This window comes from Nannobrachium achirus (genome assembly GCF_963921795.1).
Source record: "Nannobrachium achirus genome assembly, chromosome: 2".
NCBI classification, from domain to species: domain Eukaryota; kingdom Metazoa; phylum Chordata; class Actinopteri; order Myctophiformes; family Myctophidae; genus Nannobrachium; species Nannobrachium achirus.
The window spans coordinates 16,594,773-16,738,951 of NC_137811.1; the positions used below are offsets into that span (position 1 = coordinate 16,594,773).

The following is a 144,179-nucleotide window of genomic DNA, read 5'->3' on the forward strand; positions in this document are numbered from 1 at the left end:
GAGTTACAGACCTGTGAGGGTCCATTTGGAACCCCCTCAAGGAACCCTGGCTTAATTGGACCCCACTTGGAGAACCGCTGATCTGAGAAAATCTATGATCCTATGTGTATAGTTTCAATGTACGGATTAATAGACTTTTTGGTCATTCTACTGTTAGACCGATGGTTCTTGGATTACCTATGATCCTAGATGACTATTTCTATGGATTTGATGTGTTACCTTGTGCTGTCCTTGATTTTTGCAAGTCACTCTGGATTAAGAGCGTCTGCTAAATGCCTAAATTGCTAATTTACGAATCCAAATTTGGCCAAGGTTCCAGCCCGTTCAGAGCCCTGTTGACTTCCATTATGAAATTAATTTAAGATATTTTAAACTTCTCCTCTCCATCCCTCGCTGTCTGTCTGTCTGTCTGTCTGTCTGTCTGTCTGTCTGTCTGTCTGTCTGTCTGTCTGTCTGTCTGTCTGTCTGTCTGTCTGTCTGTCTGTCTGTCTCTCTCTCTCTCTCTCTCTCTCTCTCTCTCTCTCTCTCTCTCTCTCTCTCCAGTCCAATAAAAGTGCACACTGCTACTGTATATTCCATGTTTTTTTCCTCTCTACCTCTCCACCCTCCATCCCTCCATTCCTTCTCACTCCGCACTCATTCTTTTATCCTCCTCCCGTTCTTTCCTCTCTGCTCTCATACAACAATTGTTGTTAGCTTTAGCCGTTTTCCTCATGCAGCCGTGCCTGGTGTGTGTGTGTGTGTGTGTGTGTGTGTGTGTGTGTGTGTGTGTTTTGTGCATGCATGAGTAAGAGTGTGCTTGTGAACGTGTGTTCGTACGCATGCACGGTGTGTATTTGTAGGTGTGCGAGTGTGTGTGGGTGTATGTGCATATGAGCGAGAAAGTGTGAGAGAGAGAGAGAGAGAGAGAGAGAGAGAGAGAGAGAGAGAGAGAGAGAGAGAGTATGCATACTTCCAGTAAATCAGCAGGTTGTGGGTTCACGTCACGGCTTTGCCCAAAGGCACATTGAAAGGACATGACACGTATTGTCTGTTGTCATGCAGGGATTGAACCTGTGACCTTGTTGTGGAGTGTGTGTGTGTGTGTGTGTGTGTGCTTGTGTGCATGTGTGTGTGTGTGTGTGTGTGTGTGTGTGTGTGTGTGTGTGTGTGTGTGCGTGCGTGCGTGCGTGCGTGCGTGCGTGCGTGCGTGCGTGCGTGCGTGCGTGCGTGCGTGCGTGCACGGGTGTTTGTGTGTGCGTGTTGATTTTGATGTGACTGCTGTAGACAGGGCAGCAAACAGAGGTGCGTTTTACACAGATCCTGTAGATTTCTACATGACTGTGTGAGTTGGCCCGAGAAACCACTATTGAAACACAGGAAATATTCACAGAGGACAGAGAGCGAGAGAGAGAGAGAGAGAGAGAGAGAGAGAGAGAGAGAGAGAGACAGAGACAGAGACAGAGAGAGAGAGAGAGAGAGACAGAGACAGAGAGAGAGAGAGAGAGAGAGAGAGAGAGAGAGCGAGAGAGAGAGAGAGAGAGAGAGAGAGAGAGACTTTAAGGTGGGGTTCCGAATGGGAAAGTAGTGTTTTATGGTAGAATGCATTCCTCTGAGGACTGAGTACAATTAGAGTCAAATAGAGGACAGATCGGTAGAGACGTGTGTGCTCTACAGTCCACACCAGTGTTTCTCAGACTTTTACATGCATTTAATGGTCTCCCCTCAACTCTGACAGTGTGCAAATGGAACCAAATGGACCCATTTGGTTCCATTTGTACACTGTCAAAGTTACAGACTTGTAAATATCCACAACCATTTAGCATTTGGGATGCACACAAGTCGGAAACTATCAAATGGAAACCAAAAGTTGCGCGGCGCTACCTTTGTCTCTACTAGTCAGGAGGACAATAGCATATACCTGTTGGGGCGAAAGCACCATTTGTATAGGCCTACTACTGAGGTAGGCCGCTTTGCCCTTGTACTTTCTAGACAGTTCTCCCCTATTGGTACTTGATTCATTAAGTGACAAAAAAATGTAAAAATCACATCTAGTTTGTTCAAGTGAGCGTTGCTTCTGTATTTATGAGTAAAAAACAATTACTACCCTGGGCGTATACAACAAACTTTGAGCGTTTTGTGCCAATGTCAATTTAGACCCCCTAAAGCAGTGTGTCTCAAATGGGGGGACGTGTACCCTAGGGGTACGCAAGGGTACTGCAGGGGGTACGTGAGAAAAATTGTACAACAGTTATTGAATAGAAAGCAATGTTCATTTGCCATTATGCTGTTTTAAATTGAACATATTGCATGGGAACTGTGCTATTGAGGTACATTTTTCTAAATGCTGTATTCAGGGGAAAGTGGTACTTGGCTTCAGAAATCAGTATAAGGGGGTACTACTGCAGCCAAACAAGTTTGAGAACCACTGCCCTAAAGGAACCTACAGTATAGACTCCCTGGAATCCTCTTTGAGAACCACTGGTCTACACTGTATAATGTCCTACTCCTTGTTGAACACTGAGGACTTTGAATACTGTGAATTGCAATTTCTTTCTCCTCTGGGAGTTGTAATGTACACAGCATTCGTGGACTGTGCAGGGTAAATGACCTTATTCCTATTGTGTTAAGTAATTGCTCAAGTAACCAGTGTCAGAACATCTTTTGACTTACATTTGGGGCCCCGACCCACAGGTTGAGAATCCTACAGCAGGGGTCAGCAACCTGTTTGAAATGAAGTGCCATGTTTTATTTTCTAGACAGTCAGTGTGCCATGTCAACATACATTTTAATGACACCCCATCAACATTCTGACATATTTTGATTGGCATGGACATCGTTATAACGATCATTAGACTCCCTCCCCAGTCACAAAGTTCAGAATTTTAATGAATGAATATAGGATTATGTACAGGATGTAATTTGCTGCAAATTAGGTGACTTACTTTGATTGACCATGCATGTTTGATTTAAAAACATAAATCCTCTCTCTCACACTTCTGCCAGTGTGCCATGCAGTGATCACCCTCCCCTGTGCCAATGTTGGCACCCATGCTGAAGGTTGCCTACCCCTGGCCTACAGTAAAAGCTAGATCACAGCTCTTTACTGTGCCAAACATTAACCGCTTGAAGTTATGCACATGTTATAAATAGTGGAAAAACAGGCTAGATGTTATAATTTTACATTCGCATGACACATTAGTTATATACACTTTTGAATTTTCCAATGTTTGAATAAATCCACACTGCTGGTTCAGACAACTCAATAAATAAAGTTTTGTGACATCAAGATTGGAAGATTCCCAGTCTCTATAGCAGTCAAGGATACGTCAATAGGTTATAATTTATTGTAAGTTAAACCCGTTAAAAGGCTATTTGATTGGCCAGGGGACGCTGTTAATATTCTCTCACAATTCCCTGGATTGATCTAAACCTGAGAACCAATCACAAATACTACATCTCTGCTCTTCTTCAAGTAATGTAATCGACCTTTGCTGCCATCTACTGGTGGCAGTGTTGCAATGCACATGCATTGACGATTATTATTATGGTTTATTTTGATAACACTTTATGTAGATAAGTGCTTTGTGAAGACTTGAATGACCAAACAAAATAAACAACCGTAAGGGAAATTCAAACCAAATTTATATTCAAAAAGAGACTCGGGCACGTGGTTCCAGAGAGGAGATAATCTGAGTTTCCAGAAGTTATTTTTTAAGACACGGTCACTCATTGTATAGACAGGGGTTCTCAAACCTTTTAGCTCGAGACCCAAAAGAAAGATTTTCTTTCTCACCGCGACCCAAACTAGTGAAAACGGCAGATTTGCCATGTTAGTGTGCTTCGGCTATTTTCACTATAAAGTTTGTTTTTTAGGTGTATAGAATGTATTTTATTTTTTTATGTATTCATGAAATTCATTTGGAATTTCTTTGCCTTCTTTTCTGAAAATTGATTAGAGTTCTTTTGAAATCATTTGCATGTAGTAAACAAACAAAAAAGAGGGATATTTCCTTTGTCCTGACCCACAAAAAATGGGTCTGCGACCCAAAGATGGGTCCCGAACCACTGTTTGGGAATCACTGGTCTGGACTGAGGAACAAGCAGCCCTGACCTCATGCACACTGGATCATAAGGGGTTAATAAATACTAACCTTTATTAGAGGCCATGGTCATGGCTGTGAAGTAATGGAGATGAATCATCATTTCAGAATCATCCAAATCAGTGGAATCACTCCTGGTTCCCTAAACTCTTTCATTTCAAGGACCCCCAGTTTGGGATGCATTAACACGGACCCCCAGAACTCTCACACGTTGATTAACGCCCTACTTCATATCATACAGTCAAAAGTCACAGATCCATAAGCGACACGTTCTGAGCTTGTAGATCTACTAATTTTGCCGCTTTTGAATTTGAATCACGAAAAGTAACAGTTTTGGGCATAATGAGGCTTCCACCCGACAGAGACAATTATTAACCTGACTTTCGCCAGATGGTGGCAGCATTGCGTATATAACGCTCTGCTTTTACCATCTGGGCTTGCTCGGCCACAGTTGATAACACTCGTAAAGTCCCGGGCCGGACCAATCACCGGCAGCTATGGGCGGGCTCTGAGCGGCTCTGAGCCAATAGAGTCTGATTGCAGACCACGTGGAAACCCAGGAGGCGGATTCTGGGTGCAACGTCATGCAGACAGGCCAATATGAGTGGTTGGAGTTGGCACTCCCAGACTGTGATAGAAACGGCCACATCCAATCACCAATTCAAAAAATGGCCCGCCCCTTACATCGAGTCTGCCCGAGAGAGCCCAGATGTAAGGCAGAGCGTTACGCACTGCTGCAACTATCTGGCGAAAGTCAGGTTAGACAATTATGTGAACATTTTGAAACTATTTCCAAAAATGTGTCAAATCTAAGCAGTATCCAGCAGCAGCAACTTGTACAGTTTGAAGCCTATTACATATTTATTGTTGCTCAAGACCTTTTTAAAACATCATTGCAATTGGGTGCAAGGTGCAAAGAAACAACATAATGTAACTTTCCTCTTCTTCCCCCGGATTTGAACCTGGGTGCTGATTCCTTTTTAACCATTGAGCTAATAGAGCCATGCTTGCTTGCTCAGGAGATAAATTAAATCTTGACCTTCAGGTCAAAACCAGAAACAGGATTGTGTCAAAGGTCATGCCTCACCTAGACACTGCATGTCTCAATAGAAGAATACAACCACCACAATTGTATGTAAGTACTAGAACAAAAAAACATCACATGGATGCACCTGGGACGTATCATCATTGATGTAGCCTGAAGTCATTGGGGTTTCGGGTCTCGCAACATCATACCCCTCGATCAGGTGACCCAGCCGGGGTTGATCAAGTCCCGACTTACGTCCCAGTAGCTACCCACGATCAGTCCCATTAGGGAAAGACAGGGCCACACAATCCATCGCTCCGGAACTACTCTGCCGAGACTGCATGGGAGGTAAACCAATCTGGCATGTGGAAGGACTAGGCTCTGTGGGTTGACTCCTGTCTGGGCCCCATACGTCACACCAGGTCCACTCCTGCTCTAACCAGGTCCAGGACCGGTGCGATGCTCAAGACTCCCAGTACCAGACATTTCATTCAGGAGTGGTGGATATACATGTATATTACATACTCTACCATGCAGATTGGATGAAAAACAGTTACATAGAGCGGCTTTAATCAAGATTTTGGTGTCTTCAGTCTGATGGCTGGCTGGATCATATCGTCGGTGTCGGGTGGAAACCTTGTCCAAAACCGTTTGTTTTGTATTTATCTTTTTTTAAGTGATATAAACTAGTGAAAACAGCCGATCTACAAGCACACAACGCCTCACACCGTGAGGCGTTGTGTGCTTGTAGATTGGCTGTTTTCACTACTTTTGTGCGATGGCCTTGTATGATGAAGTAGTGCTTTACTTTGCGAAAAGATTTACAAATTTGAAACTTGGAGATACAAGATTTCTGCCCGACAGTGACGATATACTCCTGAGATATAACAATAACAATAAACGTGTCTTAACTAGCTTGCTAACGTGTCAATGTTTAGGTTGAATGCAAATAGGCAACGGGCAAAGATGACAAGAGGTGACAGCATTTGAGAATGGAAGTGATCCGGGCTGATTATGAGAGTTTCACTTTTAAATGGCAGGTGAATGGCACTTCATCTGTACTGCTGGGCTCAAAGACAAAACCACACACACACACACACACACACACACACACACACACACACACACACACACACACACACACACACACACACACACACACACACACACACAGAGAGAGAGAGAGAAACATACAACCACAAAACCACGCCAGCCCCTGTAGGGACAGGTGCTGTCATAATACAGGTTTGATTAGAAAAATCGTTGGGAAATTGGAGCAGTTCCCTCAATCTAATTTTGATCAGTTTGTATTTGTGCTTTGCTGTGTGTGTGTGTGTGTGTGTGTGTGTGTGTGTGTGTGTGTGTGTGTGTGTGTGTGTGTGTGTGTGTGTGTGTGTTTGTGTGTGCACGCCCATGTGCTTGTGCGTGTTTGTTAGTGAGTGTGCACTTTTCCGTGAGTGTGTGTGTGTGTGTGTGTGTGTGTGTGTGTGTGTGTGTCTGAGCTTGCAATGCGTCTGTGCGCATGTGATTATGCATGTGTGTGTGTGTGTGTGTTTGTGCATATCATGTTGAAGCCTGTACTGTGTGTGTGTGTGTGGTGGTGGTGGTGGTGGTGGTGGTGGTGGTGGTGGTGGTGGTGGTGTGTGTGTGTGTGTGTGTGTGTGTGTGTGTGTGTGTGTGTGTGTGTGTGTGTGTGTGTGTGTGTGTGTGTGTGTGTGTGTGTGTGTGTGTGTGTGTGTGTGTGTGGTGGTGTGTGTGTGTGTGTGTGTGTGTGATCCAAAGCTGTACAGTGGAATCAGATCAAAGGATGGGTGTTCCACTGGGAACAGAGGTGAACCTCAGTGGGCCCAGTAAGGAGCCCTGTGGGACCCCTGCAGGTGTCTACAGGGTGTTTACTGTGCTGGCACACATGTGCCTCAACCCAACAGGGCCTTTCTATTCACACTGAAACATGTCCGATGACGTAATCAGACACGATTATGGTTAAACCATTTAAAGGGGAGTTCCCGCAGTTGTATATGCATTAGGCAACAGAAACCCCATTTGATACCAAATTGTAAAATTGTAACTCTGAGAGCATACAAACAGAACCGAATGGACCTTTGCGGGTCCATTTGGTTAACATTGTATGCTCTCAAGAGTTATAGATCTGTCCATTTGGTTCCCTTTGTACAGTTACTGACCGGTAAGAGTCCATTTGGTTCCATCTGTACACTCTCAGAGTTACAGACCTGTAAGGGTCCATTTGGTTCCATCTGTACACTCTCAGAGTTACAGACCTGTAAGGGTCCTTTTGGGCCCATGGTGGTCGCCACACCCGACACTGAGAACCAGTGCTTTAAACACTTTTTTAACCCTAACCCTAACACTCAGTTTTTAAGTTGCTCGATTCAATATTTAGATATTTGATATAAATTTGATAAGACACGTCCGTTCCTATGTAACCCCATTGAACTACTTATTAACCATGTCAAGACTCTGGAAAACACAAGTCCCCGCTTCTGGTGACTGATATTATACTTGAATGGAGAGAATGGGATTTTCACACGTACACATTCACATGCACCAGTGGAAAACAAACAGAAGAGTATTGATCGGTGAGTGATGGTTTTCTATTTATTGGTGATTGCAACATTTTTATATCAGATAATTAAAACGGACCAATCCTGCAAACTTTGGAAGCCAATCTTAGCCAATCAGGATGGAATATGGAAAAGTGGACAAGTGGACAGATCCATATTGATCACCTCACATGACTATACATCACTGGGTCCCATCCTCTTTTACAGTACACTTTAAGACATAATAAGACATAAGACAGAATAAAGCCATAATAAGAAATAATGTGTTGGTAATTAGAGCTAATATATTGTATTAGACAGAAACAAAGACAGAATAGTAGAAAGAGCGAATACATTCTCTGGCACCGTCACCTGCCGCGGAACTGCAGCGGCAGACACTGCCGCACGACTGCTAGTTCGACCAGCAGTCGCACTGCATCGCCAGCGATAGGACCCGCCGTCCCGCCAGTAGGACCGGCGGCCGCCGCACTGACCGGCAGGTCCCGTAGCGGTAAACTGCCCGTCCGTGCGGTGGTGGCTGAGACAGAATAGCAGAAAGCGAATACATTATCTGGCAATGGCATCGCTGGTAACTGCCGCGGCAGCCACCACCGCATGGACGGGCAGTTTACCGCTACGGGACCTGCCGGTCCTACTGGCGGGACTGCTGGTCCTATCGCCGGCGATGCAGTGCGACTGCTGGTCGAACTAGCGGTCGTGCGGCAGTGTCTGCCGCTGCAGTTCCGCGGCAGGTGACGGTGCCAGAGAATGTATTCGCTCTTTCTACTATTCTGTCTTTGTTTCTGTCTAATAAAATATATTAACTCTAATTACCAACACATTATTTCTTATTATGGCTTTAAGTGTACTGTAAAAGACGATGGGACCCATCACGGATCACTGTAGGAATGATCTGTAGGAATACTAAAAGTATGTTTAGTGAAGATCGGCCTCATGGTGGTCCATGTGAAAAATTTCATTTTCTGAACATACCTGATAGCTATTATATTATAATACTATTTTATTTATTTATATTGTATATTTCGCACAACTTAATGTGTTTTTACCCACCTGGCTTATATAGGCCTTACTGATGATTATCAAATATTGTCTAAATATTCTGTGAATGAAATCACCAGTGAAGTTAAACGTAATGAATATAATGAACACAAGTGTAAAACAAATTCCACAAAACCATGACTCACAATACATAATATACATACACAATGACATTGTATACGACCGCTATTGTAGAAAACTATAAAATGTCGCATTACATTACAGAGTAATCCCAAATTGCACTACATGCTATACAGCACTGGTTCCCAAACACTGGGTCGGGACCCATTTGTAGGTCGCAGACACATTTTTATGGGTCCATTTATTTTTTGCTTCCTACATTTTTTCAATTATTATGATTTCAAAACATTTTCCAAAAACATTCCCAAAAAGCATTAAAATGAATTAAAAATAATTCAAAGATTTTCAGTCAGTAATTTCATGAAAGAAATGACAAAAACCACAACATGGTACATGGGGTAAAATACCTCTCCACCACGTGGAGTCTAGGGGTTGAAATCGCCACACGCCACACTGCCAAACCAACAACAACATGGCACACTAGTGCGTTGAGTGCGCATTTCCGAACGCATCCATTGTATCCGTAGGAGATGCAAGGCAAAGGAGCGCTTGTTTTCGGTGATGACGACGGAGGCGTGCCGTCTCAGACGACCTTGATCTACATGAGACACCGCCGAGCGAGCGGTAGCGAGTCGCTGTGTCGAGCGTTGCAAAGGTCGCATGAACCAACTCAGTGCCGTTACAAGTTGTAAACCAGGGGGCCAGAATAGTACATCTTCGTCCCGCCTGACTTTCGGCACCTCCGCGCGGTCCAAGTGAACACAGCGGAGCGCCCCCTAGTTCCTACCTCCGGTACAGCCAATCACAAGCTGTGGCACACCACAGATCTCCTACGGACACCCAGTTTGGGCCCTATGCACAGCAGCCATATTGGAAAGTAATTGGGCCCCTTACTTCCTTCACAGGTGTTACCAATGATACTAATTAAGGCTCTGTTCCATTTAGTGTAGCACAGTGGTTCTCAAATGTTTTTACTTCCAAGGACCCCATACCTCGGCTCTGAGAGTGTACAAACGGCATTAGGTTCCATTTGTACACTCTGTGTGTTTCCAGTGAGCCAACATGCACAATATCAGCACCCTGACCCTGTTTGACCAGAATGGAACAGAGCCTTCATTAGTACCATTGGTAACACCTGCGAAGGAAGCAAGAAGAGGCCCAATTTCGTTCCAATATGGCTGCTGAGTCATGGACAGAAGCAGGGCAGGGAGGGTGATCGTTGTCGCTGCTTTAGCGTCGCCTACGTGCTGGGGCAGTGCTTGTAAGGGTTGAATGAGGGGAGTAGGATGGAGTCGCAACATCCTCCCGGTGGTGGCTCCTCCAAAAAATAACAATGGCAACACAGAAATGTGTGGGGAGGGTTCATTTGGCATAACAAAATGCTGAGAAAAACAGACCAAAAGAAATACACAGGAAAGACAACCTCAAACATTTTAACCATGTCGCGTGGTATAAAACAACCATTCCCAACCTGTGTGGTCGAAGTGGCAATTGCAAGTGGGCCTCACGAAATAATTGATAATAAAAAGAATAAAAACATTAAAATAAAAACAACATTGTATATTTTCTTTAAAACCTTGAAATATATACAGTATGTTTTTGTGATTTTTTAAAAAGAGAAGAATGTCAAACACCTTCCTACTGCTACTGATGAGAACGTTATAGGATTCATTTTCTATAATCTTCATAAGCAAAATATTGTATTAACTATTCAAGCTTTAACCATGGCGACTGGCGTCCCAATTTTTGTGCGTGTACCTGTAATTATAGCTGAACATTTATAAAACTTTTCAAACATCTTCAAGCATGTTGTAATTTAAAAAAGCCACGTCAATCTACAAGCTCACAACATGTCACATGCAACATGTTGTGAGCTTGTACGACACATATAGATCAAGTGGTTAAGTAATTATTCAAAGTAATTTACCACTAAAATCTAAACTAGCACTTATATTGATAGTAAAACAACCACTTTATACTGTGAATGTACATTACCCGGTATATCATAAATTGCAACCAGCTTTGGAGAAATAAGTCCAGTCCAAGTCGAGACCAAGACAAGACCACGACCATTGAAATGTGGTCTTGAACCTAAACTCAAAAAGCAGCTCTAGAGTATGTTCATACTGTCTGGCCTTTACAAAGAAATGGAAACCTTTTTTTTTTTTTTCTGAAACAGAGATATATATAACTGAATGGAAAGTACAGAATATTGATAACATTTTTAAACTAGTAGATGTGGAAGTTATCAAAACATTATTGATTGATTATAGATAAGGTTGCGGAGACTGACACATAGTGTTTCTTCTCCCCCAGCCTGTCAGCTCTGCTGCTTTGAGTTACCTGGAGCTCACACTGCAGCACCACAACTCACTTATTAATGCCGATATACTGTATAAATAGGTCTACGTTTAAGAAAATACAACTCCAAGATGAATAGAGCCAATACAATGTAATATACTGTTTGTGTTGAACTGAAAAGAGTGAAATAGGAAACATTTCCCGGCAGCCCCGACCGAGCCCCAAGCAAAGCCTCTCTCAAAAGTGCATTTTTTGACCAACTTTTAGACATGGTCACCTTTTGTGCCACGCGGGCACCTTATTCTGGTAATTTGACACTTGACAAGGCCGGTGTGGCCGAAATGTTGTCTTTTTACAGCTTGGTAAATACAATTATTTGGGGAGCATTAAGGGTGCGGATCTATTCTTCTCTTCAGTTTTCCATTTTTGATCCAGCACCCTTCGCAATATTGTGGATCAACCGCTATACCTTCATGTAATTTCTCATGGGTTTTAAGTTAAACCCCATGAGAAATGACTAGGTGGTTTATACTTTTAACCATTTATAATCCTCTATGTTTTGTGAAACAGACCTGAGTTATTGCACTTATGTATCGCTTGTTTCCATCTTTTCCTTGATGAATTGAATAAATAGAACTACAATGCAAACAAAGCCCTTAGGGCTTTATCTGTTATCTTTTTTAGCATCATTGTATAATCGTACCAATGTATATTGCAAACTGTTAATAAAGTATTCAATGGATCAACCAATGAACACCAAATCCTTTTGCCAAAAATAGGCGATTTAAAAGCTCACAAGGCATCACGTTGTGAGCTTGTCGTCTTGATCGTCTATTTCTGGTGAATATAGACTGTGGTTCAAAGTAGTTGATGTAAAAAAAGTCAGTGTGACTGTGAACACATACATACCCCTAGTGGCCGGCGGGGGCAGAGCATGCTAGTGAGCGTTAACAATGAGAACCGCGACAGCGGCGACCAACCAGAGGCTGGCGGTCGTGCCAGCGGCGCCAGCGACGGCCTTGTCGGGGTCCTGGCAGGCGCGGGCGTTGTTGTCGGGTCTGTCGTCGTTGGGGTTCCCCTCGAAGTGGACGGGAACGCACTGGTTGTCCACGTTCTCACAGGCCAGGATCAGGTACTTGTTTTCCTCCCTGACGCTCTTGATCCCGCAGGTGTTATCGTAACTCCTCACCGTGACGAATTTGAACGGCTTCCGGCTGCAAATGACAACAACAATGCTCGCTGTGAACACTAGGAAAGCTTAGGGCTGGCATCACAACGACAACATTTAAGTTGACGATTAATTCCCATACAGATAATTGACATTTTGTTTTTGGCATTGAACTTTGGAACATGAATACATTTCTTTCTTTTTTTCTTACATTTTTTAGCCGGCGATTTTGTAACCCATTTTTCACTCTGTGCCAATTATCTAATGTAACCCTGAGCGCTACACTCCCTCTGCCAACCTGGGGAGAGCAACGGACTGACCTCATGCTTCCTTCTTTCTATGCATGAGGAGTCCAAGCCGCTTCTTTTCACCTGACAGGGGAGATATTTCCCGGCTGGACGTAGCGCGTGGAAGGAACATGTTATTCCAGCCAGTTCCTTTCCCCTCCATCAGGCGTCCCGGCTGGCCAGGGGGAGGCAATATAGAGACCAGAATTACTGCATGTTTTTTGTGAGGACCCTAGGAGATACGGGGAGAACATGCAAACTCCACACAGAAAGCTCCTTTTGCCAACCCCACCTAGGATATGGGCACAGATGACGCGGAGGAGAGAACACACCCACAGCCTTCCCAGTGGGAATCGAACTCAGGAGGACCTACTAGCTGTGAGGCGACAGCGCTACCGACTGCGCCACCGTGCCCCGTAACATGAATACATTTCTATTTGGCTTTTAGGCTTCACAATAAAATAGCACATGGCAGATATGTATGGAGTTATTATTGTAACTTATTCGTGAGAGGAGATTTCTGATGTTGAGCAGTTGTATATTAAGAGTTGTGCAGTCGTACCTCTGAATTTGCAGACTTGTATGATGGAATCTGAACGTGAAAAGGCAAAAAAAATACAAATCTCTGTCTACACGTTCACAAGTCGTCTTTTGCGACCTCGAATCCTTTTCTACACTTGCTCAGATTAGTTGAGACTGTTGTTCTCTATTTTGAAACATATTCCTTGATATGTTGATGCAATATTTGGCAAAAGCGAGCAGGCGACACTGAAAAAATGCGAGCATCTGCACATGATGATTCGAGAGGTTGCAAACTGACATCTGTATGTGTAGAGAGTGTTTTTTTCCCCCTGCTCACGCACACATTTACTTTTACAGCCTCAACTGCCTTTCTTTGCGCTCGCAAATCCTCATGTACACATGCTCAAATGTGGTAAACTGTCGCTCACGATATTGCAACATAATTATCGATATGTTCTTTCAAAATCTGGCAAAACCGTGCAGGGGACACTGAAAAAATTCGAGCGCTTCCAATCTTGATTTGAGAAAGTGTACACGGCGATTTGCGAGCGTGTAAAAACTAATCTGAGCGCGAGCAGAGGCAAATTCGTGAGGTGAATCTGCTTTGCAGAATAATTTTGTTACGGAAGTGCGAGTGTGTGTGTGACTGAGGAGAAGCGAGAGAGCACAGGATCAGCCATGGGATCAGCTCTGCGCCTTGTAGGAACTGCAATGATTTTTCTTCACCACCCGGGGGAGCTGTTTTCAATGTGTCGTCAACTCCCCATATCAAGATCGCCTATTAATCAATCGCCAGATAATCAAGAACATTTATTTATATTATTACAAAATTAAAATAACGCCATGGTGAAACGTTGTTGCTGGGGAACGTGCAACAGTGATTAGGCACCGGAACGTATGAAAGGAGTATTATTATTTAGACCACACAAACTAGAGATGGGATTTATGGTTCTTTGAAGTGAGCCGGAACTCTGGGATCTGTTCCTTTCAAAGAGCCGTTCAAAAGACTGGCTCATTCTACTAGTTACTTTATAGATTTTGATTATAATTACAAATAACTTCAACCTTATATAGGCCTACATTTATTTCGGACATATATAGGTGCAAACCTGCCATTTGAAAATAGCTGATCTACAAGCTCACAATGCATCGCAAAGCGACGCATTGTAAGTTTGTAGATCTGCTATTTTCAAAAGATTTTTCTGCTTTTTTCAAATGATTTTTCTACATTTTACTCATTGGGAAACCTGTGAAACAGGACATTCTGCATAGCCTAATGAGTAGGCCTACGTTTTAATATTGGTACTTTAAGTACATTTTGATACCAATACGTTTTTACTTTTACTCAAGTACATTAACATTCCAAACTTCTACTTGATTGCAGTATTGATATTTTTATTTAAGTAAAGAAATTGAGTAGAAATTGAGTGATTTACTGTATATTCCTTGTATATAGGCTACTTACTGTTTGTTTAGATTTACTGTTTTCTTTTTTTTTTTTTCCTTTTTCTTTACATATCTACTGCATAGTACTGTGTTCTATTTGTCTGTCATTCAATGTTATATGAGATACTTAAATGGTTTCCTGTTGAAATAAGCTTAGTCTTTTCATGGATCTCCTTTTAGTAGACCTTGTACCAGTGAACTGTACCGTCATGAATCTGTACATTTTCCTATGCAAACTTCTAATAAAGCCTTCAATCAATCAATCAATCAATCAATCAATCAATCAGTAGGCTACTTTTCCCACCACTGTTCATTAGAAAGGAACGGCTTCCTACTGCGAACCGGATCCCATCGTTCATTTCAAAGAGCCGTTCAAATGCTCGATTCGTTCGCGAACGTCCCATCCATCTCTAACACAAACAACTGAACGTCGGGAACTTACAGGCGACACCCAGGGTAAGTTAGTTATTGTTTATTAGACGATTGATTTCACCATTGTTTAGTAAACGTTGATGTTGCGTCGCTTTAGGTGAATGAGTGAAAAGGCTGCCTTGGTTCATATTAGCCATACTGTAGCTTTGGATCAAGAAGATCAAAACTACTGAGCCATAACATTCACTATATGGACGGACCAGCGCTAAACTTAGACCATATAGGTTCTCAAAATGTTTCATGTCAAGGACCCCCAGATTGACACTTTTTAGCCCGCGGACCCCTATGATCATTAATCTAATAACCATTAATCTAATAACCAGTGATCAAGGATGCCAAGTTATGTTGTCAATATCACTATCACAGAGATCTTGTGTTGTGATGTACAGTACCTTTACCTTACCTCTGTCAAGAAGACGTTTCTAGTAACATGCAAATTCATCTAACTGTGAAAGTAAAGTTGTCCATACCATACAGTATGATTAACTTGTATTGTGATGAACCCTCTGCTAACAAAAATGTGTTTTTATTAACATGCTAATTAATCTAATAACGATCGTGATCAATCACTAGACATTTGGTCTCATGATTTGTCTTTACAAGATGCCATCAATCATTAACAGCTGCCAAAGTAGTCAACCACCACAATATTGTAACAGTTGACTTTTAATTTGTAGGCTACTCTACCTGCAATGTCATAATCACTGTTAACCTATTATTGTAATGAACACTCAATCCCATTTCAGTTTACAGTATATGCCCCTCTATCTCTGTATAGGACAGAGAATAATGCATAATTCTCAGGAAGCAGTGATAACATATCCTTGTAATGGTTATAACTTCAGAAAACTATATGTGCTTGATCCAGGTTTTCCCCCCTTCTTTCTAGGCCCAGAAAACCGATGTGTTGTTATACCTGTTACCTGCTGAAATGTACCCGGTCTACCAGGTAAATGTTTTAAATGCACTTTAGGGATGAGGTAAAAAAAAAAAAAAAAAACGAAAACACACACTGTACATAGATAAATACATGTGGTTACATTTGCACACACATACACACACACACACACACACACACACACACACACACACACACACACACACACACACACACACACACACACACACACACACACACACAGCAAAGTTATTAACAACTTGGGAATGGCATTGCTCCTGGGCATGGCAACCTAGAAAAGATTTTAATGAAAACATCTGTAACTATTACAATGCAATGCCATATGTTACATGTATTTGTCATGTTGTGTGGTTATAATTATGTATTTTTTATTATTTCCCAGCTGCCACTCCTGGTGAAAGCACAGCCACCTCCCCTGCCCATTGCCAGTGATGTCTACCAGAACACACCACCATCAGCTTCAGTTTGGAAGATGCCAGCAAAATACAGAACACCACAAGAGACCAACCAAGATGAAATGATAATACATAAAAAATAATAAATACAAATAAATAAAACAGAGCGAGGCTTTTGTACAGGATATATATTATCCCAAGCCATTCAACTCGAATGCAACCAGTCTATTGACAATAAAAAACATCCATAATACATACAATACATGTTAATGAAAAGTATTGGAAATTATAATAAGGGGGGGGGGGGGCATACTGCACTTAGTAGTATATAGTTTTCTGATTGAAGTTACCTTATTAATTAATAATAAGGTTAATAGGTTACCAGTGATTATGACATTGCAGGTAGAGTACAAATTAAAAGTCAACTGTTACAATATTATGGTGGTTGATTACTTTGGCAGCTGTTAATGATTGATGGCATCATTCAAAGGTAGGCCTACAGATCATGAGACTAAATGATCGTTTAGTCTAGATCGTTATTAGATTAATTAGCATGTTAATAGAAACGCATTTGTGTTAGCAGAGGGTTCAATACAAGTTAATCTCTAGTGATACTGTATGGACAACTTTACTTTCACTGTTATTAGATGAATTTGCATGTTAATAGAAACGTCTTTTTGACAGAGGTAAGGTAGCCTACTGTACATCACAACACAAGATAATCTCTGTGATAGTGACAACGTAACTTTGGCTTCCTTGATCACTGGTTATTAGATTAATAGGGGTCCGCGGGCTAATAAGTGTCAATCTGGGGGTCCATTTTGAGAACCAATGGTCTAAATTGACTACACATTGAAAACAGCTCCCCCGGGTGGTGAAGAAAAATCATTGCAGTTCCTACAAGGCAGTAGAGCTGATCCCTGCGCTCCCGCATCACAGACACTCTCTGCTCGCGCTCAGATTAGCCGTACGCTCGCGCTCCCACACAGACACTCTCTGCTCGCGCTCAGATTAGCCTCAAATCCCTTCTACACTTGCTCAGATTAGTTTAAACTGTTGCTCTTTAAATTGAAACATATTCCTCGATATGTGGATGCAATATTTGGCAAAAGCGAGCAGGCGACACTGAAAAAATGCGAGCAAATGCACATGAAGATTCGAGAGGTTGCAAACTGACATCTGTAAGTGTAGAGAGTGTTTTTTTTTCTCCAGATTCCATTATACACGTGTGCGCTCTGCCCATTCACCCACACATTTACTTTTACGACCTCAACTGCCTTTCTACGCGCTCGCAAATCCTCATTTTTACATGCTCGTGATATTGCAACATAATCATCGATATGTCCCTTTCAAAATCTGGCAAAACCGTGAAGGTCACGATTTGCGAGCTTGAAGACCGGAATTTGCAGTTGCAGAAAGAAAAGCGTGCGAGTGTTTGAGTTTTTTTTACTTTTCACGTTCAGATTCCATCATACAAGTCTGCAAATTCAGAGGTACGACTGCACAACTCTTAATATACAACTGCTCAACATCAGAAAGGTGCTTACACAATAATGAATCGAAAATAACTCCATAGATATGACACAAATTAAGAAATGACTGACATGTTTAATAATTGTACAGGCCTACTTAAAAAATGCTGATCTACAAGCTTATGCATCACAAAGTGACACGTTGTACTCAAATTCACAATACCAGTAGATATAATAACAAACATGACAGTGAATACATAAGTAGTAGACAGTGCAACTTAATATTATTTTATTCTAATTCATAAAAAATTGAGTGAAGCAGCATTTATTTTGCTGCTACCGTATGATTTGAGTCAGTGAAGAGCAAAATGATTTAGCCTAAAATAAAATAACGAAATATCTTTCTCCATACTTGAACGTAATCAACTCCAACAAGCCTAGTATTGATCTGTGAACCGTCTCCTTTTAATGTGAATGTGCTGCAGTAACCCTCTTTACCACATGAGTGTGCTTTGGAGTAATTTTCTTTAGTTTCAACCTCTCAAGAGCATACACTGTTACTGAACCTGTTCAAATCCTTAAAACTGTTTGTTCTTTCAATTAAGCGGTGTTGCCTCCTTCACCCCTTCTTTAATTTGTATACTTTGATTGATTATTTTATTAGACAAAAATGGAGAACAGTACAAGTATAGTCAATACAACTGAAATGTAGTACAGTACAAGTACAATTAAACACCCTGCATAAAAGCAACATCCTAAATAAGACCTTTTACGGTCTTTTTTACGTTGGAAGCCCTCTGTATTTAATTCATGAACAGGTCTATATCAGAGGTTTTCAACTGGTGGCCTGGTTTTCTACATAAACAAGAAGATTTACAAGGGTGAATCTATAGTAAGTCTGATAATGATGTACCGTGCATGTTCGAATCATGTATACTTTACTTTTAAGTCCATCTTCCCAATTCCTCAATGACTTACATTACACAGCGAAACATGGCTCAAAGTCACTCTTTTAGCACATCAACGAACGCAAAACAACGTGGATTCTGACAATTTATACAAATAATAATAGAAAAGTGGGTCCCCAGAAAGATGAAAAGTGGGTGCCCCACTGCCCAGGAAGAGTTTCTTTCCAATATTATTGGAGAGAAATTGGGCCTCATCCTTTCGTCGTCAAAGGTGTAATATAAGTCATTGAGGAGAACATAAAGAATCTCAATTTGACAATTTCTAATCAGTGTAGCAACTATTGAAGATATCACGCCAATATTATAAGTTACATGGAAAGGAAATTACACAACCGAAACATCTACCAAAGTGCTAAACTTTTGTGTTGTTGAGACAGAGTTTTGAATAAAATCTAGTAAGCAGAGAACTGCTGTATTATCTTGTGCATTCATCGGACACAGAAAATAATGTTTTCCCACTCCAGTATAATGTCATATTGTTGCTATCGGGCAGAAATCTTTTATATCCACATTTCATTCTTCATTGTATGACCGTGTTATGTGAAAATAGCAGATACAAGCTCACAGCGCGTAGGGACAAGGGACGTGACGAGTCGACTGTGGGTTTTATAAATATTTAACCACTGAAAGCTTGTGACATTCAATCCATTGGAACTATTCTTCTTTTTTGTTCTTTCATTTCCTCAAATGTGACAGTATTGGACATGTGCAGTACATGGTTTCCACCTGACAGCGTACGTATAGAGTGCTGGGTGGAAACTGGAAAACTCATATAGCCCAAACTGTTACTTTTCAAGATTCAAAGCTCAAATCAAGCATTAGGATCGGCTTATTCTGAGTGCCGCTGTGGTGTGATCGAGTAGGGCCCCACAGTGGCCATATCATGAGTAGGGATTGGACGATATGAACATGTCATGTCACGATTATTATGTCGCATTTACGATGTTATCGATGTTATCAAAATACCCCCAACATCCACTATCCTGGGGAGGAACATTTGCCAAAAAACAACAGATCTACAAGCTCACAATATGTCGCATTGCGATGAAAAGACTATCAAGTACGTTATTTCCAGGTCCATTTCACCAATTATAGAGGTCTTAAAATGGTATCCGATATGCAGCTCGGCAAATAAAAGGTGAATTGATCCCAATGCATGGGCATCATTTCACGATAAATGTAAATCTCCACGATACGATTATTGTGAGTGTTTTTTAATAACGATAATCGTCCCATCCCTAATCATGAGGCCCATAAGATGGGTGCATACAGTACATATAAATACACACATACCTGATGCAGAGATTGTCCTTGTAGACCCTGCCACCCTGGCTGGAGCAGACGGCCTTCACCTGCTCCAGCTCGGCGGGGGGGATGAAGGACTGCGTGGGCCGGTTGCACTTGTTGTCCGTGCTGTTCCTGATGAACTTAAACCAGGCGTTCTGGTCCAGTGAGCTGGGCATCCCCGGGCGCAAGTGTCTCCGCAGGAAGGTGCTGAAGCCGTTGTTCCACCGGGAGCGCTGGCACGGGGCGTCCGTCTTGGCCAGGGACGGGCGGGGCGCCACCAGCAGGACGCAGCAGACGGAGAGGGACAGGAGGAGGAGGGGAGGGAGGGGAGAGAGAGACGTGCTGGCCATCGTTCCGCCGAAGAGGTCCTGGAGGAGATTCAACAGTTTCACTGCTAGTTTTAGGCAGCGTACACACATTTAAGGCACATGCTCTATGCTTTACCTGGTGGGAGGTGGGTGGTAAAGCAGCGTCCAATTGGATTCCCTATGGGAGTCACATGTTTTGAAGAGACAAGCTGGGGTGCCATGGTCTATTGCCGGTGGTCTATTAGAGTAATGCTAACTCCATAGACACATACAAAACAGAAAAAGTACAAAACTATGGCACCACCTCTTTAAGAAAAGCTTAGAGCAAACTTGCCTCTTTAACCCATGTGACTTCCATAGGGAATGAATTGGAGGCTGCTTTACCCCCCGCCTCCCCCCAGGTAAAGCATAAAGCATGTGCTTTAAATGTGTGGCCCCGGCCTTATGCCACAGAGGGAATACAAGAACGCTCGCTCCCCCAAAACACACTCGCCCTAGGTCAAATTCGGTGACCTATAACGGTCGCCACCAGGTATTCCTAAACGTAACCTCAGTAAAACTATGCCTAACCCTAAACTTGTTCCTAACATTAACCTCTGTAAAACTATGCCTAAACCTAAAGATATTCCTAACATTAACCTCAATAAAACCGATACAAGAACCGCTGGGGTCTCCCAGAGATAATAATCTCCATGATCATAGAGATACTGTATCTCCAGACAGTGCTGCAAACTTTAAGCCCAGGCTAATATGCTGCTTCGCAGGTTCAGTATGTGTTGGTGTGCTGTCAAGTGTGCACTTTTTAAAGCATTCTGCACTCCCATGACAGTATACAGCCTTCTTGTGGTGCACATACAAGAAAGGTAGCATGCAGAGGATTAAAGTGGCCAATAATTACGTAAACACTGGAGAGTCAGCCTCTAGTTTGTTTTGTTTTGTTTTTAATGTTGATGATATGTACAGTATGTACTCAATCGACCCCATGTGTGTCTGGAATAAAGTTTGAATTGAATATTGAAATAAACCCATTTTACACTCTCAGGGTTACAGATCCATAAATGGTCTATTTGGACCGCTGGGTGGTCCCTGGACCCAACGTTGAGAACCACTCTGATGTAAAGGACTTGTTGAAATGTGGCCTGAAGTCAGACTGGAGACTGAAAGCAGTCTATGGTGTGTGTGTGTGTGTGTGTGTGTGTGTGTGTGTGTGTGTGTGTGTGTGTGTGTGTGTGTGTGTGTGTGTGTGTGTGTGTGTGTGTGTGTGGACCCAGACAAGGTGAAATGTCTTGTACAAACAAACCTGGCGGCTGGCAGTGAGCACAAGAACTGTGCTACTGATCAGAACAGCGGTGTGTGAGATTAGTCCAGGATGCACGCGCACGCACGTGCACACACACACACACGCACAGGCGCACGCACGCACGCACGCACGCACGCACACACACACACACGCACACACACACACACACACACACACACACACGCACACACACACACACACACACGCACACACACACACACACACACACACACACTCAAGCGCAAGCCATACAGATATGGGCTGTCTTCCTCCATACAGTATATGGGCATTCCCATATGAAGTCCTGTTAGATATGGACTTAATAAGACATCAGGGATCTCCATATATAGGCATAAAAGGGATTATATTAGTGCAGTTCCCCTGACATCACAGTGATGTCAGAGCGGAAACCCAGTGGATTGTAAAAAAAAAAGTACACCGACAGATGTCTGGACGGAGACATGATGTGCCGTTTCTCATACTAAACTGCGACCTTCGGTCGCAATCAACTGGTGGTCCGTGGACCACTGGTGGTCCGTGAAGGTATTGCATGTCGTCCCTGACCATGCATTCGGTAATGTAGGAAGTTATTTGGTCACTTTTTAAGTTATTTAGTACACTAAATCAGCAACACAATTGTATTGTGAAAATAGCATATCTACATGCTCACAACGCCTCGCAGCACGAGGTGTTGTGAGCATGTAGATCTGCTATTTTCACTATTTCTGCCTTTAATATATATATTTTTTTGTGACCAACTTTTTATTTTTTTCTTTAAAATAGAGCAAGAGACATTACATTGTACTTCATCACATTGGACATATCATATACGTGTACCGGTGGTTGCCCACCTGTAAGGACAAAGAGTCTCCTCCTCCAGTGAGAGGCCCTACGGTTGTACAACAAACCAAGGCCACTTCTTAAACCCCCTCCCCACACCCCCCATATATGCACACACTATGGTGCCCTCCACACTAGGCGCGGTCACCGCCTCCTAGCAATTCATTTTCAATGAGAGGCGGGCGTCTTTTTCGGCCGCGCAGCGAAGTTTTGGGACGGCGAGGCGAGCGGGCGCGGTCCCGTGAAATCCACCACGAGCGTGCTCGTTTGTGCATGCGTACGCGGGCGGTGAGAGATGGATTGTGTTCATCTTTGTGAAATACCGCGCGGCGTTTACTCACTGAGCGAGTGTGTTTGTGTCTCACCGCGGTGCGGCCACCGCTGATCCTAGCGGCAGCCCCGACGGCAACCGCACCTAGTGTGGAGGGCACTTATTTCTGCCTTTAATATTTGAGAATTTGGCCAATATTTAATTTGACATTTTGGAGATATTAAAAGGTCCTTAAATTGTCACTTTAGAAATGTGCAGATACCCTCTGTACACTTAAACTTGATGTTGATTTGTTTAAAGTTGAGTGAGAAAACAATGTTGCACATTAAGTTATCATCATTTGGAGACCCCCCAAAATTATTTGGGGGTCCCGCCCGACCCACAGGTTGAGAACCACTGCACCAAATGACCTGGTGAACTATGATGACATGTCAATGTAGTCATTTACTTGGAACTTCTTGACTGGGAGGTCAAGAAGTTAGAGAAGGGGAAGTGTCTGGTTGGGTCATCATTAGTCACGATTATGACATTTTACATGACGATTATTTGTCACTCAAATAATTGCGATTAACGATTTAATTGTGTTTTTGTCGTTGACAATTACATTTCTGTTTAGCTTTTAAGCTTTGAAGTTGAACATGGCAATTATGACACATAACCTAAATATACAAAGAAATTACTGACATATTTGACAACTTTATACTTAAAAATCACACCCGTGTGAACCGAGCGGTGGTCGTGGAGGCTGTGCAACAGCACTACTGGGTGGGTGCAGCGGGGTTAGTGTGCTTTACAATGCTGTAGTTTCTTCACACACTCTAATTTATTTGACCCTAAAACATTCAGTTTGTTAATAATAATAATAAAATACTTGACCACACATGCTGACCCACCCTTCCCCAGTGTGTGTGTGTGTGTGTGTGTGTGTGTGTGTGTGTGTGTGTGTGTGTGTGTGTGTGTGTGTGAGAACAACAGCGCCCCTCCCTTAACATGTGTGGTCAGAAAAGGTACTGCAGGCTTGAGGCTACATACACGGACGGCCGGACGGACGGCCGGACGGATACCCACACACACGGCCACGTATAGGAGACGGTGTGACCACCGCTCAAAAATCACACCAGTGTGAACTGAGCGGTGGTCCCCCCCCCCCCCCCCCCCCCCCCCCTGTGTGTGTGTGTGTGTGTGGCCTGGCCTGAACAACAGCGCCCCTCCCTTAACATGTGTGGTCAGAAAAGGTACTACACCACAGGCTTGAGGCTACATACAGACCCACATACAAACCCACATACAAACAAACAAACATACCTACACACACGGCCACGCTATGGAGACGGTGTGACCACCGCTCAAAAATAACATTGATAGTGGAAATAGACGATCTACAAGCTCACATGTTGTGAGCTTAATTGCGATTACCTCAAATAATTGCGATTAGGCGATTATGTAATAATTGTGACAGCCCTAATCATTAGGAAACATTAGGAAATTCAGTCAAAAATGAGTTAACAATAGAAGGTTGTATAAAGTAAGAAAACAGAATTAGGGTAACTGTGAGATAGAAATAGATCAGTGGTTCTCAACCTTTTTTGAGCCCTGGACCACTAGTAGCCTATATTATTTCAGTTAAATATAATATTGAATATAATATATAATTTGTTGCAACCCACAACAATTAATTTAAATATTACAACTGGCTTAATATTGATGACATCAGGGATCTCTATATCAGCCTGATTGGTCAGGCTGCACTTGACCATTACTCAAGCTATTACTCAATGGGAGAAGTGGGGGGGGGGGGGGGGGGGCCCACCTCTCCCAGTGGGGGGGGGGGGGGGGGGGGGCCCCACCTCTCCCATTGACCTCAATGAGCATCCTCTATAATGGTGACGTCACCGAGAATGCTGCTTCCCGAATGGCTATGTTGACCGTAATTAATAACTAGACCAGGTCAACCTGGTTGTGCCAGACCCCCTGTCTGTCATCATCATTTATGACATCATGCCTTTTGTAGGCATGTCATCATCATGTCATCATCATATATACCCTTTATATAGAAAACCCGGACCGACATTTGCTTATGTAGGCCTACCCATTTCATGGGTCTGGCAAAAATAATGGCCGGACTAGAACAATAAACTGGTTGCCCTATTGCTCGCTAGCACCCCATTGAACTCAACTACAATCAGCATCACTGATGACATCACTGATGACATCAGATTGTGTATACGCCCATTGTGTTCATAGGAACTGCCCTACTGGCAACCATACTGCTAATAATACAGCCACGCCATAAGAATGCACGTGTTGTTTTAGTAAATTGTCAATGACCACGCGGCCCAGTTCCCCCAAGGGCCCCTGAGAGCCAAGGGCCCCTGGCAACGGCCCCACTGGCCCAATGGTTAATCCAGCCCTGCCTGCCATGTCTCTCTATGGTGAATATATGTGACCACACAGTCCACCCCTGAACATGGATAGACTCTCTCTATGGTGAATATACTGTAAGTGACCACAGTCCACCCCTGAACATGGATAGACGTCAACAGGTGTGAGTTTCATTTCATGTTTTGATTGTGACACTATAGGCATTTTTCTAAAGGTTTTATGACATGTCCAAACTAGGGGCGCCGTTTTGAAAGTGGATAAGTCTGCCTGCGGGTTATATTTATACCATTGTCTAGACCAGGGGTCTTCAACCTTTTCAGGCCAAGGACCCCTTAGTTGAGGGAGAGATGAAGCAGGGACCCCCACAACCTGTTCATAGATTCCATATAGTTTTCCATTTCGTTTGACAGCACAATCGTCAGTGTATTTTGGATTCATGTCAATTTGTGTTTTCAGATATTTAACCGCTTGAACCGTCAATACTTAATACACTTGACCTTTCACTCTGTACTTAGTCTGCTCTTTTTCCCCTCTACACCAAAGATCTTTGCTGAAAATAGCCGATCTACAAGCTCACAACGCCTCGCAGCTGTAGATCTCCTATTTTTGGCTAAAGTTCTCAGAATATGGTCGCTAGGAAAAAAAAAAACCTTTCGATCACACAACGATTTGGAGGACCCCCTGTAGTAACTGATCTGTCTAGACCCCTGTCTAGACAGATTTTTGCACACTTATTAGGCTTTTACCCTTTACTTAATATCTCATCGTTCTCATAATATTACGTATTGTATGACTGCCTTCCTTGTATTATAATAGCGTTATTACCTTACTTGTAGGTCTTGTATTATACTGTATGTGTTCGACATTACTTGTAGCAGCCCTTATAACTTTATAGTATAGCAGCCTGATGAAGTCTGCCACGAGACTGCACAAAATAAATGGTTCCACTTCCTGAAAAGTTACAGTTTTGGACGTAAATATGTTTTTTCCACTTGACACTGCAGTTACGTGCTACTTTGTAGAACAGTCTGAGGGAGTCTGCTACACCAAAACTACTCTCACACTATAGCGAGAACCTGGGTCTTTGAATGTTGAATTGTAACTCTGCCGCCCGCAGATGACTCACCTACTATAGTGTCTACAGAGCCAAAGCCTATAATAACATACTGTAGTGCTCTACAAACAGCCATGTGTTCTAACATGACTATAGGCTAAAGTTTGGTCTACAAATCAACAATGAATGCAACACAGAATGCTCGGCTGCTCCAACAGTACTCTTGTTGGAGAGGAGATGAAGTCTTTGTTTGTAACGGTTTCAGAGATAGAGCTTTATGGAAACACAGTGTCAGTCTCTCTCACACACACACACGCACGCACGCACGCACACACACACACACACACACACACACACACACACACACACACACACACACACACACACACACACACACACACACACACACACACACACACACACACACACACACACACACACACACACACACACACACACACACACACACACAGTGTTTGTGAGAGAGAGGTTCCTACCTTGTATCGGAGAGGTTTCAGTCTTTCAGTGTGCTTTCAGACAGCTGAGTTTCCAGAGGTTGGTCACACTTCCACGTTCTGACCGGGAGGGGGAGGTGCATGTCTGTTATAGCTGGGTGACGTCACCTCACACACGTGGCTGGGAGGATATCCAGTTACTGCCCTGTCTGGATACCAACGGCCAATGGCAGGCTGTTTGTGTGTGTCTGTGAGAGAGGGAGAGAGAGTTAATTTTAACTACAATTTTATTCAGCTGTTTAAAACCTCCTTTATTGTAGTAGAGTCTAGACTCTAGAGTCTAAACCTACAGTATAGCTTGAATTGTACATACATTGTTGTGTTTATAATTTCACACTTGTTTTGGCAATGTAAATGTAGGCTATGTCGTACCGTGTCGAAAGAAAGAAAGAATATTAACCACTTTACCTCAATGACTGACTCTGACTCACTGACTGTCATGTTACTCTCGGTTAAAACTGCAGGACCATCAACTGAACAGCAACATCCAACAATTTAACTTCAACATATTTTATTACCATGTATTTTATATACAGTATAGAGTTTACAGCGATGCTACAAGCAGGAGACCAGGGTAAACATGAACCCTAGTCATCAAACAACAAAGTATAATGTTTGTGTAAATAGAAATTAAAGAAAAACTATCTAAACATGCTTTCAACATGTCACATTACATTAAAGGGGAAGACCACCCATTTTCAATATTGAAATATGTCATTAACATACCTTAGAGGAGTTGTGTGGAAATAGGAAAAAAGTCCCCCCTCTTCTGTGTTGCCTAGAACTGGAGGATTGATTTTGGGGTTTGTATTGTAAAGTACAACTTGATGACATCAAACATTGTACTTTACAATACAAACCCCAAAATCAATCCTCCAGTTCTAGGCAACACAGAATGGGGGGAACTTTTTTTCTATTTCCACACAACTCCTCTAAGGTATATTAATGACATATTTCAATATTGAAAATGGGTGGTCTTCCCCTTTAAGCCCCTTACCCCAGTACAAGGCCCAGGTACCGAAGCAGACGACTCCTTGTTGTCCCCCCAGGCCTCACAGGTTTTGGTCAGTGTGGAGCAGGGGTGCACACTTCTTTTAAACTTGATAACTACTTTTAAAACGACCAGCTATAAATGACCAGCTAAGCAACCCTATTGGCTACCCTATACAGTTGGGCTTTGGAATAGCGGAACTGACTTTACTTATTAGACAATCGTACTTGGAATGGGAAAAAGTTCCTCTCATTCTGTAAGGATGTGGTATAGTTTTCGGGATCTTTGTCTTGCACATTTATATACAGTATAACTTTGTAAAGCTACTGAATTGTGCGCACAACACTCTTGAAAACTAAATATTGCAGTGGGGTTTTGCCTATAGAAGCCGTGAAGGGAGCTGACAGGCCCTTCTTGATGTCATCAAATCACTTTAATTCAAGTAGCAGATGCCAGAAAAAAGTAATAGCTTTGTGATGTGTTTATATACACACACACACACACACACACACACACACACACACACACACACACACACACACACACACACACACACACACACACACACACACACACACACACACACACACTATAATTAATATTTTTATAGGGGCATGTCATGTGGTCTACCTGCACAGCCTTTGTGATCTACTGCTACCTTTTGGGCACCCCTGGTGTGGAGGTTATGTCAGTAAAGACAACCCATCTAGACTCTGTTCTCAGCTCCCCGGACCTCGTGACATATAGCAAAAAACAGAAGTGCTTCATTTATAGCAAACATTTTGTATAAAACTTTATTTAAACAACAATTTCAACATTGTGAAAAACTCATTCCGTTTTTACAAAACCTGTCAAAGTACTAAAGTATACGTTTCCGAGATAAAAAAGAAAATACATTAAAAATAAAGTTCCCTTTAGAAAAAGTAACACACGTGGGATAGCTTAAGTCAGGGGTTCTTAAAGTGGGGTCCTGGGATCCCAGGGGACCTCCTTGTGGGGGTTCCAGGGAGATATGTGTCATTATATCATCAAAATCACATTCCAAAAATCTTGACAAATGGGGTGTTTGAATAATTATTTTGAAATGTTTTAACAACAAATCTTGTACAGGGGTCCCTGGCAGAACATATTTTTGTGGCAAAATACATAGCTTTAATTATTGAATGAGTCATTTTAATAATTATATATATATATATATATATATATATATATATATATATATATATATATATATATATATAATAATATACAGCAAATATTACAAGTACTTTTTTTATTTTCACTATTGCTGTGTGACACCATAGGATGACAAAGTATAATAGGGCTTAGGGCTTAAGTGGTCAATTAACTTAGCTGATTATGAAAATAATTAAACCCAATTTAAGTATATTAATTGATATCATTCCTTTTTAATACGAAAGAAAGATGCTTCTTGACACACGGCAGCTGCAGCCCTAAATTCAGTCAGAATCTCTGATGGACACTGTAGTGGTGAAGAACTAAGGCTTTGTTCACATTGGCAGCCCAAAACTGATGGAAACTGGAAACATGGAAATTGAGTTTTTGCTAATCCTCTTTGAATCACATTCCTGGGTGGTTTGAAATGTGATTCAATACACGTGCCTCCATCTGGACCCTGTTGACACTTACCGCCTGACTTGTCATACGATAGCGTCACTTGTCAAAAAAAAGACGATCTACAGATCTACAAGATCATAACGCATGGCGTTGCGAGCCTGTAGATCTGCTCTTATAGGCGATGTCTAAACACACAAATCCTGATCCCTTGCAAAATAAAACAGAGAAACAAATCGGATTCACCTGCGGTCTCAACAAAGCCTAAGAAAGCACCCCTTTCGAATGATATCAACGCACTGAATGGGAATTTGTCACGTCTTTTCAGACCATTGAATGGTGCAGTAGGGGAGATACGCGTCCGCAGTTTTCCCGGTGAACCTGAGCGCCTCGGTGGGGGCGCGGGAGTGTGGGGAACACACACCACTGTCTGACTATTGCCGACGATGGAGGGTATATAGCTTTAGGCCTATGTATTGAGAGGCACTCTTGCCGATTTCGGAAGAGACTCATCGCCAATTGCAAGATATGTAAAAGTTATTTGGGGCCATGATGATAACCTCTTCTTCCCACAACTAGAAATGTATATTGTCTGTGTTATTGTTTACAACCACAATTATTCACGTGTGTGTAGATCGCGGTTCCACTAGTTTTACTAGTAGGCTTAATTTAATGTTTTCCATTTAATGATTTTCTTTATCCTCATCTATCTTGCGCTAATGCACGCAACTGTTTTAGCCATAAAGCCTAGTAGGCTTTTCAGAAGTTCATTTAATGTTTTCCATTTAATGATTTCCTTTATCGTCATCTTGCTCTAATACACGCAACTGTTTTCGCCAGGTTTTAAGGTCTTATTTTAGTTGTTTCTCATAAGCTCGCAACCCTCCTTGCCCATCGGCCCCCACCGTTGCGCTCAGGTTCACCGGGAAAACTGAGGTCGTGGGAGATACTGATAAATACTGCCTACCTACTGCCATCAACCCATTGAAAGGTGACAACGACCTACTGGTACAGTAGCTCAGCATCTCGCCTACTGCACCATTCAATGGTCTGAAAAGACGCAGCAAATTTCCATTCAGTGCGTTGGTATCATTCGAAGCCGCTGAAGAAAGAACATACACAACCATCGGCTGGTCTGTGGTCAGATGGCACCATGTGAAGGACCCTATAGAATCTACACAAGCACATGTACCCTATGCTGGTCTGGGGTCAGATCACACCAGAGGCTCTTCCATGTCAGCTCAACATGGACAGATGTTGGCAGCTGTTCCCAGACGCATCCATTTAGAAAGCCTTCTTCTTCAGTCCACACACAGCGATGAACAGGACTAACTCCACGGAGGCAGGGAGCACACTGGAGACGGAGAGAGAGAGAGAGAGAGAGAGAGAGAGAGAGAGAGAGAGAGACAGACATGATTGGGAGATATGATATTACAGGGCGATACCGTTACGTTACTGCACTTGTTAATTATTTATCTGCATTTTATACCACTTCAACTTGTGAAAACGTGAGAGAGACAGAGAGAGAGAATATCCTAAAATGTAAGACAGTTGTCCAAATTAGAGAACAATGTTGTTCTGTTGACTTTCGTCGTAATTAATCAGCATGTCCTTTAATGTTTGAACTGAAAATGTTATTCAGAGAGAGAGACGGAGAGAGGATTAAAATACTAGTGTGCGTGTGTACCGGCACATATAACAATACAATGACTACATGATTATTACTCACTCTAGTCTCTCAAATGAATAATGGGTGTCAACGTACAGTGACAATACTGTTGCCTACTGTCTAATGATGACATGTTGGTACATGCACCCGTGGCTCATGGACACACCTACTCTAAATCTAACACACCAATGATTATATTATTTGATTAGCTGCAGCTGTACTGTACTTTAACGTTTTAACCCAAACTGAAACAAAGTCAGCAGAAGTGCATTCGCTTGAGAAGTGGCATTCTCTGTGAAGATGTGTACATCAATAGGATACAATTTAATCAAAGTAGAATTCACATATATATTACAAATAAAACATTAATAGAGATTTCATACAGATGAAAAAACAAAACAACAAATAACAAAGAAATGAAACAACAAGCATATCGCAACAATAAAGAGGGAAAAAAAAGAAGAAAAAAAGGAAAATAATGAATGGACCCAGGTTCTTTAAGCAGACCATATGGAAAGTATTTAGTGGTTAAGAGAAGTGATTTGAGAACCTTCTTAAATCCTTAAACTCCCATAGCTGTAATGGCAGAGAGTATAATCTTTTTGACCCACAGAAGCCTATATTAAATTGAGTTTGAGACGTACAGTACGGGTCTTTGACGTGTTGTTGGGTTATTATGGACCTGAGAACTATGCCCAAATAAATTATGAAAAAATGAGGGAAGGGTTTTCCCCAATTATGAACGAGTAGACCAATTTGAAGATCGTTACCTTGAAAAACACTGAGGACACCTAATCGAATAAACAAAGGCTGAGGTGAATGTCTTGGATGAACACAATTTATTGTTCTTAGAGCTTGTTTCTGAAGACGGTATAACGGCTCAAGTTTGGTCTGATGAGTACTAGCCCAGACTATATTACAATAATGAATATACGGATAAACCATAGAATAATATAACATGGTGGCGACCTGTTTTACGTAGGATACCAATACTCATAATATGTGATTTCCAGGATGATGATTCATCGAGCATAATGGAATCGTGTGGAACACACATATGAAGTTTGTTTTTTTAATGTTGATTAACCCATTTAGAATGGGTACACATTTTGTGTTTCATTATTTTATGCTTTAACTATTGAAAAATAGCAGATATACAAGCTCACAGCGCGGCACCGAGTGCCGCGCTGCGAGCTTGTAGATCTGCTATTTTTGAAAAAATCGTGAAAATTCGAATTTTGACCCGATTCTATAAGTGTCTTTTGAATCCTTCTAAGATTTTTGGAAAAAAAAACTATGTTTCTATGTCAGCAATCTGGCCAGCCATCGTCAAAGAAAGGGTCCTTTTCACTTAACTGGAGCTCAGTTAGTCTGTTCTTGAGAGACTTCTATGTCAGTGGTTCTCAAACCTTTTCATGTGAAGGACCCCCAAAATGATATGTATTTGGCCACGGACCCCCATCTCAAAATATCTAGTTCCAGGGACCCCCCCCCCCCCCCCAGAAGCAAAATTTGAGTTACAAACGTTCACTTTGAAAATACATATATTCAAAGATTTGCACACATTTTCACGACTTTAAAAAAGAATAGCAGATCTACAAGCTCGCAGCGCGGCACTCGGTGCCGCGCTGTGAGCTTGTATATCTGCTATTTTTCAACAGTTAAAGCATTCAATATGCCCAGGCCTAAATGGGTTAAAGTCACAGACACATTCTCTCTCTCTGTCTCTTCCGGTATCTGTCTCTCTCTGTCTCTCACCTGCAGCAGGCGAATATAGCCCAGTACCACCAGCACTCCCACCGTTGGAAGACAAAGTAAGACAGAGAGACGGACCCACCGCAGTGGACGGCCAGAGCTGAGACACAGCTGTCAGGAAAAACAACACGCACGCACGCACACACGCACACACTGACCTGCAGAAGCCTAGGATCCACCAGTACACGTCACAGTGCCACTGCTCAAACAGAAAGAAGAGCAGGGAGACGCACGCGCACACGTGCACTGCTGTGGCTACGGGGGACGGACAGGAGGGAAGACACGGAGGAGAGAGGAGGGGAGGGAGGGGAGGGAGGGACAGGGAAGGGGAGGGGAGGGGGGACAGAGGAGGGGGGAGAGAGAGACGGAGGACAGCAGCGGGACGGAGAGAGTCATGGAGTCATAACCGATGACTGGAACTTTGTTGAAGGCGCCAACGTTTTCCGTTGCCGTCGGATGGACACATTGTATGTCCAAAACCGCTATAAATTATTTAAAATTGTGAAAATAGACGATCTATAACTTGTAGATCTGCTATTTTCACTCCTTTCGTGTGACACTCTTGTACGACAAAGCAAAGCATTAGGCCTATTCTATGAAAAAAACAGGTTTCTGCCCGTCATCAATATTATGCTGTTGCTATTATACGTGGAATACCATCAACCATCCATTCAGCTAGTAAAACTAAAATAACAATAATGTATTTTTTTTAATGTATGTTAGTTAGATAGTTTTTTATATTTGAAATAAATCTACTGAACTAGAGACCACACTGTTTGTGTGTGAGTGCGTGCGCGTGCGTGTGGAGTGCACGTTAAGGATACAGAGCAGAGATTGGCTGCTGTTGAACATGGACACTCCCGAGAAGAAACCAGCGAACTCCACGGCAAACAGACCCAAGGTGACCGCCAGCCCTACCACCAACCTGACACACGCACGCACGCACACACACACACACACACACACACACACACACACACACACACACACACACACACACACACACACACACACACACACACACACACACACACACACACACACACACACACACACACACAATTAATTTGTTATTAGGATTCAAATCAAACACTCATGAAACAGAATGTTCTTGAAATTCCATGTTCGACTTTGCTGTTGTTATCAACAACATGACTACTTGGAAAAGGTAAAGGTTCTCTCCCCGCACCAACGTCGGCAGCGATAGGTGTTGGCAAGCGTCTGTTGCCAAGCTCACAGCAGAGCAGCCATTTATGGCAAAGAGATAGGTGTAGTATTGTGTGACAGTTAGCCAGACAGTCAAGGTTATGAATTCAAATTTCTAACATTCAAATTTCTTAAAAGTGTCTCGTAGAGGAGACAATACATCTGTAATGTTTGTAAACATTATTGTGTGGTCTATGCTTGGATGTATTCTTCTGGCCTGTGTTCTTCTGGCCTTGGATATTATTGTTTGTATGTACGTGTTTTCTCTTGTGACACTTTTTATAGATCCTCATATGTCCAAAACTAGCCGCAAATTGCAACACTAGATTTTAATCTGATGAATCTAGAGTTGCAATACCTCCCATAGGGATTCAGTGCATCAAAAGGTTTTTTTTGCTATCTGATTGTATTAAACGGCGTCAAACTCACTAATATTGCGGCTCTATGGAAAGCTTGAATAATCCTCTTTCTATCTGCAAAGTGTTTGTTTCAGAAAAATCCTCCATAGACATGTTATGGTGTTTGTTTCAGAAAAATCCTCCATAGACATGTTATGAGTTACTTTCTGTCAAGAAATCCAAGCAGACATGATTTATTTTTTTCTAAGTGTTGAACTTCGGAAGCGCTCGTCTTCTATAACGCCCTGTCCCACTGCCTCCTGCATTATGCGACATTTAGCACCAGCTTGTACACAAGACCACTGAGTGACTTCCCACGAGCGCTTCCAAACTCCAATACCTGAACTGAATTTCTTGACAGAAAGTAACTCATAGCATGTCTATGATGGATTTTTCTGAAACAAACACTTTGCAGATAGAAAGAGGATTATTCAAGCTTTCCATAGAGCCACAATATTAGTGAGTTTGACGTTGTTTAATACGATCAGATTAGCAAAACACCGTTTTGATGCATTGAATCCCTATGGGAGGTATTGCAACCCAAGATTAATCAGATTTAAAAAAAAAAATCTAGTGTTGCAATTTGCGGCTAGTCCAAAACTGTTACTTTACAGGATTCAAATTCAAAAGTAGCAGATCTACAAGCTCAAAACACGTGGCTTCGCGCCACGTTTCGAGCTTGTGGATCTGCTACTTTTGATGCTTTCGTGTTACGCTGCAGTAGACCTATGACTATGATGAAGTAGGACTTTAATGCAACAAAATGTTGTCTTACCGCGTGTCCTCTTTCTCGTATTGCTCTGGAGTGTAATCCAGAGGGAGGCAAGCCTTCACGTTGTTCTCCTGTAAACAATCACACCATACGGTATATTCATATTATCATTATGCAAACGATGATGATCTATTTGTCTGTCATTCAATGTTATATGAGATACTTCAATGGTTTCCAGTGGAAATAAGCTTAGTCTTTTCATGGATCTCCTTTTAGTAGACCTTGTACCAGTGAACTGTACCGTCATGAAACTGTACCTTTTCCTATGCAAACTTCTAATAAAGTCTTCAATCAATCAATCAATCAATCAAACAGAAAGATGAGAGCCTTTTTAGAGGTTAGATCAATCATCTAAGTAACTAACCTTAAACCCTCAAAGGAACTTCATAGCTAGTTTACATTTACAATAATTTTTAAGCCAAAATGTAATCAAAGCCTAAAACTAAAATCAACACACACACACACACACACACACACACACACACACACACACAGTCTTATGATGAAAAGTATAGAACTGACCCTGGACCAGAAGACAGTGATGACAATGACCAGGTGAGCGGTGATGGTCAGGAACCTGGCTGGGACCAGACTGCTGACCACACTCATGCTTCCAGCAGCGATCCGCTCACTTCACTGTACGTGGGATATTAAAAGTACAACTCTGATCACAAGCATCGACCTCTCTGCTGTGAACTATCTGATCATTAATCTATTCTACGCGTGGCCTTACAAGAGATCAATGAAACACTGCCGTGCTAACGGCGGCTAACGCTAACAAACTACAGTCGTGGTGGTTTACTGTCATGACATGAGCATGGATGGATCAATATGTATCGATCAATAAATAAGAACTAAACAAACGTCGCTCAGTGAGATCTGACTTCTAGACCACGAGCAAAATATAAATACACCCAGAAGCGTGGAGCGTCGTTGCTGTTGCTATAACAACAGTTTATAATCCCGGGTGCGTTCCTTTATTACTGCTCGGCTTGCACTACGGACTAAAGTCTTAATAGTTCCGGGTGGACTATGTTTCCCCCGCTTATGTTGCCTTTCCCAACACCATGCACCATCTAGCGGCACAGAGGCGAAACTACTTGGCCACAAACAACAATGCGCAGTGATGGAGAGTTGGTAACCAAATGGACCGTTATGGAGCTTTAACTCCACAGGAAAAACTAATGTTAAAGCCAAGGAGGAGTAGGTTAGTTCACCACCAAAATGACCCCCCCCCCCCTATTGATTAGGCTACTCCGTTACGCCATGGAGCCTTGAGTTCAATATTTAGTTTTTTTGTAGCCTATAGAGAATAATGTGATTACAATAAAAAAAAATGTACCCCTCAATGGAGGTACATTTAATATAGCCTAATCTATTTTTGTCTTGAATGTGACAAAAAACAAAAAAATATGATTGAACTGAAGTCTCCATGGCATAGGTGAATAGATGAATATTGCTATTGTACATCAATACAGCATGGATTTTTGGACAACATCTTATCCAACGACTGTGGGGCTAAATGTCATCAAATGGTGGTACAATGCTTATATTTAAATCAATGAATACAACGACAGAACGACGAATTCTAGCCTAATTTATATATGGTTTATATAATAGAACAAATAGGCATTTATCCATTTGTAAAGTGTACACATGGAACCAGAGAAATATGGACCCGCAAATGCTGAGAGAGAGAGAGAGAGAGAGAGAGAGAGAGAGAGAGAGAGAGAGAGAGAGAGAGAGAGAGAGAGAGAGAGGAGAGAGAGAGAGAGAGAGAGAGAGAGAGAGAGAGAGAGAGAGAGAGGAGAGAGAGAGAGAGAGAGAGAGAGAGAGAGAGAGAGAGAGAACGAACGAGCGTGCTCTGCGCCACGCACGCAGCAAGTCGCAGAAGAGCCAATCAGACAGAAACACCCCCTCCTGACCGATATATGGGCCTATAGAGACTATAGAGAGAGTGATCGGGACCCAGCAGGAGAAGCAGACCCACCAGGTTTCACCAGAACCGGCCTGTTGGACCCCAGAGAGACAGAACAAACGATCATCATCATCATGGCAACGGAGGCTGAGTTACAGACCTTCACCTCCATCATGGACGCGCTGGTTCGCATCAGCGTGAGTACAGAGACAGAGATGATGATGACTGTATAATCGAGTGTTTATTGTAAAAGGATGACTGGCCTACTGGCCTACATCAGGTATAGCCTGTATTAACGTCCGTTTTCAGCATCTTATTTTGTATCTCTCACGCTGTGATCTGCAAAGGAACGCAAGAGGCTGATGTCATGCTGGGACTCGGCATTATTAGTCATGTCAATGCTACAATTTGTGTAATTTGTCATTAAATCTGCCTGCGTGCGCGTGATCAGGTGCCGGTGTTTCGGGATCGACCGTGCGTATTGTTATTTAGCCTATTAGGGTCCGTGTGTGAATGCTTCCTATATCATTCATAATCATACCCCCAGCAGCCCCGCCTCCTAGCCCTACACACGCACGGCATGATTGTAGCTCTCTAATCTAATAGAGAATAAACTATTAGATTATTATGCCTTTTTGTGTTTTTGGCTGCGGTCCAGCAGGCCGCCCTCAGTCAGTCAGTCAGTCAGTCAGTCAGTCTGTCACACAGACAGACAGACACACAGTAAAGGCAGAACCGACGCACCACGTGTGTGTTGTGTGAACGGTTACGTATAGGAATCAGTACGCGTCCTACAGGCGGACACACAATGAGAAGGCAAGATGATGGCGAGGTGAGGAGGATGCTGGTTGTCATGGAAACGGGAAACAGCAGCGGAATGTGAGGGGGGGAACACAACGGGGCAACTGCATGGCTGCTGACTGAGCATGAAGGTTTCCTCTGACTGTGGCTGGTGGTCATAAATATATCCCTCTGGTTAATATCTGATCACGGAAGGATGTGATCATTAAGGTCTATCTCGCTTTGAATCAGGTAGTCGGGGGCCTTAGGGAGAAAGAATAGTAATTTTGCACTAATCAGTCTAAAAGCGCCAAATTTTGCACAGATGTAGCCCATGGCATGCTCTAATGATTTAGCTACGGTGCCCGAGTTTGCGACCTTCGGGGTCGCCACAGCGGCCAAATGAAGTTGGGCTCCCATCGACTTTCTATACAGGAGGAAAATACCCAGAATTTTTTTTTTTTTCTGGGTATTTAAGTAGGATGTGAGGGGTCTAACTAGGGGTTTGTTATGATGCTGAATCCATTGCAAGCATTTGTTTTGCACAAAACACATTCCTTGGGCTAAAAATGGCCCCAGAAAACAATGGTTTAGTGATGAAAAGTGATGAGTCATCACTTTTCACAGTTTTGTGGACGTTTTCTGGGGCCATTTCAAGTCCAAGGAATGTTTTTTGTTAGACCCCTCACATCCTATTTAAATACACAGAAAAAATAAAGTTTTTCTGGGTATTTTCTTCCTGCATAGAAAGTCGATGGGAGCCCAACTTGATTTGGCCGCTGTGCCGACCCCGAAGGTCGCCGACTCAGGCGCCCTAGCTAAATCATTAGAGCACGCCCTGGGCTACATCTGTGCAAAATTTGGCGCTTTTTAGACTGATTAGCGCGAAAAAATCCTAATGGTCGGGGATCCACATGCCCAAAAGCTCAAGGGATAGCGTTGAAACTGTGATGTTCTGCCGCACTTTTTATTTCTTTTTTTTCTCTTAGTTTGGTCATTAAGGTCCACAGAATCAGAGGCCTGCTCTGCTGGAAACATCGCAAAAAAAGTTATGGACATTTGTATATTTGACTGTCCCATTGACTCCACTAGAAACATTAAAAAAAGAAAAATATTCTGCTTTAAGTAGCATGTGAGGGGTCAAACTAGGGGTTCTTCATCATTCTGAATCCATTGCAAACATTTGTTTTGCATGAAAAACATTCCTTGGGCAAAATATTGGCCCCCAAAAACTGTGAAAAGTGATGAGTCATCACTTTTCACAGGAATTATAGCGGCCAGTATAGGTAAACTAAGCATAATCAAGTCAATACTGGAGATATGGCGTGAAGCCAAGGCATGGATTTCTACACAGAGAGGGCAATTCCCTCAACATAAGATGCTGCATTCAAGTTCAGGAGAGTTTGGACAAGGCAATTCTCTTGAATGCTGGGGCTGCCTTCAGGTATGGCATGGAAAGAGGGCATTTGCATTTCTTTCGCCATAGTGAAAACTGCATTCATGGTCTGGAGAGAGCACTTTTTACAGATGGATAAAAGGGCAGGGGCTCAAGCCCCCTTTGATGTCTATGTGTGCACGTGCCTGCTTTAAATTATTAGTGAAATCCCAAATCCTCAGCGTTCATCCAAGGGTCAGTTTGGTTACATATAGTAGGCTACTTTTGTCATTTGGATAACCTTATGTTACTATCTCTGGTGTTCAATAGCACTGATTTATATATCGTTTTTAAGAAAGTTGAAAGATGGAGATATATAGGCTATCCTCTGGGCCTCTCGGTCGTCCTCAGACAAGCTACTATCGGAGTCTCCAATCTTTCCGGTTCTCCATACACCCGGCCATCTCCGAAGAGCTTTCAGCTCCTGCATCCTTCTTCAGGACGTCCACATACGTTAACGCGGAACGTCCTCGCGATCGATGCCCGCGAGTTGGTTCCCACTCTGTCATGATTGGAGGAAGGCTCCCACTCTATCCTGATTGGAGACTACAGGGAAAACTGAAACTGCTTTTTTTCTCCCCACAGAGGATAGGGAAGTCCTTATGGACCAAATACTCTACAATCACTATCAGAACATATTAGACCCAAAACGTCATTACAGCAGTGGTCACCCCTTACAATGTCTCTGGCCGGTCGAATTAACTCAATCAAGATGAACATTCTTCCTAAATTTACGTATCTCTTCCAGTGTGTACCGGTGTTCATTCCAAAGTCATTTTTTACATCTCTGGACTCAATTATTTCATCGCACATTTGGCAGAACAAGAAACCGCGTGTAAGCAGAGCTTTACTAAAAAGGGCAAAAGCGGACGGGGGCATGGGGCTTCCTGACTTTCGTCACTACTATTGGGCTGCAAATATCCGCTGTTTAGCCTTTTGGAATCACTACTGTTTTTGTCATGACCGTCCGGAGTGGACCTCCTTAGAGCTAGAGTCCTGTGAGGGTCTATCGCTCCCAGCCCTTCTAGGTGCACCATTAGGCCGGCCTTTGCCCGAACAAATTGTCAATCCGGTTGTACGTCACACACTGAGAGTGTGGACCCAGTTCAGGAGAACCTATAACTATGGAGATTTGTCTCTGCTAACCCCGGTAGCCTCCAACCACTTTTTCGCTCCCTCATTAAGTGACATAACCTTTCGAAATTGGCGCGGGAAAGGCATCAAAAGTCTCAAGAATTTGTTCTTAGACGGGGTCTTCGCCTCTTTCGAACAACTAATGAGGAAATATGGCCTGCCTAGATCAGATCAATTTAGGTTCTTCCAAGTCAGGCATTACGTGAGATCTATAATACCCGATTTCCCTGACAAACCTAATACTAACCCCATAGATACCTTTTTATCTTTTGATCCGACAACAAAAGGCGCTATATCAATCCTATATGACACCATCTCTAATCTGAGATCTGCACCGTTGGATAGGATAAGAGCTGACTGGGAGCGGGATCTAGGGCTCACATTATCAGAGTGGGACTCAATTTTTTCTTCTATACACAAATCTTCCCTCTGTGCCCGTCACTGTTTAATACAGTTCAAGATAGTTCATAGGGCCCACATTTCTAAAGCCAGACTTGCAAGCATATATCCCGACGTAAGTTCTAGCTGTGATAAATGTAACAATGAGGCCACTCTAATACATCAATACTGGACGTGCCCACGGCTACAGCCGTTCTGGGAGGGTGTATTCAGCACGCTATCCAACATTTTACATCGTGACATAGACCCAGACCCCTTATTAGCTCTGTTTGGTACAGTTGGAAGCGAGGGCCTTCCTCTAACACGGACGGAAAGTCGTATGGTCGACTTTGCTTTATTGATCGCTAGGCGCGCCATTCTGCTTAAGTGGAAGGATGCTGCCCCGCCTGTGCTCGACCTGTGGCTTCGCGCTATAATGTCCTGTCTGGAATTGGAAATGTTGAGGTTCTCAATTGCCGGCTCTGAAAAGAAAGTTTATAAAACCTGAGTCCTTTTATGATGTTCTACCATAATACTCAAACGGTGTAGTGTGGCGCTTACCTGTTTGACCAACCCAGTGCGCAGCAAGCTTTGATTATTTATTCTGCTTTACTGTTTTGATTATTTATTTACTTTGTTTTGACAGTTCAACCGTCCTGGGGATTGAGGGTGGGGGGAGGGGGGATAGGGGATGGGTTTTATTCACTCTCATAATAATGTACTCTGTTTTTCTACATGTGATGTGTCCATCTTTTTGAGATTGTTTACCCGCCTCTGGGCTTTGCTCATTTGAAAATTGAATAAAAAGATTTGAAAAGAAAGAACATATTAGACCCATTTTGTTATTTGAATTAAATGAAATCACTAACCCTAGCTTTAAATTGTCAGTGATACAATTACGTTACATTGATATTTTACTTTTCTAGCCTGGATAGTGTTTGTTTTTTCTCACTGCTTGAGAAAAAAAAGAAAAAAAACACCCAGTAGTAGTGAGCGGGCGTGTGTGTAACTTATTCCTACCGGAGCTCAGGAGAGGAGGAGGACAAGCCAAGGACGTGCTATGATCGGCCAGTAACCAAACGCTCTCGCCCAAACATTATTTATTATTCTGTCCCTAATATCGGTACGCAACTCCAACGCCACTGAGTTGTCTCAAGCGACCTTGAGCCACGTGAGGCCTCCGTCGCAGTCAATAACTATTAATAATAATTTATCGGCCAAAACAGCGAGAGAAGCACTTCCGCGATGTTGGGTGTGGCATCTGCTCAGCTCTGGTGGGAAAAACCTCCACTTGAAGGAAGGTCAGCCAACGAGGGCGTACTCTTACAGACACATCTGTCAACTGCTGATTGAGCGCGTCCGTCTGCATTTCCAGGCTATTATTTCCGATGCAGAAATAAGGTTGAGAGTGTTGGTGAGATTCATGACCTCGAAGGTACACAACTGTGCTCACGTTGGAGGTCAACTGGAGTCAGCACTGCTATTTTATACTGACATCTGCTCTCTCTCTCTCTCTCTCTCTCTCTCTCTTTCTCTCTCTCTCTCTCTCTCTCTCTCTATCTCTCTCTCTCTGTCTCACATTCTTGGTCTGTTCTCTGTATTTTACGTTCAATGTCAAATTAAATACAATTTACACTCTAGACATTGAGCAGACGCTTATATCCAGAGCGACTTACAGTACAAACTGAACCCTAGACGACATGTGCAGTAACTGGAGTGCAAGGAAAACTACCTAGGAGAAACCTCAAACCTACGGTAGCATACCGTAGTCTGTTTACACTCTGGTTTAATATTAATAAATAGGTTAGTAGGTCCAATGTCATGCTGAACCCTGAATTCTATGTGGTTCCCTCTGCACATGTCATTGTCTCTACAACTCTCTCCGAGTTCTCAGTGTTAATTTATCGCAGTTGTATAATTGGAACCAGAATGAGATGTATTTATTGTCACATCACAGGTTCACAGGTGTTAAGAAGTGGGTGATTTTATTGTATATATATATTTTTTTTGCAGGCTCCTTTTTTAATAGTTTACAGGAAGGGTGGTACAGAGAGAGAGAGAGAGAGAAAGAGAGAGAGAGAGAGAGAGAGAGAGAGAGAGAGAGAGAGAGAGAGAGAGAAAGAGAGGAAGGAGAAAACATAGGAAAGAAACAGGTCAAAAAGATTGTTTTGTAGAGTTTTTTACACATAGCATAAAAAGTAACAGATATGAGGTTAAAAACAAAGCAGGGGCTCGCAACTTACTTTTGAACGGTCCAAACATTTATTTGTGACAAACAGCAGATAGGCCTCCCGGCTGTTTGTCACAAATAAAAAAAAACGGAGCGTTCAAAAGTGAGTTGTGAGCCACCAATTTGTTTTTCATGATTCTGTTTTTGCTGTTTGGCTCAGCATGACATAAGATATATACAAAAGAAAGGTAGCAGGTGTGTACATGAGGATAGACAAAAACAAAGTAGCAGGTCATGACGTTAGACATAAGGTACAAAAAGTTGCAGGACACGAGGTTAGACATGTGCAGGTTAAATAAATATAGTAGCAGCAGGTGACGTGTTGGACTAAATTAACCCAACACATTTGTAATACTGTCAGTTAAATAAACACAGAGGACTTTTTACTGTACTTGCTTAGTGCCCATAACCACCACCACCACTTTGGGCATAGGCCACCAGACATCCCAGTCCTGTGCCCATTTCTCCAGTGGTCCCCGTGTCTGGCCTGCACTCTGTTCATGTCTGCATTCAGGTCAGGGCACCAGGTGTGTTTTTTGGTCTTCCCCTTTTGCTTTTCCCTTGCGAGTTCCAGAAGAGGTCATGTCCCCTGACGCTAGATGCAGGACCCAAAGGCATTTGGGTCCCCATCGCATTTGGGCCTCCATCCGGAATAAATGGGGGTAAATTAAATTTTTGTCTTGCAACAAATACATTTTTTTTTATTGAACTCAAGTCTGTGTGGCGTGAGTAATCAATAGGAAAAAAAATACATTTTGGGGGTGAACTACTCCTTTAAGTAGAGTATGGCCAATCTGCTGTATCTCCAGCGCCTTTGGGAGGATAGCTTCCTCTTCAGGAAGTTGCTCTGTTTGTAATTCCGCTCTGTTTGTGTAACACAATTCCGTGTGTGTTGGTTGCGTTTGCAACCAATTTATTGAAACATAATGAGATGAATGTGGAACTGGGTGAGGAACCCATGCAGGGTAGAGCGAGATTCAGGTTGGGGGCGTGGACTCAGGAGCTGACAGCCATCATTGCTCTACTTGGGGAGCGGTCGGTCGTCTCTGCTCCGTCACTATCCCCCTGGATTCTTAGAGACATAGAGACAGAAGGAAGAGTAGGGAGAATGGAAGCGGAAGGTGGAGGTTTGGGTGGAGGAGGGCAGCAAACTTGAAGGCAATGAATAGCAGAAATAACCGGTCATGGGTCATGAGAGCAGTACTCACGACCCATGTTTGGTCTGTCGTGAAGCAGAACAAACTAGACTGCACTCTGTCGAGGTGCTAACTTGCGCTTTGTGCACTCATGGCCATATATGGCCTACTTGTGCACCAGCAGAGCGTGCAAGTACTGCGTTCTGCGCTTTTCAGTGCTGCCTGTGTGTAAGTGGAAGTTGGTGCCAACTTGCACCTTGTTATTTCACCAAGTATGCTGGTCCCTCATTGGCTAAGGGGCGCAAACACAAACAGAGGATGTGACAGAGGACGTGACAGAAACACCGAACGCAGTATTTGCACGCTCTGCTGGCACAAGTAACAAGTCGGCTGAGAGATCACAGGTGTGTTTAATTATACTGAGTGCAACAAGGATTGGCTGTGGTGAGTGGAGGCAGCTGCAGTGGATACGGGTGATTGTGAGTGGGGAGTGGCTAATGAGTGAAGACAGTGTGGTACTGTAGATGGAGAATGGGGCGTGACCGTGATCTCTACTTATACGTTGAACACAACAACATTTTACGGCCTATTGTTTAGACCAGGGGTCTTCAACAGGGGGTCCGGGACCCCTAGGGGGTCCTCAGAGTTACTACAGGGGGTCCTCTAAATCTTCCAATCCTTTTTATATTAACAACTTGAACCCTAGTGTCCATATTCTGAGGACTGTATAGCTGATCTAAAATAGCATATAAATAGCCAAAAATAGCAGATCTACAAGCGGTTTGGTGTAGAGGAGAAAAAGAGCAGACTAAGTACAGAGTAAAAGGTCAAGTTTATTAAGTATTGATGGTTCAAGTGGTTAAATATCTGAAAACACAAATTTACATGAATCCAAAATACACTGATGATTGAAGCTGTCAAACTGGAATCTATGGGGCTGTTAAGTATGACATCATTTTGTAGGCAGAGGAGAATTTCTGCCCCCAGTTTCCGTGAATCTTTTTACTGTTTTTACTATTTACACATTTGTCTTCTCTTTGTTGTTGAAAGGAAAGTGTTAGAATCATACTTTAGTCGTTATTTTTGTCTCGGATCTGTTGAAATAGCGAGGGACAGAAAATGCTCTGGGGGCAGAGTTCTCCTCTGCCTACAAAATGATGTCACGGCTTAAAAACTTTAAAGACCCCTGGTTTAGACGGAAAAAGTGGTCAAAGTGCAGTTGTAACCTCCTCTCTCCCCTCTCCCCTCCCCTCTCCCCCACCAGTCCAACATGAAGAGCATGGAGCAGGAGCTGCACTGCCCGGTGTGTGAGGAGATGGTGAGGCAGCCCATCCTGCTGCCCTGCCAGCACAGCGTGTGTCTGCTGTGCGCCGCCGACATGCTGGTGCAGCGGGGCTACCCTCCCCCGGACCTGCCCCCGGAGCCCATGTCCCCCACCATGTCCTCCACCCCGCAGGGCGCCCACCGCTCCCCCCGCACGCCCCGCAGGCCCACCCCGCGGACCCCCGACCGCCTGGAGAGGGTCCTCCGGACAGGTGTGTGTTGTGTGTGTGTTTGTTTGTATAAACTTGTATTACTATAGGCCTACCTGTGACTGCCCAAATGCCGCCACAAGTTCTGCATATAGTAGAATTTGAGAAATAGACTTTATGAGGACAATTGTCCCCGTCCTCACAACTATACAAATGGTTGGTTAATGGTAACATTTTAGAGGTTGGTTTTGGGGAAATATTTGGGTTTTATGCTTTTAACCGAGTGCCGCGCTGCGAGCTTGTAGACCTGCTATTTTTGAAGAATCATGTGTTAAGTCTTTGAATATTTTTGACCTGATTTTATAAATGTCTTCTTAATCCTTCTAAGATTTTAGAAAAACGCTTGTTTCTATGTCAGTGGTTCTCAAACCTTTTCATGTCAAGGACCCCAAGAATTATATGTATTTAATCTCGAAATATTATGTATCGGGACCCCCCCAGAAGCGGACCCCCCCCAGAAGCAAATATTTTAGTTACAAATGTTCTACTTTGTATCTTTCTTACATTGTCTCCCTCAGCTTTGCTACTGTCTTACACTGTCTCCCCCTACGTTTGATGAGGATGTAATGTGACATCACGGCGAGCTGGCACAATACATTCTGTACTTACAGTACATCAGACTATATTCTCCTCCTGACTTAGATAAAAGAGGGTGTGCGTGTGTGTGTGTGTGTGTGTGCGTGTGCGTGTGCGTGTGCGCGTGCGCGTGCGCGTGCGCGTGTGCGTGTGCGCGTGCGCGTGTGCGTGTGTATGTGTGTGTGTGTGTGCATGTGTTTGCGCGTGTACGTACGTGTGTGTGTGTCATCTCCCAGAAGTCTCGAATGGATATCTGTGTTTTGCATCTGGGTTACATACTGCCTCTCCTCTCCTCCCCTCCCCTGCAGCGTGTGGTACGTACCCGGGGAGGAGGCGTAAGGAGGTGCTCCCTCCCGTGCTGTTCCCCTGCCCCAGCTGTCAGGAGGAGGTGGAGCTGGGAGAGAGAGGGCTGACCGACTGCCTCCGCAACCTCACCCTGGAACGCATCGTAGAGAGGTACACCTGATTTTCGGCTCCATGTACACAGCATGTGTCCAGTTCATGGGGGATCTTTTCTTTCACGCGGAGAAGGAAAAATACAACCGCGATGATCCGTGTGTAAGTTATGGTCCATAGAAAACAGGCCGTTTTGACCATAGAGAGAGTGGATAACCCTTCCCCGAGCTAATCATTTCAATGCAAGTTGCTCAGTGGAGTTTTGAAGCATGTGGAAGTAGCTGAATCAAGGTGCATTGTGGGGGAATTTGGCACATCTGGTTGTGCCAAATCTTGTTACGTTGAGACGTAATTACGTCACGAATGACATGATTATCGAACGACGAACAACGTCCATTGAACCCCATTGCAGAGCCCAGCGGGCATGTATTTACTACAATATTTACAAGCCGTTCTAGGGGCTTAGTTTTTTCGTGATATGGGAAAAGAAGCGGAGATATGTGCATTTTTCTGCAGCCAGGATGAATAAAATTCAATGGACGGCTGGATGTCGCCGGATGTAGTATTTTGCAAGGCATCATGGGAAATTGAGTCCTTTCCCTCACTCCTGCCTGGCGCTGGCTATTGGTCACCATCGTAACCGGGGCCGCGGCACTTCACAGGGGGAATCGTTAAAACGTCTGGGAACGTGTTAGGCACTCCTTGCCTGGCTCCAGCCCATAGATCCGCCCACTCTCTGAACGGACTGCTTCTATTGGTCTAGTGTTGTAATATGAACCTAGAGTTTCTTCGGTAGCAGCAGGTACCAGGCCAATGAGAGTCGGAGCCTCGGAGGTGGGGGGTGGGTCTAACGAGACAAGCAAATGGGACCCGGTCAAGCCTTGAATCAGTTTGAGGAAGTGTCGCGGTTTACAGACTGAGCTGCTTACAGCCAGCCAGTGCACTGTGGGCTCGGAGGAGGAGGAGGAGATACCACATCCAGTCTGATTCCTATGCTAATTTGCGCTGTTAACACTCTGCTGTTATTTAAATCTTTGATATGTTAATAGTCCCCCGTCTGAAACGGCCGATGTGAATGGTGTGTGATCGATACGCGACGCGAGCACTCATTCTCGCATGTACGCACGTTATGTGCGGGTGTGCAGCTCAAACAAGCTTGCACAGGCAGGTCCGTGTACCGTGCAGGTCCGTGTACCGTGTGATAGTTTGTTTTTGAATTTAATCTTAAGAACAACAGTACAGTAGCCTATATGTACACAATCACTCTGAACTCTGCTGTGCGGACTCGCACGCAGCCGTCAGTCAAACAACAACCCCTCCCACCAATCCCCGTGGTGGGAGGGGTCATTGTAAGCGAAATCGCTTACAATGGAGACAATGTCAGACTCAAGCTCCAGGTGTTGAGTACAATTTTGAGGTATTCACACTTTACGTTTCATACATTTGAAAACTTGAAATAGGACATTCTGCCTAATGAGTACTACTCAAGTACATTTTGAATTCCAGATCTTTACTTGCAACAGAGTATTTCTATATTGCGGTATTGATACTTCTACTTAAGTAAAACATGTGAGTACTTTTTCCACCACTGCACCACACACACACACACACACACACACACACACACACACACACACACACACACACACCCACACACACACACACAGAGACGTGAGTCCAGGTCAGTGTAACTCAAGGCTAATGTAAAGGGTGTCTTTAAACCCTGGGAGCGTATCTAGATGAAGGGAGTCAGTGATGAAATGTCTTCTACCATCACTTCATCACAGCCGACAGCAAATCGTTGCCTGGACGCTGCAGCGGCCGTTCCGCTCTGCTGCTGACCACACACACACACACACACACACACACACACACACACACACACACCAGTCAGCACTGCAGTGGGACTGCTGGGAATGACGCTGTTTACCACACTGGTCCACAAGCCCTTCTTTGAGCGGTGCGTGCAAACCGCTCCTATAAGTGGCTGTGCGTGTGTCCGTAGCCTTTTTCCTCAGCGTTTTGCCATAGTAAAATGTGTGTGCGTAGCATCATGTTTGTCTAGTGATGTCATATGTCGTATGTCTGTAGCCTTTTTCCTCAGCGTTTTGCCATAGCAAAATCTGTGTGTGTAGCATAGCCTTTACATCCTAGACTTAAATCCTAGTCTGAAGATGTTATGCAAGCACGACCACCGCTCACTTCACATTGGGTGTGATTTTTTCATTTCAAGGACCACCTCGGTTTGATATGCATTCAGGTCAGGGTTTCTCAAAGTGGGTGGCGCGACGCTAGTCCAGGGGTGCCTCGGAATGCTTCGATAATATGTGGAATTCATCAATGTCACTTCAGTTCAGGGGCACAGTGGTGCAGTCGGTAGCCCTGTCGCCTCACAGCTAGAAGGTCCTGGGTTCTATTCCCGCCGGGGGACGCTGTGGGCGCTGGGAATTCCAGGTGCATTGAAAGCCACACGTTTCAACACCGTCAACGACCATAGAATGGCAATAAAGGGAGCCGCTGATTGACTCTCTCTCTCTCTCTCTCTCCTCCGCGTCATCAGTGCCTATACCCTAGGTGGGGTTGGCGAAAGGGCCTTTCTGTGTGGAGTTTGCATGTTCTCCCCATGTCTCCTAGGGTACTAATAAAAATAGTTTTTTTGGCAAGTCTAAGATGGTGTGCGGGTCCTATCTACATATCGTGCATGCTTGAAATTACATTGATCCATGCCTACGCACCCATCTCTAAGCTTTAATCATGTGTGCATATGTCTGTTGCCCAGAAGTTGTGAACTTGAATTTGAACTAGTTCATGTAGAAAGTGAACTTTCCCAACACTGGGCTTGCTGAAAGAAAACTACAAGTCAAAAGGGAAAGGGGAAAGGGGAAGCTACACCCATTTGTTCCCATCGGATGGCAGTAAAGAGAGAAGCTGATTGATTCTTTCTCTCTCTCTCTCTGTCTGTCTCTCTCCAGGTACAGGAACACAGTCAACCTGGGCAGTGGGTCCATACCGTGTGTGTTCTGTAAGCCCCCTCTGTCGTTGGAAGCCACCAAGGGCTGTGCAGACTGCAGGTCCAACTTCTGTAATGAATGTTTTAAAGTGTACCACCCGTGGGGCACGCCCCGGGCACAGCACGAACACATCCTACCCACCAACAACTTCAGGCCCAAGGTCAGTGTGTCACTCCAACACTCTCCTCTCTGCTCTTTCTCTAGGCCTGCCACAATTATTACATAATAATCGTCTGATCGCAATTATTTAACATAATCACATTTATTTTGTCGAAAAATGATCATATATTTGCAAACATTTTCAAAAATAGCGGAAATAGCAGATCTACAAGCTCACAACGTGCCGCGATGCGACATCTTATGAGCTTGTAGATGGGCTATTTCCACTAAAGTAAAGCTTTAAAGTATAAAGTCAAATATAAGTCAAATATGTCAGTACTTCCTTTGTATATTTAGGTTATGTGTCATATCTGCCACGTGCAACTTCAAATACTAAAAGCCAAACAGAAGTGTAATTGCCAACGACAAAAACACAATTTAATCGTTAATCGCAATTATTTGAGTGACAAATAATCGTCGTGTAATTTGTCATAATCGTGACAGCCCTCTTCTCTTCTCTTCTCTTCTCTTCTCTTCTGTTCTCTTCTCTTCTCTTCTCTTCTCTTCTCTTCTCTTCTCTTCTCTTCTCTTCTCTTCTCTTCTCTTCTCTGTCTGTCTGTCTGTCTGTCTGTCTGTCTGTCTGTCTGTCTGTCTGTCTGTCTGTCTGTCTGTCTGTCTGTAGGTGTTGACGTGTCCAGAGCATGATCAGGAGAGGCTCCAGTTTTACTGCAGGACGTGTCAGAGGCTGCTCTGTCCGCTCTGCAAGCTGCGCCGGGCTCACCACGGACACAAGGTTCTGCCCATCGCACAGGCCTACCAGGCTCTGAAGGTCAGTCGGTCAAATCAATCAATAAGTCAGTCACTTAGGCCAGTGTTTCTCAAACTTTCAGATGTCAAGGTCTCCCCTTAACTCTCACAGACTTGTATAGACCCCCCAAGGAACCCACAGAGTCCCTGGAATCCACTTTGAGAACCACTGAGTTAGGAAGTCAGCACTTTTCTGTTAACTATTCCCATTTGTCCTCTAGGACAAGATCACCAAGGAGATCAACTATATCCTGGCTAATCAGGAGACCGTGCAGAATCAGATCACACAACTCGAGAGTACCGTGACGCAGATGGAGGTGAGTTATTATTAACTAATCGCATTCATAAATACATATATACTGTACACACCCACAGGGAGCCACATACTTCTACTGTTGTACTGGGAGCTGACCAGTACAGCCACAGTCTTCTACTGTTGTACTGGGAGCTGACCAGTACAACCACAGTCTACTACTGTTGTACTGGGAGCTGACCAGTACAACCACAGTCTTCTATACTGTTCTACTGAGAGCTGACCAGTACAATCACAGTCTTCTTACTGATGGCCATCCTGCAGCTCCAGTGTAACGTGAATCGTTCCAGCATAGAATGACGTGCAGAGAATGTTAGAGAGGCAGGGGCTGACATTTCTAAAAGAGCCTTTTGGTGAAATTATCGAAAATAGCAGACCTCCAAGCTCACAACGCGCCACGCTGCGACACGTTGTGAACTTGGAGGTCGATTATTTTCTCAATACTGGAGATGTGGCATACGGCATGGATTTCTACACAGAGAGGGCAATTCTTTCAATATAAGACGCTGCATTCAAGTTAAGGACAGTTTGGACAAGGCAGTTCTCTTGAATGCTGCCTTTAGGTATGGCATGGAAAGGGTTGCCTGGCTCCAGCCAATAGACCCGCCCACTCTCTGAGTGGGCTGCTTTGGGGAGGGGGAGGGGAGAATGGTTTGTGTACACAAGTCAAACACAACCCCTCCCACCAGATGTCTTGTGATTGGGAATTTCAAATTTTAAATCCCCTCCCCTTTGAAATCTCTTACAATGGGGACAATGTCAGACTCAAGCTCAAGCGCAGAGTCTGAAATCAGGATATGGAAAGGGAGCCATTTCATGGTCTGGAGAGGGCACTTTTTACAGACGTATAAAAGAGCAGGGTTCTCAAGCCCCTTTCGATGTCGGTGTGCACGTGCCTGCCAGCATAGATATATTCGATTCCCTTCTCTCTGTGTCCAGTTGAACAGCGCCGTGGCCAAGGAGCAGCTGAACCACTGCATCCGGGAGCTGGGGGCGGCCCTGTGCGAGCGGCAGGGCACCCTGGTGGTGGCGCTGGAGGGCTCCACCACCCGCAGGGGAGAGGCCCTGTCCGCCCAGATGATGGAGAGGAACGGCCTGCTGGAGCACGCCGGCCTCATGGCCTACACTCAGGAGCTGCTGAAGGAGACGGACCCGCCCTGCTTCGTCCAGGCTGCCAGGATCACGCACTGCAGGTGTTGTTATATGAAAACGTATTTTCAGTGGACAGACGCTGTCAGGCAGAAACCTTAGCTTGTATGTCGTCGTTGTCGGGTGAAAACCTGGTATGTCCAAAACCGTTCGTTTTGGATTTTTCATTTTAAAAATGATTTAAACTAGTGAAAACAGCCGATCTACAAGCACACAACGCCTCGCGGTGCGAGGCGTTGTGTGCTTGTAGATCGGCTGTTTTCACTAGTTTTGTGCGACGGCCTTGTCTGATGAAGCAGAGCTTTATTTTGCGAAAGAACATACACATTTTTAACTTGGAGATACAAGGTTTCCACCCGACAACGACGATATCCATATTTAAACTTTTTAAGTTTTGTAAATGAATGCCCTGTAAGAGTGGTGAAAATAGATCTACATCATCGTGAGGCATTGCGGGCTTGTGGAGATTTTTTCTTCTTCACTATTTTGAGTCATTTCTAAAATAACTACAAAAAAGGAAGAATTTTGGGCATACAGGGTCCTGACAGCAACGATATCTAAGATATATTTGCTGTTTATTTGCAAATGTATTTTTGGACAAAATGTTTGTATATTTTGAAATCAACTTTTCTTCTTGTTAATGCATGCTGGATTAATTCAGTGGTTCTCAACCTGTCGGCCAGGACCCCCAGCGGGGTCCCCAAATGATTTTGGGGGGTCCCCAGATGATTAACTTAATGTTCAACATTGTTTTCTCACTCAACAGGGAACAAACCATGCAGCATAACGTTTAAGTGTGTAGAGGGGATCTGCACATTTCTAACGTGACAATTTGAGGACTTTTTAATACCTCTAAAAAGCTCTATCTCTAAAAAGTTAAATTGTGTTCAAATTGTCAAATATTAGGCAGCAGGCATTGCCGCCACCTAATTTTTGAGGCAGAAATTGTCGATCTTCATGCTCACAGTGCCTCACAACGCAAGGCATTGTGAGCATGTAAATCTGCTATTTTTACTAGAATATAAATAGAACCATGTTATACAAAATGTAATGCCTCAACTCTTAGTGCTTGTCAAGGTGGGGGTGTCCCCAGTTAAAATATGATCATTTTGGGTCACAGCCTGAAAAGGTTGAGAACCACTGATTGCGACCGTCAGGTCGCGTTTACTACCAAAACCTCCACCGGCTGTCCGTCCGTCCGTCCCTGAGTCAGTCAGTCACACGTCACACGTCACACTTTTGCCCTGCTCATATCTCCACAACCGTTGCCCCCATCCATGCCAAATTTTGCACACACACTCCTTACCTGCCAAACTACAACCTCCAAGGACCCCCGCAGCTCCAGGGACTGGGGGACCCCCAGGTGTAAAAAAATGTCCGTCCGTGACTCACACGTCACACGTCACACTTTTGCCCTGCTCATATCTCCACAACCGTTGCTCCCATCCATGCCACATTTTGCACACACACTCCTTACCTGCCAAACTACAACCTCCAAGGACCCCCGGAGCTCCAGGGTCCCTGGGGGACCCCCAGATGTAAAAAATGACCAAATGTGCAAAAATGACCAAATGACCACCCCAACGGGCCTGCTCACGGGGAATTCCCAGGGACCACCGACTCCTGGTGCTCCAGAACGGATGCAAAAGTGGTCGCGCCCCCAGTGGAGGACCCCCTGCCACTGCAGCGCACATAAAATGCCGTAACTCGGGCTAGGAGCCACCGGGAGAGCCGGGGCCGGTACCTATTCGTCCGCCTCGGCGGCGCGGAGACCCCATCCCTCATTTCTCACATGGCCCTCTTCTAGCGCCACCATGAGGCCGATTCTTGCAAAACACATTTTTGGACACTGCTCCTACAATTTCTGCCCTAAAATCACTGACATCGCTACACAGTATGTCTACACTCATGTCATCAACATGGATCTGTCCCATATAGCGCCACCTTCAGGCCGATTTTTTAAAACACATTTTTGGACACTGCTCCTACAATTTTTGCCCTAAAATCACACAAATCGGTACAAAGTATGTCTACACTCATCTCATCAATATGGATGTCCCATATAGCGCCACCATCAGGCCGATTTTTTTCAACCACATTTTTGGACACTGCTCCTACACATTTTGCCCTAAAATCACGCTGCGACCTGACGGTCGCTTATCTCCCGATTAGGGAGTCTTACTGGTTTTATTCATGTGTGGCTCACGACTGTTGCATGTACTGTAAGTCTACTCTCTCTCTCTCTCTCTCTCTCTCTCTCTCTCTCTCTCTCTCTCTCTCTCAGGCTAGTGAAGGCTATAGAGCACCTGCAGTGTTTCACTCTCTCCGCTGACACCTCCTTCAGACACTTCCACCTCGACGCCTCCAAAGAACTCCAGCTCCTCAGCAGCCTGGAGTTCATCAGAGGTAGGGTGTGTGTGTGTGTGTGTGTGTGTGTGTGTGTGTGTGTGTGTGTGTGTGTGTGTGTGTGTGTGTGTGTGTGTGTGTGTGTGTGCGCGCGCGCGCGCGCGTGCACGTGTGTGTGCATCCCTATTTTGTCATTATGTCATTATTGTGAGCTTGTAAATCTGCTATTATCGTTATTTGTTGTATAAAATGTGAGGGCCGACCTAGAGTAGTGGTTGGAGCACACGCCTTTCGTGTGGAAGGTTTTGGGTTCAAACCCTGCATGGGGTCAATATATATGCAAGGACATGCGGTCGCAACGGGTTCCTAAGGCCAAATGAAATGGGTTCAGATCTTAGCCAAGTCTCCTGAGGAGGCGTGTCTGAAGCCTGTCGTGGATGGGAGTCCCCAGACGTATATACAGATGATGTTGTATAACTAAATGTCTGTCGAATAATGCTAAGTGGCTAATGGCTATAACGGACAATAATAAAAATATCTGAAGAAAAAAACTGACAGGCTATTCCACCAGCTAGCACGACAGACAGATGCTGTGGAGGTTTTGGAAGAATTGATTCCATAGTTGCTGGAGATTGAACATTTATTATCATTTTTAAAAAATATTCATTTCTTTGTTTTGTTTAGTTTGTATTTAGTTTGGTCAGTCATTTTGGTGTTTGGTTTTAGTTGTGGGCTCGCCAGTACCTGGCGAGCACACTTTAGATATTGTCATTATTTATTTATTTATAAGTAGACGGGATTTTCGGTTCCTTTCTACTCCTACATACTTAGTGAGAAAATGAAAATAAAAATATCAATGTGTTCAGCTTACAGTGGGGAAGTGTGCTATTACTTTTTACAGCAATCGGCCAAATGGTGGCGCTGTAGGAAGCCTTCGAAAGTACGATCTTTGAACAGGTATAGCTCATGCTGTGTTATACATACAGCCATGAAACCTGTATACACGTATGCGTCTCCTCATGCCGAACAACTTTTACCCTCTGACTTTTGACCTCTGACCTTTAGGTCTCCCACAATTTTGAATTATATGAAATACAGTAAAAATCTATCTCCTCCTGGGATTTTTGAGTTAAGCGCACAAAACTTTTTTCACATGGACTTTGGACCAATACCTATACAGTCTATGTGGTGAGAAGTTTGTACGTTAAACCATTAATTTTTAATAATTCAATTCATATTGCGGTTTTATGCAAATTATTATTCTGCCTCTAAATCAAACATGCAAAGTGTTACTTTCATGGCATTTGGCAAACATGTAGAGGGTTAGTCCAAATATCCCTGAAACCAATCTTATTCCAATTGGCCAAAGGGGGGCGCTATACGAAGCGTTTGAAAATTCAAACTTCAAACGGACATAAGTCTTGACTCGTTTCGTTTGAAGACATGCAACTTGTTACACGCGTGCTTTGACTCAAGCGGAAGACATCTGTGTCGTTGTTAAGTAAGCTCCGCCCTTTAATTTTCCGCCATTTTGAGCAGTTTGTAAAACGCGTAAACCCGCTTTTATTCTGGAATTTTCGCGTCACGTGCACAAAACTTTTTTTACGTGAACTTTGGACCGATATCTAAAGATCTGTCAGATCGGATTTCTTTAACATTGAAACATGCTTTTTTAAATAATTCAAACAATATTGCATTTTTATGCAAATTATTCTTCTGCCTCTAAAACATACATGCAAAGTCACATTTTCATGACAAAATAGTGTAGAGGGTTAGTTCAAATATCACTGAAACCAATCTTACCCCAAATGGCCAAAGGGGGGCGCTATATAATTTTGAGCAGTTTGTAAAACGCTTAAACCCGTTTTTATTCTAGGATTTTTTTTGCAATTTGCATGAAACATTCTACACGCAATCTAAGGACCTTTATCTAACATGCCTATGAAGTGCACACAAAAAAATTATAAAATAATAATAATAAATATAGCTGCAAGCAGCGATAAAGTGTCCAAAGCCAAAAACACCTCAAATCATGAACACAGCCTGGGATGTGCGTGAAATCTTGCAAGCACATTCCCAATAGGTCAAGGAACAGATACCAACCTTCTCACATTGGCCTGTTATAGCGCCACCAGCGGGTCAACCTTTGCACAACACATTTTTGGAACAAAATGGACCAATCTTTGACGTCAGTAACGTCAAAGAGAGCAATGCCTGCGATCTTGACATTTTGTGCTTTTATAGCCATTGTTTTCTGGCTTGAAGCGAGCCCACAATTGTTTCGAAGGAACAATATTTTTCTAGTTATTTGTTGTTATTGTTTTATTGATGACTAGTATTGATTTTAGTTTGAGTTAACACAATTCTTTCTTTTAGTCAACTATTAAAAAAGAAGAAGAAGAAGAAAAAAAAAAAAAAACCCTGACAGAGTATCTCAGGCCAGGGGCCAGACCCACACCCATATTGGCACAGGTTTTTCTGCTGAGGGCGACGAGAAACAAATCTACTGTACGCTGAGCTGGTGAAATAACAACATGATGATCTTTCTGGACTAATCCAAGACCAAGCAATTGCAGCGGAATACATTCAAGGAGTGCAAAGAAGAGAGAGAGAGAGAGAGAGAGAGAAAAAGAAAAAGCTGCAGAGCTGAATAACAAATTAAAACTTTATACCAGTGGTTCAAATCAAGGACCCCTAAATTGTATTTGGCCGCGGACCCCCATCTGAAGAAAGTGCAGATCTACAAGCTCATGTGAGCTATAGCAGCTAGTTATTTTTTTTTATCTCTTGCTATTTTTGAATAGCCAACATGTATAAATGGATAAAATGGTTAACATTTTGATGCTGTAAATGGAAAATGGTGCATTTATATAGCACCTTTATCCAAGGTGCTTTACTGTATTGTGCACATTACATTCACCCATTCACGCACACATTCATACACCCATGGCGGAGGAAACCATGCGGCACCAACCTGCTCACCTGGAGCAACTAGGGGTTCAGACTTCAGAGTCTTGCTCAAGGACTCTTCCACACTAACTCTGAGGCAGCCTGGGATCGAACTGGGCAGCTCTACAATACCTCCTGATTCTCTGCCCCCCCTATTAACTGGCCTACTTTTGCTGTGAAACCCCCAAAGGACCCCTGGGGGTCCCCAGACCCCACTTTGAGAACCAATGCTTTAGACTGCATCTGTGAAGGCTGCGTCCTTCATATATATCGTCGTTGTCGGGTGGAAACCTCGTATCTCCAAGTTTCACATTTTTTACGTTCTTTCGCAAGGTAAAGCCCTGCTTCATCATACAAGGCCGTCGCACAAAGGTAGTGAAAACAGCCGATCTACAAGCACACAACGCCTCGCGATGTGAGGCGTTGTGTGCTTGTAGATCTGCTATTTTCACTAGTTTAGATCATTTATAAAATGATAAATGCAAAACGAAGAGTTTTGGACATACAAGGTTTCCACCCGACAGCGACGATATGATTATTTCAGTAGCTGTGGGGATGTACTGTAATCACACGACTGACGCGCATCGAAAATAGCAGACCAACACGCTCAGCGAGCTGGAGCGGATGGAGCGTTAATTAGGCTTTAGCCTTCATCTCAAGGTCCTTATGCTCCAGGAGCCTTTTTTGTTAGTTGTTTTTCTTCTTTCTTTTTTTACCATTGCAATGTATTCACCTGAGAATACAAAGTGCCGGGCACATTGTTCTAAAGGGATTTCAATTTGTTAATGGACCAGGTCCTTGACCCTAGTGGTGCTTCTGTGCGTACTTTTGGAGAATCCTGAAGACGTAAAGGTATACAGTACTGTGTAACTTCTCTAGTGTACTGTTTGTAAACAGGGATTCAAACTGTCTGAGCAGGGGTGTCATAAACCACATTCTGGGCCCTGGGGAGAAGGATTCACTGTGGGCCCCCGATGAATGTTCTTCATGCTGTAGGTGGAGGGGGCTTTTCAAGGTCCCCTCCCCCTTGGGCCCTAGTAACTCAGTCCCACTCCCCCCCCCCCCCCCCCCTTGTGACACCCCTGTGTCCGAGAGGGGGTTGCTTGCATTTCCATTAACAAACATTCACATGAAAATAGAATGCCTTTCAACACACCCTTGCTCTGTTATTGGCTGGTAACACAAATACCAAAACAACAGTGAAAACACCAAAATACATCGAGAGGACAGTGTGTTTCTGCAGGCGAACGCCACTATTCCAGAGGGAAATGTTAGGCAAACATTTGATGTTGTCTTGTTATTTAAACACAGGACAGAGTTACATACTGTACAGTACTTTGTCTTTAATTCATATCCAAATCAATTATTTATTCTGCTACGGGATAGTTAATTAAAAGACAAATAATAGGACCAATAGAACGCAGAAGCATTAAAAAGGCAAACATAAAACAGGAACCAGCTAATAAGTACCTACAGTAAGTGAAATAAATATAGAGTGTTTAAGGACCAAGATAAAAGATTCAAGAATAATTGGTTGTTTGAGTCATCAATAGGTGTGGAATAGGAAGCTCAAGGCCAAGGGATTATCCTATATAATTGCTTTCATAAAAGGATTAATGCACAGGAACTGCTATATTTGGAAAGTGAAATTGATTATGCGAAACAGAGCTGAAGCCATGAATGCCACATACAGTAACAGACTAAAAGAACTGACCTCATTGAAAACACCCGTCCTTGGTTATGAAAAATTCATTGGCTATTAAAAATAGAGGAAGAAAGTAATAAAAAAAAATGTATATATATATTACCAGAACCAAGGTATTGTGTTTTCAATGAATGGTTAAAATGGAGTTTGAAGTTATAATGGGTTTATATAGGAAGGCACGGGTCTGATAAAAAAAAATCTAAGTATTGAATCAAGCAACTAAGATGCAGGCCATATCTACGTCAGATGTAGGCCACGCTTCAGAAACCCGGACATTTTTTGGGGACACAACAAGTATTAAAGTATGCAGATTAGAGTTTTCTGCCCGACAGCAACAACATGCAAATGTCTTGCGGCCGCAAACTTGAACTTTAATATATTATTAGACAACAAGATAACAAAACCCCGCCTTCTCCCCTCTTCTCCCGCAGCCCCATTGGCTCCCGTCATCGACACTCAGAAGACGCTGGCCTATGACGAGCTGTTCCTGTGCTGGCGCCTCCCCCTGGACTCCGCCCCCGCCTGGCACTTCTCCGTGGAGTACCAGCGGCGCTCGGGGTTGACCGGAGCCACGTGGGGCGGGGTCCGGACGCCCGACTCGGCGGCGACGTGGCAGCGCATCAACGAAGTGGGCGGGACCAGCGCGGTGATTGACAGGCTGGAGATGGACAGCGTGTACGTGCTGAGGGTGAGAGGGTGCAACAAGGCGGGGTTCGGGGAGTACAGCGAAGACGTCTACCTGCACACCCCACCTGCACCAGGTAAGACTGACGATAACTTTCACCGCAGCCATTCCAAACCTGTGGGCTAATTTGTAAAGCTCTACGATTTGAAGTTAAAACATTTTCTTTATAATTTTCACTTTGATACCGATGGATGGGAATTTAAAGTAGTTCCATTGATCGAAGCTAGGACACAATCGATTGTTAAATCATTAAAATACACAATGGCGTAGAGCGCTGCCGCCTCACAGCTAAAAGGTCTTGGGTTTGATTTCTGCCGGGGGCGCTATGGACGCTGGGGGCATGTTCTCTCCTCCGTGGCATCAGTGCCCCTAAGGCATACATGGGCAACTGGCGGCCCGGGGGCCACATGCGGCCCCCACCTTCACTTAATGTGGCCCGCAGGTTGATACTGGAATACTGATATATTATTGATTTCAGCTGTTACAATTCCAAATTCCATGACCTGCTTTAATTCCGTCAGCTTAATGACTGAGAGTATTAAAATTTATTTTTTTATGTCCAATGTATTTGTATTTAAGTTCATAAAGTTAACATGAGTATATAACTAAATGCGTTTGAAATTAAATCATAATGTTACATTTCAGGATTCCAATTTAAAAATAACAAAAAAATAATTCAGGATTCCAATTCAAAAGAAGCAAAAATAGCCGATCTACAAGCTCAAAACGCATCGCGCTGCGATGCGTTTTGAGCTTGTAGATCTGCTATTTTTGCTTCTTTTGTATGAGATACTAGAATGACGTAGGACGCAGCAATATGCCATGTGGCCCTCATGAGTGAAGGTGGAAATATAGTGGCCCTCGCCATCATCAAAGTTGCCCACCCCTGCCCTAGGGTATGGGCACTGCCCAATGCCCATACCCTAGGTGGGGTTGGCAAAAGGGCCTTTCTGTGTGGAGATACTGCCTCCCCCTGGCCTTGTGGGCACCAGGTGTCTCTATGTTATAGCATTTTATTTGTACATATGCTACACTGTCAATGTGTGAATCAGGAGAACCAAGCGCGGGACAGGGCAGGCAGAGACAGGGCAACTCCAGGGTGTCTAAGGCCAAGAAAAGGGTCAAGAATTGAATAATAGTTACACTATTAGCACAAGGAATAAAAGTCATACTAAAAGCAATGCAACTGTAAAGTAACACTCCAGCTACAAACAGAGTAGAACCAGAAAACAATCAAATGTCACTGCAAAATAAAACGCTGCAGCGAGACAGTATTCATGCCTTTTCTCTCATCTCATGTCGACTTTGATGAACTAATACCACATTCTTTTTCTCTCCGTCTCTCTACCTCCACAGTTCCTTGGTTATTGTTGTTGTTTCATCCCTTCCGACTTCACCTCCTTCAAACCTCCTTGTTCTGTTGTTCCCCGCACATCCACATTAGCTCTAGACCTCCTTCCACTCCTCCTTCTATCAGTCTTTCCTCCTATCCATTTGAGATGCATCTTTATCATCCGTTTCCTTTCTTTCCTCTTTATCATCCATTATCCTGAATTAATTTATTTCACAAATTAACTGTTCTAATCCATCACAAATGAAGACAGTTTTCAACCTGGCTGGTTTTCTGATGTAGCAGCGGGTTAGTTCCATTCACCTGTTTGTTCCAGGACTTTACTAGTCCTTGGTTATTCTCCACCAGGCTGAAAGCAGGGAGGCGGAAGTTAAGGATTTTCCCCCATCTGTTCTCAACTATTCTTGCCAACCACTACCCTGCCCAGCTTCAGTAGCAAGGACGTAAATCCCTGAATAACCTTTCACTTTGTGCGACTCCATAATCTCAGATCCACTGAATATGGAGCGAGCCGTGTGAAACTCCACATTTGGAAGTCAATGTGATGTCATAATAATGATGACGCAAAATTAGGTGGAGATTTGGAAACCAGCATCAGACTGTAGGATCTGAGAGCTGTATCATCACTGTTTCATCAGGACCATTCTCTATTGGTCCATCCTCACCTCTCCTCTCCTCTCCTCTCCTCTCCTCTCTGGTTCCATAGTTTTATCTCCATCTCACGAGGAGATAATAACTCTGACTGTCCCTACTGATGGATCTAACTGTCATTGATTCCTCCCTTATTCCCCTGTTCTTTCAATCCTTCCTTTCCTCCCTTCCTCCCTCCCTCCCTCCCTCCCTCCCTCCCTTCCTTCCTTCCTTCCTTCCTTCCTTCCTTCCTTCCTTCCTTCCTTCCTTCCTTCCTTCCCTCCCTCCAACACCCCTCTATCTCTCTCTCTCCCCCCCCAGTGTTGAGTTTCTGTCTGGACTCTCGCTGGGGTCTCCATGGCGACCGTCTGGCGCTGGGTAAGGGCCAGACGTACGCGCGCAGCGTCCCGGGCCTCTCTCTCCTGCAGGCGGCCGACCGAGCGCTCACTTCCTGTCACCTGACCTCCGACCTCCTGGTGGCCGACCTGGCCATCACGCAGGGCCGACACTACTGGGCATGCTCAGTGGAGCCCAGCTCCTACCTGGTCAAGGTGTGTGTGCGTGTGTGTGTGTGCGTGCGTGTGTGTGTGTGTGTGTGTGTGTGTGTGTGTGTGTGTGTGTGTGTGTGTGCGTGCGTGTGTGTGTGTGTGTGTGTGTGTGTGTGTGTGTGTGTGTGTGTGTGTGTGTGTGTGTGTGTGTGTGTGCATGTGCTTTATCCACCTGTTTCAGCACGACTTTACTGTAGCATTATCTGGGGGACACTTCCGGTTAACAGCAGACATACAAGCTCATGTCGCGTCGTAGATGCAACCGTTGTGAGCTTGTAGATCACACTCGGCTGCAGTAGCGCGGGAAGGGGGGGGGGGGGGGGCTACGGGGGCTACAGCCCCCCCTGGTGGCTGGTCAGCCCCCCCTCCAGTCGCATGAGCAGACTCAGCGCCGTTACCGAGTTATAGAATAGTAAATCTTCCCCCCGACTTTCGGCACCTCCGCGCGGTCCAAGAGGATACAACCAAGCGCTCCCTACCTCCTTGCCCAACCCTGGCCCCCACCGTTGTGCTTAGGTTGCTAGGGAAACGGCAGGTCTACCCGGAAGCAGTCTCAGTTTCAATACTCAACGCGCGGTGCAGGCATATAACAGAAACATGATTACTTTATGGTGGACTGTGTGTTTTGCTTCATTAATTTGCAACACATCACTTACCAAGGGATTATTGCATGACATCATGGACAGTTCATTCGCTATCAAGGATAAAGTGAGGTTTTAACAAGGTAAGAAGATTGACTTTATAATTTGCTCTCTCTCTCTCTTTATCTCTCCCTTATTTGCAAAACTGTCTGCCGTGCAGACTAGTTCTTTTGTCAGTAATAGCCTATTGCTGTATACATTTTGAGCCTTGTTTCTAGTATATGTGTTTGTTTCAGTTGTATACACAAAAATAGACCAGTGGATTATGTGGATGTAGATCCAGTTTGTTTTCTGATGTGGGCTTTGCGCTGTAGTTTATTATTCTGCATGGCTGGGGGTTTTATATTTTTGAAACACACTGTTGGTGAAACAGAACAGGTTATTGTAGTGTGTGTGTGTGTTGCCTGTCTGTCTGTGGCTCCTTGCTATACCATTGCGTGGGGGGAAATCACCGACCGAAACCGTAATAAAAGTCCCCCAAAACCACAATAAAAATCACCCAAACCCGCAAAAAAAACCGCAAAATTTCGCGACACACGCATGTCTCCAAGCTCAGCCCAGCCCACCAAGATTTATTAGTTCCCGCGCGCCTGCTCGGCTGCGACGCCGGAAATGCTGCTCGCCTTCTGCGCAATGCACGATGGGATGTTGGAAAGTTGTGGATAGACTGTAAGAAAGAGATGGACAAAGCTACGCCCATATACTCCACAGATGGTAAATGAAGGCTATTTAGCAAGTGTGTGCATGCCGCCATCTTTCTAAATCCTGTCTTGAAAATGGAAATGGTACCAGGATTCTATTGTTTGAGGTAGAGCAGGGGGAGGGTCAATATATGCTATTGGTTGGGAGCTTCTCAATCAAGCTAGCCATGCCCCTCCTACGGCATACACTATTTTATCATACATTTTAAAATGCTTAGGACCATAATTTAACAAAACGCATATCATGGTGATTGAAAGAAGACTTTAAACTAGTGACTGGGAGCATCGAGTATTTATGACAATGTTTATTAAGGTAATAAAATCAAGTGTAAAGTTTGGCAAAAACCCATTGGAGCATAATACTTTTTGGTACCAGCGGGGGGGAAAACGGCTAAACTAGCGGCCGTTCATATGAACTTTCTCTTGAAGTCACTTCCTATATGGCCTCAACTTGCAAGCCAATACTATACCCTTGGTGTGCGAGGAAAATAATCAGAAGTCTGTTCGTCTGGACCAATATGACTCTTCTTTTGTCTGTCTGTCTGTCTGTCTGTCTGTCTGTCTGTCTGTCTGTCTGTCTGTCTGTCTGTCTGTTTCTCTCAGGTGGGCGTAGGACAGGAGTCTAAGCTACAGGAATGGTTCCATCTTCCTCAGGACATGGCCAGTCCAAGGTAACTGTCTCATTGTCCTCTCCACCTATGAATATACACAGCTATCATAACGACGATATGAATGTATGACAACCCTCCTTTTGAAGAATATAATATCACAAATAAGAAAAGGGGTGAAATAAATTAGTTGAAATCAGACTCCTGAGCAGATTTATTTTAGACTGTGGTCATTACAGTCCACACACAGTCTGTCAGTGTTTTATCAATCGACATTGACGTTAAAATGAATTCTTCCATTTTCCACCTTCTATCACGTAGCCTACGTACCTCCACATACCCCAAGGTGGCACATGTTCCCCCATTTGATTTAGACTGTACAACCTCTCCTCTCCTCTCCTCTCCTCTCCTCTCCTCTCCCAGATGCGATCCGGACAGCGGCCACGACAGCGAGGCCGACGAGGCCCAGGAGGCCCCGCCTCCGTTTTGCTTCCTCACCATCGGCATGGGTAAGATCCTGCTCCCCCCGGGTCACCACCACCACTCCCACTCCCACTCCCACTCCCACCAGCATCACGGTAACCACGGCAACACCACCTCCTCTGCCCCCCACACGGCCCCCCTGCCGCCCCGCCTGGGCGTGTGCCTGGACTTCGAGCGGGGGCGCGTGTCCTTCTACGACGCCCACTCGCTGCGCGTGCTGTGGGAGGGCCCCGTGGACTGCTCGGCGCCCGTGTGCCCGGCCTTCTGCTTCATCGGGGGCGGCGCGCTGCAGCTGCAGGACCTGGTGGCCAGCCGCAGCGTCGACGAGCAGCCGCCGCCGCGCCGCGTCACCATCCAGTCGCGCGCCACGAACCTGGGGAAATGAGGGAGAGAGAGAGAGAGAGAGGGAGGGAGGGAGGTGTGGTGAGAGTTCTGTCAATGATCAAAGTGTGTCTGTGTAGAGACGCTGATCCGAGGTCTGTGCTGGAGCCCCGACCGATATTTTTGGCGAATGGGTCCTGTTTTTTTTTTGCCACTTTTGCCACTGGCGTCCCTCATTGCAGGCGAAAATGTTCACGTTTTTAAAGATTTTCAAATAAGTGGATGAATAATATAAACTTTAGATAATTGCTTGTTCATTCAATTAAAGTTAGAGGAGCTATAGTCAACTTTTTCTTGAAAAACGGATGCTAAAATAAAAATAATGTTTCGAAAATATTTTATAAAAAAATAAGCTTCATATATGTTTCTATTCAAAAATGACCACAAAAAGCATAAAAGAATGATAAAATAATCATTTTGGCCTTTGTCAGACCGACACTTTGTTTACATTCTAGTCTATAGACTAGGATGTAAACAAAGTGTCGGCCATACAATGAAAAAGTTGACTATAGCTCATTTAAAGCTGCACTGCGTAAAGGGCCATTCACACTGAGAACTATACAAATATAGTAATATAGTAAAGCCAAGTGGATGGCAGAGTTCAAACCAACAATAAAATAATACAACAGTGAATGATTTAGATATAGTTATCTATATAGTTCTCAGTGTGAATGGGTGCTTAACCTTTCTCTTCTACCCTGGATTTGAACCCGGTTTCCTACATATGTGACATTTTTACCATTGAGCTAATAGAGCCTGCCTGCTTGCTCAGGGGACAAATTGAATCTTGACCATCAGGTCAAAATTTGTGTCAGATCCTGTGTCTATAGTTGATACATGACTTTTGACATGATCTAAATGTCTCAATAGAAGAGCAGGGAGACAAAATACAACGAAACCAATTGTATTAACCTACTCTACAATACATATTGAACAAAAATGTAATGTATTCGTTCAAAAAAGGTTACATAGTGACGCTTTAAATGTTTCTTTTCACGATATATTTATGCATATACAGTATCCTGTAGATTCACTCGGAACAATGAATCTATCAAAAAAGTTTTTTTTCCAACATTTTCAAATAGACATTTTTTTTTATTACAAAATGTGGGTCAAAACATGGGTAATCGGTGGTCTAGAACTGCAAAATTGGTCGGGCTCCAGTCTGTACCCTGCTATCTGCTTGGATCCAGACACAGGAAATCTACCTTACATTTTTAAAAAGCATCTGTATGACATGCCTGTATCATAGCCTGCATGTCATTTTGAAACACTTTAAAACTAACTTTAAACTTTTATAACTGCTTCAGCAATCACAAAAAAAGAAAAAGAAAACTACATTTTCTCACGCAAACCTTTAGTTCAGAGACAGGGAAGTAGAACTGTGTTCACATTTAACCACTTAAGCCCTCTCTTCTTGGATCGATTTCTTCCTCCACACCAGATTTGTTTACCAAAAATAGCTATTATGCTGATTGCCGATCGACTATTTTTGGCGAACGTCCCCTGCAGAATAAGGATACTGGGGTTCAAGACAAGTGGTGTTAAGTAGGACAGTGTCCAGACACTATCTTTGATTGTTTACCGAACTCTCACTCCAACCATGGTTACACTTTGAGGTCAGATCAAAGATTCACAACACATTTCTTTTTTATACTGTCGAGGATAATGTCCTCATCCGTGAATCAGAAGGTATCACTCACGTCAGCCGATGTTGTCTCTGGCTATACATTTTCATTTCTCACTCTCAGGTAGAAACATAGTGACGATTTTGGGGCAAAATCTGACCGTTCGTCCACTGCTTGGCATCCATTTTTTCCAACGTCCCGGTCACTTCACTGACCGTCGAATGCGGACGCATTCTCATTCCCAACTCATAATAGGTTGAAGTGGAATAAAGGACAGCACCACGCCCAAACGTGGTGCCGGCCGAGCGAGTGTCCGTGGCCGACAGTGGCTTTAGCCCCCCCTGATGAAGGCACCCCCTAAGCCCCCCCACCCCACAAACCCAATAATGATGAAAAATATTTAAGGAATAAATAAGTAAAATGTATATGAATATGTGAAAGACAATTGACTGACTTCTATGTAAACCATACTATAAAATCATACTTTTTTATGCTGGAAAGCATCTTCAGCCTCACAAAAACCTTATCTGATCACCTACAGTCCTAGATTTGAAGCTGGAAACTGCCAATGATCTGGTCTGTTCAGTTATCCATAACCTAGAGTGAATCACGTTTACTATTCGTTATTGTTTGTTGCCAAAATTAATTAGCCCCCGCTCTAAAAAAGGCAGCTCCCCCATAGCCCCCCCAGTCACAATTCTCTGGAGCCGCCGCTGGTGGCCGAGCAGTGCCGTTTCAGTTCCTGCTGACTCTGTGCCGTTCCAAGTCGCAGCCGTCAGACACATGGTGAGATGTTGCCCCAACTGCAGTCGTCACTAGTTTGACCTTGGTGTGAGAATGAGTTGTCTCAGGAGGTGAACCCTGTTGAATCACAGTCTCATGGAGTTAACTACGCCAGGAGCAGAGCCTCGTTGTTCTAACCAACCAAGAAAGAGGACTTGCCTGCATGAAAAATGTCCTCATGGGAACTGCTTTTGTGCTTGTGACTTTGACGTAGGCCTACAGTGTAATATCTTCTCCTCGTCACAGAACTTGCATCCGAATAGGGCAGTTTGAACACAGTTTTACACTTAGAACTTCTTTGGATTCTTTTGAAAGGGCTTGTCAGTGTCATCCTGCCTTGTAAAGAATCTTTGATCTGGGCCGGCCCAAGCCGGCAGCATATTCCAAACAAAGACTTTCCTTTTCGGCTGTGTCAGGTCAATAAGTACTAAATCACGTCATTGCGGATAAAAGAGCAGAACGCGTTGCCTTGCCAATGTTTGTTTCGGCAGTTCTTGCAGTTCAAATAATTTTCAACTAGCCGAAGATCCCCAAAGGGACGCCAATGCTTTATTTCAGCAGTCTGCTGATAACGCTATGAAGAAAGGTGGTCTGAGGAGGTTAGGAGGTACAACCCTCTATAATCCCTCTCTGAGAGTGGAGAGAGTAGAGATGGGATTCATGGCTTTTTGAAGTGAGCCGGATCTTTGGGATCTGTTCCTTTCAAAGAGCCGTTCAAAAGACTGGCTCATTCTAGTTACTAGTTACTTTGTAGATTTTGATTATAATTACAAATAACTTCATCCCTATATACATTTATTTCAGGTACATACCTGCCATTTGAAAACAGATGATCTACAAGCTCACAATGTGTCGCGTTGCAATGAATTGTGGGCCTGTAGATCAGATTTTTCGACATTTTATTAAGTAAAACCTGTGAAACAGGACATTCTGCATAATGAGTACTTTCTACTATTGGTACTTTAAGTACATTTTTATACCAATACTTTTGTACTTTTACTCAAGTGCATTTTAATTCCAAACTTCTACTCGTGGCAGAGTATTTCTACATTGCAGTATTGATACTTTTACATTAAGTAAAGAAGGTTTGTACTTTTTCCACAACTGTTCATTTAGAAAGGAACGGCTCCCTACTGCGAACCGGATCCCATCGTTCATATCAAAGAGCCGTTCAAAAGACTCGATTCGTTCGCGAGCGTCCCATCTCTAGGAGAGGTGAAAGCTTGCATGTTGTCCACTGTGTCTGTCACCAGAAAACAGATTATGAGAGACAAAATGATGTTAAAGCATGTCGTATAATAAACAAAAAGAAAATAGCTGTGGGCAAAGCACGACTCCATTACTGTAGGCATTATTTTGTCACTCCCCAGTCCCCATACTGGCAGAAGAAACTAAATGCAATTGTGTGCAGTCCGCATAGTGTACTGTTCTAAACGGCAATGATAATAGTATTACGATAAATACGAAAAACTACGATAATACACGAAGCCTTCAGCAGTGTCTACATCAGCAATCAGAACCTAGCATCATAGCATCCAGAACCCAGCATGAAGCCACAGTGTTTGTGAAAATGAAATGTGTTCATTTGGGGAAGACCTGAGGGGGCCAAAGAACAAATATAACTTTAAAGAGAGAGAGAGAAAACCAGGTGTTCACCAGAGATTAAAATGGTAAAAAGGAGTATAATGGTGCTCTTGGATCGACGGGATCAAGGCATAAAAAAGAAAAAAGGTGATCCAGGCACTCCAGGTTTAAAAGGGAGGAATAAGCCTTTATTACAATGAATTAAAAAGGGAACTGCGACATGTTTCGACCATGAAGCTGGTCATCACATGCCCTGATGATGACCAGCTTCATGGTCGAAACCATGAAGTGCCTGGATCAACTTTTTTCTTTTTTATAACAAATATAACTTTGTTGGACTTTGTTTGGAGTATGCTGCCAGCCTCAGAGGAACTGCAGCCCAGTTGTGAGCATTATTCTGGTCTGTCCCTATCCACCAGGGAGCCCCTCGGTGTGCTTCTGGTCTGTCCCTATCCACCAGGGAGCCCCTCCGGTGTGCTTTGTACAGTAGGTTCTGATCCAAAACATTGGCTGTGAAGATGGATCCTATTTTTTGTGCATCCACACCTGCTCTTGGTCTTGTTAACTGAAATCTTGGTTGATATGACTTTTGTATCCCCCCCTTGCTGTGTCAGTACCTTTCGACAATGTTTCTATGAAGACTGTGGATGGATTCAGACTATGCACAAGTGACTAGAGGAGCACTAAAGGAACTTTATTATGGCTAAAATGCCCCTTCTACACACCCTGCTCAGACTGGATGACTGCATTAACTTATTTATCTGTTCTGGGAGTCAGGTTGATTGGACTAACTCCACCTACTGTAAGAAACACACTGTTAATGTTTACTTTTCTATCTGATCAGGGTTGCATTTTCTACGTATGTAATCTCAGCATGTAACACAAAACAGGAGAATGTAATGAATTATTAATATTATTAATATTAACAAGTCCAATTGATTTTATTTATTTCTTCTTTTTTTAGAAGACATACAGGGAATGTCAACGTACCTCACAGTAAATACCTGCATAGTGCAGACATACAGAGATCGATAAAGATAGAAATTCGATAAATAGATAATTTATATCCAGTAAAAGGTTGCACACAACAAACTGAAGTTGGCTTGTGGGTTCTACAAACAGATACACCACCCCCTGCTGGTGTAGAACACACATCACACCACAGTCACTCTAGTAGTGAGCGTTTCACAAATAAAATGACTTTACTTGGAGTGTTTGTGGAATTATGGGATGTCTCACATACATACAGCACAGACACACATTTACAACAGAGACAAAGCCAAATAATAACACTACATCAAAAGATGTCAGAGTACTTGTTTCATGAATACGTTTCAATGTTTTTACATGATGAGAAGGAATGATGTCGAGTGTATTCGGTTGCACATGTACTGAGATGACGCTAACCCTTTAGATTACTGTTGTATCCCTGTACCACATGGATTCCCAACCTGTGGCCTGGGGCCCATTGGTGGGTCGTGAAGATATTGCTAGTGGGGCCCCCAAGTGTTTGGCAAAACACTAGGATTTTAATGATATGTCAAACAAACAAACTTTAATACTGATAAATAAATACATTCTTAAAGTAGGCCTTTACTATATTAGTTCCCATTGATTAATTGATCATTATATTAAAATGCTCTGAAAATGCTAATTTCTGAGATTGTCAAGTCTGCCCTGATGCCGATAGGGTTGGGAACCACTGCTCTACAGAAATGACCAAGTAATATAGGAGTATGATAGACGTAATGACCAGTTATTACACTATAACTGTCTGCCTGTGTTAACATCATAACTGTCATTGTCACCACTCACAAGGAAATAACAACCACAAACTCTTACTTTTTATTACTCAGTAATGACTGGTTATTACTTGATAATGTTATAATGTACATTATTTGGTGGTTTGCAGCAAGGATGTGTAATGCTGGACTTTAATTTAAAGGCTTAACAACGTTTGTTAATCATTATACTTGACATATGGTGATATAATGGTGTTTAGGTCCTGACTTCATGACCCAGTATCAGAACAGTTCAAAGTGAAATCCTCTGTATTCAGGGACGTGCTGGGCCCCTGATTCAGCCCGGGAAAAAGAGTTGGAGGGGCCCTCGTTGCGCGCTATAGAGAGAGATCTCTCTCTATAGCGCTGCTGCTGCTACTCAAAGATTTGCCATTTCAGATCATGACAAGTGACAAGCCAGTGGGCCAATTATATGAGTTATATTTTGTCGTTGTCGGGTGGACACCTTGTATGTCCAAAACCGTTTGTTTTGTATTTATCATTTTAAAAATGATTTAAACAAGTGAAAACAGACGATCTACAAGCACACAACGCCTCGGACCGCAAGGCGTTTTGTGCTTGTAGATCAGCTGTTTTCACTACTTTTGTGCGACGGCCTTGTATAATGAATCAGGGCTTTACTTTGCGAAAAAAATTACAAATTTGAAACTTGGACATACAAATGACGACAGTGATGATTTACTTTGTTGGCCGCCCAGCCCCCAAAATGGAACGAAGGCCGACATTTTATTTTAATTTATTTCCTAATGGCCGGCCTGGACCGGCCAGGAATGAACTGGCCGTTCGGGAGTTGTCCCGCTTTTCCCAATGGCCAGCACGTCCCTGTCTGTATTTAAATGGAACCTACGGATCCATTTGTTAAATGAACACTGATGATTTTACTTTGAACTGAAGCATAACAGAAATGTTACAACTGCATTGAAGAACTGAAGGATATTTGCTCTTGTTTTTCATTTTCAGTTTGCGGAATGTAAAGTATCATGTAGATGCAAGAGAATGTCTATATTTTAATTTTACATAAAGGGACGGCTCTGACTGTATTTTGATATGAAATGTAAGGTGTGCACACTAAAGTATGGTACAGTATACAATGTGTAATTATGCAGCACGTGTGTGTGTGTGTGTGTGTGTGTGTGTGTGTGTGTGTGTGTGTGTCAGCAGTAGCAGGGCATCTCTAGACTGTACTGTATAGAACTTCCTCCATGTGTTCTGCTGGTAGAATGTCTGTGACTTGAGACATGAGAGCAAAACACAACAAATAAATGGAAATGAAATGTAAGCACTAATGAGGTTGACGATCTGGGATCTGTTCCTTGTTCCCCTTTGTTGGTTTCAATTGCAGTGCAATAACCAAGACGGGTTTAATTGTCACTCCCCATGATTCCTCGAGGGAGTTCCAAATAGACTCTTATGGGTGTGTAACTCTGAGAGTGTACAAATGGAACCAAATGGACCCTTTTGTAGACAATCAGAGTTGTGGGGTCCTTGAAAAGTTGAAATTGAAAAGTTTGATAACCACTATTTTACACTAAATGGAACAGCCTTCATTAGTATCATTGGTAAGGGCCTGTGAAGGAAGTAAGGAAGAGGTCCAATTTCTCTCCAGTATGGGTGCTGTGCAAAGAGCCTTGCATCCTCTGGAACCCCAAATGACACCCCTGATGTGTCCTCTGTACCTCCAACACTCATTGGCCAACAGTCCTGTGGTTGTCTGCTATTGGTTCTCCATGTCTGCTTGGTTCTCCATCAGTCCAGTCATACTCAAACATTGTCCCATTACTACAGAGACATAGACCCTCCTGGAGATGGAGGACACGCACGCACGCACGCACGCACGCACGCACGCACGCACACACACACACACACACACACACACATTTACACAATCGTGTGAGTAAAAAGAACAACTAATAAACAGTTTGAATGTGCATGGTTAAAAAAAAATCTTGCATGGTGTGAATACTGCTAATGGTCAATGCTGTGTGCTGTGTGCAAGTTGAGCTCAATTGCTCAATCCAGTGAGGAGGAAATTGCGGAACAGAGAGGGTGAGTGACTTTGTAGATTTTTTTTTTTTTGTAGGATTCCTGCATCATGTTATCTTTCTCAGTTTTACACACACCAAACTGATATCAGCTGGAAGGCCTTTGATCAGGCTGTGTTGTACAAGGCCCTTTGGTCCCCACATGATTCTTTTGGGGGGTCCCCAGATGACATTGAACTAAAAAAGATCCTGCATGTGAATTTAAATTACTTACTCGAAGAAAATACAAACAAAAAGGCACAACTTGATGGTCTGTTTTGCAAACAACCGTACAGTACAGTCTCATGAAACCATCTCATGTTTTGGCAGTAGGCCAACTCAATAGGGTGAAACTGATGACAAAAAGCTAAAAGAGAGAAGTATAAAATGCAAATATATTGTATGCGTGCGTACTGTACATGATGTGTGGATGGATGAGTGTGTTAAAATGTGTGTGGATTTCGTGCAAGTAGCAGACTGCTTCCCTTCTGCACTGTGCATGTTGTAATGTTTGGTTGAAAAGCATCATTGTATCTAGGCATGCCACGATTCACTCAACTCACGATGCGATTCGAAACAAGATTTTTTAACACAATTTTTTTTCCATAGAAATGACAGAAAAAATATTGTTTTAAGTATTATTTCTCTACCCTCCCTCCCCCAAAGCTATTAATCTCACATGTACTATATTTTCATAACATGTATTTAACTACATTGCAAAAGTAGCAGTATGCATTAGCCCCCCCAAAACATTTTTTTTGAAAAAGAAAAAAAAAAAAAGTTCTAGGGCAACACAGAAGGAGGGAGTTTTTTCTTATTTCCACACAACTCTATGGTAAATTAAATTATGACATAGTTCAATGTTGAGAAAGAATGGTACGCCCCTTTAAGATCTGAGGCTGATTCTGTATTCTATTCTAAATCCTAAATGTTTTCTGACCATTTTTATAGAACACATTTGAAACAGCAGCGTTGAACCAAATTGATGTGCTTTGTGTTGTAGAGGGGAATAAAACACATAGAGGGTGCAACACATGAGACACATCGAAAGCCAACGAGTACAAGTGAGTTTTTCAAACAGGATTCAAACACAGGCCATGTTGCGCATCATCTTCACACGCACTGCATCCGCTTTCTTATCACGACCCAACCCTCGACCGCATGAGACACGTTAAACCTTCCAGTTCCTCCTTACAGCTGCTTGAGACACACCATGGCCACACCAAGTTCCTCCTTACAGCTTGAGACACACCATGCCCACACCAAGTTCCTCTTTCCCTGAAATGGACTAAATGCAGGTTCAATTTGGGTCAAGGAAGTGAAATGATGAAAAGAGGGCCATGTCACCTGAATGCAGCCTGGTACTGTAATTCATGGGGTTCTTCTGCAGCTTCTTCAGGGGTCCAACTTTGCCCGGCCCTTGTTATAGGCCCTGGAGCAACTTTCTCTCTTACCCCTAGCTATGGCTTAAACTTTTTCGAAAAGCTCACAACGTGGAGCAAATAAATACAAACCAGATGGCTTTTTTTTTACGTGGGCTTATCTCATGTTGACACAACTTGTTGTTTTGTTTGTTTGTTTTTCACTCACTCACTATGGTAGGAAACTGATGATAAAAGATAAAAAAGAGAGAAGTACAGTATGGCCAAGAAGCTGTCAATTTAACCAAAATAGCGAAGCTAGGGTTCATGAGGTTATAGAATGACAAACAAGTGTATTCAAATTTAAAGATGATGCACAAACAGTTCTAAAGATTCTGTATGTGAAGAGCAGACATTACTAACACAGAAACAGCATATTATTAGTATTACTAGTATTACTATAATTGTATTGTAATGTATTCTCTACAACATGAGTTATATTTTCTGAAATGCAGACATACCGGTATTCATCACTGATCCTAGCATCAGCCCACTGCTACCGGTACATACAGAGAAAGCCAGCAGTGATGGCATTTGGCACTCTTGAACTTGAACGTGTTCTTACAGAGTTATGTGAGCTACTTTTGGACATTCATGTGTGCATTTGTAACCAGATAAATTCATGAAAGAAAGATGATCATCACATTACTCCAGAGATGATATGTGTGATTATAGACAAAAATATATAAATATATATATATACATAAAGTGTAAGCACAACTATCAAAATAGTGCAGTGTCCAAATCAAATCAAAAGTGACCATAGCAGTCAATGCTAGCTAGTGCAACAAGTATCTCACTGTCATGTCAAACACAAGCAAAAATACCCAAAAATACCCACAACCTAATAGTGCAGTGTCAAAAAAAGTCAGTGCGAAGAAAAGAAAAACAACTCGAAAGAAAAATAAACTAGAAAGGGTGTCACAGCCAGACGCACATGAGCACCCTCCCTGGAAGGTCCATTGAGGTCAGAGTCAGTACAACTATAGTTCCGTCATCCTTTTCTTTATGTGTTCTACTGAGCCCTGGTGGCCGTGACCGGGGCTGTTTTTCCCGGCAAAATTACGTCATATGCATCATTCTGTACACGTGTCTCCCAACCGGCCAATCACAGCCCAGATCATACACTGCCGAGCCCTTCTGTACACTGCAGTGTTTACACTGGTCTAGGAGTCTAGCATGTAGCTCCCCAACCGCTGCTCGTAGAGGGACACGGAAGACCTCTACGGATGTGTCTCGGAGAGGCGAGGCGGACGCGGTGGTCTGAAGGCCCGGTCCGCGGCGAAAAACGGCCGAAAAAAGCAGACGCGACCGCGGTTTGCTCTACCGCTACTGACCACTAGTTGAGCAACTTACACAGTATAGCTTTAAGTTGAAATTGAAGAAATGTAAGTCTTAAATGATAGATAGATAGATATTCGTAGTTACAGAAATAGTTCTAGTTATAGTGCTTGGTGTGGACGACCCCTTAGACAGCATGCTGTTCAATTTAAAATAGGTTCACTGCCCTGCTCAATGGATGATACCGTATATAACCAAGACTCCCTAATCGGGAGATAAGTGACTGTCAGGTCGCATACACAAACTTTAGAAGGCAATGGTAGCCAATCAGGAGGGAATATGGGAAATGGGACAGATCCATGTTGATGACTTTAGAGATACTGTGTAGCGCTTTGCGTGATTTTAGGGCAGAAGAGCAGTGTCCAAAAATGTGTTTTGCTTCCTGCAGTTTTCTGTCATGAGACAAAGGTTCGACAAGCTCTTATTGACCACATACTGATGTTCACAGTCATTGTTTGTCACATCAATCAACATTGAGTTACTATGAAAAGCTCCACTGGCTGTCCCTCCGTCTGTCTGTCTGTCTGTCTGTCTGTCTGTCTGTCTGTCTGTCTGTCTGTCTGTCTGTCCCTCCGTCCCTCCGTCCGTCCGTCCGTCCGTCCGTCCGTCCGTCCGTCCGTCCGTCCGTCCGTCCGTCCGTCCGTCCGTCCGTCTGGCTACGATTGCCTTCTAAAGTTGACGTGACGGTCGCTTATCTCACGATTAGAGAATCTTAGTTATCAGTATCATGTAGAACAGTATTTCGGTTTTAGGTTGTGACCCAAAAGAGTCTTCATTATTATAATTCTTTATTCATGGAATTTATTGCAATTGATTGTTTGTGTATAACATTATAATTTCTTTATTATAGAAATATATAAAAATATATTAAAAAATATATTAAATATATTATTATAGAAATATAACATAAAAATTGGTTTGGGAAACAGAACAACACAGTGTCGCCACTATTTGGTTTTCAAACTATCTATAATCAGATTCAGAATCAGAATTACTATTGGCTTGATTGATTGAATATTCTAATAACTTTTGTATTATTTTTAAGTACACAAGTACAATTAGATAATTATTACAAAAAATGATGATCACAAAAAAGCCAGAGGCTTGTTCCCATTGTGGTCCACTAAATGTTTAACACTCAAATAACTGGATAATACAAGTAAGACTCCCTAATCGGGAGATAAGCGATCGTCATACACAAACTTCAGAAGGCGATCGTAGCCAACCAGGAGGGAATATGGGAAATGGGACAGATCCATGTTGATGACATGACTTTAGAGATACTGGCCCCTCCAGAGATACTGGAGTCTAAAAAACAGTGTATTTTTCTCCCCAAATTTTGCGTAGGCCAACATTCAAGTGGCATTTACGAACACGTCCTAAATAGACACACCTGGCGTATATTTGATCTCAGCGTTGATAACACGCCCTTAATTATTCTCGAAACGCCACGATTTTACGACTAGAACAACCCGAATACGACCTCACAACGAAAGAAAAGCCAATAGAAGAGGGTTTACTCCGTACGCTGCAAGTTCACTTCCATGTCCGCGTCCCACACAGACCACGCACACATGCACACATGCACACATGCACACATGCACGCACACACCACCAAGCCCAGCAGCAAAAGTCTAGAACACACCACTGATTATACCATTTATTATGTATAGTAAGCTTGCAGCCTACATGAGTGACACCACACCGTCATTGTCACAAATGGAATATATACATTTAACACAATATCGGCGACGGCGCAGTGCGCGTTTGAGTGGTTACAAATATATTTCATAATCTGAAGGGTTTATCTTTAATACATAACTCCGTATAGGTTGGATACCTCATGGTCCACGAAAAGAAGCAGCGCCTCTTCGCTTCCAACTCCTAAGATGAATCCTACACCACCTCAGAACTTGACGTGAGATTTGATCCTACCCTACACCAACGTCAAAGTCACGTTGAAATGATAAATGCCGACACTTGCCTAAATTTCGGTGTATGCCAAAAATTTGATCTGCATCACGTTGATAAATGAGGGCCACAGTGTACCGCTTTGCATGATTTAGGGCTAAATCTGTAGGAGCAGTCTCCAAATGTTTAACACTCAAATAACTGGATAATACAACAACAACACAACATATAAATGTAAGTTTTAAGCAATTGATAATAAAGGGCACATACAGGAGTGGCTGAGGGAGGAGGAGAGAATTTATTGTTCACTTCCCCTGCCCAGAATAAGCAGATGCATGTTCACACGTACATTCTGCGGTAAAGAGTGTTAGCTATACACATTGTGTGTGTGTGTGTGCGTGTGTCTGTGTGTGTGCGTGTGTGCGTGCGTGCGTGTGTGTGGAGAGAGAGAGAGAGAGAGAGAGAGAGAGAGAGAGAGAGAGAGAGAGAGAGAGAGAGAGAGAGAGAGAGTGTGTGCGTTCATATTAAAGTGTATCCAAAACTTGGGTGTAGCCGTGTTAAAGTCAGTCAGACCAGAACAGAACAGACAGCAGCTCACAGTCTATTGTGCAACAGTGAAGACCAATGTAGGACAACACAGATCTTGGACAAAGTGAGTAACATTACATTTAAACATAACATAATTAGAATACATTTTCGTGAAGAATTTGAGAACTCTTATCACAGAGTAAATATAAATAATAAAAAAATATATTTTATTTTTTCATTGAGCCCGAGGCCTGTCCCAGCCAGACTAATTAGCATACATTTTAGGCCTTACCCTAAATGTCGTTTTTGGGGCGGGTCGAGTCGGGTTCGGGCAGAATTTGAGTACCAGAATTCCCCTTTAACGTGAGTTACTTTTCCTCTGTGTGTTTCCTTCAGATGTCTGGGAGGCCAGGCAGATCCAGGAGGGCGAGGAACGCTGGAGGAGACAGAGAGGACAGGGTGGAGGAGGATGACGACTACGACGATGTAGACAATCCCACAGACCAAGGCTCACAGGAGGCTAAAGGAGGTCAAGGTACACAGCAACACACTTACACTGTCTGTCTCTCTGCTCACCGTTACTACAGCAGCTTGTCAGTAGCAGTAGCCAATGATTATAAGGGACGAGCCGCCATGTTGGACCGGTTCAGTGTAATTGTTCCGATGTCCCATTGTTCCGACATCTCATTAGTACGACGGTACCTAACCCTAACCTTAACCTTAAAGGGCCGATTCATACTCCACGTTTAGAGCCGAATTTATTTCGGTTCGGCTCTGTCCAAACTACAATATGACATCATTCAGAGGTTCAGGGGCTGTTTTTGTGACTCCCCGAACCGAACAGGAAATTCAGCTCTAAAAGTGGAGTATGAATCGGCCCTAACCCTAACCTCAGTAAAACTATGCCTAAACCTAAACCTTAACCCGAACCCTTACTGTATACTGAAGAAGTCCATAAAAACAAATCTTCTGACCTCCTGTTGGGCCACGGATGTTCTACAATATAGGAGCTATTAAAAAAGTTATTCTATTTTACCCTACTTTGAAGCATCTAATCTTCTCAAAGACCTTAATATGTATGAGCATCTGTGGCTCAATTGATACTTTTAGCTTACTGTAGCTTTATTACTGTAGCTTTAGGCTCAAACCCAACTGAAGGTCCTCTACTTTTATCTTTTATTTTTATAAAGATGGTGGATGACCGTGAAGTATGCGGTCTAACAGAGGTTGGACTCTCCTGCGATGCATAGTCCTCTCATACCACATCACACTCATGTTTTTATTCATCATATTTGTACTTTTAACCTTTATTTTATGAGGCCACCATCTGGTGGCCATTTAGAAGCAGTGCAACTACAACTTTGACTCAGTTTTTTTTAAGTGCCACTAATAGGCCAGAGCACCAGAGCATTAATTTGCCTTTTTAAATATCATAATATAATTGCACGTTGTAAGATAATTTATCTATTTGATATTTATATTAACTTTGTTGAAATGAAGCATTGAAGCTAATCGTATTAAAGTAGAACTCTACTGTACTATTATCCTCCAGTTGTCCAGAGAGCCATCATTGAGAGAAGCATCATCATAGCAGCAGCAGTGTGTCTTACAGCGCTGTGTGTTCTAGTAGCGCTGAGAACCACAGACAGGGTCATCAACTGTGAGTATCAGCTGGTCAAAGGTCAAATGAATGCTCTTACAACAGTAAAGTGATATCACTTTTGGTAGTGTGTGGATTCACTAGGACTTTATTTTACATGTTGACACTTTTTCCACTTAAAACACACCTGATCAGGAACTTTGGACCTCATTCACAAAGCTGTACTTAAGTTAAATGTCTATATTTTAGTGTAAGTAAAGACCAATGACGGATTCATGAAATGTGTACAACCTTGAGTTGTGTTTATACACGGGTTATTACATGCCTCACATCGCATCACTTGTTTACTTTGTCTTGACAAATGTTGGGCACAGAAAAATGTTGTTTGAGGTTTGGCACTACGGTAATTGATTTTGCATAATGAATAAGGTCATCTAAAGCTATGTTCAGATATGGATACTGTGACATTTTCGTTATTTAAATTAACATACTGTAAGCTGCCGGCATGGGCCAAGTTCTCACATGCTCTATTTTCCACTACAGTTTGCGGTTTCTACCGTTCTCAATTTTGGCAGAATAGTCGAGTACAGAACTTATTACTCATGTGAGATATGACAGTAAGCATGCAGACTAGGGATTTGGTGATGATGAGAGTTATCAATATAGCATCCATCCATGTGCAGGCTGGCAGATGCTGTAACTTAATCTGTTGAAATAAAAAAGGAAACAAATGGTTTTCTGCTGAGGAAACAGTTATAAAATAGACATTTAAGGCATATGTGATATGATCATCATTCATTATCAAGAGGATTAACAGAGGTGGATGTGCTGCTTTTCCTGCAGCCAAAACAAAACAGATCTTTGAGCAACAAATACTGAGCTATGGGAATACTGTATACATGAACACTCCTCTATTGTATTTTTGATGTACAAATATATATTGAATGCAAGTTACATTCAGAATGCAAGCTTTCCACACATATTCTTTATTGCACAGTAACAGCCGAGTCTCTGTCTATTGTACCATGTTGGTCCTTTGCAGATCATTCAGCAATTAAGGAGTTGCAGACAATCAACACCTTGACCCTGGAGAGAGACCACTGGAAGACAAGCTATGACAACATGACGCTGGAGAGAGACAACCTGTTAGAGAGAGCAGGTAAGAGATATTAAAAACCTTTCTGAAGGAAAACCTATTAGTCCATTATTATTGATGTTTTAAGTGTTGTCAGGGAAGTATGAAATAAGTAACTAAAATACATAAATAAATACATGTCTACCATCAACATAAATAGTTTTACCCTCAACTCATTCCCTGATCTAAAAGCTAGCACTGAGAACCACAGACAGGGTCTTGAACTGTGAGTATCAGCTGGTCAAAGGTCAAATGAATGCTCTTACAACAGTAAAATGATATCACTTTTGATGCGTGTGGATTCACTAGGACTTTATCTTACACGTTGAGACTTTTTTCACATAAAAACACACCTGATCAGGAACTTTGGACCTCATTCACAAAGCTCTACTTAGATGTCTATATTTTACCCTTGAGTTGCGTATACACAGGTGCATTACATGCCTCACATCACAACGTTTGTTTACTTTGTTTTGACAAATGGAACAGAAACATTTTGTTTGAGGTTTGGAACCACGGTAATTGATTTTGCATAATAAATAAGGTCATCTAAAGCTATGTTTAGATATGAATACTGTTACATTTTCGGTATACAAACTGACATACTGTAAGCTGCCTCACATGCTTCTCACATGCTCTATTTTCCTGTACAGTTTGTGGTTTGTACCGTTCTCATTTCTGGCAGTGGCAGAATAGTCGAGTACAGAAGTTGCTACTCATGTGATATATGACAGTAAGCATACAGACTATAGGGATTTGGTGATGATGAGAGTTATCAATATAGCATCCATCCATGTGCAGGCTGGCACATGCTGTAACTTAATCTGTTGAAATGAAAAAGGAAACAAATGGTTTTCTGCTGAGGAAACAGTTATAAAAGTGACCATTTAAGGCAGAATAATGTGATATGATCATCATTCATTATCAAGAGGATCACATGGGTTAACAGAGGTGGATGTGCTGCTTTTCCTGCAGCCTAAAATAACATGTTAATTAAATGCATCTTAATTAAAGCCATATTAAGTCCAGCTGTGCGGTGGTACGTCTTTCTCTCACAATTAAAGCGTGTTTGCTTTCCCAACAAAACAAAACAAAACAAAACAAGACAAAACAAAACAAAAAATAAACAAAAAAACAACGCCTCTGTTGCTCTACCACACTCAACCATCTCTCTCTCTCTCTCTCTCTCTCTCTCTCTCTCTCTCTCTCTCTCTCTCTATTGTCACATGTTGGTCCTTTGCAGATCATTCAGCCATTAAGGAGTTGCAGACAATCAACGCCTTGACCCTGGAGAGAGACCAATGGAAGACCAGCTATGACAACCTGTTAAAGACAACAGGTGAGAGAGATTACAAACCTTTCAGAAGGAAAATGTATTAGTCTATTATTATTATTGCTATTTTAATTAATGTCAGTGAAGTGCGAAAGGCATGAGTTCACAACAGCAGTTACACAGATCCAGTCTGCCATTCATTTCCAATGGAAGCTCAGTGACATGAAGATACAAAGTTGAGCTGATTTCAACTTCAGATACAAAGCTACAAATATGCTGTGTAGCTTTGTATCTTATCTGTTGTATCTGCCAGTGTGAACACAGCATTAAAGTTTATGAAATACTAAATTGTTATATTTGTTATAATTGTAAAAAAAATATTTTTTGTTAGCCCTATATATAAAAGGAAAAAATATAAATATAAAATATAAATAAATAGGTTCACCCTCCTTTATCCCTGACTACTTTTATGAACCACTTGAACCCTACCCTCTCTTTTCTGGAGAAGTCATAGGAACATACTGTACAGTGAAAATAGAAGATCTACAAGCTCACAACATATTGCATTGCAAAGCGTTGTGAGCATATAGATCAGCTGTTTTCGGTGAAGAGATGTGGTGTAGAGGGTAAAGGAGGGGTCCTAGCATAGAGCCCTGGGGGACCCCCGGTCAATGAATTACATAGGGTTTAAGTGATAACTAATCAACATGTTAGAATTGATCATCAGTGCATTGGAAATCCATCAGTAAAACTCCTGTTTGATGTTTAGCCCAGCTGTGTCCCAGTGGATGGAAGGGGTTTGGATGCAGCTGTTATTACAGATCTACTGAAGTGAAATCCTGGGAGGAACATAGAGAACTATGTCTGAAGACAGGAGCAGATCTGGTGATCATTGAGAGTGAAGAAGAACAGGTTAGTGTGTGTGTGTGTGTGTGTGTGTGTGTGTGTGTGTGTGTGTGTGTGTGTGTGTGTGTGTGTGTGTGTGTGTGTGTGTGTGTGTGTGTGTGTGCGTGCGTGCGTGCGTGCGTGCGTGCGTGCGTGCGTGCGTGCGCGCGCGCGTGCGTGTGTGTGTAATTCTGTGATTATAGTGCAAACCTGAACATATCAGAGAAGACTAATTATATTTCAATCATGTACAAATTATCAGGAATTCATCAGAGGATTGACCACTAGGGATCAGACTGGATCATGGATTGGTCTGAAAAGGACTGCTGGCAACTGGTCATGGGTCAATGGAACGCCATTAACAACATCACAGTGAGACATTTTACATTGGTTTCTATTGTCCTTCTATCAAAGTCACTGTATGTGAGAGACTGAGTGGATGTGGTTAATACACATCATGTTGTTTACTCTGCAGGTACTGGGCCAGTGGACAGCCTGAGAACCGTGAAGACAGGAACTGTGCAGGATACGTGTACAGTAGTGGAGGATGGGGGAATTATCTTTGTTCATCTGGATATGCAGGCTACGGTATCTGTGAGAAGTGATGTTTCTCTTGACGTCATTGATGAAACTCCAGCTTAGTGTTCTGCTTTGTCAAGTTAAACTGTAAAAAAAATACAATAATAACATTTGAATGTACAGAAGTACAAACGGTTGTAACATTACTCGCCTAAAACTGGATCTGTGGGAGGTAGGGGCAGAAGTTAATCGAACTAATCAATTTAATTTATTATAAAATATAGTCCATGATTGAAAATGTCTTAAAATAATCTATTCAAAATATATCCCACATTTTCTAATAATTGTGAAAATATTTATGACCTCAACAATTGGCTAATTCAGAGTGTGTAAAATAAAAGAATAAAATATGTTTTCAATGCGCTTCTCGATAATTTGAATAATTGAAAAGGTAACAATAAGTAAATAATCAATAGTTGTATCCCTGTGGTAAGAAGTGCTGTTTCTCTTAACCAGTGGTTGGAAAAGTACTCTTTGAATAAAAGTAACAATACTGCAATGCAAAAATACTCTGTTACAGTACATTTCCGGTAATCAAAATTGACTTCAATAAAAGTACAAAAGTATCGACATCAATTTAAATATACTTAAATTACCAAAAGTAAAAGTATTTACGTCTATAATGTGTAAAAGCCTTTTGAAAATAGCAAATCTACAAGCTCACAACTCATTGTGAAGTGAGCTTGTAGATTGGCTATTTTCAAATAGGCAAAGTTTAAATAGGGCTGAAGTGGTAAATGTGTGTTTTGTAATAATAATCCAAATCTACAAAGTAACTAAAGTTTTCAAATAATTGTAGTGGAGTAAAAGTACAATATTTGCCTCTGAGATATAGTGTAGTAAAAGTACAATTATAGGAAAATGGAAAAACAGATGAAACAGAAGCTTAATGTTCTGCTTTGTCAAGTTAAAAACTAAAACTAAACTATATTGCACAGAAGTACAATGATTTGTAATCACATTAATGCAAACCATCAAGTATTATGACATAATATATGTCACATTATATAGTTGTTTTTATGTGCTAATGAGATATTTAAATTCATAGAGCATTATTATGACTATTAACTAAGTGTGGAGGATACATTAACATCTTGTCACCTGTGATTCATATAGAATAATACATGTGATAATATAGGATATCATGGCTGTCGGGTGGAAACCTTCTACGTCCAAAACCACTGGTTTTCAGGTCAAAAAGAGCCTGTGTTCTGATGGATCCACTGTAGTTATTATTTAGACAGGAGCTCTGGTTAATACTTTTAAAATTCTTAAAAATAACAAAACTAGCACATTTATAAGCTCATGATGTGATGTGTTGTGAGCTTGTAGATCTTCTCAACTGTTCTTTATAGAGATTGGAATAATTCTCCCTATCGACACCACACACAACAAAAGTACAGGACATAAAAAATACATATACTTTTGTAGGGGGGAAATAAAGAACTGTGTGCCGTTAGTTTATTTTAATAAACAAACAAACAAAATACAATACAATACAATACAATGCATACAATATATTTTATTTACATTTACAGTGATGACATGTTGAATTATTTCACTCATTTTCTGATATACTGTATACATTTGGTATGCTTTGCTTTTTTTTATTGATACAGTCTTAGTTTAATAATTCTTTATTTTGGTAAATGTTGCATCTTCCAGGACAGAATGGCCAGAAGGCAGAAATTGTCTTGACAAAAGTCTGTCGGCATGTAAATAGTTCATCTCAGGAAATGTTAAACTTTGTAACTAAACTCCCAGGAGTGTTTTTCCCCCCTCCAAATCGGCCTCATGGTGGTGCTATAACCCATCACTTCAAGTTTCAACCTATAAATCTTGAACCATCAGATTTATAATAATAAATAAATAAATAAAACAATGGGTCATAACTCCCCATATAGGCTACTGCTACTCTCCATTTGAGCCTGACAAGGTTTTCTGCCATTTTGTGTTTCCTTCAGACACTTTTTCTTGATAAAGATGTACATTATTAGTCTTTTTGTATTCTGTTCTGATTGTCTATTATTGGCACTGCTTGCCATTGGGTATTTGCTCGGCTGGAAAAGATCAATGGGAACCTGTTGCCTTGTTTAAAAATAATAATAATATTAAGGTCAGAGCGTATCACAATTTGTGACACGCAAGCAACAAAATGTGAGCTTGTAAATCTGCTATTTTTGGGAGAAAAAAAAGTAGCCTATATATAGGCTATATTTCTAAGGCAAACATGTTCAACTCAAATATTTGCCTCGGGGGGTACCTGGAACTAAATATTTTTAGAAGGGGTCCACGGCCAAATGGACATGAAAAAGTTAGAAAACCAATGATAGGGCTATAGCAACATACCTTTTTATAATTGCTTAGATATAAGCTCAATAGTAATATAGCATGTACTGTATAGTAGCCAACACAGCTGTGGATTGTGATGTAGGGTTTGTCTGTGTGAATTCTCATCATAATGTCACTCTCATGTCAATAGTAAGGATTTGGGGTAAAAGCATGGTTTTGACGCGTTGGCACTCCCCAGCCGTGTTGTTTTTCAATGGCCCATCCACTGGAAGTGCTGTTCTCACTCCCAACTCATAATAGGTTGGCACGCCTGCTGAAAACATTTAAGCCTGCTTTTATACTTCATTGTACAATGCTGTCGCACAGCAAAAGTAGCCGATCTACAAGCAATTTCTCAATTTTACAAATTCTACACATTTTAAAATCTTGACACAATAGTGGTATCATGGTTAATCTAGTAGTCAAACCTTTACTTTACAAAATTTCTGCAACATAATTAATTCTTCACTTTCTTAAAATAATGGTCTTTTTTTTTTCTATATCTTTGCCTAAATCAGCTCTTCATAACACTGGCCACCTCTGGAAAAATATATATCCTTTATTGAAAAGGATCATGCTGTTCTCGCCTCTTTTAGTATAATGACCTACAGTATCTCAAGAGTGACATAACATGTGACTTGGGCAGTTTTTATCACATGGTCTGTCTGGAGTAAGTCAGTTACTCCATAAATAATTTGGCAAAATCAAAGGCAAAATAGAAATTGACCTAAGTAATGTAATCCTCTGTTACATACTGTAACAGAAGACAGATTTTTTATTTATTTAACATTGTAAACTTTTTGGATGAAATGAAAAGAATATAGTTTGTTTGTTATCAGTTTTTTCTGTTTACTGAAAGAAATGATGTAGGCCATTATTTTAAGAAGGTGATGTTATGCTGTTTCTATTTGTGTTGGTAGCTTTGCCTTTATTTCTTATCTTAATATACTGTTATTGTTAGCTGTTGAGGTTTTAAGTTCAATCATTTCACTGCCTGTGATGTTGTCACTGCTGTATTGAAAGTACATGTGATATAAAACCTTTGCTGTTATAGTCATTCATTAATAATGTGTTGTATTGCAACCAGGTTTATCATCAACTTGTAACCTGCAGTGGAGGTATTTAATAAATCTTTACTTGACAACAACATTGTTCAAGTCTATTAATTATTTGACTACTGTATGTGGTCCTCAAAGGTCCTTGATGGGGTTCCAGGGGGTCCCCAGGGAAATGTGTTAACATAGCATCACAGTCAGTTTAACCACTTTAACCCTTTACACAATGGCTGTTTGAAAAGAGCCGATCTACAAGTTCTACAAGGCCTCGCAGCACATTGTGATGTTGTAGATCTGCTTTGTTTTGATCATTTTAACAACACAAATCTTGTATTGGGGTTTCTGGTTCAAAATATTCTCACATGGGGGTCTGTGGCCTGCAGTAGATTAGAGATTATCACGATTGATTATGTGTGACGTTATAGAGTAGATCATGTATTCATTGATTATATTAATATCTAGGTCTTTATGATGATACTAATACTTGATAGTTAGGAGTCGAGAGGTCTTCAGTAGGCCTCAGTAACTATTGTTTTGGTAAAGCCTATCTTGTTATGGTACAGCTCGTTCCAGAGGCCTTGAAGCCACACAGTATAACTCTATAGTGTCTGACCATTCTTCTTGGCAGAACTCTTTTACCACTGCCCAGAGTGTTAATTGTACTTCTGTCCATGTTATCATGTTACATAAAACTTGACCACACCACCACCTAATATAATTGTCTTGTCTCCTCATTTTCTCATGATTATTGATTGATCTGAATTCCACCACAGGCCTAATGCATATGAAAAGGATTTTGATCCACTGGTCTATGATATAGTATTGAACTGGCTTATAGGTTGAAACAACTTTGTTTTTATTTAATTTATTTCACACTGGGAGGTTAATGATGGAAAAGTTTTGTTTTATTTTCCTTCCTCCTTTGTAACATGTTCTTTCACATCAGAACATTGTAATGATCATTAGACTCAAAGCAACAACCCCACCTATGTATCTCTCACACTCCCTCCTCAGTCAGAGTTTAGAGCTTGAATGAATGTAGAATTATGTGCAGGATGTCATTTGCATACAGATGTGAGGGGTTTATTTAATTGACTAAGATTTGTTTTAATACTTCATTTAAAAAAGAAAGACAAATCCTCTCTCTCACACATATGCCAGTGTGCCATGCAGTGATCACCCTCCCCTGTGCCCATGTTGGCACCTGTGACTAAGGTTTCCTATGGTCTAGCTCTAGCATATACCTAACATTAACTAATATAATAATAACATTGTATTCTCTACATTACAACATGGAGTTGTATTTACTTGATGCAGACCTAATGATATATGCTGATTCTACAGCATCAGCAGGGACGTGCAGAGAATGTTAGAGAGACAGGGGTTGACATTTCTAAAAGGGCCTTTTGGTGAAAACATCGAAAAAAGCAGACATCCAAGCTCACAACGTGTCGCGCTGCAACACGTCGTGAGCTTGGAGGTCGGCTACCTTCGTGCTTGATACCACACTGAACTAAGCATAATCAAGTCAGTACTGGAGATGGTGGGTAACCGCATGGATTTCTACACAGAGAGGGCAATTCTTTCAACAGGAGATGCTGCATTCAAGAGAGTTTGGACAAGGTAATTCTCTTGAAAGTTGCCTTCAGGTATGGCATGGAAAGAGGGCATTTGCATTTCTTTCACCAAAGTAAAAACAGCATTTATGGTATAGAAAGGGCACTTTTTACAGACAGATAAAAGGGCAGGGGCTCAAGCCCCCTTTGATCTCTATGTGTGCACGTGCCTGAGCATCAGGAGAGAGAGAGAGAGAGAGAGAGAGAGAGAGAGAGAGAGAGAGAGAGAGAGAGAGAGAGGACAGGCAGGGAGGAGAGAAACACACAGACTTATTATATTCAAGATGTGACAATAGCTGATATACAACCGGAATGTGTCTCGTTTTAATATATATATATATATATATTAACATACCGATCGACTATTTTCAAATACCCTACAGTAGTACTGTATATAGTTAAACTGATCTTGATGCCATTAACGAATATCAATACATGTTGGGTAATTAACCCATGAAGACCTGAAAAAATACCTACAAATATTCTTCTAGATCCTAATGGTTTTCTGAAAAACATGTTTATTTATCTGTGGTGATAAAAGTTTTTAATGTCAAGGACCCCTAGAATTAACCCTTAGAATTAAGAGTGTCCAAACGGAACCAAATGGACCTGTGAGGGTCCATTTCAGGTCCATTTGGTTCCATTTGTTACACACTCAGAGTTACACACATGTAAGGGTCCATTTGGGACCCCCTCAAGGAACCCTGAGGGTCCCTGGACCCCACTTTGAGAACCATGACATAAAGTGAAGTTGGCTTGTGGGTTCTACACACAGATACACCATCTCTGTTGCACTTTCCCCTGCTGGTGTAGAACACTACACCACAGTCACTCTAGTAGTGAGAGTTTCACAATTACAATGACTTAACCTGTATGTGAACAGTGGAATTATGGGATGTCTCACTAACATACAGCACACAACAGAGATAAAGCCTAATAAAACCATAGGCGGACTTTGCCATTTGCCCTAGGGGGGGGCAGTCTTGAGCAACATGTCAATTGTCAACTCCTCAGCACAACGTTATTTGGAAGCACACCACAGCTCTCAGCCCAACGATGACTGCACGTCTTAATCATAGTATTCATATGATATTGGTGAACACAACACAAGGTATAGAAAAGAAAGATCTCACAACAACATATGGCTGCTCATCCAGACCATGATGTTTACTGTAACAAATAAAACAAATACAATTTACTGTGCCAGACTCTGCCACCATTATTCCATATACAATAATACAGCGATCCAACACAGTTATAGACCACTATCTGGCAGGCACACAGCCTACATACACATACAGTATTATTAACATGAGCACACAACTGTCTGAAGCACAGCCTATATCAACACATCAGTAGCCTACTCACTGAGTGAACCAAATTATGCACAGAGCGCAGCCGTGCACGCACGCACACGCCCACAGACAGACAGACAGACAGACAGACAGACACACACACACACACACACACACACACACACACACACACACACACACACACACACACACACACACACACACACACACACACACACACACACACACACAGTACAGTTAACAGTATACAGCCGGCTGTAAGTCATATTGAGTGCAGGGCTGCAGGCGTTTACTTCACCTAGTGTAGAAGTAAACGCCTGTTATACATCCACAATCTTCTCAGGCGACAACTTTGCTGTTAAGTCATCCTCAATGTTCAGAATAGCAAGTGAGGTAAACCTTGATTCTCCCATTGTTGAGCGCAGCCAACATCGAATCCTCCTCATGGCAGAGAAACTCCTCTCTGTGGTAGCAGATCCAATTGGCAGAGTTAGTGCCAACTGTAGCATCTTGAACAGATTGGGATAGCTGTCCTTTTTAACTGTCTTTTTAAGATGGCCAAGGTCAAGTGAAACTGTTGTGCTTGAAGAGGCAGCCGAGGCTTTCACCAGATCCATCTCTGCTCCAAGCAGGACAGGATGGATTTTCAGTGGCTGTGCATATCTTTCTAGGAGAGGTTCGACTCCGTTCTTGTCACATTTAAACACTGCTGCACATGCCTGTGCAAGTTCTATTGACTCCCCCGTGAACCGCCTGTCAAGTTCGGCGATCAGAGAATCCAATACGGGCAGATAAAGGTGTTGGCGAAATGTGTCACTCTCTGTCACACTCTGACTCACTTCTGTGACTGTCTCACTTTCATCATCCATTTCGCGTTGGCCCAAAGCAGAGCAGTATAATCAGAGAGTGGTGTCACCGCGGGGTCAGAAACAGCGCTGGTCACGTGGTTCATTGTCACTTTACACCTCATAGACTTCAATGCATTTTGTAAACTTCCGGTTGGCCGTTTGTCACTATACGCCAATAGATATGTGCGTAGAAGACCTAGCCGGGCAGATAACAGAAATAATCGTTCACTTGCGGATACAAGCACCAAAATTGGCACACATACTCCTTAGGGATTGCTCTTTTCATAAAACCATCTGGCCAAACAAAATTTCAAGATGGCGGCCATTTTTCAAGATGGCCGCCATTGAATATACAGTAATCTTGCATTCCGCAACAAAATACCATAGACCTGTCCTATTTGAATGATCTTGGTGTCAAATCATACATTTTTCACTATGTAGAATCCAAATTTGGACCCATGGACTTACTCACTGGCTTCCTTGTACCATATATCAGTCCCGGAATCCTAATATTCTGCTAAATTAGAGGTTTGTGTTATGTCTGACTCGGGTAAAATGGGTGGTAGTGTATATCTTAGTATTGTTAGAGGTTTATAGATTATAGTGTGTATGTGTATGTGTGTGTGTGTGTGTGGGGGGGGGGGTGGTAATGTAGTAATGTAGTAACTCAACAGAGCGGATTTCACTGCACAGCGGCTGACGCGGCTAAAATGCATGGTAGATACAATAGCGCCGTGGGATCACTCTTTGTCTAGTCTCTATTCTTTGACCTTTTCGACTTGGGTAACCCTGCCAGGAGTACAAGACTCCTGCCGACATAGCTCTGGGGGTCATGGAGACACGCAAACTGCCTCACCACGATAAGGTGATGATCTCGTCGAGGCAGGAGCTCGTTTTCTTTTTGTCTTTTATTTTTTTTTATTTTTATTTTTTTTAAGTTTTTTCTATCTAGGGCCTAGGCAGTATAGTACAATGGTATAGTAGGCCTAGACTACAACGCTTCTAAACCTCGCACCTGCAGCTGCACAGTGCCGTGCAGGTCAGACCAAAGCGGTAGCATTTGCATCGACTGCAGCATTCCAACTTGCATCCACACTTGGTCAGCTGCTGGCAACTCTCTGCAATGGGTGGGAGCTCAGTCCAATCAATCTGCCACAGATCTCCTTTCTTGGTCCAGCCCCAGTTGTCAGGAGTCTGCATTTCTGGTTGACATACTGTTGACTGACTCCAGATGCAGGCCGCTTGATAGGAAGCGCGCTTCACATGTTGCTTCAGTGCTGCTTGCGTTGGAGGAATGGCTTCGTATGGCCTCTGCTTCCGAGCAAACAAGTACAACCTCGCATCATTGACACCTTCAGCTGTGCTGGATCGGTCGTACATCATGACCACAAACTTCAGGTTTTCAGGTCTTCATCTTCCACTACAGGTGGGTAATGGCTGAGTTTGCTGAAGACCCCGGAAGCCTCATCACAAACATTCCAGGTTTGCCACGCAGACTTCTTCCCCTTTCCGCGGAATGCTGAAACAACATCGCAGCCAGTGAAGGCATGGAAGAAGAGCATCCCTTTGCTCTTTTCTGCAAGAGTGCAACACAGGTCATGAACAGTCTTTGGCCAAAGGCAACCCACAACTGCTGCAGACCGAGCTCCTGAAGTGCCTGCAGAACACTGACTGCGATGACAACAACATCTGTGTCGTTGGCTTTGACCATGATGACCTTGCTGCCTGCTTCTGTGGCATGCCTGGCATGCACAAAGATCTGTGTGTCCGCTTCTTCGTGACTGCATGGTGCATGTTTACCGGCCATCTAGTCTGAAAGCTGAAACTAGATCGAAGCGTGGACATGGGGTGAGACGCAGGGTGACAGGCTTGGTCAAAATTCCTTCAAAATGGCAAAACTTTATGAGAGAAAATGACAACAAAGCTGAGCTATTCAACTTTCTGGCTGATAAGATAGCATGTGTGGCCTCACCAAATGTGGTCATTGTGACCAAGGAAGAAGATGCTCTCAGCAACAGCACTATCAATCTGGCTGGGGTGGCACCATGCAGTCACGAAGAAGCGGACACGCGGATCTTTGTGCATGCCAGGCATGCCACAGAAGCAGGCAGCAAGGTCATCATGGTCAAAGCCAACGACACAGATGTTGTTGTCATCGCAGTCAGTGTTCTGCAGGCACTTCAGGAGCTCGGTCTGCAGCAGTTGTGGGTTGCCTTTGGCCAAAGACAGAACTTAAAGTGGATTCCTGTTCATGACCTGTGTTGCGCTCTTGCAGAAAAGAGCAAAGGGATGCTCTTCTTCCATGCCTTCACTGGCTGCGATGTTGTTTCAGCATTCCGCGGAAAGGGGAAGAAGTCTGCGTGGCAAACCTGGATTATTTGTGATGAGGCTTCCGGTGTCTTCAGCAAACTCAGCCATTACCCACCTGTAGTGGATGATGAAGACCTGAAAACCTGAAGTTTGTGGTCATGATGTACGACCGATCCAGCACAGCTGAAGGTGTCAATGATGCGAGGTTGGACTTGTTTGCTCGGAAGCAGAGGTCATACGAAGCCATTCCTCCAACGCAAGCAGCACTGAAGCAACATGTGAAGCGCGCTTCCTATCAAGGGGCCTGCATCTGGAGTTAAGCCCTTTGCACACAGGCGCGTTTAACCGCACGGATAAAACGGACAATTTCACTTTTTAAAAAGAAAACAATGATTCTCTATGACCTCATGCACACCGGCTCCGAATTAGCCGTGCGACGAGTGGCTGCCGCCGTGCGTTTTTTTCTCGATCGAACCCAGTTCGATTCGTGCGTCTTGTCGCATGCGATAAAAAACTCATCACTCATTTTAAGACTCCTTTTTGGATCCGCAGCGCCGATTCCGCACACCAAATCCAATGCGTTTTATTCATGCCGCAAACGAAAAAAACGCAACTGTCCTGTGTGCAAAGGGCTTTAGTCAACAGTATGTCAACCAGAAATGCAGACTCCTGACAACTGGGGCTGGACCAAGAAAGGAGATCTGTGGCAGATTGATTGGACTGAGCTCCCACCCATTGCAGAGAGTTGCCAGCAGCTGACCAAGTGTGGATGCAAGTTGGAATGCTGCAGTCGATGCAAATGCTACCGCTTTGGTCTGACCTGCACGGCACTGTGCAGCTGCAGGTGCAAGGTTTAGAAGCGTTGTAGTCTAGGCCTACTATACCATTGTACTATACTGCCTAGGCCCTAGATAGAAAAAACGTAAAAAAAGAAAAAATGAATAAAAAAAAAAAGAAAAGACAAAAAAAAAACGAACTCCTGCCTCGACGGGATCATCACCTTATCGTGGTGAGGCAGTTTGCGTGTCTCCATGACCCCCAGAGCTATGTCGGCAGGAGTCTTGTACTCCTGGCAGGGTTACCCAAGTCGAAAAGGTCGAAGAATAGAGACTAGACAAAGAGTGATCCCACGGCGCTATTATATCTACCATGCATTTTGGCCGCGTCAGCCGCTGTGCATTGAAATCCGCTTTGTTGAGTTACTACATTACTACATTACCCCCCCCCCCCCCCCCCCCCACACACACACACACACATATACACATACACACTATAAACCTCTAACAATACTAAGATATACACTACAACCTATTTTACCTGAGTCAGACATAACAAAAACCTCTAATTTAGCAGAATATTAAGATTCCGGGACTGATATATGGTACAAGGAAGCCATTGAGTAAGTCCATGGGTCCAAATTTGGATTCTACATAGTGATAAATGTATGATTTGACACCAAAATCATTCAAATAGGACAAGTCTATGGGATTTTATTGCGGAATGCAAGATTACTGTATATTCAATGGCGGCCATCATGAAAATAGGCCGCCATCTTGATTTTTTTTTTGGCCAGATGGTTTTCTGAAAAGAGCAATGCCTAAGGAGTATGTGTGCCAATTTTGGTGCTTGTATCCGCAAGTGAACGATTCACCTGTAATATGCACTTTATCTGCCTCGCTAACCTGGCCCCATGAAGTGAACGGGAGTGACGCAACTCTCCATTCTAGGGCTCTGGCCCAAAGTAGACGTTATCAGGAAACCCGACAGGGAGGAGGGGGGTCGAGTCACTCGAGTGGTCCGTTTTTGTTTGGCTGCAGTTGGGCCAGGGGCAGGGGCTGCTACTGCTTCAGCATCCTCCTCAGTTACAGTCACCGCCGCGGCCGCCACGTCTTTCACGTTGTCCTCGCTGAACTTTATCACTGATTCCCACACCGTGCTCCACGTATCAGTGTCTGCCTGCCTCAGAGATTTGAAGTGAGCTTTTAGATTTTCGGTCTGTGCTGCAGCCTCGCAGAGCGTGGAGTTGCTGGACTGCAGGGCCTTGTGTGTAACGTGGATCACACGCAGTATATCCTCAAATAAAACGAGACATGCAATGAATGACATTCTTGTCATGTGTTCATATAGGCCAGTGGCATCAACAGCCCATCTCCCTCCCTCATCACTAATGTCTTTTAGGCACCCAGTGATAGCAGAGTAGTGGGTTTTAACTGCATGCACGGCTCTCCACTTACATGCCCATCTCGTCTCACTGGGCTGTACCATTTCCTTTTTTTTCATGTGCAGTGATTTCTGGATTTCAATAAATTTATGGTGATTTGACGGTTGTGCAAATACAGAGTAGACCCTACAGTTTATCAATAACGTTCAGGAATGTTTTCACGCTGCGATTGACAGTGCTACACTCTACAAGCACCAGATTTAGTTTGTGTGCCAAGCAGTGAATATAAGCTGCGTAGGGATAGGTCTCTTTGATGCGCTGCTGTACTCCTGACAGGTGCCCCGACATTACAGAGGCACCATCGTAACTCTGTGCAACAATTGGGATGTTTTTGAGACCACCCATCTCCAGTCCTGTGTTTATAGCGTCCACGATCCCAGCCGCATCACGAGATGCTGAACAGTCAAGGAAACACAGAAAACGCTCCTTGATTTCAAGCTGCTCTGTGTATCTTAAACAAATTGACAACTGTTCCGTTTTGGAGGACCTGGCCTCGTCTGCCATAATAGAAAAAAAAAAACAGTATCCTGCTCAGTTTTTGCAATGTCTATGTGGCCGGCTAGGTGTGAACTAGTGGGGCCACCGTAGCACTACCGGCATGCCCCACATCCGCATTCCTTTCAATGAGGGTTAGTATTTAAATGCTCAGCCGGCAGCACAGACACAAACGCTGGGTGGTGTCGGCTGCAGGGCTTCGTGACCTGTTTTATGTGTTTATTTCCCTACACAGGGGTGAGTAAAAGTTGTTTTTATGTTTGTTGTATTTAGACTGTTTAAATCAGTATGTAATATGTTGTGTTTGTACTCACCCAGGTTGAGTGCAGTGCTGTGAGGTGACGAGCCATGTCTCCTGTTGCACTAAAGGGACGTTGATCAAACGAGTCCATGGTTCCCATTGTCCATGGGGATAATATGATTCGGAATCAAGGTACATAGATGGTTGTGCTTGATTCCTGTTGATCCCTTGATTTCTTAGTTTTATTTGGTTGTAAACTAAAATGTGTTTTTATTCCCATAGATTGTTGAGTCACCACTGCTGTTAGTAGAATTTTGTTTTGTTTGAGCCATTTCTTGTATTTAATATTTGTTTTCTTCCAAACGCAACAAATAACCTACCTTAAGCTGCTGGGCACCAGAGGAACAGCCAGGCTGGCTTCACGGGGTCACCATAAAGGACACTAATAGCCCACTACTAGTAAGGCTTTGTGTGAACGCGATCACCTTTTTGGCACGGTGTCGCTTTATTTCTTCTCTTGCATGCGTTGTGTGTGTGTGTGATGTGTTGATTTCTTCTTTAGCTTGGCCTTGGGTGTTGAGTTAATTTTACCCTTTTTTGGCTTAGCACCTCCTGTGAAGCAGTTCTGTTTGCTCCCTCCAGCCAGTAGCTAAAGTCTATATTGTTTATTTATTTGATTATATCGCTTGATATTGAATGTATTAGCACACTGAGTTCTTATTCTTGACTGTTATACTATTGTCTTGCATTACTTTTTAATTAATAATTTAATAAACTTCCATGTGTTTGGGGGAAAAATCATGTCTCGGGTCTCGTTGTTCTGAACATGCATATGGGGAACCCAGCTTACAGAAACTATAGTACATTCTTTAATTTCCTTGAGGTGGCGTTGTCTGGTAAATTGACATTTGAGAGTAAATGCAAAACTGCACCAGGTCACAATCTGGCGTTTGTCGGCAGGTTTCAACGAGACATGATTTTTTTTTTTTTGTTAATTCTGTTAATTTCTGTAATCCTGCCTCTACACATCAACCAGCCCCTCCCGGTGAAGTCCCTAGACCATCTGCGGTTATGCGTCCTGCAGCCCCTCCCTGTGAAGTCCCTGGACGGTCTGCAGTGATGAGCCCTCCTGCCCCCATGTATCCACGGGCCCTCCCTGTGAAGTGACTATTCGAAGGTCTGCCCGTGAGACAGCGGGCAGACATTCTAACCTTCACCACTTACCTGTGAAATTAGGGGGTGGGGCATTCCAGGTGCCCATTGTGAGCAGTGCCGCTACGTCAGTTTTGTTTAGGCCATGGTTTTAGGTCTGTATTAGGTCACAATCTGGCGTTTGTCGGCAGGTTTCAACGAGACATGATTTTTTTTTTGTTAATTCTGTTTTATTTTATTGTGTTGAAATGGCTCAAAATTTGTTTGTTTGAAATAGTTAGTTTGATTTAACAAAACAGCAGTTGGTGTCCTGGGTGACCATCTTGTACAAAGGACATCAGAAGTGTCGGCTATGGAGGAAGAAGTCCAGGAGCTGAGGGCCTTGGTGCGCGAACTACAGGCTGACAAGGTACAGCTGCTGGTTGAACGGGAGATGGCAGAGATTAAAAACATTTTAAAACGACAGCAAGAGCAGCTAAATACACTTGTACAAGGCCTCCTTGCATTACAGTCGGTCTCTAAGCCTTGTCAGCCAGCCTCTAGAAACTTCAAGTCTCGCTTTTCACGGCCAGTGGTGTGCTGGCGTTGCCAGCTACCAGGTCATCTTGCCAGGGAATGTGACGGTGCTTGAGTTGCCAAAGTGAGCCGGCAGCCGCGGGGGTGCCAGCTTGGTGGACGAGGTGGCCCCCCGAGACATTGCCAGCTTCTGGCGAAGACCCCCAACCTTCATCAGGTTGTCAACCCCCCTAGGCCAGGTGATTTTGGTTACATCATTGCACCACAGAAGGACCTGTCCCGGGTACCTCGGGTCAATCGCGGCATGCTCAAGCCTGTGCCAGGGTTTGGTCCTGTGTCTCAACGACTGAACCAGAGGGCCTGTGGTCGGAGGGACGATGAGGAAGATGAGGGGGTATATATTATGGTGGGCCCTGCTCATTCCCCAAGATCAGGTCCAGAGGTTGCCCGGGCCAGCGACACTCTCCCCACTGGTCCATTGGTGGTGAGCCCTCCGCCTGCCTCTACACATCAACCAGCCCCTCCCGGTGAAGTCCCTAGACCATCTGCGGTTATGCGTCCTGCAGCCCCTCCCTGTGAAGTCCCTGGACGGTCTGCAGTGATGAGCCCTCCTGCCCCCATGTATCCACGGGCCCTCCCTGTGAAGTGACTATTCGAAGGTCTGCCCGTGAGACAGCGGGCAGACATTCTAACCTTCACCACTTACCTGTGAAATTAGGGGGTGGGGCATTCCAGGTGCCCATTGTGAGCAGTGCCGCTACGTCAGTTTTGTTTAGGCCATGGTTTTAGGTCTGTATTGTCCGGGACGACAATAAAAAGAAAACGGGGGTATATGTGGCCGGCTAGGTGTGGACTAGTGGGGCCACCGTAGCACTACCGGCATGCCCCACATCCGCATTCCTTTCAATGAGGGTTAGTATTTAAATGCTCAGCCGGCAGCACAGACACAAACGCTGGGTGGTGTCGGCTGCAGGGCTTCGTGACCTGTTTTATGTGTTTATTTCCCTACACAGGGGTGAGTAAAAGTTGTTTTTATGTTTGTTGTATTTAGACTGTTTAAATCAGTATGTAATATGTTGTGTTTATACTCACCCAGGTTGAGTGCAGTGCTGTGAGGTGACGAGCCATGTCTCCTGTTGCACTAAAGGGACGTTGATCAAACGAGTCCATGGTTCCCATTGTCCATGGGGATAATATGATTCGGAATCAAGGTACATAGATGGTTGTGCTTGATTCCTGTTGATCCCTTGATTTCTTAGTTTTATTTGTTTGTAAACTAAAATGTGTTTTTATTCCCATAGATTGTTGAGTCACCACTGCTGTTAGAATTTTGTTTTGTTTGAGCCATTTCTTGTATTTAATATTTGTTTTCTTCCAAACGCAACAAATAACCTACTTAAAGCTGCTGGGCACCAGAGGAACAGCCAGGCTGGCTTCACGGGGTCACCATAAAGGACACTAATAGCCCACTACTAGTAAGGCTTTGTGTGAACGCGATCACCTTTTTGGCACGGTGTCGCTTTATTTCTTCTCTTGCATGCGTTGTGTGTGTGTGTGATGTGTTGATTTCTTCTTTAGCTTGGCCTTGGGTGTTGAGTTAATTTTACCCTTTTTTGGCTTAGCACCTCCTGTGAAGCAGTTCTGTTTGCTCCCTCCAGCCAGTAGCTAAAGTCTATATTGTTTATTTATTTGATTATATCGCTTGATATTGAATGTATTAGCACACTGAGTTCTTATTCTTGACTGTTATACTATTGTCTTGCATTACCTTTTAATTAATAATTTAATAAACTTCCATGTGTTTGGGGGAAAAATCATGTCTCGGTCTCGTTGTTCTGAACATGCATATGGGGAACCCATCTTACAGAAACTATAGTACATTCTTTAATTTCCTCGATTTCCTCGAGGTGGCGTTGTCTGGTAAATTGACATTTGAGAGTAAATGCAAAACTGCAAAACTGCACCAGGTCACATCTACATAAACCAAATTAGCACATATTTCAATTATTTCGTTCTGGAATTTTGGACATGTAGAATTAAAATAGTTTGACTGCATGCTTTCAAAATCAGAATCATATTTAGAATACCAGCTGCAAAACTCACGAAAATTGCCCTTTGAGTCTGACTCTTCCCCTCCCTGTGTCCACGGAAAGGCAATCCAAGTTTAGACAACAGACAACAGACATCAACCACTTTGCACAAATAAGATCTGTTCTTCTCAACAGTAGCTTTATGACTATCTGATAGTTTCTCGCTCTTTTTAAAGTTGTCCCATTTAATGATGCAGTTCTTATGGCCTTCAGATATTGCGTGTTTGTCCAGTTTAGAGCCCAGCTTACTCCAGTCACTCACTCCATCCTTACGAAATTAATCCTTCACGTTGCTGTCGTTCTGGAACTGCCGGCAGGGAAAACAAAAGACGGCGTCCTTTGCAATAGAATATTCCATCCATGGGTGCTTATTGTAATAAATGGTGGAAAAGGATCTTCTGCTTTTTCCAATCATTTTTTGGGGGAATTCAGATAGAACGGGTTGCTTGGGACCGCAGTGTTTTTCCCCAAGATCATCCACCGAAGGCCCCGCGGCCTCATCCACTCTGATGGTGAAAGCGTCGCTTCTTTCTTATGTCTTTTTTTTTTTTAATAAGGTTTTGTGTTAAGTTAAATATATATATATTCTGATTGATTGGACCAGGGGGGTCCCCACATGATATTCGGGTGGTCCCCAGATGACGGTGCACTAAAAGAATCAGCCTGTGAGTTTAAATGACGTACTAGAATAAAATACAAACTATAAAGGGCCCGAACAATATACAGTCTCATGCAACCAACTCATATTTTGGCACTACCGTACTCTAGGATTGGCACTATCTTATTCTAGCATGTAACTGATGACGTAAAGCTAAAAGAGAGAAGTGTTCAATGCAAATGTATGGCATGGGCAGGCAGGCGTGCATGCATGAGTGGATGGCTGAGAGAATGCTTTTTTGGTGGCTTGATACTTAATACTTGCCGAGTTGCCGTTCACAATGCCCTACATATGCATCTATTTCTGTGCCCCTGTGTTTTAGAAACCTACAGACCACTTCCTGTGTGTATTCTACGTATGTGTAGTATGTGTAGACCTATGTGTGTTAATATGTGCGTATGTGGGTGGGTTTGGTGCAAGTACTAGACTGCTTCCTTTCTGCACTGTGCATGTTGGGTCTGGTTGAGAAACATCATTATAATGTTCAAGGTTAAAGGTGTCTTACATAAAGAGTAAGTAAAAATCCTGTTTTGGTTTCTCAGACAGTAGCAGCAGCAATAATAGGCTAATAATTGCTCCAGGGGTCCAACTGTGCCCTTGAAGGCGCTAGTGTAAAAAAAAAAAAAAAAAAAGCAAACAAAGATTGGTGAAGAAATTGTGAAAATAGCAGATCTACATCGCCACAAGATGTAGATACGGCTACTTTCACTATTTTAAAAGAAAGGGCAAGATATGGCCTATCGTACCCATGTCAGGCATCACAGTATTCAGAGCCAGTTGTCGGCCCTTGCCGGTATCAACTTGTATCAGTATTAACTTGATGTTCAGTGCACAGTAGGCTACAGCAAGGTGTGTGTGTGTGTGTGTGTGTGTGTGTGTGTGTGTGTGTGTGTGTGTGTGTGTGTGTGTGTGTGTGTGTGTGTGTGTGTGTGTGTGTGTGTGTGTGTGTGTGTGTGTGTGTGTGTGTTCGTTGGTTCAGCGCAGAGGCAGGCTAGACTCCTCCCTCCCTAACGTTTCCATAAACTTCACTTGAAAGTGAATAAATGTAAGTCTTAATGATAGAACAGATATTCATAGTCATAGTTGTAGTTAGAAACATGCATATAGAGCTTGGTGTGGATGGCCTGTTACAGCACATGCTATTCAATGTAAAACAGGTTCACTGCCCTGGTCAATGGATGATTATGATGTGATGAAGAGACAGGTATAGTTTTTCAATATGGCCATCAGTCAGACAAAATACGTATTATACATGTAACAATGCACTTGTATTTTACTTTCTGTAGCACATATAATGTGAGCAGGATGTGAGGAGCTGTGGTGTGGGTTAAACGCTTCCTGTTTCCTGTCGTGAGACAAAGGCTCGACAAGCTCTTATTGACCACATGCTGATGTTCACAGTTATTGTTTGTCACTAGAGATGTTACCGATCAATCGGCAATGGATCGGATCGGGCCGATCAAAGCGTGATCGGCGATAATCGGTGGTTTTGATCAAAAGGTAAATTCACCGATCCGATCCGATCGGTGCATCCGATCAACCAGCCGTTCATTATGCCCACTTGGGGCCATTTTGGGGTATTGATTTCCACAGTGCTATGATAATAAATACATAGTAAATAACTATAAGGCAAATATGTAAATTAATTCATGAGTGAATTAATTAATTAAAGTTAAAACGGATCGGTGATTGATCGGTGATTGATCGGTATCGGGTGATCAAACTTTTGTGATCGGTGCTCGGTTCCAAAAAACCTGATCGGACCATCCCTATTTGTCACATCAATCACATTGATAGTTATCATTATCATGTAGAACAGTATTCCCCAAACTTTTTAGGTTGTGACCCAAAAGAGAAAATATAAACTAGTGAAAATAGCAGCTCTAGAAGCTACGTCTTCATTATATATGTTTTATTCATGGAATTTCTTACATTTGTTTGTTTGTTTGTGTATAATATTATAATTTATTTTATTATTAAAAGAAATCTAGATATTTTCTTAATGCAGGAAAAATAAATGGGGATTTTACTCGAGTCGTGATCCATAAAAAATGGTCTGTGACCCACAAACGGGTCCTGGCCCTTTGTTTGGGAAACAGTGATGTAGAATGCCACTATTTGGATTTTAAACTGTCTATAATCGGATTCAAAATCAGAATTACTCCATTGACTTGAATAATATTGATTTTTTTTTCTTTTTTTGAGTACAGCATTATAATTAGTTAATATAAAAAAAGGGGTGTCAAACGGATAACAAAAAAGCCAGAGGCTTGTTTCCATTGTGATCCACTAAAGGTTCAACACTCAAATAACTGGACAAAACAACAATGTGACAACAACATAACAAATGTCAGTTTTAAGCATGCAATTCATAATAAAGGGCACATCTACACAGCAGTGGTTGAGAGAACATTTAGTTCACTTCCACTGCCCAGAATAAGGTGCATGTTCACACGTACATTCTGCGGTAAAGAGTCTGTCTCTGTATTGTGTGTGTGTGTGTGTGTGTGTGTGTGTGTGTGTGTGTGTGTGTGAGAGAGAGTGTTCATAAGTGTGTCCAAAACCACTTGCTTGGGTGTAGCAGTATTAAAGTCAGTCAGACCAGACCAGAACAGACAGCAGCTCACAGTCTATTGTGCAACAGTGAAGACCAATGTAGGACAACACAGATATTGGACAAAGTGAGTAACATAACATTTAAACATTATAGCACATTAGGCCACATTGTAATTACTCACACCATGGAGACTGGAGAGAATTCATGGATATTTCTTTCATTTTTGTCGCATTCCTAAGCCAATAATTTGGTGCACAGCATCTCCATAGGGAAATGGTGCCTTTATATGATTGGTAAATTTATATAGCAGCTTTTATCCAAGGCACTTTACATAGATTGTGCATTACATTCACCCATACATCCATACACAGATGGCGGAGGAAACCATGCAAGGCATCAACCTGCTCACCGGGAGCAACTAAGGGTTCAGAGTCTTGCTCAAGGACTCTTCGACATTAACTCAGGGGGGAGTTAGTATGGAGCTCAGGGGGAGCCCGGATTCAAACTGGGAACCCTTCGGGAACCCGTTGTGCTCTAATGATGGTTTCTCTACCCCTGAACTATGCCGGCCCAAAGTGAACTGCTGCCAGTCATCAAAGTATTGGAATGTGACAAAAACTTAAAAAATGTCAAGGAATTCAACTCTCCATGAGTCAGTAATTTTCTTTTGGGTTTTTGAAGGTTTTCTAAATCTGAAAACCTTGAAATTTGTATTAAAAAAAATGCAAAATAAATTATGTTGCTACATATATACTAATGTGACACAGAGAGCGTCCCGACCTTAAAGATAAAATGATGTCTAGGTAGCACCAGGTCTAAATGGGTTAAAGCAGTGCTTTTCAACTTTTTTCATATCAAGGTCTATATTTGGTCTATATTTTTTATCTGCATTTGAGCCCGTGGAGGCGCGGACCACCATTTGATGACATTCAGCCTCTCTAAACTTTAAATTTGTTGTTGTTGTTTGATACGATTCCTCCAAAATTCCATGCATATTATGATGCCATCATAGGAGAGATAACAGGCCAACGTTGATCAAAACAACAATTCTTCTACATTCTCTAATTGTGTAGACTTCTTGTAAATGAAGTAATGCAGATTTTTAGTAATAATTTAACTTTTGAGTGTGAAATGAAATCAAATGGACCAGTGAAAGTTAGACGCTCAAGAGTTAAATATCTATAAGGGTTCATGTGGTTACAAACTCTCCATCATTTAGCTGGGGACCACTGGAATCCCCTCGAGGACCACTGACTTAAAGGGGCTACACCATGAGTTTAACTTTTTTCTGCCTATTTATTTTTTCTAACACTCTCTTTCAGCTTCATTGTTTTCTGAATGGGCGTGTTTGATCTGGCTTTTTCACAATAGGGCCCCTTTGGCCTACAAAGGCCATTTTGTAAAAAAAAAAAAAAAATGTTAGTTCAAAGGAGCTTTATTGGCATGAGAAAACATAAGCATGGTGTAGCCCCTTTAAAGATAAAAAATGTATAGGGGTTAATAACTCTCCATCATTTAGCTGCATGGGACCACCTGTTTTAAAGAATAATTATGTACATTATGAGCTTAGTGGACTTTTCATTTCACCTCTGCCACTTGTTAATGGATATAATAACATCAAAAAAGCACTCCTCCGGAATTTCCCTTTAACATGAGTAACTTTTCCTGTGTGCTTCCTTCAGATGTCTGGGAGGCCAGGCAGATCCAGGAGGGCGAGGAACGCTGGAGGAGACAGAGAGGACAGGGTGGAGGAGGTGGAGGAGGATGACGACTACGAAGATGTAGACAATCCCACAGACCAAGGCTCACAGGAGGCTACAGGAGGTCAAGGTACACAGCAACACACTTACACTGTCTGTCTCTCTGCTCACCGTTACTAGAGCAGCTTGTCAGTAGCAGTAGCCAATGATTACAAGGGACATCATGCCGCCATGTTGGACCGGTTCAGTGTAATTGTTTCCGACGTCTCATTGGTCCGACGGTGCCTAACCTTAACCCCAACCTCAGTAAAACTATGCCTAAACCTGACCTTAACCCTAACCTCAGTAAAACTATGCCTATAAACAGAGGTCTAACAGAGGTTGGACTTAGGTTGGTTGGACGCTCCTGCCATGCATAGTGGTATAGACACTCATACCACAGTATATTTGTACTTTTAACATTTATTTTATGAGGCCACCATCTGGTGGCCATTTAGAAGCAGTGCAACTACAACTTTGATTCAGTTTTTAAATGTGCCACTAATAGGCCAGAGAACCAGAGCATTAATTTGCCTTTTTAAATATCACTAGCTCATTATAAATCCTAACCCTAACCTCAGTAAAACTATGCCTATCCCTATCCCTAACCTAACCCTAACCCTAACCACCGTCAGAGTAATGAGACTTATGTGCCGTCCCCGTTGGACCAATGGCAATCAAAAGAAACATTTGTCCTTTTTGTCTTGTTTTATTTTTTCTCTCATTTCACAATGTGTCATGTTTTCATAATTGCAGGTTTTAAGATATAAGATAATTGATCTAAATTATATTTAAACTAACTTTGTTGAAATGAAGCATTGAAGCTGATCGTATTAAATATAACTCTACTGTACTATTATCCTCCAGTTGTCCAGAGAGCCATCATCATTGAGAAAAGCATCTTCAGAGCAGCAGCAGTGTGTCTTACAGCGCTGTGTGTTCTAGTAGCGCTGAGAACCACAGACAGGGTCATCAACTGTGAGTATCAGATGGTCAAAGGTCAAATGAATGCTCTTACAACAGTAAAATGATGCTTCATTTTTGGTAGTGTGTGGATTCACTAGGACTTTATTTTACATGTTGAGACTTTTTTCACATAAAAACACCTGATCAGGAACTTTGGACCTCATTCACAAAGCTGTACATATACATGTACAGTATATTTTAGTGAAAGTAAGTAAAGACCAATGTCGGATTCATGAAATGTGTACAACCTTGAGTTGTTGCGACCGTTAGGTCACAACGGCTGTCAGTCAGTCAGTCTGTCTGTCTGTCTGTCTGTCTGTCTGTCTCTCACGTCACGTCACGTCACGTCACGTCACACTTTTCTCCTACTCATATCTCCGCCACCGTTGCCCCTATCCATGCCAAACTTTGCACACACACTCCTTGGCTGCCAAACGACAACCTCCACCCCTGATTTTTCACATGCCTCTTCTAGCACCACCATGAGGTTGCTTTTAGCAGACACCATATCTCAAGCACCGTTGCCCCTATCCATACCAGACTTTGCACACACTCTTTTGTTGGCAAACCACAACCCCCACCCCTCATTTCTCACATGCCCCTCTTCTAGCGCCACCATGAGGTTGCCGACCTGACGGTTGCTTATCTCTCGATTAGGGAGTCTTACTGGTGTACACAGGTGTATTACACACCTCACATCACAACGCTTGTTTACTTTGTTTTGACAAATGTTGGGCACAGAAGCATTTTGTTTGATGTTTGGCACTACGGTAATTGATTTTGCATAATGAATAAGGTCATCTAAAGCTATGTTCAGTTATGAATACTGTTACATTGTCTGTATACAAATTAACATACTGTAAGCTGTCATCATGGGCCAAGTTCTCACATGCTCTATTTTCCTGTACAGTTTGTGGTTTGTACCGTTCTCATTTATGGCAGAATAGTCGAGTACAGAACTTGCTACTCATGTGAGATATGACAGTGAGCATGCAGACTAGGGATTTGGTGATGATGAGAGTTATCAATATAGCATCCATCCATGTGCAGGCTGGCAGATGATGTAACTTGATCTGTTGAAATGAAAAAGGAAACAAATTGTTTTCTGCTGAGGAAGCAGTTATAAAGTGACCATTTAAGACAGAATAATGTCACATGATCATCATTCATTATCACTAGGATTCAGGTTTAATAGTGGTGGATGTGCTGCTTTTCCTGCAGCCTAAAATATTAATGTTAAATATAGCTGCAAGCAGCGATAAAGTGGCCAAGGCATAAAAAGCAGGAAAGCAAAAAGGCATCAAGGGAAAGCAAAGAAGACATCAAAGAAAAACTAGAAGCAGTGTTCTTCCGAACAGGACTCCGGCAGGTCAGGTAGTTTTTTTTTTGGCCTAGTGGTGACTCTATAATAGGCCAAAGTGAAAAGGGTGCCACATGTTCTTGGGCCTTTCACGGCAATCGGACGCTGCATGCGGGATTTGAAGCATTTTGTTCCAAAAATGTGTTTTGCAAAAATGTACCCGCTGGTGCGCTATAACAGGCCAATGTGAGAAGGGTGGCATCTGTTCCTTGGCCTAGTGGGAATGTGTGTGCAAAATCTCACACACATAGCAGGCTGCGTTTGAGACATTTTGTTCAAAAAGGAGCAATCCTGCAAACCTTGGAATTCAATGTTAGCCAATTAGATAGAATATGATATCTGACAAATCTGTCATGATTACATCACTGTAGAGATACTGTGTACTGATTTTGTGATTTTCGGATAAAATCTGAAGGAGTAATATCGAAGAATGTGTTTTACATACTGTAAGTCGGCCTTCTGGTGGCGCTATAAATGGCAGATGTGAAAAATGCAGGGCACAGGTTTTTCCTTGGCCTCTGGGAAGTGTGCATACAAAGTTTTACACTAATCGGTGGTTATAGGTAAAAGCACAAATTGGCCTCTACACAACATGTATGCAAAAGACTGTAGGCCTATATGCAACAGACATAAAAATACTGTGATACTATGCACCTGGACAGTTTGATGATGTACATAGTAAGCCTTGCTGAGCTATGAAGACCATATGAATCGGCCAGGCTATGAATCTCATAGGGCAGGAGCCTTACAAGCCCACAAACTGTAAAGTCTACAAAATGTCATGGTATTATGCTTATATAAACCCCAGGCAGGATTCGATCCAACAACCTTCTGCATGAAAGGCATATGCACTGACCACTACACTAGGCAGCCACAGGGTCTGTTAACCATGTTTGTTTAAAAAAAAAAGTTCTATGTAGGCTGAGTGCCTTGATTTTATTGATTTCTTTTTTATATTTTGGAAGCTTGGGGTGAAATCAATGTAATCTGAGTATTTCTGAAATTTTCGAGTGATCATATTTTCTTTTACTCAGAACAGAAAAAAAAAACAGCCGGTAGAGAAGGGCTCATTTTAAACATGAACGTGATCTGGAGTTAGATCAGACGTGTCAACATTAAAGAGTTTCACATATGCACATGCCATGGGCATCCAGGATGTTAACATCAACTCAACCCGACATGGGGTTTGAACTGCCAACCATCCATATACCAGGCACAGGCACTGACCACTACACTACGGCAGTCACACATAATGGACCTGTCATTTTTTTATTTAAAGAAAAGAAAAAAGAAAAAGTTTCATGTAAATCTACAGTAGTTGTGGGGCTCATTTTAAACATGAACGTGATCTGGAGTTAGATCAGACGTGTCAACATTAAAGAGTTTGACATATGCACATGCCATGGGCATCCAGGATGTTAACATCAAATCAGCCCGATGTGGGAATTGAACTGACAACCATCCGTATACCAGGCACAGGCACTGACCACTACACTACGGCAGTCACACATAATGAACCTGTCATTTAAAAAAAAAAAGAAAAGAAAAAAGAAAAAGTTTCATGTAAATCTACAGTAGTTGTGGGGCTCATTTTAAACATGAACATGATCTGGAGTTAGATCAGATGTGTCAACATTAAAGAGTTTGACATATGCACATGCCATGGGCATCCAGGATGTTAACATCAACTCAACCCGATGTGGGGTTTGAACTGACAACCATCCGTATCGCAGGCACAGGCACTGACCACTACACTACAGCAGTCACACATGATGGACCTGTCATTTAAAAAAAAAAAGAAAAGAAAAAAGAAAAAGTTTCATGTAATGTACTTGACGCCTTCTTTCAAAATGATATAGCGCCCCCCTTTGGCCAATTGGGGTAAGATTGGTTTCAGTGATATTTGGACTAACCCTCTAGAGTAGTTCATCATGAAAATGATACTTTGCATGTATGTTTTAGAGGCAGAAGAATAATTTGCATAAAACTTGCAATATTGATTGAATTATTAAAAAAAGCATGTTTCAATTTTTTAAAAATCCGATCTGACAGATCTTTAGATATTGGTCCAAAGTTAATGTAAAAAAAGTTCCATGCACGTTATGCGAAAATTCCGGAATAAAAGCGGGTTTAAACGTTTTACAAACTGCTCAAAATTGTGGAAAATCAAAGGGCGGAGCTTACTTAACAAAGACACAGATGTCTTCTGCTTGAGTCAAGGCACGCGTGTAAGCAAGTTGCATGTCTTCAAACGAAACGAGGCATGACTTATGCCCCTTTAAAGTTTGAGTTTTCAAACGCTTCGTATAGCGCCCCCCTTTGGCCAATTGGAGTAAGATTGCTTTCAGTGATATTTGGACTTACCATCTACATATTTGCCAAATGCCATGAACGTGTCACTTTGCATGTATGATTTAGAGGCAGAAGAATAATTTGCATAAAACTGCAACATTGAGTGAATTATTACAAAATAATGTTTCGCTTTAAAGAAAATCCGGCCGCTGTGCGATGACCGTGTTGGTCCAAAGTTCATGTAAAAAAAGTTTTGCGCACGTTATGCGAAAATCCCAGGAGGAGATAGATTTTGACTGTTTTTCATATAATTCAAAATTGTGGGAGAAGTAAAGGTCAGAGGTCAAAAGTCAGAGCGTAAAAGTTGTTCGGCATGAGGAGACGCATAAGTGTATACAGGTTTCATTGCTGTACCTGAAACAGGGCATGAGCTACACCAGTTCAAAGTTGGCATTTTTCAAAGGCTTCCTACAGCGCCACCCTTTGGCCGATTGTTACGGGCTTCGCGTTTTAGCCGTTTGGCATAGTCCTCTGCCATACTGCCGAGTTTCGTAAAAAGCGACTGCACGGTCTAGCCGCTAGAGAAAAAGTGGCGGAATAATAGTGCTGAAGTCCAATATCAATAAGTGGCCTTCGGGCACTTCGTGCCTTGGCCACTAATTAAATGCATCTTAATTAAAGCCATATTAAGTCCAACAAAACAAAACAAAACAAAACAAAACAAAACAAAACAAAACAAAACAAAACAAAACAAAACAACACAAAACAAGATAAAACAAGGCTGCAGTTAATCTACCACACTCAACCATCTTTCTCTCTCTCTTACTCTCTCTCTCTCTATTTCTTTGAGCAACAAATACTGAGCTATGGGAATACTGTATACATGAACACTCCTCCATTGTATTATTGATGTAAAAATATATATTGAACATAAGTTACACTCAGAATGCAAGCTTTCCAACAAATATGCTTTATTGCACAGTAACAGCTGAGTCTTTGTCGATTGTACCATGTTGGTCCTTTGCAGATCATTCAGCCATTAAGGAGTTGCAGACAATCAACACCTTGACCCTGGACAGAGACCAATGGAAGAACAAATATAACGACCTGTTAAATATAACAGGTGAGAGATATTACAAACCTTTCTGAAGGAAAACCTATTAGTCCATTATTATTGATGTTATACAGTAGGTATTGGTCTCTACGACCATGCGTGAGCTACGATGGGCTTACGATGGGCTAAAATCACTTTGGGAAACCCGGCCATTGTCAGGGAAGTGTGCAATTACAAAATAAATAGATAAATAAAAGTAATAATCAGTCATGTGAGTGTTAAGAGAGGTGGTACGGTCTTTCTCTCACAATTAAAGCATGCTTGTTTACCCCACAAAACAAAACAAAACAAAACAAAACAAAACTAAACTAAACTAAACTAAACTAAAACAGGACCTCTGTTGCTCTACCACACTCAATCACCTTTCTCTCTCTTTCTCATTCAGCCATTAAGGAGTTGCAGACAAACAACACCTTGATCCTGGAGAGAGACCAATGGAAGACCAGCTATGACATCGTGGTCCTGGAGAGAGACCAATGGAAGAACAAATATAACCACCTGTGTGAGACAGCAGGTTAGAGAGATTACAAACCTTTCAGAAGGAAAATGTTTTAATCTATTAGTATTGCTATTTTAATTAATGTCAGTGAAGTGCGAATGGCATCAATGCTGAGTTCACACCAGCAGCTATACACAGATCCAGTCTACCATTCATTTCCAATGGAAGCTCAGTCACATAAAGATACAAAGTTGAGCTGATTTTTTTCAGCTTATAGATCAGCTGTTTTCAGTGAAGAGATGTGGTGTAGAGGGTAAAGGAGGGGTCCTAGCATAGAGCCCTGGGGGACCCCCGTCAATGAATTACATAGGGTTTACGTGATAACTAATCAACATGTTAGAATTGATCATCGGTGCATTGGAAATCCATCAGTAAAACTCCTGTTTGATGTTTAGCCAAGCTCTGTCCCAGTGGATGGAAGGGGTTTGGATGCAGCTGTTATTACAGATCTACTGAACGGAAAACCTGGGGGGAACATAGAGAACTATGTCTGAAGACAGGTGCAGATCTGGTGATCATTGAGAGTGAAGAAGAACAGGTTAGTGTGTTGCTCTGTGTGTGTGTGTGTGTGTGTGTGTGTGTGTGTGTGTGTGTGTGTGTGTGTGTGTGTGTGTGTGTGTGTGTGTGTGTGTGTGTGTGTGTGTGCGTGCGTGCGTGCGTGCGTGCGTGCGTGCGTGCGTGCGTGCGTGCGTGCGTGCGTGCATGCGTGTGTGTGTGTGTAATTCTGTGATTTATACTGAACACCTGAACGTATCAGAGAAGACTAATTATGTTTCAATCATGTACAAATGATCAGGAATTCATCAGAGGATTGAGCTATGAGTCTTTCTCATGGATTGGTCTGAAAAGGACTGCTGGCAACTGGTCATGGGTCAATGGAACGCCATTAACAACATCACAGTGAGACATTTTACATTGGTTTCTATTGTCCTTCTATCAAAGTCACTGTATGTGAGAGACTGAGTGGATGTGGTTAATACACATCATGTTGTTTACTCTGCAGGTACTGGGCCAGTGGAGAGCCTTGGAACCGTGAAGACAGGAACTGTGCATTATACTCGTACAGTGGAGGAGGATGGATGAATGGGTTTTGTTCATCTGGAGGTGCAGCCTATGGTATCTGTGAGAAGTGATGTTTCTCTTGACTTCATTGATGAAACTTCAGCATAGTGTTTTGCTTTGTCAAGTTAAACTGTAAAAAATATAATAATAACATTTTAATGTACAGAAGTACAAACGGTTGTAACATTACTCACCTATTACTGGATCTGTGGGAGGTAGGGGCATAAGTTAATCAAACTAATCAATTTAATTTATTATAAAGTATAGTCGATGATTGAAAATGTCTTAGAATAATCTATTAAAAATGTATCCCTGTGTTGGGTACGTCATTATACCGTAGATTTACAAGAAAAAAAATCTAAAATGTTCTAATAATTGTGAAAATATTTATTACCTCAACGATTGGCTATTTTCAAAATTTTTGGAGTGTGTAAAATAAAAGAATAAAATAGGTTTTCAATGCGCTTCTCGATAATTTGAATAATTGAAAAGGTAATCAATAAGAAAATAATCAATAGTTGTATCCCTGTGGTAAGAAGTGCTGTTTCTCTTAACCAGTGGTTGGAAAAGTACTCTTGATTAAAAGTAACAATACAACAATGCAAAAATATCTATTACAAGTACATTTCTGGTAATCAAAATTTACTTCAATAAAAGTACAAAAGTATCGACATCAATTTAAATATACTTAAATTACCAAAAGTAAAAGTAAAAGCCTTTTGAAAATAGCAAATCTACAAGCTCACAACGCATCGTGAAGTGAGCTTGTAGATCGGCTATTTTCAAATAGGGCTGAAGTGGTAAATGTGTGTTTTGTAATAATAATCCAAATCTACAAAGTAACTCAGGTTTTCAAATAATTGTAGTGGAGTAAAAGTACAATATTTGCCTCTGAGATATAATGGAGTAAAGTTACATTTTTAGTAAAATGGAAATACTCCATGAAATGTCAGAAAATTGTACAGTACTTGAGTACTAGTATTTAGTTACTTTACATTACTGCTCTTAACTTCACAGATGCAACAGAAGCTTAGTGTTCTGCTTTGTCAAGTTAAACACATGTAACATTATTGCACAGAAGTACAACGTTTTGTAATCACATTGATGCAAAAACCATCAATTATTATGACGTAATATATGTCATATTATATGTGTTCTAATGGATCCACTGTAAAATAACAAAAATAGCACATTTACAAGGTCGTGATGTGATGTGTTCTGAGCTTGTAGATCTTCTCAACTGTTCTTTATAGAGATTGGAATAATGCTCCCTATCGACACCACACACAACAAAAGTACAGGACATTTAATACAAAAAAATACTTTTGTAGGGAAAAAAATGTTTACTGTTAGTTTATTTTAATAAACAAACACATAAATAAACAAACAATTTTAGTTTAGTTCAGTTTTTTGGTGCAGGGGGAAAAAAGGTTGCTGAGTTTGTTTTTTAAGGAAAAAAAATTATGAAAGCTTGTTGAAAAAGAGGTTAAGTGTGTGAAGTTTTCTTTTTGGTAAACTAATATTTTTGGGTCATTTGGATTTTTCTGAAGTGTATCTATTTCACATGGGTTAGGTAGGACGCAGGACGGACAAAAGTGGTTAATGCATTTGGTTAGTACATTTTCCGTTCCTAGAATTGCAGTGGAGTTAAAAGTAGCCTACAATATATTTTATTTTATTTACAGCGATGACATGTCGAGCTATTTCACTCATTTTCTGATATAATGTATACATTTATGCTTTGCTTTTTTTTATTGATACACTGTATGTTTAATATATATATATATATTTTTTTTAAGTTGTATTTTCCAGGACAGAATGGCCAGAAGGCCCTTGTCTGTTTTCTCTGTCTGTATATGTGAATACTATTCACATATAGTTAATCTCAGGAAATGTTGGACTGATTCATGGCGTTAAACTTTGTAACTACACTCCCAGTTTTCCCCCTCAAATATGCCTCATGGAGGCACTATAACCCTTCGAGTTTCGATCTTTAAATCTTGAACCATTATTAGTCTTTTTCTTTTTTTGTATTTTGTTCTGATTGACTATGATTGGCACTGCTTGCCATTGTGCTTTCGCCTGGCTGGACAGCGAATGCATTTTCTGGCAGCGGTCACGTCCGCATTCTGTCTTTCTGGGGCTGGAACACCTCACGAGGCACCTGCTGCCATGTTTAAAAATAATAATATTTGTGTGTTATTACAGTAGCTATTCAAAAATAGCAAATATACAAGCTCACAGTGTGTCACTTGTGACACGCAAGTGACACACTGTGAGCTTGTAGATGTGCTATTTTTTTATTATTATTATTGCGACCGTAGGTCACATTTACTACCAAAACCTCCACCGGCTGTCCGTCCGTCCGTCCGTCAGTGAGTGAGTCAGTCAGTCACACACACGTCACACGTCACACTTTTGCCCTGCTCATATCTCCACAACCGTTGCCCCCATCCATGCCAAATTTTGCACACACACTCCTTACCTGCCAAACTACAACCTCCAAGGACCCCCGGAGCTCCAGGGACCCCCAGGTCCCTGGGGGACCCCCAGGTGTAAAAACATGTCCGTCCGTGAGTCATACGTCACACGTCACACTTTTGCCCTGCTCATATCTCCACAACCGTTGCCCCCATCATGCCAACTTTTGCACACACACTCCTTACCTGCCAAACTACAACCTCCAAGGACCCCCGGAGCTCCAGTCCCTGGAGGACCCCCAGGTGTAAAAAATGACCAAATGTGCAAAAATGACCAAATGACCACCCCAACGGGGCTGCTCACGGGGAATTCCTGGGGACCACCCACTCCTGGTGCTCCAGAACGGTTGCAAAAGTGGTGGCGCCCCCAGTGGAGGACCCCCTCCACTGCAGCTCACATAAAATGCCGTAACTCGGGCTAGGAGCGTCCGGGAGAGCCGGGGCCGGTACCTATTCGTCCGGCAAGGCAACGCGGAGACCCCACCCCTCATTTCTCACATGGCCCTCTTCTAGCGCCACCTTCAGGCCGATTTTTAAAACACATTTTTGGACACTACTCCTACAGTTTTTGCCCTAAAATAACGCAAATCGCTACACAGTATGTCTACACTCATGTCATCAACATGGATCAGGAACATTTTGGAAAAACACATTTTTGCCCTATTTGTGGAGATAAGCGACCTACGGTCGCTTATCTCCCGATTAGGGAGTCTTACTGGTTTTAAGAATCTTTGACTATCGAAAGCCAAAAATGTTCAAAACAAATCTTTGCCCTAGGGTTTTTTCTTTTTTTTGTTTTCTAATGTATTGTCAGTGGGTATTGGTGTGGTCTAGTTTGGTATTGTCTATTAATCACTGATTGGTGAAGTCCTGTGGTTCAATGATAGTGGGCGCTATTTAACGATGTTTGTCACTGTCATTTCCAGCAGACCCTGATGAAGGCCACCAGTGGCTGCCATGAGCTAAAATAAAATTGTTTGCTATTTTGAACTGAACAGAGTTGCCTTGGATCTTTTCTTAGTTCCCCACCTCACCCCAGCACAGTTTTTTGACACCATGGAATGGAACTAGAATTGTTGTTGTCCTAAGATTTATATACTCCTCTCCAAAGAGCACCTGTCTACAGTTTTTTGTTTTATTCACGGATCCACGCAGTGCTTCTTCTACTTTTATCTATACTCCACAAATAATTTGGCAAAATCAAAGGCAAATTAGAAATTGACCTAAGTAATGTAATCCTCTGTTACATAACAGACAACAGTATTTTTTTGTCAATATTGTTATAAACCTTTTGGATGAAATGAACAAGAAACATAGTTGATGATGTAGGCCATTATTTTAAGGAGACGTTATGCTAATCTATGCTAATCTATGCTGATCTTATTATACTCTTATTGTTGTCACACTGTTGAGGTTTTAATAATTTCACTGACTGTGATGTTGTCACTGCTGTATTGTAAGTACATGTGATATAAAACCTTTGCTGTTATAGTCATTCATTAATAATGTGTTGTATTGTAACCAGGTTTATCATCAACTTGTAAACTGGGCAGTGGAAATATTTAATAAATCTTTACTTGACAACAACATTGTTCAAGTATATTAATTCTTTGACTATATGTGGTCCTCAAAGGTCCTTGAGGGGGTTCCAGGGGGTCCCCAGAGAAATGTGTTAAGCATCACCGTCAGTTTAACCACTTTAACCCTGTTTGAAAATAGCCGATCTACAAGCTCTACAAGGCATCACAGCACATGTGAGGTTGTAGATCTGCTTTATTTTGGTAATTCTAACAACAAAAATCGTGTATATCTCTGGCACAAAGTATTTTCAAATGGGGGTCCGTGGACAAATGCATATTAATTTGGGGGTTCTTGACATGAAAAGGATTGAGAACTACTAGTCTATATGGTATTATTGAACTGGCTTATAGGCTTATCAAATCTCATATTGACACTACTTTTTTATTTAATCTGTTTCAAACTGGGAGGTTACTGATGAAAAAAGATAACAAAAAGAGAGAAGTATGACTAAGTTACAGAAGCTGTCATTTTAACCACAATAGTGAAGCTAGGGTTCATGTGGTTATAGAATAACAAGTGGTCACCTAGCCACCCAGGCCACATTATATTTTAAACTTTCATAATCATTCTAGATTCATTGTGCATGCAGTGAAATATTCAAAACCTTTTTTGTTTACATTTTACATATATTTCTATGGCATACAGCTCATGAAAATCAAAAATCCCTATCTCAAAATATTAGAGTATTTACTCAAAAGAAGGATTTATAATACAACAATGTCAAACTTCTGAAAATCTTAACAAAACAAAAACAACAACCACAAAATCACATTGGACCAACACCAGCAATACAATGTTGCTGTTTTATCAAGTTCAGTCAACACAGCCACCTGCTAGTGAAGCAAAGACAATTTAGGGTGTCACCAACCATTATCTCTTTTAATGACCATGTTTATTATGCATGTCTGGAGTGCCTATAGTCACTATCTGACAAGTCCCTACCGAGTCCACTCCATACACAAGGCCATGGGTAGGCTGTAGGCAACCTTCGGCACAGGTGCCAGCATTGGCTCAGGGGAGGAGATAAGAGTGAGAGAGAGACTGGGCACCAAAAGTAGGCTAGGACGATAGTAGTATAGTACAATAAGAGACAAAATAGTACTGAGGTAGAAGTACACAATATAACAGTTTCAAAAGTAAAATACCTGAAAATCTAATTTGAAGGACTATATGGAAATGTGGCAAACATAGCTAAACAGTAGGCTACACCAGTGTTTCTCAAACTTTTACATTGCATGGTCTCCTTTTAACTCTGACAGTGTACAAATGGAACCAAATGGACCCTAACAGGTCCTTTGGTTCCATTTGTACACTGTCAGAGTTACAGACTTGTATGGATCCAGTTAGACCCCCCTAAAGGAACCCACAGTGTGAGAAACACTGGACTACACCATGTAGATCATTTGTGTTTGTATTGACCACCAGATAAATAGGTAGGCTACCACAAACAGTCAACAACAACCACTTCATATAGATTCAGATTGACATCTACATTAGTGCATTAATGTGCAATCTAAACAAGAGGAAAGTGATGTATGTGATGACTGTTTTGACCTACAGTATAATGATATATTCCCAGAGTGTGGTTATGCAACAACTGCAATTATAATGCAGCGTCACTCCCTGATGTCACGTGACACACACAAACCACAAGGTGTAATAATTAGTACATTTAAGCATCAATGCTGTTTGTCTGCATGTCAAACACAATGTGATTCTGTAATGGACTGGAGGATAATTACACCTTATTACTGGATTTTATACAACATTTAAATGAGTGATGTTGACGTTTATTTGGCTCTGTAGGCCACAGTTCCCTCACCACATCAGTTCATAAGAATCTCCTGTGTCCAATAGAATAATGTGACCAGAACTAACTGTTGTATACATATGTATGTAGACCTAATAATGTAAGTATTATGACATGTAAGTATTATGACATGTAAGTATTATGACATGTAAGTATTATGACATGTAAGTATTATTATGTCATAATAATAGTATAGGCTAATCTTTATTCAGCACCTTTCTTTTTGCAAAGCACTTGGCAGAATTCAAACAGGAAACTTTAGCCTATAAAATAACAAGCCAATGTCAAGACGATAAATAGACAAATGCATAGGCAAGATCAAATATCAAAGACATAGTTAAACACACAAAAAACTGCAAATAATACAAGAAAATCAAGTTTAGTCTGGAGAAAGTAGGCCTAAATGAGATTTGCCACCAACAGCATGTGTGATAACTCTGCAGTGATAAACATGTACCAGTGGGGGGCACTGTTGGCTGTGTTGTTTGTGTTGCTGTGAGTCAAGATAGAGGGCATATGAACCCAGGTCTGTTTGAACTACAGTATAAACGTGAATAAGGTGTAAAGAGAGCATGCTGTTACTTTACAACTAAGAACTAGGCTAGCTTATACGAAACCATAAGAATTGTGAATTCGCTGTTAGGAATAGTTATAGGCTATACACATCTAGATTGGGATGGTGAAACAAGCGGCAGCAATTTCAATATCTTGCACATATCTTGAAAAAAAAAATCTATAATTTTTTATATTAACCACTCTAGTGTTCAGAGAAATTTGGCCAAAAATAGCAGATCTACAAGTGAGCTTGTAGATCGGCTTTGGCAAAGAGCTTTGATGTAGAGGGGAAAAAGAGCAGACTAAGTACAGAGTGAAAGGTCAAGTTGATCAACTATTGACGGTTCAAGTGGTTAAATATCTGAAAACACAAATTTATATGAATCCAAAATACACTGATGATTGTGCTGTGAAACGATGAAACTATATGGAATCTATGAAAAGGTTGTGGGGGTCCCTGCTTCATCTCTCTCTCAACTAAGGGGTCCTTGGCCTGAAAACATTGAAGACCCCTGTCATATAACATTGAAAGACAGACGGATAGAACACAGTACTTTGCACAGGATATCGTCGTTTGACCCCTAGCATCCTCATTGAAAGTTGCCTTCAGGTATGGCATGGAAAGTCGGCATTTGCATTTCTTTCACCAAAGTAAAAACAGCATTTATGGTCTGGAAAGGGCACTTTTTACAGACAGATAAAAGGGCAGGGGCTCAAGCCCCCTTTGATCTCTATGTGTGCATGTGCCTGAGCATCAGCCCACTGTTCCATACAGAGAGAGCCAGCAGTGATGGACACCAGGAGAGAGAGAGAGAGAGAGAGAGAGAGAGAGAGAGAGAGAGAGAGAGAGAGAGAGAGAGAGAGAGAACAGGCAGGGAGGAGATAAACACACAGACGGTGATGTCTGACATACAAGATTTGTGTTGTTAACATATTTTATCTTATTATATTCAAGATGTGACAATAGCTGATATACAACCGGAATGTCAAGGACCCCTAGAATTAACCCTTAGAATTAAGAGTGTCCAAACGGAACCAAATGGACCTGTGAGGGTCCATTTCAGGTCCATTTGGTTCCATTTGTTACACACTCAGAGTTACACACATGTAAGAGTACATTTGGAACTCTCTCAAGGACCCCACTTTGAGAACCATGACATAAAGTGAAGTTGGTTTGTGGGTTCTACACACAGATACACCATCTCTGTTGCACTTTCCCCTGCTGGTGTAGAGCACTACATCACAGTCACTCTAGTAGTGAGAGTTTCACAAATAAAATGACTTAACGTGTATGTGAACAGTGAAATTACGGGATGTGTCACTAACATACAGCACACAACAGAAATAAAGCCTAATAAAACAGCAAAATATGTCAGAGGACTTAATTGTTTCATGAATATGTTTCAGTGTTTTTACATGGTGAGGAGGAATGATGTCTGTTGTATTCTTTGCACATGTACAGAAATTACTGTTGAACCACTGTACCGTGTAGATTCCCAACCTGTGGCCCGGGGCCCACTGGTGGGTCGTGAGGATATTGCAAGTGGCCCGCAAGTATTTGGCTAAACACTATATGTCATTAATATTATAAAAAACAAAACAAAGGAATAATACTGTAATTTATCTTTAAAACCTTGAAATTAAGTTTTTATTATGATGATGAATACATTCTTAAAGTATACTATGTTAATAGTTCCCATTGATACAAAGCCGGAACATATTGATTGATTGATCAGTAAAATAAAATGCTCTGAAAATGTACACTTTCAGTCAGCCCTGATGCCGATAGGGTTGGGAACCACTGCTCTACAGAAATGACCAAGTAATAAGAGTATGATAGATGAATATTAGCTGTCAGCTTGTTTTAACTTCATAACTGTCATTGTTACCACTCACAAGGAAGTAACCTCAAAGCTGCTTACTTTTTATTACTCAGTAGTCAGACTTTATTACTCAAATTACTAAAATATGTTATAGATATGTTATAAATATGTTATAACGGTATATAGGCGAATATAAGTGTAATTATGCAGTACGTGTGTGTATGTGCGCGTGTGTCTGTGTGAGAGAGCATGTGCATGTGTGCGTGCGTGACTGCGTGCGTAAGTGTAACTACAGTAGCAATGCACAGACCTCTCAAGTCACATCTGTAAGAGCCATTTGAGCATTGTTGCTTATTTAATGATTTGAAATGATGATGTCATGGAAGGGCGTGGTCAAGGCCTGATTGCCTCTCTATTTAACAAGGTGCCTAATCACACTCAGGTGTTGCTGACGGCCGAGGCAAACAGTTTTCAACTGTGTTTCATTGACTGTGGTCTGTATTCGTGCCATGCTGTTTGTTTATTATTTTATTAGTTAAAGTATAGGACCTTGACAATAAATATAATGAATTTAACGCTGGACAAGTTTGGACTTCAGTTTTGTTTGATCACACGTTTAACAACATCTTGGCCGTCACATCCAGTAGTGCTCCAAATATTGGATTTGGGCACTAAATTAAGTTGAAAACTGCCTCGACTGGTTTCAAAGGAGTTGATTCATATTGGAAAACGAATCCAACAGCGGGGCTTGTTTGGTGCTTGGTGTGTGCATGTTGCTGGTGGAGTCAACTGTTCAGTGCTCCGCAAGCAAGACAGCAAGTTCTGTTTTTGATCAATCCGGAGCTATTGGAGCTCCAGACGCTTACCGAGCACAGCAGCAGCCACCAGAGTTCGGTATTGGACCGGACTCGGAGAACACATCAGCAGCAGCCACCAGAGTTCGGTATTGGGCCGGACTCGGAGAACACATCAGCAGCAGCCACCAGAGTTCGGTATTGGACCGGACTCGGGGAACACATCAGCAGCCACCAGAGTTCGGTATTGGACCGGACCCGGCGGACCGCACAGTGGGAATCATCATCTACAGTACTCAGATCAACATCAGGTAGCCTATTCAGCTGTGCAGCACAGACAGATCATGCAGGAGGCCAGCTCCTACAAGAATCCCTACATTATCCTATTCAGCTGTTTCTGTTGTGTGTGGGCATGCGTGCAGTGTCCAACTGGGGGAAAAGGGCACACCAAGAAGAGGGCTTTCTATTGGGGAGAGTCCTATGTTTTTGGGTGCTTGTGTATAGGGCACCAAACCAGAAATGCGATAGGCGCATGTGGTGCATTGCTTGTAAGCATCACAGACAATATTTTACATATGGAGAGGGAAGTGTCGGGAGCCTACACGGAGATGGTACCGATGAACTGCCAAAGGTACAAATCTGAGTTCAATTTCACCAAGTGGCCATATAGGGGCTGGCATTGGCAACAATGGCATGCCTTTACTGCTGTTCTGAACACCACAAACTGAACACTGAACTGAACTGTGAAGGTATAGATTTAGGCCTATTTGTTTTTGCATTAATGAATATTGAACAGTCTGAGTTATTTAAAAGGATTTGTATTTGTTTTTTGCATTATTGAATATTGTCTTGAGTTGCCAAAAAGGTTTTTTGTATTTTTGTTTTAATTAATGGCTCTTTGTAAATGTAAGTTTAATTGCTCAGTTTCTTTTGTAACAGTAGCAATTAGGGGCCGGTGTAAGAGCCATTTGAGCATTGTTGCTTATGTAATGATTTGAAATGATGATGTCATGGAAGGGCGTGGTCAAGGCCTGATTGCCTCTCTATTTAACAAGGTGCCTAATCACACTCCGAGGCAAACAGTTTTCAACTGTGTTTCATTGACTGTGGTCTGTATTCGTGCCATGCTGTTTGTTTATTATTTTATTAGTTAAAGTATAGGACCTTGACAATAAATATAATTAATTTAACGCTGGACAAGTTTGGACTTCAGTTTTGTTTGATCACACGTTTAACAACATCTTGGCCGTCGCATCCAGTAGTGCTCCAAATATTGGATTTGGGCACTAAAACATCCATCTGTGTCTGTCCATATTTCATGCTTGGTCAACGTACTTTTCACTTCTTTATCGGACGTGAAATCGTTGCTTCTCTCTTATGTCTTTTGATTCGTATTCAGTGGATTTAAAGGGGGTGTAAGTGATGTTTTTTTTTGTTTTTTTTAAATAAGGTTTTGTGTTAAGTTAAATAAATAAATATATATATTCTGATTGATTGGACCAGGGGGGTCCCCACTTGATTTTCGGGTGGTCCCCAGATGACGGTGCACTAAAAAAATCAGCCTGTGAGTTTAAATGACGTACTAGAATAAAATACAAACTAAAGGGCCCGACAAATTAATATACAGTCTCATGCAACCAACTCATATTTTGGCACTAGGATTGGCACTATCGTATGTAACTGATGACGTAAAGCTAAAAGAGAGAAGTGTTCAATGCAAATGTATGGCATGGGCAGGCAGGCGTGCATGCATAAGTGGATGGCTGAGAGAATGTTTTTTGGTGGCTGTGGTTTTGATACTTACCGAGTTGCCGTTCACAATGTCCTACATATGCATCTATTTCTGTGCCCCTGTGTTTTAGAAACCTAGAGACCACTTCCTGTGTGTATTCTACGTATGTGTTAATATGTGCGTATGTGGGTGGGTTTGGTGCAAGTACCAGACTGCTTCCCTTCTGCACTGTGCATGTTGGGTCTGGTTGAGAAACATTATAATGTTCAAGGTTAGGTTGTCTTACATAAAAGTAAGTAAAAATCCTGTTTTGGTTTCTCAGACATTGTACAGTAGCAGGAGCAACAATAATAATTGCTCCAGGGGTCCAACTTTGACCTTGAAGGCGCTGGTGTGAAGAAAAAAAAACAAGCCAACAAAGACATTTAAAAAGGTGAAAATAGCAGATCTACATCGCCACAAGATGTAGATACGGCTACTTTCACTATTTTAAAAGAAAGGGCAAGATAGGGCCTATCGTACCCATGTCAGGTATCACAGTGTTCAGAGCCAGTTGTCGGCCCTTGCTGGTATCAACTTGTATCAGTATTAAATTGATGTTCAGTGCACAGTACAGCAAGTTTTTTGTGTGTGTGTGTGTGTGTGTGTGTGTGTGTGTGTGTGTGTGTGTGTGTGTGTGTGTGTGTGTGTGTGTGTGTGTGTGTGTGTGTGTGTGTGTGTGTGTGTGTGTGTGTGTGTGTGTGTGTGTGTGTGTGTGTGTGTGTGGTCGTTGGTTCAGCACAGAGGCAGGCTAGACTCCTCCCTCCCATAACGTTTCCATAAACCACACTTGAAAGTGAATAAATGTAAGTCTTAATGATAGAACAGATATTCATAGTCAAAGTTGTAGTTAGAAATATGAATATAGGGCTTGGTGTGGATGGCCCATTACAGTACATGCTATTCAATTTAAAACAGGTTCACTGCCCTGGTCAATGATATGATGTGACTTACACACCGCTATTCCAACGGACCCCTATTCTGAACGTTGACTTCCATTATTCGGAATAGCGGTGGTTCCAATTTTTATATAAGACCCCGCTATTCCAAATAGCCTATTATTTAGGGTATTATTGTCTCATACCAGCCGAAGCGTCCGTGCGTCCGTCCGTGCGTCCGTGCGTCCGTGCGTCCTCACAGTTTGTGTGCACCTAATCTCAGTCGCCGTTGGCCCGGTCGCTGCCAAAGTGAGCACACACATTCCCTGGATGCCAATCTAGAACCTCTGCCCTAATGTTTTCAAATGGGCCTTTTCTAGCGCCACCTAGTGGCCGATGTTCGCAAAACACATTTCTGTACACTACTCTTACAGATTTTGTCCAAAAATCCTACAAATCTACAATCTTGTGATTACAACGTAATAAAATAATATATGTTGAAATCGGATGCCCGCATCAAAGATACAGCCCTCCAAAAAGCCACTCACACATTCAGAAGAAGGCCTTTCTCTCTCCTAATGATTCAAATTTCACTGTCATGTCAGCAGCAGAAGTATATAGGCTATTAAATGAGCATGAATTCCTTGTATATATATACCGGTATATCGAATATACTGTAGATAGATATATCAGACTTCCCGCTAGGATTTTAAACTGCCGGTCACCGTGACCGGCATGATTAAAATTTACCGGACATCTGAAAAAAATACCGGACATAATAATTTTAATGCATAAATTACAAGCAGGTGCACAAACAGCCAATAGCAACAGTTAAATGATTAGGCCAACTGCATTGCATGGGACTGAAAACAAATTGAATGAAAAATAGGCTTAAAAAACAACAACAACAAAAAAACAGCTTCAATCTTGCATAAGGGAATTAATTGGACAATAACCGCGCAGGCTGTGTTTTTGCGTGGCACACTGCTTTCACAACAAGGTGTTTCTATAGTGTGTGCCAGCGGCTACGTCATTGTAGTCCTTAGCGGCCATTTCTTGGGTCAAAACACAGGTGTTTCAATTGTTTGATTGCATAGAAGTAATGCTATAGTCTAATCAGAACACCTGTGTAAGGCTGTGTTTACCCAAGAAATGGCCGCTCTTAGAACTACATTTGGCACACCCTATTGTATCATGTTTAATGCCAAAAATACAATACCATGTCTTGACAATTGTGCGGGTCTGCGCAATTGTTTCATAAGGTTGTTAGATTCATCTGGCCAGCAATGAATTAAAAAGGCTACTCAGTACTCACTGTCGAGTGGTGACACAGTGCATTCATGCGCACGTTATGCAACTTTGGGAGAGTTTAAAAGACTTTGGTGGTGTTCTTCCTACTGTCTCCACTCCATCTCCTCATAAAGAACTTAAATCAATTGTATCATGTTTGTTTATGGGTTGATTGTTGACCGTGCGTGCATTCCTTAGCGAGTGAGAGAGGGGGGGGGGGGATGAGCGCAAGGGGATAGAGTCCTATACAAATCATTGAGAGAGGGAATGGGTGATGATGGGTGTTTCTAAGTAATGAGCGCGAGGGTGAGGGGGGTGTTGAGAGGGGGCGGGGGGGAATGAGCGAAGGGGAGAGAGTCCTATAGGCCTATTCGGAATAGAGGTCTGTCGGAATAGCGGTGTTTATAGCGGTGTTTCGGAATAGGGGTCCGTCGGAATAGCGGTGTTTCGGAATAGGGGTCTGTCCCCGTGACGGTTATACTTTTACAATACAATGGCCATCAGTCAGACAAAATACGTATTACCCCCCGGCTCCACCGAGCGCGTCGAGCGTCGCGTCAACGGCAACGTTGGGAACGCTCCCGTTTTAATCAATGAAGGGTGCTCCACTGCCGACGTCAACGTCAGCGTCGGACGCTCAAATTCGCCCCGGTTCATTTTTTGACGCTGTCCGACGCCGGCACGACGCCGTCATTTTGGTGGAGCCCTAGCCTTATACATGTAACAATGCACTTGTATTTGTACTGTCTGTATGTAGCACATAATGTGAGCAGGATGTGAGGAGCTGTGGTGTGGGTTAAACCCTTCCTGTTTCCTGTCGTGAGACAAAGGTTCGACAAGCTCTTATTGATCACATGCTGATGCATGCAGTTATTGTTTGTCACATCAATCAACATTGGTAGTTATCATTATCATGTAGAACAGTATTCCCCAAACCTTTTAGGTTGTGACCCAAAAGAGAAATGATCAACTAGTGAAAATAGCAGCTCTAGAAGCTACGTCTTAATTATATTTTTTTTATTCATGGAATTTCTTACATTTGTTTGTTTGTTTGTGTATAATATTATAATTTATTTTATTAATAAAATAAATCTAGATATTTTCTTAATGTAGGAAAAATAAATGGGGATTTTACTCGAGTTGTGATCCATAGAAAATGCTTGTGACCCACAGACGGGTCCTGGCCCTCTGTTTGGGAAACAGTGATGTAGAACGCCACTATTTGGTTTTTAAACTGTCTATAATCGGATTCAAAATCAGAATTACTCCATTGACTTGAATAATATTGTTTGTTTTTTTTTCCTTTTTTGAGTACAGCATTATAATTAGGTACAGCATTATAATTAGTTAATATAAAAAAGGGGTGTCAAACCGATGACAAAAAAGCCAGAGGCTTGTTTCCATTGTGATCCACTAAAGGTTCAACACTCAAATAACTGGACAAAACAACAATGTGACAACAACACAACATAACAATGTCAGTTTTAAGCATGCAATTCATGATAAAAGGGCACATCTACACAGCAGTGGTTGAGAGAACTTTTAGTTCACTTCCCCTGCCCAGAATAAGCAGGTGCATGTTCACACGTACATTCTGTGGTAAAGAGTCTGTTTCTGTATTGTGCGTGTGCGAGAGAGAGAGAGAGAGAGAGAGAGAGAGAGAGAGAGACAGAGAGAGAGAGAGAGAGAGAGAGAGAGAGTGTTCATAAGTGTGTCCAAAACCACTTGCTTGGGTGTAGCAGTATTAAAGTCAGTCAGACCAGACCAGAACAGACAGCAGCTCACAGTCTATTGTGCAACAGTGAAGACCAATGTAGGACAACACAGATATTTGGACAAAGTGAGTAACATAACATTTAAACATTATAGCACATTATAATTACTCACACCATGGAGACTGGAGAGAATTTGTGGATATATTTTTGTTTTTGTCACATTCTAAGCCAATAATTTGGTGCACAGCATCTCCATAGGGAAATGGTGCATTTATATGAATGGTAAATGGTGCATTTATATAGCAGCTTTTATCCAAGGCACTTTACATATATTGTGCATTACATTCACCCATACATCCATACACCGATGCCGGAGGAAACCATGCAAGGCACCGACCCGCTCACCAGGAGCAACTAAGGGTTCAGAGTCTTGCTCAAGGACTCTTCGACATTAATTCAGGGGGGAGTTAGTATGGAGCTCAGGGGGAGCCCGGATTCAAACTGGGAAGCCTTCGGGAACCCTTTGTGCTCTAATGATGGTTTCTCTACCCCTGAACTATGCCGGCCCAAAGTGAACTGCTGCCAGTCATCAAAGTATTGGAATGTGACAAAAACTTAAAAATGTCAAGGAATTCAACTCTCCATGAGTCAGTAATTTTTTTTTGGGTTTTCTAAATCTGAAAACCTTGAAATTTGTATTAAAAAAATGCAAAATAAATTATGTTGCTACATATATACTAATGTGACACAGAGAGCGTCCCGACCTTAAAGATAAAATGATGTCTAGGTAGCACCAGGTCTAAATGGGTTAAAGCAGTGCTTTTCAACCTTTTTCATATCAAGGTCTATATTTGGTCTATATTTTTGTATCTGCATTTGAGCCCGTGGAGGCGCGGACCACCATTTGATGACATTCAGCCTCTCTAAACTTTAAATTTGTTGTTGTTGTTTGATACGATTCCTCCACAATTCCATGCATATTATGATGCCATCATAGGAGAGATAACAGGCCAACGTTGATCAAAACAACAATTCTTCTACATTCTCTAATTGTGTAGACTTCTTGTAAATGAAGTAATGCAGATTTTTAGTAATAATTTAACTTTTGAGTGTGAAATGAAATCTAATGGACCAGTGAAAGTTAGACGCTCAAGAGTTAAATATCTATAAGGGTTCATTTGGTTACCAACTCTCATCATTTAGCTGGGGACCACTGGAATCCCCTCGAGGACCACTGACTTAAAGGGGCTACACCATGAGTTTAACTTTTTTCTACCTTTTCTTATTTATTTTTTCTAACACTCTCTTTCAGCTTCATTTCAGGGGTTTTCTGAATGGGCGTGTTTGATCTGGCTTTTTCACAATAGGGCCCCTTTGCCTACAAAGGCCATTTTGTAAAAAAAAAAAAAAAAAAAAATGTTAGTTCAAAGGAGCTTTATTGGCATGAGAAAACATAAGCATGGTGTAGCCCCTTTAAAGATAAAAAATGTATAGGGGTTAATAACTCTCCATCATTTAGCTGCATGGGACCACCTGTTTTAAAGAATAATTATGTACATTATGAGCTTAGTGGACTTTTCACCTCTGCCACTTGTTAATGGATATAATAACATCAAAAAGGCACTCCTCCGGAATTTCCCTTTAACATGAGTTACTTTTCCTGTGTGGTTCCTTCAGATGTCTGGGAGGCCAGGCAGATCCAGGAGGGCGAGGAACGCTGGAGGAGACAGAGAGGACAGGGTGGAGGAGGTGGAGGAGGATGACGACTACGAAGATGTAGACAATCCCACAGACCAAGGCTCACAGGAGGCTACAGGAGGTCAAGGTACACAGCAACACACTTACACTGTCTGTCTCTCTGCTCACCGTTAATACAGCAGCTTGTCAGTAGCAGTAGCCAATGATTACAAGGGACATCATGCCGCCATGTTGGACCGGTTCAGTGTAATTGTTTCCGACGTCTCATTGGTCCGAGGGTACCTAACCTTAACCCCAACCTCAGTAAAACTATGCCTAAACCTAACCTTAACCCTAACCTCAGTAAAACTATGCCTAAACCTGACCTTAACCCTAACCTCAGTAAAACTATGCCTATAAACAGAGGTCTAACAGGTTGGACTTAGGTTGGTTGGATGCTCCTGCCATGCATAGTGGCATAGACACTCATACCACAGTATATTTGTACTTTTAACATTTATTTTATGAGGCCACCATCTGGTGGCCATTTAGAAGCAGTGCAACTACAACTTTGATTCAGTTTTTAAATGTGCCACTAATAGGCCAGAGAACCAGAGCATTAATGTGCCTTTTTAAATATCACTAGCTCATTATAAATCCTAACCCTAACCTCAGTAAAACTATGCCTATCCCTATCCCTAACCTAACCCTAACCCTAACCACCGTCAGAGTAATGAGACTTATGTGCCGTCCCCGTTGGACGGCACATAAGTCTCATTACTCTGGCAATCAAAAGAAACATTTGTCCTTGTTTTATTTTATTTTTTCTCTCATTTCACAATGTGACATGTTTTCATAATTGCAGGTTTTAAGATATAAGATAATTGATATAAATTATATTTATACTAACTTTGTTGAAATGAAGCATTGAAGCTGATCGTATTAAATAGAACTCTACTGTACTGTTATCATCCAGCTGTCCAGAGAGCCATCGTCATTGAGAGAAGCGTCTTCAGAGCAGCAGCAGTGTGTCTTACAGCGCTGTGTGTTCTAGTAGCGCTGAGAACCACAGACAGGGTCATCAACTGTGAGTATCAGCTGGTCAAAGGTCAAATGAAAGCTCTTACAACAATAAAATGATGATTCACTTTTGGTAGTGTGTGGATTCACTAGGACTTTATTTTACATGTTGAGACTTTTTTCACATAAAAACACCTGATCAGGAACTTTGGACCTCATTCACAAAGCTGTACATACATGTATATTTTAGTGAAAGTAAGTAAAGACCAATGTCGGATTCATGAAATGTGTACAACCTGAGTTGTTGCGACCGTTAGGTCATAACGGCTGTCAGTCAGTCAGTCAGTCTGTCTGTCTCTCACGTCACGTCACACTTTTCTCCTACTCATATCTCCGCCACCGTTGCCCCTATCCATGCCAAACTTTGCAAACACACTCCTTGGCTGCCAAACAACAACCTCCACCCCTGATTTCTCACTTGCCCCTCTTCTAGCGCCACCATGAGGTTGCTTTTAGCAGACACCATATCTCAAGCATGGTTGCCCCTATCCATGTCAGACTTTGCACACACACTCTTTTGCTGGCAAACCACAACCCCCACCCCTCATTTCTCACATGCCCCTCTTCTAGCGCCACGATGAGGTTGCCGACCTGACGGTTGCTTATCTCTCGATTAGGGAGTCTTACTGGTGTATATACACAGGTGTATTACACACTTCACATCAAAACGCTTGTTTACTGTTTTGACAAATGTTGGGCACAGAAGCATTACGGTAATTGATTTTGCATAATGAATAAGGTAAAGCTATGTTCAGATATAGATACTGTTACATTGTCGGTATATAAATTAACATACTGTAAACTGTCGGCATAGGCCAAGTTCTCACATGCTCTATTTTCCTGTACAGTTTGTGCTTTGTACCGTTCTCAATTTTGGCAGAATAGTCGAGTACAGAAGTTGCTACTCATGTGAGATATGACAGTAAGCATGCAGACTAGGGATTTGGTGATGATGAGAGTTATCAATATAGCATCCATCCATGTGCAGGCTGGCAGATGCTGTAACTTAATCTGTTGAAATGAAAAGGAAACAAATGGTTTTCTGCTGAGGAAACAGTTATAAAATTTGGCCCGGAAATTAATCCTACAGGCATGGAAATCTGAAAGGCCCCCATCGATCAACATGTGGATAAAAGAGCTGGGAGGTGTGCTGCATCTAGAAAAAATAAGGTTTACTCTGTCGAACAAAGAAGATGTATTTCAAAAAACATGGTTACCCATTATAGCTATGCTAGAGAAGATGAAGTGATCAGACAGTACTGAGCTGCCCCCTGGGGACAGTTGCTGTGTCTGCTCAAATTTTATTATTAACCTGTAAGGTGATGGATTGTGACATTGTCCGTGTGGTCCTGCTGCTGCTGCGTTTCGCCATCTGCCGTGTTTTTCTTTTTGTCTTGTTTATTTTGTTTTGTTTTGTTTTGTTTTGTGTTGTAATGTTTTGTCTTTTCTTGGGGTTGTTGTTGTTTACATCTGTACATTTTGTGAAAATTTAAACTTTCCACTTTTGTACTTGTTGAAAAGAAAAAAAGGAAAATCTTTAATAAACAGATATAAAAAAAAAAGAAATAAAAATAGACATTTAAGGCAGAATAATGTGATACGATCATCATTCATTATCACGAGAATCATATGTGTTAACAGAAGTGGATGTGCTGCTTTTCCTGCAGCCTAAAATATTAATGTTAATTAAATGCATCTTAATTAAATCCATATTAAGTCCAGCTGTGCGGTGGTACGTCTTTCTCTCACAATTAAAGCATGCTTGCTTTTCAAACAAAACAAAACAAAACAAAACAAAACAAAACAAAACAAAACAAAACAAAACAAAACAAAACAAAACAAGGCCTCTATTAATTGCAAGGCTCTCTCTTTCTCTCTCTCTCTATTTTTCTATATTTCTTTGAACAACAAATACTGAGCTATGGGAATACTGTATATGAACACTCCTCCATTGTATTATTGATGTAAAAATATATATTGAACGTAAGTTACATTCAGAATGCAAGCTTTCCACAAATATGCTTTATTGCACAGTAACAGCTGAGTCTCTGTCTATTGTACCATGTTGGTCCTTTGCAGATCATTCTGCCATTAAGGAGTTGCAGACAAACAACACCTTGACCCTGGACAGAGACCAATGGAAGACCAGCTATGACAACATGACCCTGGACAGAGACCAATGGAAGAACAAATATAACGACCTGTTAAAGATAACAGGTGAGAGAGATTACAAACCTTTCAGAAGGAAAATGTTTTAGTCTATTGTTATTGCTAGTTTAATTAATGTCAGGGAAGTGCAAATGGCATTACTGTAATGCTGCATTAACACCAGCAGTTACACAGATCCAGTCTACCATTAATTTCCAATGGAAGCTCAGTCACATGAAGATACAAAGTTGAGCTGATCTTCAGATACAAAGCTACAATTATGCTGTGTAGCTTTGTATCTTATCTGTTGTATCTGCCAGTGTGAACAAAGCTTTACAATTTATGAAACACTAAACTGTTATATTTGTTATAATGGTTAAAAAATACATTGTGTTAGTCCTATATATATATATATATATATATATATATATATATATATATAAAAGAAAACAAATATTAAAAAATACAAATAAATAGGTTCACCCTCCTTTATCCCTGAGTACTTTTATGAACCACTTGAACCCTACCCTCTCTTTTCTGGAGAAGTCATAGGAAAATACAATACAGTGAAAATAGAAGATCTACAAGCTCACAACATATTGCATTGCAAAGCGTTGTGAGCTTGATCAGCTGTTTTCGGTGAAGAGATGTGGTGCGGAGGGTCCTAGCATAGAGCCCTGGGGGACCCCGGTCAATGAATTACATAGGGTTTAAGTGATAACTAATCAACATGTTAGAATTGATCATCAGTGCATTGGAAATCCATCAGTAAAACTCCTGTTTGATGTTTAGCCAAGCTCTGTCCCAGTGGATGGAAGAAGTTTGGATGCAGCTGTTATTACAGATCTACTGAACTGAAAACCTGGGAGGAACATAGAGAACTATGTCTGAAGACAGGAGCAGATCTGGTGATCATTGACAGTGAAGAAGAACAGGTTAGTGTGTGTGTGTGTGTGTGTGTGTGTGTGTGTGTGTGTGTGTGTGTGTGTGTGTGTGTGTGTGCGTGTGCGTGTGCGTGTGTGTGTGCGTGTGTGTGCGCGCGTGTTTGTGTAATTATGTGATTATAGGGAAATCCTGAACGTGTGTGTGTGTGTGTGTGTGTGTGTGTGTGTGTGTGTGGTGTGTGTGTGTGTGTGTGTGTGTGTGTGTGTGTGTGTGTGTGTGTGTGTGTGTGTGTGTGTGAGAGAGAGAGAGTGTGTGCGTGTGTGGCTGCGTGCGTGCGTGTGTGTGTGTGTGTGTGTAATTCTGTGATTATAGTGAACAGCTGAACGTATCAGAGAAGACTAATTATGTTTCAATCATGTACAAATGATCAGGGATTCATCAGAGGATTGACCACTGGGGATGGGCCATCCCCATGGATTGGTCTGAAAAGGACTGCTGGCAACTGGACATGGATCAATGGAACGCCATTAACAACATCACAGTGAGATATTTTACATTGGTTTCTATTGTCCTTCTATCAAAGTCACTGTATGTGAGAGACTGAGTGGATGTGGTTAATACACATCATGTTGTTTACTCTGCAGGTACTGGGCCAGTGGAGAGCCTTGGAACCATGAAGACTATAACTGTGCATTCTACTCGTACCGTAGTGGAGGATGGGGGAATGGGTTTTGTTCATCTGGAGGTGGAGGCTACGGTATCTGTGAGAAGTGATGTTTCTCTTGACTTCATTGATGAAACTCCAGCTTAATGTTCTGCTTTGTCAAGTTAAACTGTAAAAAATATAATAATAACATTTTAATGTACAGAAGTACAAACGGTTGTAACATTACTCACCTATTACTGGATCTGTGGGAGGTAGGGGCATAAGTTAATCAAACTAATCAATTTAATTTATTATAAAATATAGTCGATGATTGAAAATGTCTTAAAATAATCTATTCAAAATATATCCCACATTTTCTAATATAAATATAGAAAATGTGGGAAAAAAATATTTATGACCTCAACAATTGGCTATTTTCACAATTTTTGGAGTGTAAAATAAAAGAATAAAATAGGTTTTCAATGCGCTTCTCGATAATTTGAATAATTGAAAAGGTAATCAATAAGAAATTAATCAATAGTTGTATCCCTGTGGTAAGAAGTGATGTTTCTCTTAACCAGTAGTTGGAAAAGTACTCTTGAATAAAAGTAACAATACTGTAATGCAAAAAAATACTCTGTTACAAGTACATTTCCAATAATCAAAATTGACTTCAATAAAAGTACAAAAGTATCAACATCAATTTAAATATCCTTAAATTACCAAAAGTAAAAGTATTTATGTCTATAATGTGTAAAAGCCTTTTGAAAATAGCAAATCTATAAGCTCACAACACATCGTGAAGTGAGCTTGTAGATCGGCTATTTTCAAATAGGCAAAGTTTAAATAGGGCTGAAGTGGTAAATGTGTGTTTTGTAATAATAATCCAAATCTACAAAGTAACTCAAGTTTTCAAATAATTGTAGTGGAGTAAAAGTACAATATTTGCCTCTGAGATATAGTGGAGTAAAAGTACAATTATAGGAAAATGGAAAAACAGATGAAACAGAAGCTTAATGTTCTGCTTTGTCAAGTTAAAAAGATGTAATTAGTAAAAAAAAAAAAATATAGCTATATTGCACAGAAGTACAATGATTTGTAATCACATTAATGCAAACCATCAACTCTGACATAATATTATGTCATATTATATAGTGTTTTTCTATGCTAATGAGAGATGTAAATTCATAGATCATTATTATGACTATTAACTAAGTGTGGAGGATACATTAACATCTTGTCACCTGTGATTCATGTAGAATAATACATGTGATAATATAGGATATCATCGCTGTCGGGTGGAAACCTTCTACGTCCAAAACCACTGGTTTTCAGGTAAAAAAGAGCCTGTGTTCTGATGGATCCACTGTAGTTATTATTTAGACATGAGCTCTTGTTAATACTTCTCATAATTCTTAAAAATAACAAAAATAGCACATTTAGATTACATGATGTGATGTGTTGTGAGCTTGTAGCTCTTCTCTACTGTTCTTTATAGAGATTGGAATAATGCTCCCTATCGACAAAAGTAATAAAAAAATACTTTTGTAGGGAAAAATTGTCTGCCGTTAGTTTATTTTAATAAACAAACAAACAAACAAACAAACAAACAAATTAAACTTTTATTTTCATTATTATTATTTTTTTAATGCTGCATGGGGGGAAAAGTTGCTGAGTTAGTTTTTTTTAAGTAAAAACATGTTATAAAAGGTTGGTGAAAAAATAAGTGTGTGAAATTTTCTTTTTGGTAAATTAATATTTTTGGGTCATTTGGATTTAGATTTCTCTGAAGTGTATCTATTTCCCATGGGTTAGGTCAGTCAAAAGTGGTTCATGCATAGGCATAATGTAGCCAACATTTCCCGTTCCTAGAAATGCAGTGGAGTTAAAAGTAGCCTACAATATATTTTATTTCCATTTACAGCGATGACATGTCGAGTTATTTCACATATTTTCTGATATACTGTATACATTGATTTGATTTTGTGTTTCCTTCAGACACACTTTTTCTTGATAAAGATGTACATTTTTTGTATTTGTTTTTGTATTCTGTTCTGATTGGCTATGATTGTCACTGCTTGCCATTGGGCATTCGCTCGGCTGGAACACCTCACAGGGAACCTGCTGCCTTGTTTAAAAATAATAATAATATTTTTGTGTTGGCTATTCAAAAATAGCAGATATACAAGCTCAGAGTGTGTCACTTTGTGACACGCAAGTGACACACTGTGAGCTTGTAGATCTGCTATTTTTGAGAAAGAAAAGAGTCTTTGAATATAGCCTGTATATTTCTAAGGCATCCATCTTCAACTCAAATCTTTGCCTCGGGGGGTACCTGGAACAAAATATTTTGAGATGGGGGTCCACGGCAAATTGACATGAAAAAGTTAGAAAACCAATGATAAAGCGACATACATTTTTCCAAAAACTGTTAGGATTTAGAAGAATTTTTATAATTGACCTCAGGATTAAATAGTTAAATTGTATGTACTGTAGCCAACACAGCTGTGGATTGTGATGTAGGGTTTTGTCTGTGTGAATTCTCATCATAATGTCATCTCATGTCAATAGTAAGGATTTGGGGTAAAAGCATGGTTTTGACGCGTTGGCACTCCCCAGCCGTGTTGTTTTTCAATGGCCCATCCACTGGAAGTGCTGTTCTCACTCCCAACTCATAATAGGTTGGCACGCCTGCTGAAAACATTTAAGCCCGCTTTTATACTTCACTGTACAATGCTGTCGCACAGCACAAATGGACGATCTACAAGCAATTTCACAATTTTACAAATTCTACACATTTTAAAATCTTGACACAATAGTGGTATCATGGTTAATGTGGTTAAGTAGTCTAGCCTTTACTTTACTACATTTTGGCAACATAATTAATTCTTCACTTTCTTAAAATAATGGTCTGTCTTTTTTCTTTTTCTTTTTTGTAAAAATATATCTTTGCCTAAATCAGCTCTTCATGACACTTGCCACCTCTGGTAAAATATATATCCTAATTGAAAAGGATCATGCTGTTCCTGCCTCTTTTAGTATAATGACCTACAGTATCTCAACAGTGACATAACATGTGACTAGGGCAGTTTTTATCACATGGTCAGAAGACAGATTTTTTTTATGTCAATATTGTTATAAACCTTTTGGATGAAATGAATAAGAAATATATAGTTTGATTTTTTTATCAGTTTTTTTCTGTTTTCTGAAAGAAATGATGTAGGCCATTATTTTAAGACGGTGATGTTATGCTGTTTCTATTTGTGTTGGTAGCTTTCCCTTTATTTCTTATCTTAATATACTGTTATTGTTGTCACACTGTTGAGGTTTTAAGTTCAATAATTTCACTGCCTGTGATGTTGTCACTGCTGTATTGTAAGTACATGTGATGTAAAACCTTTGCTGTTATAGTCATTCATTAATAATGTGTTGTATTGTAACCAGGTTTATCATCAACTTGTAAACTGGGCAGTGGAAGTATTTAATAAATCTTTACTTGACAACAGCATTGTTCAAGTCTATTAATTATGTGACTACTGTATGTGGTCCTCAAAGGTCCTTGAGGGGTTCCAGGGGGTCCCCAGGGAAATGTGTTAACATAGCATCACAGTCAGTTTAACCACTTTAACCCTTTACTGTTTGAAAATAGCCGATCTACAAGTTCTACAAGGCCTCGCAGCACATTATGATGTTGTAGATCTGCTTTGTTTTGATCATTTTAACAACACAAATCTTGTATTGGGGTTTCTGGTACAAAATATTCTCAGATGGGGGTCTGTGGCCTGCAGTAGATTAGAGATTATCATGATTGATATGTGTGACGTTATAGAGTAGATAATGTATTCATTGATTATATTAATATCTAGGTCTTTATGATGATACCAATACTTGATAGTTAGGAGTCGAGAGGTCTTCAGTAGGCCTCATTAGCTATTGTTTTGGTAAAGCCTATCTTGTTCCAGAGGCCTTGAAGCCACACGGTATAACTCTAGAGTCTGACCATTCTTCTTGGCAGAACTCTTTTACCACTGCCCAGAGCATAGGCGATTCTAGCCTCTTCCAGCAGGGGGTGCACGACCTCTATTAGCGCGCACGCGAAAAAAATTGCGGATATTAGCGGTTTTGTAATGTTGTTTTAGCGGATTTCTGCAGTTAATTTTGTACCCAAATGTAACACAATATAAACAAAAAAAAGTGTAAAACAGGTGCTTCTTTTTCTAGACACCATATGTCTATCTATAGGATTTATTTACTTATTTTGCAGACAGAGGCAGCACAGCCAGGACATATAAAGCCAAACATCAAGTTAATCATCATTCATCAAGCAATCAAGCAGTCATTTACAGTGTCAAATAAGCATTTCACAAAAACAAATAGTAGACACATCCTTATATTACACAATGAACTGCAGCCTCCGGGTTTTGGCACTTGCAAACCTTTCAATTATTTTCTGCACTTTAATTTCGTGTATTTTCTCAATCTGTAAAATGCCTATATCTGACACTCTTTTATCAGTCATGGTTGTCCGTAAATACGTTTTTAGTTGTCTCAAAGTAGAGAAACTGCGCTCAGCTGAAGCACTCGTAACTGGTATGGTGAGGTACAGTGTGTAGACGTGTTTTAATGTACCAAATGAATCAGAATTATGCATTCCCTTCTCTTGAAAAAAAGCAAGTTTCTTTTCAAACAGTGTCGTGTCCTCCATTTCTTTTTTTTTGCGCACATTCTCTTCAATATAACGAAACAGTTGAAAAAAGGGAACATAATAGACTATGCACTTGGAGGGAGTACAACAGCATTGTGTAAACAGAGATGTGTCTTTATGTACCTGTCCTCCTGAAAGCTTGCTCGGCGTTCTCAGAACCAAAGGCCCGACATGGAAAGCAGAACGCCCGGTCATGGCGCACGCTATACTCCAGCCAGGCAAAATCTTTAAACCACTCCTTTCTGAATTTGCGTTGTTTTTCGCCAGCGGCTTTTAATGGACATTCTACATCTTCTGGCTGATATGGACCCAAAGCCAAAAACTGCTTGGCTTTATCCGGGCCATGGCAAGGGTCTCTTTCATGAACAAAGTTGGCTTCATTTGGCTCCTCTGGGTCTGGGCCTGGGGTAACAACAACCTTCCACAGTGATGTCGGTGGCTGGATCACTGCTGCTGCAAGCTCCGTCCACCTCCTCTGGTTCACGTTCATTAGCATTACTGTCAGTGTCGAGTGAACTACTATACTTGCCCCTCCACCTCTCTTTTTGCGCACATTTTACAAATCACGATCACTGTTTTATTTAATAATTATAAAATAAAGTTACATTACAAAAACAAAAAAAATCAAAATGGCCGCCTGGCGGCCAGGGGGTGCACGTGCACCCTAGGACACCCCTTAAAATCGCCTATGGCCCAGAGTGTTAATTGTACTTCTGTCCATGTTATCATGTTACATAAAACTTGACCACACCACCACCAGCATGTGTGAAGTTGATCACATCAACAGTTCTGATGACAATGTGAAGAAGAGACATTACTGGAATTTGACTTGACATGACCACATACATAACAACCTTTGTTTTATTTTCCTTCCTCCTTTGTAATATGTTCTTTAACATCAGAACATTGTAATGATCATTAGACTCAAAGCAACAACCCCACCTATGTATCTCTCACACTCCCTCCTCAGTCAGAGTTTAGAGCTTGAATGAATGCAGAATTATGAGCAGGATTTCATTTGCATACAGATGTGAGGAGTTCATTTGTTTTAATACTTTATTTAAAAAAGGAAAGACTAATCCTCTCTCTCACACGTATGCCAGTGTGCCATGCAGTGATCATCCTCCCCTGTGCCCATGTTGGCACCTGTGACTAAGGTTTCCTATGGTCTAGCTCTAGCAGAGCAGCATATTATACCTAGCATTAACTAATATAAGAATAACATTGTATTCTCTACATTACAACATGGTTGTATTTACTTGATGCAGACCTAATGATATATGCTGATTCTACAGCATCAGCAGGGCTGTGCAGAGAATGTTAGAGAGGCAGGGGTTGACATTTCTAAAAGGGCCTTTTGGTGAAAACATCGAAAAAAGCAGACCTCCAAGCTCACAACGTGTCGTACTGCAACGCATTGTGAGCTTGGAGGTCGGCTATCTTCGTGCTTGACACCACACTGAACAATAAGCATAATCAAGTCAATACTGGAGATAGTGCGTAACCGCATGGATTTCTACACAGAGAAGGCAATTCTTTCAACATGAGATGCTGCATTCAAGAGAGTTTGGACAAGGCAAATCTCTTGAATGTTGCCTTCAGGTATGGCATGGAAAGTGGGCATTTGCATTTCTTTCACCAAAGTAAAAACAGCATTTATGGTATAGAAAGGGCACTTTTTACAGACAGATAAAAGGGCAGGGGCTCAAGCCCCCTTTGATCTCTATGTGTGCACGTGCCTGAGCATCAGGAGAGAGAGAGAGAGAGAGAGAGAGAGAGAAAGAGAGAGAGAGAGAGAGAGAGAGAGAGAGGACAGGCAGGGAGGAGAGAAACACACAGACGGTGGATGTCTGACATACAAGATTTGTGTTGTTAAAATATTTTATCTTATTATATTCAAGATGTGACAATAGCTGATATACAACCGGAATGTGTCTCGTTTTAATATATATATATATATATATTAACATACCGATACCAACTATTTTCAAATACCCTACAGTAGTATATACTGTATATAGTTAAACTGATCTTGATGCCATTAACGAATATCAATACATTTTGGGTAATTAACCCATGAAGACCTGAAAAAATACCTAAAAATATTCTTCTAGATCCTAATGGTTTTCTGAAAAACATGTTTATTTATCTGTGGTGATAAAAGTTTTTAATGTCAAGGACCCCTAGAATTAACCCTTAGAATTAAGAGTGTCCAAACGGAACCAAGTGGACCTGTGAGGGTCCATTTCAGGTCCATTTGGTTCCATGTGTTACACACTCAGAGTTACACACATGTAAGGGTCCATTTGGAACTCTCTCAAGGAACCCTGAGGGTCCCTGGAGCCCACTTTGAGAACCATGACATAAAGTGAAGTTGGCTTGTGGGTTCTACACACAGATACACCATCTCTGTTGCACTTTCCCCTGCTGGTGTAGAGCACTACACCACAGTCACTCTAGTAGTGAGAGTTTCACAATTACAATGACTTAACGTGTATGTGAACAGTGGAATTATGGGATGTCCCATACAGCACACAACAAAGATAAAGCCTAATAAAACAGCAAAAGATGATGACTTAATTGTTTCATGAATACATTTCAGTGTTTTTACATGGTGAGGAGGAATGATGTCTGTTGTATTCTTTGCACATGTACAGAAATTAATGTTGAACCACTGTACCGTGTAGATTCCCAACCTGTGGCCTGGGGCCCACTGGTGGGTCGTGAGGATATTGCAAGTGAGGCCTGCAAGTATTTGGCAAAACACTATATGTCATTAATATTATAAAAAACAAAACAAAGGAATAATACTGTAATTTATCTTTAAAACCTTGAAATTAAGTTTTTATCATGATGATGAATACATTCTTAAAGTATACTATGTTAATAGTTAGGGTTAGGGTTAGGGTTAATGCTCTGAAAATGTACACTTTAAGTCAGCCCTGATGCCGATAGGGTTGGGAACCACTGCTCTACAGAAATGACCAAGTAATATAGGAGTATGATAGATGAATATTAACTGCCTGCTTGTTTTAACTTCATAACTGTCATTGTTACCACTCACAAGGAAGTAACCTCAAAGCTGCTTACTTTTTATTACTCAGTAGTCAATAATGACTAGTTATTACTAAAAAATATGTTATAACGGTATATGCGAATATACTGTATATAAAGTGTAATTATGCAGTATGTGTGTGTATGTGCGCGCGTGTCTGTTTGAGAGAGCATGTACATGCGTGTGTGCGTGTGTGACTGCGTGCGTGAGTGTAACTAGCAATGCACAGAGCTCTCAGGTCACATCTATCTGTGTCTGTCAATATTTCATGCTTGGTCAACGTACTTTTCACTTCTTTATCGGACGTGAAAGCGTCGCTTCTTTCTTATGTCTTTTTTTTTTAAATAAGGTTTTGTGTTAAGAAGTTAAATATATATATATATATATATATATATATGGCTGGCACTATCGTATTCTAGCATGTATCTGATGATGTAAAGCTAAAAGAGAGAAGTGTTCAATGCAAATGTCTGGCATGGGCAGGCAGACGTGTTGGATAGCGTGGGTCCACGCTATCCAACAAGATCCAGAGCAAGAGACCTACGCGACGGTAAGGGACGCACGCGGGGCAAGAAAGCCAACACAGAAGAAGACTTTTCCAACGTAATCAACTTGTCTAGTAGACATCTGAACCCTATTGAATTGACTGTCCTTTCTAAAGGTCTATCATTTGTGCCATCTAAAAAGGCAGACTCGTTCAATACTAATGTGGAACTGTTTAAAAAATGTTGATCTATAAAACTGAAAGCATTTTTCAACAAGGAGAAGAATATGTCTAATCCACCGCTTTCTCCTCAATTGGGGATGTGACGGTTCCCTCATTAGGAGGATATACTGTAGGCCATAGGGTTATGTATTGTATCACTCCTTGGTTATAGTTATTTGCTTTGTATTCATTTGTTGTTTTCCTTCCCATAGGACTGGGGAGCAGCATCGTTAAGACTGATTGGTGTGCACCTGGGCCCGGTCCACACCTATAAAAGCCTGCTTCCCCAGCTCTCCTCACTCCAGCTCCTCTCCCACCATTCCCTTTATTTGTTATTTCTGTTAGCACATGCAACACTCACACACTACATCTCTCACTCATCCATACATGCACTTCACTACTGACCTGACTGACTTCCACACCTCACTCTTCATTTTGGTATGTTTTCTTAACTTTGATTATTTAAATAAATTGTTTAAACTTTGTTTTGACTGCGTCTCCCCCAGTTTTTGTTATGTTCCATGTAAACCCTAGACCAGGAACATAACAAGTGGGGGCTCGTGCCGGTAATTTTTGACTTTTTATGCAGTGAGTTTGGAGAATCAAGTGATTCTCCCTTCTGCATTTGTTTGGTAGTGCTGCGCCGCAATAGTAGAGTCAATTGGCTAAATTCTGCAATAGTAGAGTCAATTGGCTAATTTGGGCGTCGGTTAATGGCTCGTTGGCGCTGTGGTTTTGTGAAAGCAGTGTCTTCAATTGGGAATCATTCCGGGGGTTCCTTTGTCCTGTTTGATCAACAGTCTGGTGAGTACAGAAAGCGCTGCTATGCTTTTTGGTCTGGACTTTAAGTTTGGGGAGATGCAGTTAACTTTTTGGGTTGAATTTAATTTGAGTTTCATTGGTTAAGTTGCATTAAGTATTTGGTTAAGTTTGGTGGGGAGGTTTTTCCTGGTTTATTGTGCTGCTAAAGTGAAAGTTAAAGAGTTTCCTGGCTGGTTTTAATTCATTTTTCATACAAGTGTCCCTGTAAGGTGCGTTTTTTATTTTCCAGCTACTGGGGTTAAAATAATGCAAGTCGTTTAGGCCCGGGTGGTTTAGGTGCACGGGGCGGCTGGAGATTGCGGGTGCGTACCGGTGTGAGCGTACCCCGTCTCGGGAGCGCAGCCAGGTGGTGTACGCAGGTCGCCAGCTAGTGGTTGCCTTTCCTACCCCTGGGTTAAGCTAGGCCTTTGCGGTGGCCTTCATGTGCATAAATACCCACCGTTAACCAGCACATCCAGTCGGGTGGAGTTAGCGGGGTGGTTTAAATAGTGGGGCACTTGTATTTTGTTTTGTTTGCCAGCGGGGGAATCTGTTAAAGCGCACGTGAGCCAGGATGGTTACAGTAGATGAATTTGTAGATTATCCTTCTGAGGAACTGTTAAGTCAGTGCACCAAAGACCAATTACTTAAAATAGCAGAAAACTATAACATTGAAATTGGGCCAGTTGACAAGAGATTAAAGGAGACTTTATTTCAAGTGTTGAGAGAGAATTTATTTGAGAAAGATGTTCCTGTTCATGAGGGACTACTGTCTACTCCAACAAAGTCAGTGGTCACAGCGGTGGCGCCGCCGTTTGTGATGCCTGTAGTGTCACCAGGTTTGAATTTCGAACAACAAAAAGAGTTAATTTTGTTGCAAGCTAAATTACAAGCAGATCAGGAAAAGGTGAGGCTAGACACACAGTGTGCTCAAGAAAGAGTGAGACTAGAAACTCAGTATGCAATTGAAAAAATGAAACATGATACTGAACAAGCTAAAATACAGGTTGAGCAGAACAAGTTAGATTTGATAAGGGATGGTAAGATGGAACCTGCTGCACAAGTATCTCCTAGACCTGCAGATCAGTCCGAGGGGTCGTTTGACATAAATGGAAATCTCCGTCTGGTGCCCAAGTTTTCAGAACGTGATCCAGAGACATTTTTTGTTATGTTTGAGCGTGTGGCTGACCTGCGTAAATGGCCTGATTCGGCGCGCACACTGCTGTTACAGTGCGTCTTAACCGGCAGGGCGCAAGAGGTTTTTTCGGCAATTAGTGTGGCTGACAGTCAAAAATATTCCCGTGTTAAAGCAACGGTGCTTAAAGCCTACGAGCTCGTCCCCGAGGCATACCGCCAGCGTTTCAGGTTTTCTAAGAAACATGACAAGCAGTGTCATTTGGAATTTGCACGTGATTTAACTACGTCTTTTAACCGCTGGTGCAACGCCTCGGAGGTAACAGAGCTTGAAGAGTTGTGTGACTTGATGATTTTGGAGCAGTTTAAAAATTCTGTTCCTGCTCGAGTGGCGACGTATATTAATGAGCAGAAAGCGCGCACTGCTGCAGACGCGGCAGCGCTCGCTGATGATTTTGTCCTGACGCACCGTGAAGAGTTTAATGCGGGTGGTGGCAATCATGCTGCCAATGAGTCACATGGCCGATATGATAAACCTCATCCTGTCGAAGCTAAAAGTAACAGCAGTGGTAATGTGCGTGAGTCGGAAAAGGTCTGCAATCATTGTCATAGGAGGGGCCACTGGAGATCAGATTGTTTTAAGTTGAACGGTTACCCAAAGACTGACAATTTTAATGCAGGTGATCGGCAACCAAAAGGGGCTGGCATGTCCGCTCCAGTTCATCCGGTGTCCACTTGTGTTACACCACAT

At 41.9% G+C, this 144,179-nt stretch overlaps 4 protein-coding genes across 4 annotated transcripts; 2 read left to right on the forward strand and 2 right to left on the reverse strand.

Moving 5' to 3' along the window:
* Nucleotides 1-11,816: 11,816 nt before the first annotated feature.
* LOC308309087 (angiogenin-2-like) lies at nt 11,817-26,728 on the reverse strand. The gene is made up of 3 exons (XM_080754553.1): nt 26,660-26,728; nt 20,014-20,375; nt 11,817-12,325 (listed from the first exon to the last, which is right to left on the reverse strand). The coding sequence occupies exons 2-3, from the start codon at nt 20,355-20,357 to the stop codon at nt 12,049-12,051; spliced, it is 621 nt and encodes a 206-aa protein (XP_080610679.1). The 5' UTR covers nt 20,358-20,375; nt 26,660-26,728; the 3' UTR covers nt 11,817-12,048.
* Nucleotides 26,729-30,527: 3,799 nt separating this feature from the next.
* Nucleotides 30,528-35,652, reverse strand: LOC308296730 (transmembrane protein 107-like; the record flags this gene model as incomplete). Its single annotated transcript, XM_080740057.1, has 5 exons — nt 30,528-30,597; nt 32,826-32,922; nt 33,492-33,592; nt 35,047-35,114; nt 35,566-35,652. 5 exons carry the CDS (start codon nt 35,650-35,652, stop codon nt 30,528-30,530), a joined length of 423 nt encoding a protein of 140 aa, XP_080596183.1.
* Nucleotides 35,653-37,134: 1,482 nt separating this feature from the next.
* Nucleotides 37,135-64,969, forward strand: trim46a (tripartite motif containing 46a; the record flags this gene model as incomplete). The annotated part of the gene is made up of 12 exons (XM_080740068.1): nt 37,135-37,158; nt 45,319-45,589; nt 46,471-46,618; nt 49,531-49,729; nt 50,351-50,497; nt 50,697-50,792; nt 51,728-51,981; nt 54,222-54,343; nt 59,369-59,698; nt 61,925-62,154; nt 64,097-64,164; nt 64,525-64,969. 12 exons carry the CDS (start codon nt 37,135-37,137, stop codon nt 64,967-64,969), a joined length of 2,334 nt encoding a protein of 777 aa, XP_080596194.1.
* A 13,059-nt stretch (nt 64,970-78,028) lies between these two features.
* On the forward strand, nt 78,029-83,482 carry LOC308296752 (uncharacterized protein; the record flags this gene model as incomplete). The annotated part of the gene is made up of 8 exons (XM_080740079.1): nt 78,029-78,108; nt 78,381-78,519; nt 79,537-79,644; nt 80,627-80,743; nt 81,963-82,058; nt 82,762-82,904; nt 83,140-83,249; nt 83,353-83,482. Exons 2-8 carry the CDS (start codon nt 78,381-78,383, stop codon nt 83,480-83,482), a joined length of 843 nt encoding a protein of 280 aa, XP_080596205.1. The 5' UTR covers nt 78,029-78,108.
* Between the last annotated feature and the right edge of the window lie 60,697 nt (nt 83,483-144,179).

Excerpts from the sequence above, each read along its gene's own strand:
- LOC308309087 (XM_080754553.1), bottom strand. The coding sequence starts at position 20,357 with ATGGCCAGCACGTCTCTCTCTCCCCTCCCTCCCCTCCTCCTCCTGTCC. Across the intron at positions 12,326-20,013 it reads AAGGACAATCTCTGCATCAG|CCGGAAGCCGTTCAAATTCG; the intron begins GTATGTGTGTAT and ends TGTCATTTGCAG.